At 42.3% G+C, this 127,595-nt stretch overlaps 8 protein-coding genes across 31 annotated transcripts in view; 2 read left to right on the top strand and 6 right to left on the bottom strand.

Annotated features, from left to right (window-relative positions):
- Nucleotides 1–21,300: 21,300 nt before the first annotated feature.
- LOC114784531 (muscle M-line assembly protein unc-89) lies at nt 21,301–26,964 on the bottom strand. 3 transcript variants are annotated; one of them, XM_028969989.1, is made up of 17 exons: nt 26,713–26,964; nt 26,391–26,434; nt 26,228–26,289; nt 26,011–26,123; nt 25,866–25,926; nt 25,587–25,773; nt 25,424–25,501; nt 25,170–25,328; nt 24,681–25,081; nt 24,250–24,594; nt 23,557–24,072; nt 22,815–23,433; nt 22,658–22,728; nt 22,433–22,576; nt 21,926–22,089; nt 21,587–21,677; nt 21,301–21,483 (listed from the first exon to the last, which is right to left on the bottom strand). In XM_028969989.1, the coding sequence occupies exons 1-17, from the start codon at nt 26,734–26,736 to the stop codon at nt 21,413–21,415; spliced, it is 3,150 nt and encodes a 1,049-aa protein (XP_028825822.1). In that variant the 5' UTR covers nt 26,737–26,964; the 3' UTR covers nt 21,301–21,412. The 3 variants fall into 3 exon arrangements, with proteins under 3 accessions (XP_028825822.1, XP_028825825.1, XP_028825823.1); XM_028969992.1 differs by having other exon boundaries at nt 25,587–25,659; XM_028969990.1 differs by having other exon boundaries at nt 26,878–26,948.
- Nucleotides 26,965–27,107: 143 nt separating this feature from the next.
- LOC114769472 (uncharacterized) lies at nt 27,108–30,749 on the bottom strand. Of its 3 annotated transcripts, none has more exons than XM_028962518.1 (8): nt 30,689–30,749; nt 29,186–29,294; nt 28,701–28,845; nt 28,495–28,608; nt 28,203–28,347; nt 27,965–28,113; nt 27,712–27,851; nt 27,108–27,618 (listed from the first exon to the last, which is right to left on the bottom strand). In XM_028962518.1, exons 2-8 carry the CDS (start codon nt 29,283–29,285, stop codon nt 27,464–27,466), a joined length of 948 nt encoding a protein of 315 aa, XP_028818351.1. In that variant the 5' UTR covers nt 29,286–29,294; nt 30,689–30,749; the 3' UTR covers nt 27,108–27,463. The 3 variants fall into 3 exon arrangements, with proteins under 3 accessions (XP_028818351.1, XP_028818342.1, XP_028818362.1); XM_028962509.1 differs by lacking the exon at nt 30,689–30,749 and adding an exon at nt 29,396–29,636; XM_028962529.1 differs by lacking the exon at nt 30,689–30,749 and adding an exon at nt 29,396–29,461 and having other exon boundaries at nt 29,186–29,291.
- Nucleotides 30,339–37,428, top strand: rmc1 (regulator of MON1-CCZ1). Its single transcript, XM_028962496.1, has 20 exons — nt 30,339–30,529; nt 31,270–31,346; nt 31,432–31,516; nt 32,100–32,156; nt 32,234–32,320; nt 32,984–33,124; nt 33,254–33,357; nt 33,648–33,737; nt 33,836–33,941; nt 34,686–34,794; nt 34,903–34,947; nt 35,179–35,232; nt 35,417–35,545; nt 35,645–35,751; nt 35,874–35,993; nt 36,146–36,223; nt 36,309–36,413; nt 36,584–36,652; nt 36,878–37,103; nt 37,222–37,428. Exons 1-20 carry the CDS (start codon nt 30,431–30,433, stop codon nt 37,299–37,301), a joined length of 1,968 nt encoding a protein of 655 aa, XP_028818329.1. The 5' UTR covers nt 30,339–30,430; the 3' UTR covers nt 37,302–37,428.
- Nucleotides 37,429–37,588: 160 nt separating this feature from the next.
- On the bottom strand, nt 37,589–58,031 carry LOC114769440 (epidermal growth factor receptor). Of its 4 annotated transcripts, none has more exons than XM_028962461.1 (27): nt 57,801–58,029; nt 48,442–48,593; nt 48,172–48,358; nt 47,924–48,076; nt 47,772–47,840; nt 47,517–47,635; nt 47,248–47,389; nt 47,038–47,154; nt 46,682–46,808; nt 46,525–46,598; nt 45,860–45,950; nt 45,009–45,214; nt 44,645–44,777; nt 44,474–44,564; nt 44,242–44,399; nt 44,083–44,121; nt 43,806–43,947; nt 43,581–43,703; nt 43,350–43,448; nt 43,072–43,257; nt 41,596–41,751; nt 41,401–41,476; nt 41,114–41,260; nt 40,933–41,030; nt 40,208–40,471; nt 40,012–40,102; nt 37,589–39,362 (listed from the first exon to the last, which is right to left on the bottom strand). In XM_028962461.1, exons 1-27 carry the CDS (start codon nt 57,880–57,882, stop codon nt 39,058–39,060), a joined length of 3,627 nt encoding a protein of 1,208 aa, XP_028818294.1. In that variant the 5' UTR covers nt 57,883–58,029; the 3' UTR covers nt 37,589–39,057. The 4 variants fall into 4 exon arrangements, with proteins under 4 accessions (XP_028818294.1, XP_028818310.1, XP_028818302.1 ...); XM_028962477.1 differs by having other exon boundaries at nt 40,310–40,471; XM_028962469.1 differs by having other exon boundaries at nt 44,645–44,741.
- A 1,101-nt stretch (nt 58,032–59,132) lies between these two features.
- Nucleotides 59,133–63,454, bottom strand: ssr1 (signal sequence receptor, alpha). Of its 2 annotated transcripts, XM_028968925.1 has the most exons (9): nt 63,278–63,454; nt 62,326–62,450; nt 62,140–62,239; nt 61,764–62,026; nt 61,377–61,453; nt 61,221–61,299; nt 61,011–61,104; nt 60,598–60,612; nt 59,133–60,238 (listed from the first exon to the last, which is right to left on the bottom strand). In XM_028968925.1, the coding sequence occupies exons 1-9, from the start codon at nt 63,345–63,347 to the stop codon at nt 60,171–60,173; spliced, it is 891 nt and encodes a 296-aa protein (XP_028824758.1). In that variant the 5' UTR covers nt 63,348–63,454; the 3' UTR covers nt 59,133–60,170. The 2 variants fall into 2 exon arrangements, with proteins under 2 accessions (XP_028824758.1, XP_028824759.1); XM_028968926.1 differs by lacking the exon at nt 60,598–60,612 and having other exon boundaries at nt 63,278–63,451.
- A 933-nt stretch (nt 63,455–64,387) lies between these two features.
- On the bottom strand, nt 64,388–118,671 carry LOC114771566 (LIM zinc-binding domain-containing Nebulette). 15 transcript variants are annotated; one of them, XR_003743804.1, is made up of 58 exons: nt 98,193–98,877; nt 94,241–94,320; nt 94,075–94,149; nt 93,517–93,621; nt 92,599–92,709; nt 92,268–92,378; nt 91,430–91,540; nt 90,173–90,466; nt 89,792–89,902; nt 89,567–89,677; nt 89,171–89,281; nt 88,656–88,763; nt 88,469–88,579; nt 88,232–88,342; nt 87,971–88,081; nt 87,586–87,696; nt 86,845–86,955; nt 86,453–86,563; nt 86,235–86,345; nt 86,005–86,115; nt 85,788–85,898; nt 85,532–85,639; nt 85,328–85,438; nt 83,788–83,898; nt 83,600–83,710; nt 82,625–82,735; nt 82,157–82,267; nt 81,838–81,948; nt 81,619–81,729; nt 81,038–81,148; nt 80,840–80,950; nt 80,485–80,595; nt 79,550–79,654; nt 79,292–79,402; nt 78,952–79,062; nt 77,932–78,042; nt 77,738–77,845; nt 77,532–77,642; nt 77,328–77,438; nt 76,940–77,050; nt 76,740–76,850; nt 75,720–75,830; nt 75,245–75,346; nt 74,890–74,994; nt 74,388–74,501; nt 73,181–73,285; nt 72,894–72,998; nt 72,655–72,762; nt 72,406–72,516; nt 72,223–72,333; nt 72,032–72,142; nt 71,187–71,291; nt 70,888–70,992; nt 70,585–70,689; nt 70,385–70,477; nt 69,608–69,700; nt 68,730–68,914; nt 68,373–68,484 (listed from the first exon to the last, which is right to left on the bottom strand). XR_003743804.1 is itself a non-coding variant. In XM_028964966.1 (58 exons), the coding sequence occupies exons 2-58, from the start codon at nt 94,307–94,309 to the stop codon at nt 68,789–68,791; spliced, it is 6,156 nt and encodes a 2,051-aa protein (XP_028820799.1). In that variant the 5' UTR covers nt 94,310–94,320; nt 98,193–98,877; the 3' UTR covers nt 68,439–68,788. The 15 variants fall into 15 exon arrangements, 14 of the variants coding, with proteins under 14 accessions (XP_028820814.1, XP_028820808.1, XP_028820799.1 ...); XM_028964966.1 differs by having other exon boundaries at nt 68,439–68,914; nt 90,173–90,277; nt 90,356–90,466; XM_028964964.1 differs by having other exon boundaries at nt 68,439–68,914; nt 98,193–98,341; nt 98,434–98,877.
- A 1,601-nt stretch (nt 118,672–120,272) lies between these two features.
- Nucleotides 120,273–123,635, bottom strand: hus1 (HUS1 checkpoint clamp component). Of its 2 annotated transcripts, none has more exons than XM_028970008.1 (8): nt 123,499–123,635; nt 122,206–122,333; nt 121,946–122,122; nt 121,723–121,830; nt 121,556–121,630; nt 121,350–121,449; nt 120,837–120,965; nt 120,273–120,739 (listed from the first exon to the last, which is right to left on the bottom strand). In XM_028970008.1, exons 2-8 carry the CDS (start codon nt 122,224–122,226, stop codon nt 120,657–120,659), a joined length of 693 nt encoding a protein of 230 aa, XP_028825841.1. In that variant the 5' UTR covers nt 122,227–122,333; nt 123,499–123,635; the 3' UTR covers nt 120,273–120,656. The 2 variants fall into 2 exon arrangements, with proteins under 2 accessions (XP_028825841.1, XP_028825840.1); XM_028970007.1 differs by lacking the exon at nt 123,499–123,635 and adding an exon at nt 122,814–122,988.
- A 553-nt stretch (nt 123,636–124,188) lies between these two features.
- Nucleotides 124,189–127,595, top strand: part of LOC114783430 (receptor activity-modifying protein 3) — a 16,809-nt gene continuing 13,402 nt past the window's right edge. The window contains exon 1 of the mRNA XM_028968922.1: nt 124,189–124,450. Within this exon, the coding sequence (XP_028824755.1) occupies nt 124,396–124,450 (55 nt within the window). The 5' untranslated portion in view covers nt 124,189–124,395. The remainder of the gene's footprint in view (nt 124,451–127,595) is intronic.

Below are 127,595 nucleotides of genomic sequence, written 5' to 3'. Positions count from 1 at the left end.
CCTCAGTATACCGTGATATGGGCATTGGTGGTTATTATAACAACAGGCTGTGTAGGCTGATGACTCCAACTGGATTCCAGTTGAATTCCACCCCCTTCGCATGTGTCAGCTCAGATCAGTGAGTGGGACGGAGGAAAAATGCACTCGGGTAAGATGACCTTTTTACGGAAAGAGAGAGCAATATTTGACCAACAGGCAGAGAGGAGGAAAGCTTAATGAAATGTAACTGAGATTCTGTGCTGTCCAAGAAAATGGTCATCTCCATTTTCCATTTGCATGTCTGCGTGTAAAAGGTCCGTTTTTTTTCTTTTTTAGTTGGACATGTAGTCTTAATGAAAATTGAAAATGAAAAAATGAATGAAAAAAAAGAGCATTTATCTGACTATGAATGGAAAAGCGTGAAAAATTGGAAAGAGTGAGAAACTACTCACATTGCATTTGGAGTAAATTACCCAGGCCAGTGAAACCGGGCTGAAATCAGGACCAAAACCTCCTGTTGCTTTCTGTAGATCCAGGCCACAGAGTCTCCTGGAAGCTGCCCATCAATTATTGAATGCTTAAGAATACAACAGTCACGTAACGTGAATTTTTATGTCAAAAGGAAGGACCCATGTGGTTTCTAAAGCAGCTTATCCGAGGCTGGGCTGAAGGGGCAGAGTCTGTCAACCATCCTTGGGATGCAAGGCACACATACACATACAAATATACACTCAAGAGGGCCAGTTCAGCTAACCTGCTTTTCTTTGGCTTTTCTCCCTCTTTGATAATTTTTGGATTGTCCTGTTGTTTGAAATCTGATGGTAAAACCTCTCTGACCCTTATGAGTCTGAGCTCATTACACAAAATGTATCTGGATGCTTGGGGTTTGTGTGGTTGTGGTGCAACAGTTGCACCCCAAAGATGGCCCTGCCTGCTCACAAGGAGTTTTTTGTTCCATCTTTCCTGCTTGGGATTCAACAGCACATAATATTGGGCAACCCACAAAGAACACCCCACACAAATTTCAACTACACTGTGGATGCAACACAAATGCTCAGTTTTTATTAATCGATGCATCGGGGTCTTTTCAACTATTGTGTGATATCATGCAAATCCAGGCTGAATTTTAATAAAAGCACCACATCAGCACACCTCGTGTCCCTGTAAGTGGGATGTAGGCTGATGATAAATATTCCAGAAATATTCCACTAAAAACAGATTCAGCCTCCATCATTGACGGGCAATTAGTAGAAGATACATTTACACTGATGCACATAGGCAAAGGGCAATGCTGCAAATCTTGTGGCCGCTGAGTTCTAACTTGAACAGTTTCTATGGCAATAAATCAGATGAAAGCATAACAAAGATACAGAGACCTAGAGAGAGAGAGAGAGAGAGAGAGAGAGAGAGAAAGAGTGAATCTCACCGCATTCATGCTTAGTCAGGGAGCTGTGGAGTTAAAAAGCTGGCTCAGCTCTCAGACAATAACAGCAAGTCAACCGCAGTGAGCTGTCATGTATAGAAATGCACGACAGCGACAACGTTCATTTTAGTCAGTCAGCACTGTTTTCCCAGGTTTATTATCTACTGCGCAGCAACGAACCTCGGCAGGCGCACACGTCCTCGCAACACCAGCTCAGATCGCTGCTGTGGATGGCACTGAAGATAGCCAGATCCCATTTTTCCTTGGTGGGAAAAGCACAATGGCCCCGTGCTGCCGTCTACACCTACCGATCTACAACAAACACAGAGAAGGGCGTTGTTGGAGACAGTAGCCATTTTTTTCATAATAATCTCTTCATAAATGATGAACAAATACTGAGAACACCTCAGTGGTAGCTAAGGGCATGCTGGGAGCACATGTGTGGAACTCAGTCACCACAAAGTTGAAGGATCCGCCCCAACTTTTACTTATTAACCTTTTAAAAAATTATGATATTGTTTTACTTATTATTCAGCATCAAAAGTAACTAGGTATATTTCCACATTATAATATGACTCTCGATGCACCCCTCTCCCCACATTCCCTCTCCCTCAACACTGAAAACCGTTGCATTGAAAGTAATTAGATCACTGATTACATCTGACATAAAGCAAACAGGTTAATTACATTTGGAACCTTTCTTTATCTCTCTCTGTGTTCAGAGCAAAGTAAAGTAAAAGTAACTTAATCGTAACTTGGCCAACACTGGTTGCTCCAGGACATTCTCTGGATAAGGGCGTCAAAACAAACCTTGCTCTCCTATTGGAACCACACTCGCATCCAATGTAATTGATAATAATAGTTTTTTGTATTAATCATGTTCATTGGTCTGTCCTGGGTTGAACCAGTCTAATTCTGTGCATTCTGTGCGTTGAATGCCTCTGTCGGTGATAACCCCATCAGTGGCTTTTTGGAAGACTTTCATGTGAACGCAGGTCACAGTTCTCCTCCTAGGAGGTCCAGGTGCTGCTGAAGAACCGCGATGTCAACTTCTGTCTTGTATCAGCATTTCCTGATTTTTTCCATCACCCTGCTTGACCCACGATGGTGGGCACGTTTTCATGTGATGCTTGGCATTCATGCCAGCACCCATACACACATTTTAGAAAGGCTCGGAAGTTTCCAAGCCCTGTCCATTACATTGGTAGCAGCATTACCCAATCAGGGAGCCATAATGACAAACCTATCTTTACAATAGTGGTGGCATGACAGGAGGTCACATAGTAATCCATCATGTAACACTGAGATGAAGACAAATGACAGCCGGCAACTTTAATCAGCAGAATTTACTTTTCAAAAGCTAAAAATGAAAAATGGCATGTCATGCACATTATATTTCCATAAAAAGCAGGAGTTACACAGCATCAGCTCCTGAGATGTGTGGAAATTTGTCACACTTTTTCTTTTGATGATTCACATGAAGAAAGGCTTGGGAAAGGTCGCTGGTGAGTGCATATGGCAGCCGCGGCGTGAGCACGGGACATGCCGACTACCTGCAGAGGATTATCGGCAAGTGGGAAAGGCACAGAAGCCAGCAGGAGTCAGACGCAGCCACTCATCGTGCTCAGGCGACCTATTTATACGACTCTAATTAAAGCCCCGAGGCCTCCTTCGCAAAGGTCTGTCTCGTTTTCTCATCCTTGTGGATTTTTTTTCCCCCTGCTGCAAACCAATATGTTAAAAGCTGAAGTGGCCACATGGCGGCTTTTTGCACATGAAGCCAGTGCCACCTGACGCAGATTTCCCAATGGGCACCAGCAGATGACACTTGCTTTTGTTAATCCTGCTACCTTGGGAGCAGTAATGGATGCACGATCATATTTTAAGGTTAATCTGTTGTGAATGGTGGGGGAAGGGTTTTATTTGGGGGGTTTTACAGGCTACCAGCAGGGAATACTCCACAAGCTTAGCTGAATTAATTGTGGGTCAAATTTACTGTCTATACTATTTTAGTATTTATTGATTTATTTTGTCAGCCTCCAGCTTTAGTAAAAAATGTAATAGGTGAGTGACGTTAAAAGAATAAAAGCAAACATTTAAGTTTTCAATTACAGCATTTATCAGACGCCTTTATCAATCACACTGGTAGTAAGTGGGGTTTGAACCCGGTTGAACCTTCTACCACCCTACACCATACAAACAACCGTTTCTTACATATAGATGTATGCCTCTATTTATCTTGTTGGTTGTTTGCGCAAAGATCCAATCACCTGCAGCCTTGTTGCCACACTGAGAAGAAGACAGAAAGGTGCAGAGAGGAGTTGGTTTAGGGAATTCTGCGAGATCCTGCGGCATGTACCGCAGGGAGAGGCCAAGTTTGACATGCTGTTTATGTTTTGTGGGGTTAACCCATCATGGATTGTGTGCACAGCCTCAGATGTCAGACCTTGTTTGCCAAACAACCCATGTTTGTCTAGAAATTAATATTTTGTTTATACAGATTATATGACATTGTTTGTCATTGTTACATCATACAGATGTCATGCCATCCAGTCCACTGAGGATTAGTATTCTTATAAATTTCTTGCCTTAATCATAGCCCTGTGTATTTGTTGTTTTCTTTATGTAACCAATTTGGTTTTAAAATTGGCATTTAAATGTATCCAAATTGTGGTCACATGGAAATGGAATTTTTAAGATTATTGTCCATTTATCCATCCTAACTGGCTAATAAAGTACCAGATCACATGGTGCATTAGCACATCTCAGTATCTTATGGGCACAATAAGATTATTGTGTCAAATATTGTTAGAATCTAGTAAAATTACCCAAAACAACATGAACAGTTTAAAATCAGTGATTCAGCCAATGACATTATAGGTCAACCATTCATATACCATATACCATTCAAACTGAAAAGATCATGTAAAAAATAAATCTTACAGACTCCATCATACCCCCTGGTCACTTTCATATCTTTCATAACTTTCCAACTTACTTCCAAGCCACACCCAACTGACACCTGGACTGCCTTACCACTTTACCCATTTCTTATATAGTCCTTTATTGCCCTTTGTTTTTGTCATGTTCAGTAAAAAAAAGCCTTTACACCTCTTTGGGCATCATCTTACACACAATAACTAAAAGTGTGGCTTTTTCATGTCAGAAGACAAATAAACGTTGTAATTTTGTTGCAACAATCGGCTTGTGCTTATCCTTTCTAAAGTACAATGCACATTAATTTCAACTGATTGCCATGAAAGGCCAGTTTTGTACATTTCGACACCCCCCAGGTGCCCATGTGTCCCCAGCATGGATGCCAAGATGACTAATGAACATGGAGGGCATGCAGAGCACTGAACAAACGACTTCAGAAATTGAAGCAATTTTCTAAATAAGAGAACGACAAATAAATAGTCCCCACATTATTATGCGGTAATGAGATGGGCAGATGTGATTTATTCCATTTACACATGGATAAAAAAAGACTAAGATGTCTGACATTTGAATATGCACCATGGTTCCTGCAGGCATTTGGTTCTTGTGTGGCGGTAACAATGTTGTCCAACAGCAATCGACTCAGAGCAATTGCAGCAGAATTCTGAACTTCATCTGAACTCTTTGTCACTGTTCTGCCCACAGCGAAGGAGCCGTTTCGCTCACAGTTTTTCAGCAGAGTTGCCACTGAGTCAGTTGTACTGATTCAGTCCGATGGGGCTTTTGGCTACTTTCAACACAGAGACCCACCACGGCACCACATCCATGTTCTTCTTTAGAGATCAATGGGATCCCCACAGTAATTAAAATTTCTCTCACATGCTCATTGAGCAGAAGTGTTTGCATGCGTAAAATAGCAGATTGTGCAACGTTTCTGGGAAAAACAAATGAAAAGGAATGGTGAGGGTGGCTGTAATGATGCTGAGTCAGAAAGCCAGACAATTCCGTTCATTTTTCTTTGTTAGTTTTTTAGGGGTGAAACCTTGAACATAACAAAAAATTTACATAAAATTTTTATATATCACACAAAGCAAGATAATTCCACCATGCACCAAGTCAGAAATGTCAAAAGAGGAGAAAAATTCATTTAAAACTTTTGAAAAAGAACTATAGCAGGCCTGAGACTTTGACCAAATGCATGAAATATCAACATCAGCCTTTTGCTGAAGAGTCAGACTGTATTAAATGTAAATAAAAACACATTTAAATTACAATCGACATGTAGCTCTTTAAACCCGTTCGCTATCACGAGCTAACACACCTTGTGTACAATCCTAATCCAATCTGAATTTTATTAGGGTTATGAGAATCTACATTTAAATTAAAAAACAGAACCTTAAGTAGCATCTGAGAGGTGGAACCACAGCTAGGCCAATGTGCTACAGGATGCATGAAATGGAGGGGTAATTCGGTTTCATGTGCTATTTGACTCAAGTCAGGTTGAAGGAGGCGTGGCACCCTCTTGAAGAGCACAGTTTATTCAGATGAAGTGTCCTATGAATAACTTTGGCATCAGGCCAACAGAAGCTTTTACAATAATTGTTTTCAGGGTTTGAACTCCATCAAACTGTCAGAAGGAACTTTTTTGTGAAATTTCCATGCTATTGGCTCCAACAGACAAAAAATATATTTAGACAGATGTGTTGTGAGGAATCTGTGCCAATGCATATAAAGACCTGCATTTGGCAGGAAGGACTCTTAAAAAGGAAGAAAAGGTTTTGCGGACAGCAGACCCATGTTTAATTTCAGTACTCATGACTCCATTATTCAAGCTTCTGAGTGCTATCATGTCCGTCTTTGCCCAGTACATTTGGTGCAGTCCCAGGAACCTCCTAGAAACATGAGTCAACATAACATTCATTTAAACACACTATTTAAGTGGAAATAGTATAAACAAGGCTGGTTTGGGTGCATGAGGACACATTAACTGTCTGAAAAACAAATCTACAGTCCACCATAGTGGTCTTGACCATAGTAACTACTGTTACTGATGTTGTGCAGTATAACAGACAATGATGCGACTGATATGTGTGGTGGGAATTTTCCTGTCTGGGGAGCTGCAAATGAAGAAAGTCAAATTATCCAAGTTTATTTACCAACTCCCACCGTTATTAAGTTCACAAGCATATTTATACCACTGTGTGTAACGAAGGGTAGGAAAGCAGAATCACGCCAGCTTCGTCATAAGCGCCTGGACAACATTTACATTTACATTTAAGGCATTTGGCAGATGCCCTTATCCAGAGCGACTTACAACGTGCTTTCAAGTTACCATCGATGAAGTGATCAGCTCTAGTTCATTAGGACCCTCAAAAGAATACAATCTTTTTATTCACTCTGTTGTAGATTCTGTACATAAGTTAGACAATAAGAATGTTACAGGTTCATCTAAATATTCTCTAAAGAGGAAGGTCTTGAGCTGCCATTTGAAGGTGCTCAGTGAGTGCGTTGTTCTGACCTCAAGTGGAAGTTCATTTCACCACCGAGGGGCCAAGACGGAGAAGAGTCTAGATGAATGTCTTCCTTTTACATTCAGAGATGGAGGGACCAGGCGAGCAGTACTGGAGGCTCGGAGTATACGAGGTGCAGTGCGAGGTGTAATAAGGGCTGTGAGGTAGGATGGTGCTACTCCATGTTTGGCTTTGTAGGCCAGCATCACTATTTTGAACCTGATGCGTGCAGCTACTGGGAGCCAGTGGAGGGAGCGTCGCAGAGGGGGGGTGTGGGAGAATTTGGGAAGGTTGAAGATCAGTCGTGCTGCTGCATTTTGTATGAGTTGTAGAGGTCGGATGGTACTCAGAGGTAGAGGACAAGGGCACCAGAACCTGGTTTTTGTACGCTTGTTTGGAAAACATCTTAGCCTACATCACCAAGGTTTAAAGTGAGATACAGTTGTTTTCTGACTGTTCCATGACCAAAGGTGGAACACATGGAGTGTCCCCATTTCTTCCTTCTACATATGAACAGGACTTTTTCCATGTCTGCCAGCCAAGTTAGTGTTTGTTGGAGAATCAAACATATGCAGTTTTCTGGAACTTGTTATTGTACAAGATTGAAGTGAATGCAATTATCATGGCCTCACACTTCCACTATCCAAAGGCATATGTATACACAAGGTACACTTGAGACTCTCAATTGTCAAGGTGCAAGTGTGTGACTGCAAAAATGCTAATAAATCATTTTTTCTGTTCTTTCATTCTGCCACATCTTGAAATATTCTGTAGAGGTTAGGAGATACAACATCTAATGAAGTCTCCATTCAGAACATCATGATGCCCACAAATTTGTCAGCTTATGGGGGTGAGCTGCTGACTGGAGCAACCTTGTATGAGTCAACAGAACTGAACACAGTGGATCTAAAATGATGTGGAAACTACATCACCACTCATCCAGGGGCCAATTTTAACCATTATTACTAGGTGCATGTTCAAGGACGTTGGCGTATTTGTTTGGTGTCCTTGCTGAAAAGTCAGTGTACAATTATTCTTGACATACCATATGAAAACCCTACTGAACTTGAGAAACTTATGAATCTTACTATAAAAACCAGTTTCCTTTTACACTACCTACTTGTGTAAATGATTTTCTTACAAAATATGACAGATGGCTCTTAATGACAAATATTTGAATGGGATGTCAGCATAATTTGCTTATGTGTCCTTCATTGAAGTGTGTCGTAGCTTGCTTATCCAGCTATCCAATTTTATCATTGTGTGTTAGCTAAACTCACATGCTTGTGGAAACCAGAATACCTTGAGTCACCCACGACAGGACCCAGTTATTTCATTTGTTCTCTTAATTTCCAAAATTTCCACTGGAAAATTCCCACAAGTCAGATTTCCTTCTCAGAAACTCGGGAGAGGCACCAACAGTAAACGAAAGAGACTTACAAGAGACATCGTGCTTATCCAATTGCCATGCAGGCAATATAATGCGACATCTATCTGTGCAGAATATAGAATGTTTTCAGCTCACACTCACTCACTTTCCTCACTCACTAATCCATCCTGGACCTCAGGAACTCAGTCAGGGTGGGGCACCCAAAAATTCACACACACACTCACACCTATGGCTAACTTAATGTGACCGGTTCACCTAGTGTACATGCCTTTGGGTGATAGGAGGAAACAGGAGAGACTGAAAGTGAAGTGAATGTCATCGTGAAACACTGCAGCACAGCACACGGTGCACAGTGCATTTAAGCCATCACCTTGGTGAGCAGTGGGCAGCCATAAAAGGCCCCCTGCAGAGCAGTATGTGGAGATGGTACCTGACTCAAGGAGACCTTGGTGGTTTGGGATTTAAACCCACAAGATTGGACACACCTACTCTGTGTAAAGGAGGCCATTTTAATGACTTAAATTCAAGAAACATATTTTTGTATCAGGAGACAGTGAAGTATGTTTGATGGATCTGTTTTTTCAGAGTCACCTCTTTTCACCTTCATGGCTATTTCGTTCACTGTTGTCATTTATTACATAACCTCACGTGTGTTATTTCATAGACCTGTGCCTTCAGTTTTGTACTATAATGTAAAGACCCATAAATTAGTAGGTACGTCTAAATTTTGACTGGTAGTGTATCTATTGAGGACACTGTACCTTTAAAAAGACAGGTGTGTGATATGAACCACTGACCCTAAGAGACTCTCAGCCAGCAGGTTTATTTGGTGAGTCGTCTGGACATAACTGCAGCTGGTGTGAACAGAGACCTGAACAGTACAGACATATTATTACCCGTGAGAACATGGGCTTTACGCTTGGTCACTTGGCCATAGCCCAGCGTGGGACTGGCTTGGGGGCTTTACCTCAGGGCAGGCAGATTGCTCACACAGCTTGTCAGCCTGATTATGGGACACCAGGAGACGTGCACCTGGATTTACAGTCCTGTGGGCCCAGATCCATATCTCGCATTTGACAGCGGCACGGAAGGGGAATTCGGTATGGCCTGATGTCTAATGGCATTTGGTGGCCAAATGACTTCTCGCCGTGGCAGCCAGCCACCTTATTACCTCACGCTGGGAAAAAAAAGAACCCGAATAGAACGGAGTCGTCCCATATGCGCATTCATGATTTGTTGGTGATGTCATCCTCGGTGGATTACGTGAAACTGGTTTTCAGGCTGTTGTGCACAGTCACATGAAGTACGCACTGGACTCCTTAGCTCCAGGCTGCATTTAGCTTAAGGTGTTTGCTTGTGCTAAGAGCCCAGCCCAGACAGTACACTGTCTTACATCTTACTTCCTTATCTAGCCGAGCGTTAAACTTGCGGCGGCTGCGTTATATTTAGGCCTCGGGATCGCGTGGCACTGAGGTGGGCTATGTTTCATGTCTTCGGGCATTAATTGCAGTGCAGAAGGAGGCTCGGCGGAGTTCCAGCTCTGCACATGAGCTCCAGACAATGCACATGAGTTGGCCGTGCTCACAGATGCTGGCCTTTTCACCTGGCCTTCCCACGGCTTTGTTCTTGGGGCTCTTGGCTTCCTTTCAAAGCCATAATGACTACCGTTTAATGCACAGAGCCCCGTTCCTAAAGAAATTGCTTTGTTTTATGAGCTCAGAGGAGCAACCGTGTTTAAAAGTCTGCTAAGCTGAATCGACCAGATATTACCATAAAGGTTTGGCAGGGACCCTAAACTGATTTAGCCACTGAGACCAAGAATCTAATTTTCAATCCCTTTCTGGAGTGTCGCAGCAAATGAAATAAAGGTGTAAAGGATGAATTAAACGGAATTAGCATAAGGACATGAAATTTGAAGGTCAAAATTGATGCATCAAATCTTTGTGCCTATAAAAATTGAACTTCTTGATGATTGCATTTATTTTATATGAGCTAAATTGTAATTCCAAGTTTGGAAAATGATCCTCAATTTACCCCAGTTAACTGACCAGTGTTCTCCAGTACATGACAATATGAGAGGTTTGTATACATCTGTCATTTCCAATGGTGACTTGAAAAAGTATGTAAAACATGTAGAATATGAAGTCATATAGACTAATAAGTGACAAAAACGCAGAGCAAATAACAATTAAAAAACAGGTGCATGTGTTTAACTGGAACTTGCTTGCTTACTCCCCAGTGTGCATTTTCATGACTTTCACCTTCTAAAAAATTTAATGGTGTGACTATTTATTAAAATTTATTTATTTTATGCAATTCAAATTTATTCTCAGATGACCTGATTTTAACAAAAAGCATCTCAAGCAATTAAGAAAAAAGTCCAAAGAATGGTTGTACTTTTATCTGTCACTGCCAAAATTCCGTAATGAAGGTAACCCCTGACTCGCTGAATTAACCTTAAAAGTGGGTCATGCTGAATGGGCTCCTTGTGCATATAAATTAGAGAACAGCACTTAAAAAAAAAAGTCTCTGTGAATGTTCCATGAGCTCGTTAGTGAAAGCTAGAGCAAAAATGGTTTTTACAGCAGTCAAGATGAACATAGATTCAATGGGATCAGTGACTACTGCTTTGATAAATGCCACATATTTTATGTTGACGTGATGGTGTTAACATGGCTTTAAGCGAAAAGGTGACATAGTGTCCTCCAAACAATACACTGGTGCACTGAAACTTGTTCAAAATAGACTTGAATCAGGTCAGATTCAGAGGTTAACGGTGCCCTATGGGCAGCTAAGGTAATGAATGGAACAAGGATCCCCGTTTTAAAGGGTAATCTTGTTTAAGATCATTCATAAGCATACCTCACCCAGACTATTGAACACTCTAATGTTTGTTTCCTTTGTTGTCCCCATTGCTGGCCAGACACCCAATTAATCGCTAGGTCACCATCTTGCGTCAGTCCAGGAGGGTGAAGACCGGTCGACCAACCAGCCAATGGTATCGCTCATCCAAACATCCTTTGCCTTGTCGAAGCAAAATTACGGTTTTGTCACCCATGCTTACTGTAGCCCAGTAGTTGGCAGTCCCTCAGGAAACATATTGGAACAATTCTTTTTTTTCCTCTGAAGCAAATCTTAAAATAATATATTAACATAAAACAATGTAACATAGCAAAAGTGACATTTGGTATACATCATCTATAGGCACAAGCCAAACCCTAAATGGTGCCAATGATTGTCTAAAAGGGGTGTGGCCTGCTATTTTTACATCGTCGTTAAATTTCCATTTTTACGTGTCACAGGATTCCGTTTGAAAATATGAATGGTAGGCCAGTAGCGGAGCACCTTCTGCCCCAAGGCAGCAGGAGCAGAGATGGCCATCTAATGTGATTTAACCAGAAGTGTGCCTGAGTCTTCTGTTTGTAGAGAAAATTTTTTTTTTTAGTTCAATTACATTGGGAACTGCAGCAGCCAAACGATCCAGCTTATTGAAAATGGCATGGATGAAATTGACATCTTGGTCGTGCACATTTGCATTTGGTGCACAACTCATTGTATTTTTAAATGACAATCTACACTCGTCTTCGTACCCTTTGGTATCCACCATCCCGGTCACATCTGTGACGACCGAAGCTCATTGCCCGTCACTGTAATGTTTATCTGGGAAGGATGCAACTGGAGAATGAAGTGAGGTGACAGGGAAAATAACAAATATGTAAATGTCGGGGAGGGGGATCTGTTGGGATAGAGCAAAGTAGTTTTTCTACTTTGTCGTTATTGAAAATGCGCTGCCTCACTTTATTTAGAGCATTGAACTCTGGCTGTCAGCTAAAGTAAATCAGCTGTTTCCATGATGTTCAAGGAACATGCAGAAGTTTCTATTTTGTATCAAATGTGACACAATGAGAAAATACCAGAATGAATAATAATAATATTCATTATATATGAAAGCTCAGTGCATCTGAATGTAGTTTTTCTACATTTTATTATGTTATAACCTTATTCCAAAATGGATTAAAATATTTTCCCCCATAATTCTACATCATTCTAATGCAAGCGTACTTAATGCTTTAGAAAATGTATTACAAATAAAAAAAACAGAGAAAGCACATGTACATTAGTATTCACAGCCTTTGCCATGAAGCTAAAATATTTCCCCTGATCATCCTTGAGATGTTTCTGAGTCCCACTGTGTAAAAAAACAGTTGATTGGACCTGATCTGGAATGGCACTCGCCTGTCTACACAAGGTAGTTGACAGTTCATGTCAGAGCACAAGCATCAAGTCAAAGGAATTGTCTGTAGACCTCTGTGACAGGATTGTCTCCAGTTACAAATCTCAGGAAGGCCAATACCATCCCTGCAGGAACTGGGAGATGAGTCAGGATGGAGGTAAAGATGACTGCAGCAATGTACAGAGACATCCTGGATTAAAACCTGCTCCAGAGTGCTCTTGAACTCAGACTGTGGCGACGGTTCATCTTTGAGCAGAACAACAACCCTAAGCACACACAGCCAAAATATCAAAGGAGTGGCTTCAAGACAACTGTGAATGTCCTTGGGTGGCCCGGCCAGAACCCAGACGTGTGGCATCAAGTTCAAAAAGATGTGAGGCTTTAATTGCTGTCAAAGGTGTATCAAAAAGTATTGACCAAAGGCTGTAAATATGTGATTATGTACAGTTTTTTTTTTTTTTTTTTTCACATTGTCATTATAGGGGTTTCTGTGTAGAATTCTGAGGAAACCCCATTTTGGAAAAAGGCTGTAACATAACAAAATGTGTGAAAAGTGATGCGCTGTGAATACTTTCTGCAGGCATTGTACATGGCCTTAGTGAGGATTCACAGAAAAAAGACTCTTACAAGAGACAAATAGTTGTTTTGGAGAGTTTCTGTCAGAGCCAGGAACTGAAAAGATATATATGGATGCATGCTAGGTGGGCAGAATAACAGCGTGAGCAGAACGATGACATCCCATTTGAGACATGAAGTGGAAAATTCAATTTCCATTGAGAACCGATCTATCTTGACAAACCCATGAAGAAGGTGCAATCTGGGAGCGGCAAACACTTTACTTAGTAAACAGCATTAATTACACATGAAATGCTTTTAATGACATTATTAATTGGTGAGAAGTGGCAGATGGGGGAGAAGGTGCATGTTGAACCGTGGACCACCTCTCAGACGGGCCACTTGAATGAAGAAGCCATGAATGTACCTTTCAGTGGCTGATAAGTGCTCAAAATTTGTGAGCGTGGCCATAACTCACAACCATTTGTCGCAGTGGGGTGGGTTGGGGGGCCTGTGGTTCAGTATGTCTGAAGCATCCGAGCCACACATGTCGCAACTTGTCACACAAAACTCCCGTGATGCATATTCAACACATCAGCAACGTGTTTGACAGCCTATGACAAGATGTGCAACAGCATGCAGTCTCCAGCTAATTAATTAAATGTGTAGATGGCTATTGTCAGGTTTAATGGACTTCACCATGGTCTATAATGCACCATCTATTCAGTGTGACCTACTGAATACTTTTTTTCCCTGGCGTAATATGGAATCAACAAATGAGTGTACAACAAATGAGTCTACTTGTAGATCACAATGGACCATGGGGTGGACGAAGGGGTGGACAGAGTGGCCCGAAACATGGACGGACGCTTTCATCACAGCTGTTTGCAATTATAACACAATGCCTTGGGACAGAGCGGACCTTTCATATTTTACTGCGCATTGTTCCCAAATGACTGTGTCAAATTGATTTCTCTTTTTCATTTCATCCTGCACATTCCTCACACTCTGAGATAAAAACAAAATGTCATACATCTTTAAATTTGAGATGGCGGATAAACGGCAAAATAAAAAACAATCTCTATATATATTAAAGTGATTAAGACAAATATAATAAAGGTGCTACGGGCACCAGATTTTTAATCTGATCTGATTAGGTTTTTGGTTTTAGATTGAGAAACTGATAAATATTTTATGAACATATAGTTTATTAGCAAAATGCTAGATACCGTACATGCAGAAAGTAGGAAGAAAAAAGGAAACAAATCACGCTTTTAAGAGTAGGTGGGTCAGAAAATCTCAAGAGATTCTGTCTGGTTAACTGATATAAAACACTCGAACTCAAGCACATTGAAGGCGTTTCCTCAACGTGTTCCTACAGCTATATTGTTTCTCTGAGATTTATACAGTAACACGCTGCAGGACAACAGAGTTCATTGTGTGGCTAATACGGTTTTAATGGCCTCGCTTCAGACTGATAGATGTCGGTTGCTAAGAAGTACAATGCTTGGCGGTGACTTCAACAATAAAGGGAAATTGCACGTACCCTAGAGATTAAGTCCTGATCTGATGCAGCTCGTGGCACTCAGCATGTTTCTGAACAGCACCTCTGTGCCTCATTATGTAATCTCTATAAAAAGTAAAGCGGCGTACAGCTAAGGCATAATGTTTGGATAATATTAAACTGCATTTGTTTTTAAAGAAACCAAAGTGTCAAACGTGGCGGAATTAATGGAGGATTCGCACCACCTATACTGGATTTCTTTTGCAACAGCATCATGACGTGTTTGAAGAATATCTGTGGTGAGGATGGCGTTGCATGAAACTGTCTGGTGTGTGCACACACAGAATGACACCTTGTTAATGAGCGAGGTCAGAGGAGAATGGCCCAAATTCAAGCTGACAGGAAGGCCACAGTTTCAATATGCACTGGCTACTGCAAAGCAGACAGCAACTCAGTAGCAAACTTCCAGCAGGAACATGCACAGGGCTTGCACTGTTTTAATAAGTAACCATGAATACAGGCTTTAAAATGTATGTGGGCTTTTAAAAAAAAGTCTTATTACACATTTATAATAACATGTTGCGCAATTCATAGAAACATTTCATGCAAGGATTCACATCTTTTCCAGGCATTGAACATAAATACAAACAATGCGTATTTTAAAATTCTTTGGATATATTTTTTAAGAAGTTATATCGGATGCAGTGCATTGCATGTGTTCAGGAATGTCGGATTCATTAACCAATCTCAATTCTTCTGTAAAAATGCCGATAATATAACATTATCCTGAGATTATAAAGATAGAAGCTGGAGTGTTGCCAGATTGAGCTTCTTTAATACAATATTTAGGGGAGAAATTTATTTCAAGAATGGGTATTGATGAACCCAAATCTCATTAATGTTAAGTAAATATCAGATATTTGTACAGTTTTTAGTGTATTTGGGTGCATTTTTGGACTAATTTGAATCTGGCAACACTGCTCATGCCGTTTTGCGCATGTGACATATGGGCGGGAGTTTAAATCCTTCACAACAATGGAGTTTATAAGTTTATAACGTGTGAGATCTCGCAATGAAGATACAGATTCTATCAAGTAATTCTTACTTGTGTTTATCTATTTATTGGCATCTATTATAGCACGTTATAAACTTGAGTTAACTCTGTCTTTAAAGTTCCCTTGTAGCAGACAATGCACACCTCAGAAGCAGTGGGGACACATAATGTTGGGTAAAATGTGAACGTAAAGGCTTAATGGATATATAAAATCTCTGCTGGGCCCTGTTTTCACGAATGAGTTGTCATCTGTGTTAGACTGAGGTACCATTTAGGTTTTACATTTAAAAGCCCTTGAATTTAGATGCACTGAGGGACAGAGGCAGACAGACATAAATGTGTACAGCTCTCCAGTGAGAGCTGTGACTCGTTGGTGACAGGCTGTGGTGAATGCATTATTCACTTTCCCGGGGTTTATGACCCTCACACCACTTACTGCCTGCCATTTTTAGTGCCTTTTTCCCAAATGTTAATGTTAAACCAAGGAACAACGGCCATGTTCTTTTCCGACCAGAACTCTGTGTGCTCACTTCCTTGTGGAATGAACAGTAATTAACGGGATGGAGTTTCATTTTCTGCAGAACCTTTCCCAGAATCTGACATGGTTTACTTAACCAGAAGTGCAAGTTGAAAAGTAAAAGTGCACCTTATTGTTATTGTCCTCACCGCTCAAGTCATTCTGTACCCTCCTTCCCTGACACCCATGGGCTATTAAAGTTGGGAGAAAAAAAGAAAGTTTCCAATATTCCAACTGCATATTCCCAACAAAAGCCCTGCTATTATTAGGTGCATCTAGAAAACAGCGGTGCATTGAAATTGAATTCAAATGACTCTTAATGACTTACAAACCATTTGAACTGCAGACACTGGATTTCCATATAACCATGTGAGCGGAGAAGATAAGTGAGCTCGCAGACAGAATTAATCAGCACTTAAACAGATACAGATCTGCAGTCCACATATTTCTTTTTTCTCTCATGACCTCCATGTCTCATCTCCGCATTTATGGGGTGTGAAAGCCATAGCCGTAGACGTCAATATCCACACCACTTTATCTGCTGTGTTTAACACTCCAGCGCAGAAGAAGCCCAGTGATTTCTGTTCCACTTAAAATGAAGAGGGATTGCAGACTCACTTCACATTTTCATGGTTAAGCAAAACCTTTGACTTTTATATATGGTGACTTTTAAATATGGTGACAGAAACATATGACTAATTATATATTATTATATTATATTTATTGTAAAATCTGTTAACCAGACAAACATATATAGGGATTTGACCTTTTTTTGTCCATCTTCCTGCAGTATCAACACCAAACTTGAGGACGTATTTAGGATGCATTTAAATGTTCTTTTCTGCGATTTTGCTCAAGCCATGAAAAATTAATTGAGACATAATGAACTTGGATTGACAATATCATGAATGAAATGCTTTATTTGGAAGCACTCCGCCCCCCCTCCCCTTTCGACAGGTGTGAGACTTCAGCCTAGCAGCAGCAGCAGCAGTAAGCAGGCACACCGAGGACCTCATGTTCACTTCCCACATATATTGATGTAATAGAATTTAGAACCTGAAGGTAGGTCCTTATTTGAATTGTCTGTTCCTCCTTATATTTCTACACATCCTATTTTACCCTAAACAAGTGAGTTTTCAGTGTCCCAGAGCATTTAAACTGTATTTTTTTTGTTGTTGTTTTATTTTGTAAAAGAATGCATGTCATCAAACCAATGCACAGTTCCCACTTGATACCATTTCTAATAGTTTATGATGATGAGTGGGCACAGAGATCATCACCATATATAGATTTAAAACTTTTTTTTTTTCTGAAACAGATTTCCCGGCTACAGGCGCAATAAGTATATTGCAACCTGCTGAGCAGTATTTAAGGTGAAACAGACAATTTGAATAAGGAGCTACTTCAGCATTGTGTTTTACATTGTGAGCCGGTCAGCCATCTCATCTCCCTCTGCGGTAGTGCAAGCGGGGAACAGACAACCAATCGGTGCCCATGCAATCATGACGACAGGGCAGCAAAACAAAATATTGCCCCACCACGATACCACCCTGGGCAACTGCCCATGCAGCCTCTGGATACAGGTGATAAAAGATGAGTACGCTCTGAACAGCCACACTGATTATTGTTACAATGACATCTGACCTTGAGTGTGATATTTCAGACAGCAAGCAATTAGTTTGTCATTGAAGCTGATGTGTTTGAAGCAGAAATTGTAAGGATCTGAGCGACGGAGAAACTGCAGCTCCATGTACCCAGTCAGCCAAAAACGGATGGAGGAAGGAAAACTGGTGACCCGGTGACTAGGTAACGGGAAACTAAGTGTCATTGATGCATGTGATAAGTGCAGGCTGTAACACTACTGTAGCTAAATCTGCCGAAAAAAAGTTTAAAAGATCTCATCTGTGGTGGAAAACCGAGTCTGATCCATCTAAGTATGGACCTTCTGACTTGCAGGACTTAAAGCATCTGCTAAGAATGGCTTGGGTCCAGATTCCACAGCAGGTCTAGTTCATGCCTCAAGGAATGTTTTTGCTTTGAAAAAGGGGGAGCTTCTCCTCCTTGAAGGGGTCATCTCCCTTCGGATGCTTGGTCGGCACAACGAATCATCAGGTCTGGTGGTCCAAACATTTTACCACCGGATGCCCGTATTAACCCCTAGCTTTGGACTTTAGCAGCAAGAACCTCATGGTCACATGTGTCCTCAGCAGTTTTGGCAGCCGCTCAATATTTGGTAACAATGGGCAGTGGTGGTCTAGCAGTTAAGGAAGCTGCCCCATAATCAGAAGGTTGTAGGTTCAAGTCCAGACCTGTGGAGGTGCCACTGAGCAAAGCACCGTCCCCACACTCTGCTCCCCGGGCGCCTGTCATGGCTGCCCACTGCTCACCAAGGGTGATGGTTAAAAGCAGAGGACACATTTTGTTGTGTCACTGTGTGCTGTGCTGCAGTGATTCACAATGACAATCACTTCAATGTAATTGACTGTCTCTGTTAGTTATGAAGTCTAAGATAAAGCCAATTCATTGCAAGAAACATTTTTGGTATGAGAAAGTGAAATATGTTTTATGAATCTTTTTTTTTTTTACTTTGTTCACTATTGTCATCTTAACAAGCTGCTTCATTAGATGCTCATTAACATGAGTGAATGATAAGAAAGTGTTCAGCATAAACTTCAGGACTGTTGGAAACCGTCCCTATTGTCTCAGTTAAGGTGATGGAGAGGAAGAGTGTGAAGTGCTGCTATCATAGCAAAATCTCCCTGCTTTGGAGATATGCAAATATTCAGCTTTTTGCCTTAAACTTGCTGCCCAATGATGGTAACAGAAGAAGTAAAAGCAAAATTGAAATCTTGACACATCTCTACAAACCTTAACACCAGTGAATCAATATCACAATAAATGTATTTATCAGTATTTCATACTGATTTACAATACAACCCGTAATGCAAATTAGGAATAACAACTAAACAATTTATAAGGGTATAAAGTTTGCCATACCTGACATAGGTCTGTGTGGAAAGAAAAATACCATGATTCTAAAACATGTGATTATTTTTTTTATCCTCCTCACTGGGACAGCATATACCATATGGAGCCTCATTTAGATATAATTCTTTCTCTAAACCTGCTTATCCTGGGGATGCTGGAGCCTCTCACCAATCTTCAGGCACACAGCAGGCTCAACCCCCAGACAGGGCGCCAGTTCATCATAGGGCCAATTTAGCATTGGCAATTCACCTGACATACAGCCTGGGCTGGGATCTGAATCCAGGTCTTTTTTCTGCAAGGCAGCACTACTGTCACCCAGTTCAACTGGACTTCTGCAAGCATCATTAGCCTAATTTACAGTAACCGTGCATGGTTTCTGCTCACTATGCTCACCCTCTGAGGGTGAGGTAACTTTTGTGACACAATTAAAGGTGAGATTTAGATGCACACATACTGAAAAATCACTGAGCGGCGTCAGAGAACTGGGTCATAAAGGGTTCTGCAGCACCCTCGGATGGCTGGCCAAGGAACTGAACGACAATAAATATAAATCAAATAAAATAAAAGGGTTAATGTAATGTTCCTGGTCTTTGGAAAGGTTTTTTTTTCTAGTAGTGTTGAAGGTCAGAATTTCTTCAAAAACAGCAAAACCTAGTCAATCAGCTAAAAGCAGCACTAATATTAAGTGCTGACAAGGTACCTGCTTCAGCATTTCTTGCTATCATTCCCATTCCCTAAATGCCCATTACTCAGTGATATTGATAATATTAAGTGTCATCTATCACCCCCTCGGGATTTACATAAATAGATATTTACAACAAATAGATATATAGACAGGTGATGAAGCCTGTCAGTCATCGGGCTCCTTCCATTAACCTTTTTACATCATAAAGTGTTGTATTCAGGAAGGCAGAAATAACTGCACACAGACAGAAGCTGCTTTCTTGACCTTACTATCTATGTATATCTTGAGGATGTCTTACCTTACACTAACCAAAAAGCCCCACGCTTAGAGCTTCATGCGAGTTTGGAAATGGTGTCCCAAAGACATCTGTTTATTATTGGGAAATCAAGCACATTGTGACTGTTCAAGTAATTTTATAAACATATTCACATATTTAACTTTTAAACCTGTTAAATTAAAGTTATGCCATTAAACATAACTGCATGCACCCAGTGGATGTGTAAACCTGCAATCTTGACTCGTCATCTGACAATTCTGATGACATTTTGCAAGATCAAAACTGAAACCAGTGCAATGCTGACCCACATGCGCACACTAGATATTTCCAGAGACTGAAACAGCAGTGTTGACTGTGAAACACGTGACTCTCGCTGATGCCGGTTGGGTTTAACCTGGATGAACGGGCTGTGCTGACAGACCAGCCACTCTCCTGATGCTCGCTGTCCGGCATGCAGAGTTTCTCTGAGGCATAAAGAGGACACAAGGGATTTTATGCAAATGAATATTCCACTTATTATACCAGTGCTGTGGGTACTTGGCATTCAATGCTGTGTTCAAAGTGTGTTGTATAATCGGACAATTGTATAATTGGGACAGAAAGTCCTCCTGGACTGCAGAAAGCTGAGACTGGGTATATAGAAAAAAGCACTCTGCCTCCTGAGCTATCTACTCGTATGGAGGCAAATTTAACTCCACTTACACAAGATTATGAATCTTTATTATTTCACAAGACATGGGTTGGGGAAATATATATATATTTTTAAAGAGAATTAAATTCATGTCTAAAGAGTTTAAAACAGCCATGATCGCCCATTGTTTTAAGGGCTCATAACATCAAAGCCTCTGCTTCCAGTTCAGGGATCCTGGTTATTATATGTATTTACGACAAACAATATGCTAAAGAAGCTAGAACAAAAGTATATAAATGTTTGTGAAATACTTATCTAATAAAACGTCCCCGTTTAAGACCAGTTTGACATGTAAGAGTGACTTAAACATATAACGCCCCCTGCTGGCAAGAAAAAGGCAACAATACACCTCTTTCCTGGACTAGAGGGAGAGAGAGGACAGATGAGAAGACATGATCCCATGCCAGCACTGAAGCCATTTCTTACAAATCCATATTTTTAATCAAAACAGATATTTACAAAATATTTCTTTTCATAATGAAACTATAAATGTGCTTACAGTCGACCTTACTTTACCACTATTTAAAAAAGCAGAATCCGGTGAACTCAACTGCACTTACACCAGACATTTATAACAAATATTTTAAACAGGCAGGTGAAAAACAACACACAGTAAGGCTACACAACTTTAATTTACAAGTCAAGAATAAAAGCTTGAAAAGTCCTGGTTAAGAGAGCATCCTGTGATACCACAGAACAGCAGGCTGTTGAGTCAGGTTGTGAATGCTGTATGCTTGTCCTGTGTTTAAAATAAAAAAATTAAAAAAACCACACACACACACGGCACATTACAATCAATAAGCAATACAATTTAAGACATCACACTAGACATATGAACGCACCTTGTGGGACCATGAACGTTTGTCCAGAATTATAATTTAATTTGAGGCCATCTACTTCAACTCGCACACAACTGGTACAAACGTTGAAAACCTGCAACAACATAAATGGATAAGCATGAGTTAACCCGCACGAGAGATTATAAACAGAATGCTTGTGAAGGTCAAACTCTGAAGTTCTAGTGAAATGTTATAAAATGTGCACATGTAACGTGGTGGGGTTGCATAAAGGGTCTTGATAAGATAACAGTGACTGTTACCAAAGGCCAGCATACAATCTTGGGTTTTGTAAGCAAACACCCAACACAGGAAAACACGAAACTCTGTGACAGCACAACTCACACAAGTTGTATTGTCGTCCACTTGAAGCGGCTTCTTCATGTATGAACCCAGCAGAAGTTTCCCGTTGGCAAAGGTGCTGCAGACCAGATCTACCTTGTGGCCCATGGCCCTTCCCTCATAGGTGTACCAGTGAAAGTGATCTGGGGTGATCACCTGACCAGCGTCTGTACACAAAGCAAAGTTTCACCGTCAACACACTACGGATTTCACGACGGTGTCGAGTCACTGACCTAAGATCATCACACAGTCAATACAGATGCTCTCAATCACAGACACACTCATGCATGGTGGTAGTAGCCTAGTGGGTAACAAACTCGCCTATGAATCAGAAGACCAAGGTTCAAATCCAAATTACTACCTTCGTGTCCCTGAGCAAGACACTTAACCCTGAGAGACTCCAGGGGGGACTGTCCTTGTAACTACTGATTGTAAGTCGCTTTGGATAAAGGCGTCTGATAAATTCTGTAAATGTAAAATAAAATGTAATGCAGGCAGGCATTATGTTACGTTTGGCAGGGGCGGGCCACAGGTGTCGGAGCCATTTGATGAGGTTTTGCCAGTCTTCAGGAAGCAGAGTGATGGGTCGCAGTGGTGGACCACATATATCTCCTTCGGAAAGAGTAACAGGGATGTCCCTAGATGAGGGAAGTGCTGGAAAAGATGGAGAGAATTAATTCGTTTTCAAAACGGTTTACTTTAAAACGGGCAAGTGACGAGTCTGATCTGGCTTACTGATGTCTTCCGAATCCTCATATGGCTCAAGTTCAATCATTGAAGAGGGTCCACTTCGGAGGCTGGCAGCTCTGTTCAAGCAAACGAAAAGAAAAAAAAAAGTTTGTTTGCAAAAACATTTAAACTTTTATTAAAGCCCAACAGAAAACTAACTTACTCAATGTCTGAAATCCGCCTGTTCGGCATCTTCTGGGTGCATGCAGATGGCCTCACATTCCTTTTAGAAACCCTGCGAGGCAACGTTCCTTGAGGTTCTAAGAAGACGCTGCTTGAATTTTGAATTTCGCAGGGAACGTCATCTTGCTCGAAGCCCCGGCCGCCGCCGAGAACGTCCGTTGGCTCGCTAGACTGGTCTGAGGGATCGTCAAGCGAGTTCAGGAGATTTTTGCGTGCAGAGTCTTTGGCCGCAGTCCTCATCTTTGCAGCGATGGAGGATGGCTTGCCCGAATTCAAAATGGCACCAAATGTAGCCAAGGAGTCCCTCAATCTTCTTGGCACATTAATGTTCTTCCGAAAATCCTGCCTGGACTTCAGTGAGCTATTTTTCTTCTTGCAAGCCTTAGGCATGCTGCTTTTGATTCTCTCCTGACTGCTGCATCGTGGGGATGGCTTATTGTCCCATGGTGGCTGGCTGTCATGCTTATTGCTCAGTCCCTTTCGTTTCCTTTTCTCTGGAACAGGGCTTTGTGTGGGGCTTTCAGGTCCACTGGTATGACACTGCTGATGTTTCTTTGCAGACACATAAACCTTATCGAAAATCTTTGAACCCATCTCGCCTAAGAGCCAAGAAAAGAACAGATAGTCATAAAGCACCAGTTCTGTTAGTTAAAATTAAGTCTAAAATGTATGGTCACAACAGTGCTAAAAACACTTCAAATAAAAAAACTATTGATTATTACCTTGTGTATGCCGGTCTGAGCTCAAGTCCATGGGAATTAGCTGCTCTTGCTCCTCACTGGGCCCATTCTCCTCTTCCTCTTGCAGACTTTGGGTCACTGGAGGTTCAGTAGCCGCTAATTTCTGTTGGTCTTTTCCTGCAGCTGTTTTGGATTTCTTGGTACCATGTCCATTGTCTGTTTTGATTGTCTTTGCCTTGGAATTTTGCTTGCTTTTGGCTTTCTGCTTTCTGGGACCGTCGGTAAAGTTTGCACCAGAATCTGATTTCTTTTCTTTTTTCTTCTTCTTCTCTTTGACAATTTTCTGCTTGGTGGACACTGGCCTTGGTGGGGGACTGTCCTCTGTGAATGGATCTATGTTGATCGCCCACCAAGCTCCAGGTTTATTTCTTTTTCTTTTCCCGAGGACACTTCCTGAAGAATCAGGGTCATAATCACCAGGAACTTCACTGTTTTTAGGAGAATTGGGATTATCTGGTCCCTGTCTGGTCTCCTGACTTCCATTTAGTACATTTTCATCTATAAGAGAAAGAAAACATTTCGATAAATCTCATTTTGTCCAGCACCAATTAACTGCTCATAAAAATATAATCATGGTTGTGCATCTTGAAAATTCCTATCTTCAGATTTTTAGCATTGATTTATGCTAAACCTGCTACACCAAGCCAAAATAATGCATTGATGACATGATCTCACCTGGCAGAGACTGTTCATTTTGTTGACCACAGGACTCATATGTGGGTTCCTCACTCTGTTCTGCTTTCTTTGATACTCGGTGTTTTGACAGCTGAGTAGATCTACCCAAGTCAGCCTTCTTCTCCTTTGATTTCAATGTGGATGCAGCACCTTTAGGATTTTGCGGAATCTTTTTCACACGATCACTGAATTTGGGTTTCGACTTTGCTTGTGCCTCGTGTGGCTCAGAATCAGTAACAGCAGCAGTGTCTGATTTCTTTCTCATGTCGAGTGAAGCCTTTTTGGCCTTGTTGGTAGGCTTGTCACATTTACCTCGTGCATGAGTCTTCTTATTCTTCTGTTTATCTGTGTAAACAGAGACATAACAATATGTTTATCAAGAGAAAAACAATGAGTTATAGATGTCTTAAAGACAACTAAAGATAACCTGCCATGTAAGTAAGGAGGTTCCTGGTCTTCCAGATCTTGTGATGGCACCTCATCTTTTCTCCTGTTGACTGCTGGGTCCTGTGATTTCTCGGCTAGATGGGACGACTGTGACACATTTTGTGTGTAGCCTGTTGCAGAATTAGTTTGAGATGCTATATGTGTATTGCCGGTTCCTTTCTGTTTCTGTCTGCCTCTCCCAGTCTGAGTGGGTTTGGGTTCAGGCTCCTTAGAAGCTGCTTGCTTTTGAGAGTCTCCAGATTTCCCCTGTGGGCAGGGCTTATCACGTGAGTCAGTCTTTCGTGGAATAGAGAACAGCAGAGGTGCCTCATCCTCTAATATCAGGAAGTCATCTTCCACTTCAACGGGAGAGGGGGCTCTTGTGGATGGAGCTGGTTTTCTAAAGCTTAAAATTAAAGATGTGATCAGCATTCACTAAAATATTTAGACTCACATACTGAAATTCACAGTTAAATTTGGGAGACTTTACTCACCCAGCAGTTTTAGGCTGCAATGTTTCCTTAAGTTTCGTCTGAAAAGAAATTTCTTGCATGTCATGAGACGGCCTGGCCTCCGACTCCCGGCTGCCACAGAGGTCTTTTTCAAGAGGTCCTGATTCAACATTTTCCACTATGTCCTTACCTGTCTGCATGCTAAGAAATGGGAAAAAATATTTTAATCAAGCCATCCATTTCACAGCCTTTGTATTTTTATACAACTTATATTAAAATGAGTCCTGGAGTAATACCTCTGTGCATCAGTTCTTTCATCATGTCCATTCAATTGTAGCTTTTTTGGAGGGGACTCCAAGAACTCATCATTGCTTCTGTTGAAGGAAAAGTCTTATAATCAACAGTTGTGACCTTCACTCAACACTGGGATCCATAAATGCCTGACTGTTGAGCGCTTACAGTAAAGGGGATTCCTCTGGGCCTGACGGAGGCTTGTTTGTGTCACCTTTAATTGGGTCCTCATCATCAAGGCCTAGGAGCAATGGCGATACATGGAGTCTTTCATTATCTTCACATGGATGGAGATCCTTGAATGCTACAATGGGACTGGAGGTCTTCAATGGGACATGGCCTTTAAAGGGGATCTCTGTTTAAAAATAATAATTTTTAAAATGCATTTCACTTTAGGCTTAATACTTCTTACAAATCCCTGAAAAAAAACTGTTTTAGTTTACCTACCTTTATCAACCATTTCACTCTCTTCTGTTCCTTCAAGAGGAATTTCTTCACACCCTGAGACCTGAGTTCCCCAGAATTAAGTTATCATTAATTATGATAGACATAACAACCATGCACAAAAATCTCAATAATTAATGCCACTTGCATTCAAGTCTTCTGAACGAGATGGTGTTGGACTGGACAGTGCATCTTCCTTCTGTGCAGGGGATGCATTTCCCTTAGGCAGTGGTGACAACAGGTCCATTTTAGATGGAGACCCTAAAAAGGAAATTATTGCAATACATTGTTAAAATACAGACAAATACAGACAAATAAATGAGGAAGTATATCAACGTGAGTGGTGTTCACATCATAAGACCCACCTATATCGTCAAATACAGCATCAATGTCGCGGAGTGAAATCACGTTATTTACGTTGTACGACCTGAAGAAACAGTAGTGTCATGTAATAAGCATAATTGTGCTGCGTGTCTGCATAAACGTCAGAGCAAAGGGCCTGTTTGGATGAACATTATTTAACGTTACCTTCTTTCATTGGTGAAATATCGGAGTTTCTTTTGCGCCCTCATCTGTAAAAAAAACAAAAACGAAACGTTACAAAATACGGCTTTATTAGTGCGCAAGCCTCTCCTGGTGAAACGAAAGCACAAGCACAGTAGTCAGAAAAACCTCATCATCATCAACAACAACAACAGCAGCAACATAACTTGCGTGCAAGGAACGCGGACAACTTCACAATTTGGATTCCGGGTCCCCTACGCTGGTGGCAAATCAGCCGAATAAGTTTCCAAAAAATGCCGAGGAGCTAAGCAAGCCCCCCCTCGGCCCCTAAAAGAAAAGCACGTACCAGGCCGGACGCTTGCGGATCCATCGCTGTATTTTTTTTTTTACGGCAAAACGGCTGCCGACGCACAAATAAATCAGCCGGTTATCCGCGGTCCCCGCGTTAAAGATTTCCCCGGGATATCCATCGTGCCAGGAAAATAAAAAGAGAGAATTACTCGGCAGACACCTTAATATAAGGGTCGGTGCGCAGGCGCCAGTTAGGAAAATAAAAAAGACATGAAGGTGTAAACAACCGACGCTTCCTGCCGCCAAATTTTCATCACGGCTCCTTCGCGGGTGTGAAAGTGAAAGGAAGGACCGCGCCGTCGATCCGCGACGTCAGCGCGCCCCCTGCTGGCTCGGGAGTCGCAGATCGCCCCCAGCGTGGTGCGTCGAAGCCATAAAACCTGACACGAATTATGAACGATTTTATTTTTTATTGTAAATAAGTCAATCAACATAAAAAAGCAATCGTTGTGGTAGGTGCAAGTCGGGAACAGCACAGCCATCTGTCAACAAAATTAATTTATGCATATAATTGTCATTTAGATTTTTATCTTGCTACACATATGCCAAATTTAAAGCAATCTCCTGTCTAAGGTTCTTACATTTTTTTTAAATATTTAGTAGTTTGCATATTTCAATTACATTACAATTATTACAGTTATTTACAGTTTAATTAATTAATTGCAGTTAACGTGCAACAATTAATCAACGATTGGCAAACATGTACAATAGTGCAAAATCAAAAGTGCAGCAAAAGACACAAGACTTTAGCTAAATATAGCTTTCTGCTTCTTTGCAATCTCCATAGGAGACATGCTGTTTTCAGAAGTTATGTTTGTGTAGAGAGGCTGCTTGAAATGTCTCCAGAGGACCAGAATGAGTCTTGCAGCAAATAACACGCAAGCAAGAGCCAAGAGCACAGCTGGAAAGCAAGAAACATACATTAGTGTGTGTTACCGTGTTACTACCGATTAAAAGTATACCAACATTTCTAAAAAACTGCTGCTTTCCTCACCAGTGAAAAGGCCATTGCGGCTCGGGCCTGCATGATTGTAGTTCTTTGTCATGTTACCCGACAAGGCTATAATTACCACAGGGTAGATGGTAAGGATGTAACGCACATGCTTTTCAAAAACAAAGTTCTCCAGGATAAACCTGCCGGTGAGAAAGAAAAAAAGATGAATTTGGCAAACGATGATGATGATGATTATAATTATTATTAGTCGCAGTAGTAGTTTTAGAAGTATTAATTGTGTTGACATCCTTACCACACACAGGCTTCAACCAGTAGAATAGAGAGAGCCACTGTTCCCGCGTCTGACTGGGACATGCCAGCATCATAGGCCAGCACGATATTTAGGTTGATCAGGGTGGCTATTGTTGTCCATGTCGTATATGTAGCTAATCCATTTTGCACCTGTAACAGGTGGAGAGCAAATGATTATTTTTAGGTTTTTTTTGGCAACTATCTAAGATTTGAAGGACTAAACGGCCCAAATGACTCGCCAAGACACGGATGAGCCAGAGGTCTGCCTTGTGGTATGTGTTGAGCCATGCACCATACGATATCAGTCCGTGGCAGGAGAAGAACAGCGCCACGTAGTTTGTGAAAGCAATCAGTCCCAGAAAAATAAATGCTGCGATCATTTGACTTAGTAAAGAAAAAAAAAAGAAGAAACACTGTATTGTATATTACCATGTTATCACAAAATAATAAAATGGTTATGTACCTATTTCAATTTGTATGAATTTTAATCCTTACATAAGGAAGTTAACTACAGAAAATGAACTGACTTACAGTCGGTCCCACAGCAACAGCCAGGTAAGGTTGAACAACATGTTACAAATCCAGGCAATGAAAAATCCGTAGGGCAGAACGGGAGGCGAGCAGTATATGTAACCATAGCTGTTCCTGAGAAGAAAAATGTGTAAAGCACAGTCACAGTGACGCCTTTTTCGCTTTTTCATGCCTGCGTAAGGAGGACCAAGAGACAGTTCCTATACCGTCTGCAGGTGGTGCTGAGGATGTAGCACAGCATGCCAGTCAACCAGCTGTATATTACACCCCAGATGGAGAAGGTCCATCCAGATGGCGTGATCTGCGTGTTGTACTCATCCGATACATTCGCAGTTTTCCTCAGAAAGGGTGCTGACACACAAACAGTGAAAGTGAAGTGATTGTCATTGTGAAACACACGGTGACACAGTGAAATGTGTCCTCTGCTTTTCACCATTACCCTTGGTGAACAGTGGGCAGCCATGACAGGCGCCCTGGGAGCAGTGTGTGGGGACCTTGGCAGATCACGATTCGAACCAGCAACCTTCTGATCACGGGGTACAACCAAATCAGCCCCACCTTTTTTTAGGCTTTTGATGCTAAGTGACTTACTTTTTAAAGCTTTTTTGCTAATGGATTAACCTTTATTACTGTATAATTATGCAATACATGCCTCATAATTTTACTGACAGCTGTTATAATTTCCTCTCACCTAGTCCTTGTCCAGCAAGTGCATTGAGTAGAACAACCAGGATGTAGACAGTGAGTGACAATCCAAGAACAACCAGATGTGCAGGGCTGTGATTTCCCATTATGGTCTGCTGCAACAATAAAAATAATGATAATGATAATAATAATAAAGCAGTTTATTGCCAACAAGCATCGTTATGATATGACGAGAGAAATCGTTTTTCAGACGTACCGGTATTGCAGGACAAAGTCAGCCTGACTTTGAACCGCTCTGGACAGTGTCGCGGTAATATACGTCCGGCACGTTGTGTAACGCCAATTTAATTAGACGGTTACGAAAACTCGGGAAACGACGCTGATTGGTCGACAGGCGCCGCGTCATCGACCCGGTTACCGTTCAGGTGTGAAACTGTCATCGTTATTATTTTAACGATGTGGATGAAATTCGACAGAATCGACCTTAAGCGTTAAGATCACCGTGAGATTATACACACTAAACACACTACACAAAACACACTACACTTTATTTTACAGGAAACAAGTGTTCTGCACCGATCTAGAGAAGAAGTCTTGAGTCTGGAATGATGTGTTTTATCCCAAGTCCGACACCTGAAGAACTTTATTCACTGTTAGAAAAAGCATTTGATTGATTTTTATCTGAAAACATTTGCACTGATTGCATAAGCAATGAAACTGGCCAAATTCACACCAAAACAGTATCTAATGCATCCATAAATGTGGGTTCGACTACATCGTTATTTGAAACTCTCTCAATTATTATTCATTATGCGGCTGAAAGTTTCTGTTCCGAACAAGGTGGTGTGTAAGCTAAATGTTGGGGTTCCGGACGGTCTCGCTGCTGTCCGGTTTCCCGCACTCGAGCGCCACCTGTGGGTGAGATCTTTACATGGTTAGACGGTGTTGTGTTGGCATTGATAATCATTACCAACTAGAGTCACGCCCATGTCCGCCCATGTGCTTTTTATTAGTTTTATATAAGATATGTCTCTCGACGATCGATATTAGTTTTGAGTCCACTTTATTGATAACACTACAGACATCCTATTTAAATAACAAGCTGACTTTTGCTCTCAGAAAATCGTACAAATGCTCAGGAAAAGGAAAAATGCGGAGAACTAGAGAGAACACGTGACCACAGTGTGACACTGTGGTCACATGACTCTGGCAACCGGAAGGAAGCGAAGCAGCACAGCTAGTTTACTAATAATTTAAATATATATATATATTGACACGGATTGTTACGACCATGGATGAAGAATATTATATTGCACTGTGCGAGGACCCCGTGCAATTCGAAAACGCGTCCAGTGTCAACAATGTGTTTTTCGACGAGGCTAATAAGCAGGTGCGTACATATTTGGACAAACGTCAGCAGGTCCGACAGCTAATAGTTCACGAGGAGTCGTGTTCGTGGCTAAAATGTCACTTAAACGTCTGTCCTTTATATGAAGTTCAGCAGACGTCGTCAGTTCTGACGAAAGGCAACGAAAGTATGGTCACTCACCAGTCACTGTAGGTACTATGCACCTCTGCTGGATAAATGAGAAGTAAAGACCAAGAACTCAAAGGTGCCCAAAAGTGACTGGGGGTACAGTAAAAGATTGTCTAAAGTTTCCCAAGTGCTAGGTATTTCTAATAAAGTGGCTGGAGATTGGTGTGTGTTGTGTTTATTTATTTTTTTAAAGCCACTTTCATCAAATTTAAGACCCGGGGTCATTTTTTTTGCTCGACAGACTCTGCAAGGGCCAGAGGCTCTTCTAAAAAACAGTATTAATTGTATTTTATAATAAATATATTAGTATTTTATTCATTAACTTTCCTTCCAAGACTCATATTCATCTGCTGCAGCAAGCCAACTGGGCAACTGTGATATTTCCGGTTTCATATCTCAGTGCTGCTCGATTTGGGGAAGTCCTATTGCAATTACTGAGATCAATATTGTGATATGTAATATGGTAAATAGCAGTTGTTGGAGTAATTACTAAATAATTTGAACACTGCAAATGTTATTTCCCCAATACTGCTTGTATGTAGCCAGTATTTAGAATAATATTAATAAAATACTTTTTTTTTTTTTTTTGGCAGGTGTTTGCTGTAAGGTCCGGAGGAGCCACAGGAGTTGTGGCCAAAGGACCAGATGACAAGAGCTCAGTGGCCTTCAGGTTCAAACACTTTTCTTGAGAAATGTTCAATTGTGTCTTTTCTTGTGAATGAATTGATATTCTGTAAATGTGATCTGCGTTGCAGAATGGAGGACAAAGGGGAGGTCAAGTGCATCAAGTTTTCTCTTGGAAATAAAATATTAGCAGTTCAGAGAACACCAAAGTCCGTGGTGCGTGAGTGAAATTAGGCCCAAAACCTCCCATCACCTTTGCACGCATACAAATTTGAGGTCAATGAATAAATACAGGCCTGATATGTTCAGTTCAAAGCCAATAGTCTGACCCTTTGTGGCTAAATAATGTTTTTGTCAGTGTGATACACTGCATAGCACAGCACATGGTGCACATAACCAAATGTGTCCCCTGCATTTAACCCCTCACCTTTAGTGAGCAGTGGACAGCCATGACAGGCGCCCAGGGAGCAGTGTGTGTACCTTGATCAAGGGAACTGCAGTGGCACCTTGGCAGTTTGGGTACTAGTCTGCTTCCCTACCCGCTAGTCCACCACTGTTACAATACACAATAATGTATTGACAACCAATCATTTACAATTATTTATTTTTTCCAAAAAGCAGCATTTTCTTTATTTAACTTTTGAGGATGAACTGAAACGTCTGGCCTGTGTGAATTCTAGTGACATCTACTAAAGACTAGTGTCCTTAATACCACACTCTGTCATTCATTCGTTCTTAAAGCTTTTTGTATTGTATTGCATTTATGAAATAGTGAATTACAAGATTGCTTTCCCCCCAGGACTTCAAAAATTTTCTCCCTGATCTTCCACATATTGAATTCTCACAAGAATGTAAGGTATGGAACTGCCTGAAACCTTACCTCCAAAACCATTGCGATGAAACTGTCTGAACTGTAAATGAATTTACCTACAGACGAAGAATGCAGTCATTTTGGGGTTCTGCTGGACAAATTGGAATGAAATCGTTTTCATCACTGACCAGGGAATAGAGTTCTACCAGGTATTCTAGTGTTCAGATGTTTGCATCTCATTGAAGAAACCATTAGTATTAATTTAGAGCATGTTACAGACACATTTTCTTTTGGTTGTTAATCTATGTACCAGCTTGCTTATGTTCTTATTAAGTATGAAAAATATGCTTTACCATGCTGCATACTTAGCAGGGTGGCTCATTTTCTACACAACCCCATGCCAATAACTCATATTCTCATAACTCATATGGGTGGTAGAAGTGGGTAACACACTCGCCTATGAACCAGAAGACCCAGGTTCAAACCCCACTTAGTACCATTGTGTCCCTGAGCAAGACACTTAACCCTAAGTTGCTCCAGGGGGGGGGACTGTCCCTGTAACTACTGATTGTAAGTCGCTCTGGATAAGGACGTCTGATAAATGCTGTAAATGTAATATTCCATAGAAGTTTTAGTGGCATAAAACAGTCTTGGGGTATTACTCATTGGTAATCAAAGTGTCTGTCTTTAAAAATACATGTAGCTTCATTCTTTCTCTGTACATTTGTATACTAATTGTATTTATGGGGGGGAAAAAAAGTTTTTTAAAACCCTGAGATAATTCATGGCAAGTTTACATATACAATTTAGGTTCTTGTTCCAAGCATATAATGCACTTATCAGTCACCAGATTTAGATTTTTCGTCTCTCAGGTTCTGCCTGATAAGCGCAGTCTGAAGCTGCTGAAGAACCAGAGCATCAATGTGAACTGGTACATCTACTCTCCGGAGACTGCTGTTCTTCTGCTCTCCACTACTGTCCAGGGCAATGTGCTGCAGCCCTTCGCCTTCAAAGTCAGTTTGCTTTCTCACGTGGGGTGTGGCTCACCTGCCAAGACATGCTTTGCTTCGACCTTTTTTGACGTAATACATGCATCTCCTGTAATTTCTTAATTAATCCTTGTATGCCTCCTTTCCTGTTAGAATGGGACCATGTCCAAGATGCCCAAATTTGAGATTGAATTGCCAGTAGTGCCAAAACCTGCCAAGCTAAGCTTGTCTGAAAGAGACATCGCCGTCGCTACAATGTAAGCAACATGGTGGTTAATTTTACATACAAGTTACTGCAGATCTGCTTAGTACAGGTAAAACCCATACATCCTCTGTGGACCGTTTATATTCATTATGGTAAGTGCTGGGCAATCATGGTCTACTCGCTGAACGCCATGATCTTACATTATAGCACTTTGTCGAACAGTTTCAGCAATTAAAATGTCCCAACTTCAGTTTAGTTTTTTTAGCTGCAGAGGCGGGACAATGTGGCCATGCTTTACTCTGTTTTTTACACACTTTTCCACCACCCTGTATCCTTCTAAAGCTATGGACAGCTCTATGTCATGTACCTGAAGCATCACACCAGAACCATCAACAGTCCGGGCGCTGAAGTGGTTCTGTATCATCTGCCCAGGTAAACGGAGCACACCCTTGTCTTTAGTTGCTGTATCAGAACTTCAGCATTAAACATTGGGGAAATTGAATTATTAATTATTAATTGTTCAAACACAGGGAGGGTGCTTGTAAGAAAACAAATACACTGAAGCTGAACACCACAGGGAAATTTGCGCTCAATGTGGTGGATAACCTGGTGGTGGTGCATCATCAGAGTTCACTGGTATGTCATATTGTAATGTAGATGTGGTTCGGGGTACACATTAGAAATATTTATTGTGTAGTCAGACTACACAAGAATATTTTAAAGGTCCCCTATTATTATATTTTTGCTTTATTTAGGTCTTACTGGTTCACTAATACTGTATCTGAAATTCCGCTTTGGTGCAGAATTACAGCCACTTTGAGCCCCAGTCACACAATGAGATTTCACCATTTAGATGTAGCTTTAAATGCTAAGGAGGAGGAGAGAGGCGGGCCAGAAGGTGAGTGGCCTATAAAAGTGAACAGGCATTCGTGGAAATTAACCCACTGATTCTCGTGTGATTAAATTAATTTGGGCTCATTTTAGAGCAACTGCAAGGCTTTGCATGTTTTCAAGCTATGACGGTCGGTGTTCCTTATTTAGGGGACGGGTGCGAAATTCTCTGGGTGGACAAAGCATAAGAAACGGGAGGTAACCGTTCTTCTTATGGCGATATAAGGGGCCAAATTCCAGATCCGACTGTCTGAGCTACCGTTGTCTGAACGACGAAGCACACGTTCTAGCCACTCAGGCAAGGGGAACTCAAATTAATATTAATATATATAATAGGGGACCTTTTAATATATAGTTTAAAATAAATAAATACATTTAAACTTTGCTGTAAAATAATTGTGAATGAGAATTTATTTTTTAAGAAAAACCAAAAGCAGAGAATCATTTCATAATAATAATAATCAAAAGAAGTAACTTCTGTGTCCCCAGACATCCTTCATATTTGACATCAAGCTGCGGGAGTCAGACTGCGCAGTGAACGTTCATCAGCCAGTGCTGCCAGCACGCTCCATCCAGCCTTACAGCATTCCTCTGACAGGTACTGACCACCAGGCTCATGATTTGGGGGAAATCATTTGGCTAAACATCCATAAAAATGCCTATTCTTGTTTTTAATCGCATGCGTTTGTGTAACCTCTCTCCTCAGGTCCCACGGCTGCTCCCAGCCAGGCGCCGGTGCCCTGTGAGCTCTGTATCCTACCCACCCTCACCCCCTCCTCAGTGGAGGGATAACTCGGTGTTCAAGCGATGCATGATCAAGAGGAGAAAATAACACGGGACAAAAGAGAATGCTATATCTGAGGCAAATAAGCAGTAATTGATTGGTCATTTGCATCCCAAATTCAGTCTGGTAACATAGGGCTATGCTTGGACAGGGAAGATGGTGGAGAAGAGATAATGTTCACTTGCCTTAACAGTAAAGATTCCTCCACATGGAGTGTGTTCCAGCCTGACATCATTATCAGTGCCAGTGAAGGTAAAATTTTATCTTACGTAACATAGGCTGTGCACGTGATATGTTTTACTATCGGATTAAGGGGATGTATTTATTGGCCTGAACATCACTGAGATGTTCAGTGATGGTCAAAAGTCTATTTTAGTCAATTTTGCATTATATAGCTCAGTTCCATGGCCATGACAAATTATAAACCTTCCTGCAGGATATCTGTGGTACCTTCAGGTGAGGCTGCAGCCAACTCTCAACCTTCTGCCTGACAAGGGGAAGCTAATGGACTTCCTCCTGCGCAGACGTGACTGCAAGATGGTCATCTTGTCTGTGTGCTCACAAAGTAAGAGTGCAGGCTGCGGTTTAAACACAAATGAGCCTTTGCTAATGTACAAACTAATAGTTCTCAGCCTCTCTTGTCGTTTTTATGTTCTCTTCTCAGTGTTGGTTGGGGATGAGAAGGACAGCCTACCAGTTGTGGCGACTGTGTTCGACAAACTCAACCAGGTGTACAAAGACTATCTGGATGCAGAGCAGTCTTATACTGTAGTAAGTACGAACACGTGTGGTTTATAGAGGTAGTAGTTAATAAATTCTATACATTTCTGATATTACCAATATTATATTATTGATTAGAATATTTTTCTTTTTTTACTATTTTTACCCTACAGGCAATGGAGTCCGGTCCAAGTCGGTCCAGCTCTTTACATAAGAGGCCTGTGCGAACGCAGGCGGTCATCGATCAGTCGGACATGTACACTCATGTCCTGTCTGTCTTTTCAGAACGAAAGGTTCTTTATAATATGTTGTTATTTGACAGATTGATGTTTTTTATATATATATATATATATAGGAGGGTTTCCAGACTATTAACACTTGGGTAACAGTGTGTTCACAATTGGGTGTAAAATCTGCCTTACTTATATCTGTCTTCTGTTAAAAGGACGTGTCCCACAAATTCATCATTGCCGTTTTAATGGAATACATTCGCTCTCTCAACCAATTCCAGATTACAGTGCAGGTACTAACGTGTTGGATTTTAAAAAGCAGTTCACACTGTCTCGGTGCAGACAATGGCGTCACGATTAACTCTCGTGTTCCTACAGCACTACTTGTATGAGTTAGTGATAAAGACCCTGGTCCACCACAACCTGTTCTACATGCTCCATCAGTTTCTCCAGTATCACGTGCTTAGCGACTCCAAGCCGCTGGTGAGCTCCTTTTCTCAACTAGTCACCCTACTGAACCAGCTAAATATGGCGCCATATCACATGTGGAACAAAATGTGTGGGATTTTTGCAAAGCCAATTCATAAACATAAGTCAACTGCCTTGACGTGACCTGTTGTGACTGATCTTTGCATTCTGCTCCTTTATCACAGGCCTGTCTGCTGCTGTCTTTGGAAAGCACCTATCCGCCTGCACACCAGCTATCACTAGACATGCTGAAGGTAGTCATGCACATTACCAATCTGTCAGTTGAGACAAGCCATGCATTATGCTCCTCATCAGTTTTACTTTCGTGCTTTATATATGATATTAAACGTTGCAATTAAAATAAAGAAATAATGGATGGGCTGGTGTTCAACGCACCTTTTATATAGATATGATATAATATTATATCAGCTATAATTATGATAATTATGACCATCTCATTGTTTTTGTGTGTGGCACAGAGGCTCTCCACAGCCAATGATGAGATTGTGGAGGTCCTCTTATCCAAGCAACAGGTGCTCGGTGCGCTGCGGTTTGTACGCAGCGTGGGTGGCCATGACAATGTGTCCGCACGGAAGTTTCTAGACGCCGCACGGCAGACAAATAACTCCATGCTCTTCTACACCATTTTCCGTTTCTTCGAACAGAGGAACCTGCGACTACGTGGAAACCCGGGCTTTAACCCAGGTAGAGCGACTCTCATGACATGGGCAATAAGAGCCTAAACTGAGGTTGAGTTGGTGTTAAAGTAATTTCATTTGGTTGGTGGACTGACTGTAGTACCTGACATGATTTGTGGTTACAGGTGAGCACTGTGAGGAACATGTAGCATTCTTCAAGCAGATCTTTGGAGAGCAAGCACTGATGAAGCCAGCTACTGTTTAAATGTGAAGAATAGTGAGATGGCAGTAGGATGAACTAATCCAACATTACTTATACCACTTATAAATACAAAACGTGTATATATTATTTAAATAATTGTGTATAATAAATCTGTATATTTAACCCCAAACTCTTCCCTTGTTCTGGTTAAATTAATGCACGTGAATAATAGAGAGAGAGAAATGGTTCACCCAAATGTTCACAAGATCGTCACACCACAAAAGTCAAACTCAGTTTAACTTGATTGTCTCTTCTAAAGCTACTATCCGAAAGTACAGAACAGACATACATTCAGCAGTGCATCACATTTTACTCTTCCAAAACAGTTTTCTGTGTTAAAATGTGAACAAAACACATTACACCTACACAGGAATAACACATTTTGCTACTGAATACATTGGATCTAAAAAGGAAATAAGTTTTCAGCAGGAAATGTAGAGTGAAAGACATTTGAGCTAGCTCTTTGGTATTGCACATCACTTTAGTGTACATAAACAGTCTGTAACACAGAAAACAGCCTCCAACTGAACCTACAGTTGGATTGCTATCATCACAGTTCAACAAGGGGATTATGGATACCTAAATGAGATAATATCTTTCACATTTAACACAAAATCATGTCAGTTACAGAGAAAATGTAATCACAAATGCCAAGTCTCAAATCACTTGTTAAAAACCACCTGTAATTGTACCTATGCAGATAATTATCAAATGAAAATTAGTGATTTATAAAATGTGTAGTGCAGCGATTTATAAAATGTGAAATGAGGTTCACTCTTTTTTTGCACTGCACATGGTTACCTTCAAAACTGCTACAGCCATCAAGTTTTCAACTTATTAAAAGGGCCAGTCAGACCTTTCAGGATAAGCTCTGAGGGACGTTTTAGCTGCCATAGTGCCATTTTAATGTTTAATATGTGGCTTTGTAACTATGTCTTTAGGTTCTATCGACGTTCATTGCATTATTTAAGGCTTCGTTGAGAAATGGCTTAATTCATTATTTAATGACTTTATGTGTTTGTGACATTGTACCAGTGCATTATTGCTCACTTTGCACAAACTAATATGCTTACCTGGCAACATTTTGCACTCACAAAATAAACAAAATAACAAGTAACACTGTTGCACAACAACATTCTTAGAACATCAATAAAAACATTCCATTAACACGAACACTAAATCACAGTTAACTAAATCAGTTTAGAACATTCCCTATACAACTCAAATGCATTCCAAAGTCCTAAAAGTATTTTTGGTAATTATTAGAAGATTATTAGTTCTAAATTATACGTTGGTGCAATTAGGTTTTTTTTCAAAACAATTTCAGTGTCATACAGAGTAACAAAATGAACCTAATTTTCCAGAATACCCCCTTTAAAGTTTTCTGAATTGGCTATTTAGAGCCATATTTAGAGCCATATAAATAAAAAAACTCGAGACGGTAATGCAAATGAGAGAAAACGGTGACCTGGGCAGAAAGCACAACCAATTTGGTCTGAGCTTCCCACTTAGCATCTTCTGTCCTATTGCTCCCCATACGTGAGCATCTTCTGTCCTATTGCTCCCCATACGTGAGATGAATGTGGCCTCTAAGCGTCACTTCTGAGTCCTGCACTCCCTTTAACCTGGTAAATAATGGCAATCCATAATGGCCTCATTTGTAACCGAATCAAAGGGACACATTTTGGATTTCAAAATTCAGGCCTACAGAACTAACATAACCTTCTTTCCGTTCATTTCATCACTGCGCCTCGGAGCACTAGCGTGCTGGGGCAGGCAGCGTGGCCATCAGCCCCAGGTACTCCAAGTTCTCCGCATTTGGGAGGAAATGGCTACTGGGTGCTCCCGGGGGTTGGAAATCCTCCTGGTAGTCTGGGTTGTCCAGGCTAGCGCAGAGGGACCGGGGGAGGGTGCAGCGTGCCGTGTTCAGGTACTCCGGTCCCTCGGGCTTTCCACCGAACGCGTCGCAGTACGTGGCATCTCCAGGCCCGTCCGCCTTGCCAACATTCTCGTAGTTCGGGTTTATCATGTTGCAGAGCGCAGACTCACACTGGTTCATGTATTCTGTGAAACAAGGGACCCAGGAATGAGAAGGATTACATTACAGAGTTGTGGGGCATTTCACAACACGAGCGCAGAAGCTGAGCAAAGCCTTAGCTTCTTAACCAGCAAACAAAATGAAGGTTTTCCCATAAACCATGATCTACAAAATCAGGCCAAAGGTAACTCTCAAATAGATCCAATATTATTCTTGTAATAATGCCCAAACGTCTGGGGAATAATTCAGTGGCTAATTAGCTGCAGATCGTCAAACTGTCCCAAAATACAAACCCTACAAATTGTGATTTTCTGGAATCTAAAACCAACGGGAAAAATATTTCAGCAAGGACATGAATTATAAGGGGGCAGTGGTGGCCTAGCGGTTAAGGAAGCGGCCCCGTAATCAGAAGGCTTGCCGATCTGCCAAGGTGCCACTGAGGTGCCACTGATCAAAGCACCGTCCCCACACACTGCTCCCCAGGCGGCTGTCATGGCTGCCCACTGCTCACTCAGGGTGATTGGTAAGATGCAGAGGACAAATTTCACTGTGTGTACCGTGTGCTGTGTATCACATGTGACAATCACTTTAATGAATGTTCTACAGCATTTGAAGCAGTTGAATCTGCCATGGCTGTAACACATTTCTTCAGCATTTCAGCTCTGGATACCCTACCTGGTATCGGGGTGTCTTTCTCAAGGCCTCCGTGTGTGGGATCAGCGATGTATCGAAGGATTATGCTGTTCTCTCGTACGGGATGGCCGTTCTGTTTATATAAAAATCCTGCTTTATCATTTGCCATCGGTTGTGTAGCCCTGCTGATTGTATTTAAATTACATGAACAATGTAATGTGACATTTTACATACTTACAGCACACGTTGTGTAAGCATGCAGTGGAGGATGAAAGATGTCGGTGAGGTTTTGGCGATGCCGAGTGTGTGTGTCGCGGTGTGTGAGTGAAGCTGTGGTCACCAGAGAGCCAGGCTGCGGGACCTGCTGCCCATTGCTGAAGATGCCCTTGGTGGGAAGAAGGTATTCCTCAGCGTCAACCACATCTTCAATGTCCTCCGAGTTGATTACTGAGCGGTAGAATCTGGAGTGTGTTGGACTTGGCAAACACATCCGATCATCTCCCTGAGCACAGTAAAAGAAAAATACATTTTTTTAATACAGCTGTAACACAATCTGCATTTGAACCAATGCATTGATTTAGAGGACATATCACCCATCCTAGTTAAAGTATATATTAAATCAAATTTTACCAGATTCTTCATTCCTGTAACATTTAAGTATGAGACAGTACAGTCTGGCATGAATTGTTTTCTCCACAATGACTTCACAATTTTAAAAATTTGGCTTGACAAAGGACTTGAACGTTCAGTCCTTGTGTACACAGCTGGCTGACAATGCTGTCATGTAAAAAGAAATAGAACAAAACAACTTTTCATGTGTAACATGATGCAGCAGCATCACAGATCCAGTAATTATAAAGTCTCGCTGAACGTAGCAACGTTAAATAGGATGTTATGTATTGTCGTTTTTTATCTTATGCCTGACTGACATGGTATAGCCATGTTTGATTCATATCTTTGTACCTGAATGACGAGGTAGCGAGACGGGTCTCGTGCCATCTTAGAAAACTCAGAGATAAGCTCCCGGAAATGCGGCCTGCTCTCTGCATCGATCATCCAGCCTAAGCGACAGAGCAGAGAAATTTTACTTACAAATTGCATTCACCACCGGCCCTGCACCGCACTGTAAATCCGCACAACTCACATTTCACCATGACCATGTAGACATCAATGGTGCAAATGGGGGGCTGGGGCAAACGTTCCCCTTTCTCCAGGATGTCAGCGATAGCACTAGCTGGGATCCCGTCATAGGGCTTCGACCCAAACGTCATCAATTCCCAAACGGTGACACCTGAAGGACAGATAAATCGTTCTGGAATTGTAGCTATTTCCTGAAAGCACCACAGTCGACATTCCACACAAAAGCCTTATATGCCACACATGTAAATTGAATTTTTTTCTTTTTTTGATAGAGCAGTCGTCATAACTCACTGTAACTCCACACATCACTCTGGTGAGTGTAGGTCCAGTGGAGAATGGACTCCAGTGCCATCCACTTAATAGGGACCTGTCGGAGTAATTTTCCAGTCAGTGAGTGTCTCAGTTGCAGCTCCCATAATTTACTGGCTTCATTTTGCTGTAATTTTTTGTCATATAAAAATCCATGAATCAGTGGCATTCCCTCACCTTTCCTCCATCTGCATGATACTCCTTCTCATCCGTGCTGAGGAGCTTGGCTAACCCGAAGTCAGTGATCTTCACGTGATTTGGCGTTTTTACCAGCACGTTCCTTGCTGCGAGATCACGGTGGACTAGGTGGCAGTCCTCCAAGTAGCTCATACCCTGAAGAAAGCATGAGATAATGTCTTTCTGTACAAGATCCAGCGCCGTGTAAAAACACAAACCTCATGGTACTTGTTTACACAGCTAAGCTGCACTGGTTGGCCTAGCGAGTGAGGAAAAAGACCCGTAATCGGAATGTTGGCATTTCGAATCCCGAACCGCCATGGTGCCACTGAGTAAAGCACCGTCCCCACACACTGCTCCCCAGGTGCCTGTCATGGCTGCCCACTGCTCACCAAAGGTGATGGTTAAAAGCCGAGACCACATTTTGTTCTGTCACCGTGTGCTGTGCTGCAGTGTTTCACCATGACAATCACTTCACTTTCATTTTTTCACTGGGTGCTGTGCTGTGGTGTGTCACGTGACAACTAATCACTTTCAGAGCTAAATCCTGCATTCCCTGGCTAATTATCACAGAAAAGGTCAGTAGAGAGGTGAAAAAGTGAAGCATCCAGGAAGAGGAGGGCTTTTTTCTACTATATTGACAAACAGGATGTATGCCTCTTTAGCATGTGTTGCACATGATAATGATGATGTTGCGATAATGCCAATTTTAAAATACCAAAGGAAGTATAGGGTGGTAGTAGCCTAGTGGGTAACACACTCGCCTATGAACCAGAAGACCCGGGTTCAAATCCCACTTACTACCATTGTGTCCCTGAGCAAGACACTTAACCCTAAGTTGCTCCAGGGGGACTGTCCCCTGTAACTACTGATTGTAAGTCGCTCTGGATAAGGGCGTCTGATAAATGCTGTAAACGTAAATGTAAATGAAGTATCACAATATGTTGCTGTATTCTTTCGGACCTCTAATCTAGAAATCATGACCTTTCTACTACAAGCTAAAATGAATTGTTTAGGCACCACCCACATGAAAGGAGACGCCGTTTTCAAATAGGGCAGTGGTGGCCTAGTGGTTAAGGAAGCGGCCGTCATCATACAGTTGCCGGTTTGAATCCCAAGCCGACAAGGTGCCACTGAGCAAAAGTACCGTCCCCACACACTGCTCCCTGGGCGCCTGCCCACTGCTCACCAAGGGGGATGGTTAAAAGCAGAGGACACATTTCGTCGTGTCACCGTGTGCTGTGCTGCAGTGTTTCACAATGACAATCACTTCACTTAAAAACTGATTTCTAATGAAAAGACAAGAGTGGAGAATAATGTGTTCTGGCTGTTTAATATTCACACAATTTAGTAGATTTAAACAATATTAGGTATGTTGGACATGTTTCAAGATGATTAGAACAGAGTGTGTCCAGTGTGTCCAGACAGATGGGTTTTTGCTTTTGATTCAGCTCTGCCCTTCATAAATAAGCTCACCTTGGCTATTTGAACACACCAGTTGAGAAGGCTCTGGGAGCCGATGTTGTCCTTGTTCTCCCTCACGTAGTCCAGCAGACAGCCAAAAGGCATGAGCTGGGTGATGAGCTGCACTGGGGACGTCAGACAGACCCCAAGCAGACGGCAGACATGCGGGTGCTCAACGCTGGCCATTACATACGCCTCCTTAGGACAAGTAAACACATAAAATGAGCTTCTGCAACACTGAGGCTTAAACTCATAAGATAAAAGTGCTGCTGCGTTTGCTTCAGACTCACATCCAAGACCTCTTTGTTAGCCTTAGGTGACGAGACCTCCCGTAAAACCTTGATGGCTACAGGGATTTTAACATCTTCTCCTTCAGGTACCCATAAACCCTGGGGGCAAATATGTGCCATTATTAGACCTAACAGTGACACCAAACTAGCTAAACCAGATCTTTTCTTCATTGAATCCACATCTCCACAATAACTCCACAATATTTCCATCAGCAAGAATATGATCCTTACCTTGTAAACAGTCCCAAAAGCGCCAGACCCAAGTACTCTAATTTTTCTGAACTCAGTTTCCTTAAGGATACGCAGTAGAGCTTGATTTGGTGCTTCTCCACTTGGGGTTAGAGGTTCTACCAACTGTCAAAACACCAAATTGAAAATCCAAATTCTAGTATATTTACAGTCTTAATTAGATAAAAACATGATGTCATAGCAAGGAATAAATCATTTCTTACTCACTTCCCTCTCTTGAAGCAGCCTACGCAACGTCCTCTTCCTCCTGATCCGTCGTCGGCGAAGAATTACAAAGATGAAGAGCACAAAGACCACAAGCAGTAGTAGAACACCCACCGTGGTAGCAGCAACTATGGGTAAGTGAGAGCTAAAATATAGGAACCATAGAGAATTACTGTCATCAAACATGAATGATTCTGAAATGGAAAGAATATCAGAAGAGTCAGTTGGAAAACATTTAATTCATTGAACAATAGAGTTTGAACTCAAGTCCATCCCTTACCTTTGTGGCTCACATCCAAACAGTCCTGGCCCGCTACACCTACAGAGTTGAGAGGTTTGGGTTGGGAATCACTCACACATTTGCTGCGGGTCCGTAGTAGTAAGGAACCAGGAAAAAATACAGATTGCTAAAAATGTTGAAGCTTTTGTAATGGCTCACCCTTGTGTACAGTTGACGTGACAGGGCTGGCAATCTCCCTTCTCATCGGGATAACTCCAGATAAGCACGTTATTCTCACCCAACACGTTATGCGGGCAGCGATGGACGCAGTGAGGGCCATCTTTAAAGTTGCGGCACTGCACACATTTATCGGGTCCCTGGTGGAAATTTGCAAACAATAATTTCAAACCAGCACTGAAAGCAGGAATCAAGTATAGTATATATGACTTACAGATCCATAGCAGGTTGGTTGTCCAGTCTGAGGCTTGCATTCGGAGTCACATTCCAGACATATATCATTCACAATGTACTCTCGGTGAGACCTGAAGCATAAGCAATATGGGGTATATATAGCCTATATAATATATAATAAAAAAATATTAAAGCTTTACACATGGCTTACCCATCTATAACCCTGCACGAATCCACACAGGCCTCTTTACGTCTGAGATGCTTACAGCTCATGCACATGGAGGGCCCTGGACCCCAGCATCCATCTGCTGAACACATCTCATCACATGTGCTGTTCTTCAATGCTATAGGGACAACATACACATACACACACACACACAAATATGCATGAATTTAATGCAAAGTCAATTTTGCATAAAGGACTGGGTGTTTTTGACTTGCTGGCTGCCGTTGGCCTTTCAGTTTGCATTCGCCGGCAGTGCGTGGCAAGGACCAGGGAACTGATTCAAGTAGGACTGTTGCCGTGACACAGCTTGTGAAAGAGAATAAAAGGATCCAGCAGCTTGTTCCCTTACCACAGGTGCTTGGTTTAGAGTTATTCCCGCTCTTAAAACGCTGCTTGTCTGATCGGAAGAGTTTTTCCCAGTACTTCCCGTCACCCATGTAGCACAGTCTGGAGTTATTCTTTACAACCACATCTCCATCACTGATCTCTCTCAGGGATCGGAGACCCAGATGTTCAAGGTTTGTCAGATTAAAGGCAACAAAACTGGCTGAGGCCCTGGAAAAGGACAAAAAGGGATGATCTGTATATGTAAATAAATGTCTTCACAAATCGCAATGTGAATGTTAATAGTGATCTTCTAACCAGTACACAAGTACTGGGATAGAACCAGTACATTGAAAAGGGGTATGCTTTTTTATGCTTTTGTACACCTGTCAGAACCCTTTAGTCTGAAAGAACATCTACCGTTTTTAACGAGGACCCTTGGCCCCAGTGAGCATTCCTGTGCCAGTTATCTACATTTCTGGTCTCAGGACACTGTTGAGACTGTAAAACCTCTTACTGGTTCAAGAATCACGTCACTATCGTCATATTAGGTGTCACATGTTTATATATAGTCCCACAATAATACAGTTCCCACAGAATTTTCTGGGACAAATGTTAAAAAAAGATGACTATGCCTAAAAACAGTAAATAGACACAGCTAATATCCATAAGTAAAGTGATTAAACAGCAACCTCTCGGTTTTCACAGCAGTAAATAATCTGCTTTTTGTGCTCTGTGCAGCTGACACAGGATAAATGACCCGTACCACACGCCCCTCTTAAAAGAACACTTTCTTATCTGAAACATCTTCATAAACAGGAGAATCAAATGGCAGTCAAACAGAGCCGAATTCAGCAGATATACACTAGAACGTACATGTGCTTTGTCCTCCCTCGAATGATCTCCAGGTTCTCAAATTGGCTTAGCGATGTCAGTTCTGCAGGCCAAGCTTGTATGAGCAGAAATCCTGTGAAATGCAGAAAAAAAAATTGTGTTGCTGTGTACTTCACTCACATGCCTGCCAGGACCTACATATTAAATATTGAAAACACAATATCTCAATATGAATATTTCAGCTCCCTTCATTCTCAATTAAGTGGTGCAGTTGAACATATTCCATTTGGGACATATTTGTACGTGGTCCAAAATATGTTGCTACCTTTTTTATAACACTACCACAGTACGACAAAGAACCACATAACATAAAGTTAGTACACAATGTACATTTAGCATAGAAACAAATTTCCAAAAACATCTGTAATAATTATGCCATTGGCTTCTTAAAAGACATTCATCTTCCAAACAATCACATGCTGCTAATCAACGATATAATCATATAGGGCAGTGGTTGGCCTAGCGAGAATGGAAGCTGACCCGTAATCGGAAGCAAAAGCACTGTCCCCATGGCTGCCCACTGCTCATCAAGGGTGATGGGTTATAAGCCGAGGAATTGGAATTTAATGTAGGTAAAATTCATTTTCAGTGAGCAAATGAAAATACTGATCTATACAAATAATGCATCACCAGTAAGAAGTCTGTACCGGAAATTTCTTTCACAGTCTTGAAAATTTCAAGCTTGGCAGGATCCATCTTTGGTGTCTTTGTATAGGTATCACTGTAAAAGATTAGGCACGTCAAAACAAGCAAAATAAAAAAGCTGCATGCTACTTGACAAAAAACATGAGGCTGCATTCTCACCCATCAAATGTAGTTTTAATAATGGAAATGTGACCGTTTATCGTGGTGCAGTTTCCGAACCATTCAATGTTAGTCGCATTAATTGCCAGGACACCCATGAGGTTTCCCATTCCAAGTCCATTGCAAACTAAATAAAAAATAAAATGTATTTACAGTTTTACATATAGCCACACAGCAACACTATTCAATCCGGCGCCAAATAAAATAAATGTTTTTTAAAAATTCTAATATAATTAACTTTATGTGCATTTAAAATTGTAGAAAATGTAAAGAAAATATGTATAACAGCGCTTCTACATGAAAAAGAATGTATTATATTTCCATGTAAAGGTTAGGCTGAGCAACAGAACCATTACCTTTTGGACAGGGACCATCACAGCGCTTACACTTCCTGACTCCATTCTCCTCTACTTCTTGTGTGTTGGAACCACACGTACGAACACAAGCCCCATGATCTGTTACCACATAGTTATCTGAAATAATAAATAAGTAACGTAAAACGAATATGCACATTTAGAACACCATTGTACGTACTTATTTGGAAGGTGTTGTGAGCTGAAACTCACGAGGGCAGGTTTTCACACAGGTGGCCCCAAAGCTGTACTTGGCATGAGGGTTCACAGTAAGTTGGTGAATGTTCTGGTCATAGAGCATGAGAGGGGGGCATATCTTCTTGCATGTACCGTCATCCTGGAAGTCTGTGCAGGCCTGAAAGGATTCATGGAATATCTTTTGTTCTTCTAACGAACAATCAACATTTACGATACATGTTATTGCGATGCATCGCTCTGTCTGTCCATGAAAGAGTGGAGCAAACGCTGAACGCATTACTTACATGGCAGTCTGTAGCGTAGGGCCCAGTGCATCCACCAGCACACTGCTCATTACAGCAGTCAATTGGTTTCGGCCCCTTACATCTCCGAGAGCACTGGTCGGCACAAATGAGCTTTGTGACTGTGGAAAATTAGTTTTCTGATTACAACATGCAGTCTCTCATCACTGCAACCGGAGAGTCTCAATTTAGGTTCAGGTTACAAGAGGCCAGAAAAGGGTGTATAAATATTTAAGAACGACAGAAGAGAGTATTTACAAGTTTGGCAGTTTTCTGGTCCTGGTCCCCAGCAAGATCCATTGTGACACGTTGAGTCACATTTTTTGCCTGAAGCAAGACAAATATATGTGAACATAAACACACACCCTTTTTTTACTCTTGGTGTTTCTTAGTGCATGTCTTAGACTTACACAGGCTTTGAAAATTCTCATACAACATCTCCACATTCTTGTCTGTCACAATATCCACTTTTTTAATGTCTGTCACTATATCCGTCCAATTAATCGTCTCAGTGTTACACAGAAAAGGGTTACGTGCAATCTTAACGCCTCCACCAAGAATTTCTACAAAGAAACCCAAAACATTCTGTTAGATATTTTCACTCAAACATGAATCCACGTATATTAAAACATAAAACATTTCCAAGCACACTATGAACCTGTGAGGTTGCGGAGAGGGAGATCTCTCAGGCCCACTGTTGAGTTCTGATTGTAGTTCAAGGTGACGACAAGAGAGAACTTAGTGTCGTACTGAAAATGGCCACGGATGAGCCGCAGATTCTCCAGTGGGATGGTGTTAACCTGGTTGAAAGCAATCAAGACGTAGCCACTCACCTCTTCAATGCTCTGTGGACATGGACAAAAAAGTGAAATTTTTCAAAAGGAATTTTCATTTACTTGGCAAGAATACTGAATTCTGTTTAACACACCCTAAGGAAGGAGAGGTCTTGGTATTCCTGAACGTAGGTGATCTCCAGGTTTTCCAGCACTGTTGAACAGTTGGTGTACATTCTCACCATGTTCCTGTAGTGGTCATCATATGACCCCAGTAATGTCAGTTTGTTGCTTAATCCCTGGCACACTAATGAGGAGGGAAAAGATAGCACATATACGTAAAAAAATGCTTAAAAACAGCAGTAGGTAACTCTGCTCCCTACATTTAGAAAAGTCATGGCAATACACCAAAGATCAGCTTATTTAAAACCTGTATTGGCCAAGAATACAGTGTGTTTTTGGTATTTACTTCAGAAGCAAGGGTGCTAGTGGGTCAACAGATTAGAAGACATTTTATCAGAATCAGAATCAGCTTATGCTACAACTGCACAGAGGGAAAGACATACAACTTACAGTACAGGCCAAACGTTTGGACACACCTTCTCATTCAATGTGTTTTCTTTATTTTCATGATCATTTACATTGGTAGATTCTCACTGAAGGCATCAAAACTATGAATGAACACATGTGGAGTTATGTACATATGTACAGTGCATAAAATGTATGTACAATACATACGTATGTGTACTAAAGGACTATGTTATTTAACTTTGTCTCTGTATCATGAGACATGGCATGCATACATACATTAAAGCTATTAAATCCAAAAAATAAATCACATAAAACTATTAAAAGTAATTTAAATTTTTTAATTTTTTTTCAGAGTTGCGTGGACATGCCATTGGCTGAGCTCAGGACTGACGCTCTTTGCGTCTGGTGGTGCTTGTCTGTTCACAAAAGGATCCTCTGCTCACTAGGCGGCTGCTGCAACACAGCTGCACCACCACATATCTGCTGTTATTACTGACACTGAGAGTGTCGGCCCAGCGTAACTGCAAACCTCTTAAAAACACTCTCTCCTAAAAACCTGTTTTTTAAACTGGAGGAAGACTGGCCATGTTTTGCAGACATGTGCCTTGCATCCCAATGCTTTCGTACTTTATGTTCTTTGCAACCTAAGAGTTTACTTTACAGTGGTAGACCACAATCTAGAAGAGTAAGAACTGCCTATTAATTGATTGTCAGTGTGTGTCAATTACAAATTAAGCTATGAGTTATATTTAGACTTTGTACTGTTACACCGGCCAGTCAGGTGTAAATGAAATCAGGTGAAACACATAAAACCACATAGCAAGCCAAAATGTTACCTTAGTGGCTCCTGAGTTTAACTCATTATGCTGCAGTTCAGACTTGTCAATACAGTTTAAACATTACATATCATGAAATCATAATCTCCAAATGAACAGGGTAAACATTCTAATGTTTAAGATGCTTTTGATGATTTTACAATTAAAAGACAGAAAGGCCTGTGTTACTTCCCTCAACTTCAAACTTGGATATTGTGCTTTTTAAACAACAATGAACTGTCTCTTGCACCATCACCCCGTATGGTTAAGTCATTGTAGAACACAGTACAGCACACGTTGACACAACGAGATGTGTCCTTTGCTTTTAACCATCACCCTTGTGGGCAGCCATGACAGGCGCCCAGGGAGCAGTGTGTGGGGACAGTGATTGGCTCAGTGGCACCTCAGTGGCACCTTGGCAGTTCGGGACTCGAATTGGCAACCTTATGATTACGGGTCAGCTTTCTTACTTGCTAAGCCACCATTGCCCCAACCAATAAGTTTCACACAGGTTTACTGTGCAAGTGAGCGTGCCATTGTAGACATTGTTTTGTTTATCGTTAGGGACGGGGGCCTTAAACATGAGTGACATGTTGAAGGTTACAATAAACCTTCGGGGCAGTGTTGGTTGTTTGTCCTGGCTTGCAGGAGTGAGCCTTGACACTACAGTTACAGCTACAGTTGCTGTTTATGCCTCCTGAGGCAGACGGTGGAATTGCAAGACGGGGCAGGCAACTGCTAGCTTCAGTCCGCATCTATGTTCATCTCAGTTCACCTATGACTGTTGTGCACAAAAATCATGTAAATTGCACCTGCAACACCTCAGTGGGATTTTCGTGTAAGTGAATGAGTGTCTAACAAATGCATCATGCTTCAACATAAATGTCACAGGAAGCAAATCACATCCACCCAAAAATGCTTTAAAGAGGGTCTTTTGTAGTAAAAGCAAAAAGTCAGTAACAACTTCTGTAGACCATCTGAACGAAGGAGTGTGGAATTTCTTGTGCTAGTGAGAGCCACCCCTTGTAACAATATAAGTGTTTGCACTAACTCTGTAAGGCTTAAAAGCCTAATTTAGCAACAGCAGGTCATGAACTCACTGCTACTGCCATTTAAAAGAAAAAACTAAAGGTCTGGGTTTATATTAGATTACAGTCTTACTTTGGTTGCAGCATTTAAATCAGATTAACCAGATTAATAGGATGACTGGTATGATGACCCCTTTTGGGGGCGGGGTAAACTGCATTCCCTCACTATTCACTGCGGCACATTCGAATGGAGTCGAAAGGTGATGCCAAAAACACAGATAACTTTTCGACTTCACAGATAAACCGGCACCTCGGCTGTGAAACCAAACATGTCCAAGCACTAAAGCCAGCTAGAAATGATTGGGTCTGGAATGTTTAGCCCTTCTGACAGACTGACAGTACTGTACTAAAAATGCACTAATGCTCCCATATGTTGTCCATAGTGAGACAAGACGAACAATGAATGAGCAAAATCGAACAGCCGGTCACAGAACAAAGAATATAAAGGAGTGTAGCAATCAGTAGTGTGTTCTGTTAATAGCAGCAGGCAACTTTTGTCTGTAACTGTGGTGTGGAAACTGTTCTGGCGTGTTGAAATATTGTGATTTTTGCTTTGCGAGACATGCTGACCTCCGTTTAAGACACATTCAAGTGCAAGATGGGCAGCTGTGCAACTCGACAATTCCAAGAGCAACAATCCAGCCTTAAGGCACAACGTGGCCCCTGTCACCTACTTCGCGGTGGCCACTGGAGATAACGCAACAGCATTTTTAAAATGCTGCACGTTGGCCTCCTCCATGCAAGCCAGGTGCCGTCCCCCGGAGAAATACACCAAGACCAACGGACCTGACTAAACAAGTCTTCTTCACAAAGAAGAATGTGGGAAAATCTTTTACATTCCTTTATGTCACTTTGTGTCAGCCTGTCTCATTGGCTGTCTTATCTTTGGGCAGGACTTCCGGGTTCGAGAGCTTGCTGCAGTTCAGACAGTGTGAATGGCATCAAGCACTTCAAAGTTGCTAAATGATTTCGTAATCCTTCGTAAAACTGTGTTGAATCAGAGATGACCCGTTTTGGCAAGAATGATACCTGTGAACACACAATCATCTGAAGCGTCAGCAAATGCTTCATCTCCTCTCTCATTAATCATATATATTTTTTTTTTATCCCTGAGTGACTTTCTTATCAGAATCAGAATCAGAATCGTGTTTATTGGCCAAGTGTGTGCAAGCACATACAAGGAATTTGATTCCAGTAGATGGTGTCTCTCAAGTACAGTATAGAAGTAAACAACAACAATGTGCAAGGATATGTGTAAGTGTTATTTGTACAAGTTGTATAATATGTATATCCTGAATATAAATATATGTATGAATGTATATACATTGATAAACTGAAGGCAGACTACAGATGCATGTAAATTGCTATAGAGTGTTTCTAAATGGGTTTTAGCAATGCGCAGCGGGGGAAATGTTTTTTGTAATTAACTCTGCTAATTGGGTTTTAACACTGAAGAATCCAACAAAAATAAGCTGGTTTTAAATAAATCCATTAAAAAAGGGAGAAAGTGAGAAAAGTGCTGTATCAGAAATCGCTGTTAGAACTAAACCTAACTAAAGATTGCTGCGGCCTCTGGCCAAAACCTGCTGAGGCTGAATCAGAGTTTGCCTGTTGTCACAGGCATTCAGCAGTTGCATCACCAGAGACGTTACTGTATTAAGTAAGGGTCAGCGGCACATTCTAGGTCTTTCCAACATCTGCATTACCATGCAAGTTCTATATCAGTCATTGATTTTTCTACGAAAGTCTTTCACATTAGTTGTGCAATACTAAGGCATCGATGCAGCATATTCCTGGCTGTTTATCCTCAATGTTTGCAGAGCCCAGACAACATCCTCTGTACTCAACTGAGAGAAGAGACCAGGATATTGAAATTGGTCAACAGTAAATGGCCTTGAACTAAAAAAACAAAACAGCACAGAATGTCCACAATGAGTTTGATATCTAGAATCCTAAAGAAAATAGGTACCAATTTGTGCCATAATGGAAGTGAGTCTTTATCTTGTTTTAATCAGACATCTCCAAGCTGAATCATGTTAAAAAAGCCACCCAGTAGCATCCTCTTGCTGTTATGTACATTTCCTGTCCTGAGAGATAAAAAAGGGAAGGTAGTAGCCTAGTGGGTTACACACTCGCCTATGAACCAAAAGACCACAAAGTCACAGGTTCAAACCCCACCATTACAACCCCACTTAACCCTGAGTGTCTCCAGGGGGACTGCCCCCATAACCACTGACTGTAAGTCGTTATTGATAAGAGCGTCTGATAAATGGCGTAAATGTTATTCAGGTTGTGAGCTTCCAAAAAATACGAAAACAAGTTTGAGGTTGGCAGACCATAATTTCTGCTGTGAACTGACAGGAATTTCAGGCATATACCGTTGACTAGAGATAAGATAGAAGATGGTTATTGTGTTTCCTTCTCATACAACTGCAAGGAGGAGCACATTCTTTCTCCACTTGTCGTTAGGTTCAACGTCAAACACCACAATAAGAAACGTGTGGACGGGACCCAGACAAATTGAATTGAGGTTAAAAAAAAATTGGAGGTATATTAACTTAGTCACATTAAATGAGCCGTGTGTCACCTCATGAGCACTTTCATTTACTGCTGCATCACCGGGGTAGAATGAACGATTGGTTTCAATTCGGTCAGACATAAGGGCATTGTTTGAGGGCCGAAGGGTCATATGACCCTTACCATTCCTAAAGAATGATACGGTCTACGTGTAAACAGTTTAAGTGTTTTTGAAAAGGTGGGAGAACAATGCAGGTTTTATACCGCTGCACTCATAGTTGTGTGGGAATTTCAGCAGGAATATAAAAGCTCTCATTTAGGACCATGGCAACAATGCTGGGCAACTCAATATCCGTAATATTTACACATAAACATATGCTGAAATAAATGTAATGAAAGAGAGAGAGTCTTACTAGAAAAGGGGTCATGTTTAGAGGTCACCTCCCCCTTGGCATATGGTGGGATATTCAAAAAGCATTCAATAACAGATCAGGCTTAAAAGGATGAAAAGTGTCATATTGATTTTTTTTCATGAAATGGGTGCACATGTGTATTGCATTTCATCAATAGCAATAAACTGCTGCCTTTTGCCCAATAACAAAAACACTGACAAATCCAGTTACCCTCTCCCTGTCAAAACTGAACAGCCAATATATCATAGTAGTATATCATAACTTTACTCCTCAATTGCAGAAAAGTGCTGCTCTGTTACAGTTGAGAGTGCGGCAAGTACAAACATGGGTCCTGTATATTTCCAAAGCGTTCATAGAACCCTGGCCTGGGCCTGACTCGACTTGCTTCCCACATTCATCAGAGGCAGACTCTTATCTCCTTTATTAAGAATTCCTCTTTACAAAGACAAAGTGGAAGATGAGGTACACATAATGTAAAATACTAGCATTCATAAATAAATGCTTTGTAAACAGGCAATACAACCACAGTTCTTCTGCTGGTACCACCGCAGGTGCACTGAGCATGCAACGTATTCTTCAGTGCTGCACTCACACTGGTTCACACGCTGGCTCCTCAGGCCCCTGGTAGTCTTTCTGTATCCTGCAGCAAACAATGCTCAAGGCTAGGATGTGACACTGGTAATGATGTACAAACACGGTCAGTCCCTCCCTTTTGTTTCACTTTTCTGCCCTGACAGTTGCTGAAGAAGCTCCAGCCACCTGCCACAAGGTTGGTAAGACTGTAATTAATGTGACCTGGAATAAAACAGGCCCCTTCCCGGATCTCAGATATACATCCAGTGGTCGGTATAAAATACACAGTTTGTTAGTTCACCGACTCAATTTCCTCAACCGCTTGGTTCCTGCTCAGCCCACCGCAGAACCAACACACACACACACTCACAGTTGACAGTTTACATAGAGTACGTGCCTTTGCATGGCAGGAGGGAGTCAGAGAACCGGAGGAAACCCACACCATCTCAGGGAGAGTATGCAACCTCCGGCCATGCAAGGTCTGAGCCAAATCGCTAACTGCCGTGTGGCATCAATTTATCAATTTCGATATATAAATATGTTATATGTGAACATTTCACACTGAGCCGTTATATGTGTATAATATTATATTATATAGGTTGGTGTGACTTGGTGGGAGTTACTTGGTAAAACCACTGAGAGCCAACGTTAAACGAGTGATTAATGAACGTGTGCAATGGTGCATTTTAATTTGGAGGTATTTATTGCATTTGACCTGAATTTGGAAAGAGGCCTGTTGTTTGAGAAGCGGAATCACGATGCTTTATAGACCCATGATGCAGTCTGGTTAAACTCAGTCACAAGCCTTCTGTTTGTACAGCACATCCAAAGCTTTTGGCCAAAGGGGCAACAACTGGAGCGGCCAGGACGTTATAACAGGCTTGTCAGGCTTTTTTTTATATATACTTTGACTCCACTCATTTGCACACCTTCACTCTACTTGTTACACATGTTTTATGTTTTATGTTAAAGACATAAAAGTGTAATATTTGCATATTGGTTCATTGTATATTTGCAATATTTGTAATACTGTGGTCAGTAGCAGTCGCTAAAGCATTTCACTGCATATCATACCGTGTATGCCTATGAATGTGACAAATAAAATTAGAATTTGATTATGCATGAAGTGTTGCCATCACCCCACCAATAAGCGAATAAGAGTTAATTGAAAAAGGAAATGCTCACATTTTGCCATGAATAAATTGAGAACTATTAAGAGCTATGGAGGTTATGTGTGTGTGTGTGTGTGTGTGTGTGTGTATTTCCATGCATGCATAATTGCACTGGTTGTTGCTGACTGAAACATTCATGAACACCCGTTGCCGATTTTTTCCAAATGACTGTAATATATTTTGTATTATTTTCAGCTGATCTCACAGCCAGCACATCTAAGGTTTAGGTAAGCAGCATGAAAATGAAAACATGTCCCTTCTTCCTGTCCATTCAACGCATCAGCATAATACTTGCCACACAACCAACCTGCTCTGTGGCATTGTTATTGTGTCTGTCAGACTAGCAGCAGTTCATTCACGCAGTTCGGGTCCGGCGATAGAGTTTCTTCCGCACATTCTTCAGTAAAAGGATATCATGCCACGACAGCCAATAAACACCCGTTATGTTAAAAATGTGACTATGAAAAGCAATTACCAAAAAATGGGCTATCACAGGGGAGCCCCTATTTGAGTACATGGATCAACATTACAACGGACATTTATAAAATGGAGACGATTAACATGTTAATCACAAAGTGGAAATGTTTACATGGTACTGGAGAAAAAGGGTTGAATTTGAGGCCCATTATGCCACGGCTTGTTTGTTTATGTAACAAAAAAGATCCCCCTCCCCGTATGTATAAAGTTCTGTAAATATAATTGTACAAGTGTGAATGTATATATTTGTTTGTTAAAAATAAAAATATATAAAAAGTGACTATGTAGCACCCGTGTATCAGTGGAAGCTTCAGGTTTACAGAATGGATGAACTCTGGGCACGTCTTGACCTGACTTGGAGGATGAGCATGACAGGGTTTTATTTTATATTAAATCAAAAGCGTAATTAGAATCCCATTATATAAAACTGCAGCAACAATATATACGCCAGCCATATACGCAGGGGTTAGTATTGATCCTCTAGAAAGCAAAAAAAAAAAAGATATATACTACTATAACAAAATAGTGGTGCTAGTTTAACAGCATTTACTTCAATATCAAATAATTTTGTGAGTCAGTTTTAGTAGAGACGTCCCCTCGAAGTTCCCCTTGAGCATGCCACAAAGACATATTTGGAAGAACCTGAACTACATGTGACAGGAACGTGATTCTGAAGCGCCTGACAATGACATGTTTTATCACACAGGCCTTTGCCACTCGGCCCCATTATGCCAACAACTGGTACACGTCAGCTTCTTTTAATCAGATCGGAACCGGTTTAACAATTGAACTCAGAGCCAGAAATAATAAATGCTGAAAGAAAAGTAGTGCCTCATCAGCATTTCACTGAGGCTGTGGCTTAATTAAAAAATTTGGAGTAATGTTTTAATTAATTCAATTTTTTTGCTGTTGTTTGAGCATAACTGGATCAGTACAAATAAATTACAGATAAAGAGTGTAATAATAAAAGAATATATATATATATATATATATATATATATATATATACACACACACACACACACACACACACACACGCACACACACACATACACATGTTTGGATCACTGTAAAACCATATCTGCAAAGCAAATCTGGTAATCTGTTTATACATAATTCTATATACATATATTGTTAGATAATAAAAATGTGCAAAATTGCATTTTGAAAACAATAAACGGAACATTTGTAAATATTGCCTGATGGTGATTAACACACTCATTAGCAGCCATCTGCCATCTACAGCCTGGGAGCAACACAAAGAGTGTGAGCAGCGTTTTCCAGAGGAGGGATGCGGGGTAAAAGGCCACTGGCGGCACGGGGTGACACCAGTCTGTTATATGGACTTAATGCCATCTGCTATCAGAAATCAGATCCAGCTCGTCCATCTTTCAAGAACCTCTCCAGAACTCCCTGATCAAAAGAATTATAATATATATTTACTTTTATTTAAAAGTGTATTGTCTTTATTAAGATGATCTTATATGACACTTGAATGCTTAGCACATATGCAGCACTGTACAGTACACCGAATAGTGTCATTTTAACACGCATTTTAAAGGTATCTCTGGTTTGGGTATATATTATTACTCAAATATCAGTTCTTTATCCCACTACAACGATCACGACCATACTTAAAGCTGGCTTCAAAAACAGATACAAGTTTTTTTTAAACAGCATAGTATTTTTTTTCTTCAAAACGGTATATTTGGCATATAATAAAAGAAATAAGTATTATTTCTATGGAGAGTAACAGAAGGATCACACTTCTGTTGTGACAGTGTGGTGACGTTCTTATATATATATATATATATATCATATAACAGAAACATGGAATAAGTTTTAATCGCCAGCAATGACCTGTTAATGAGCACGCATTCCAAAATAAAAGCAGCGCGTAAAAGAGGGCGCGTAACGCCGCCACCCACCTCTCCTCTCCGGCGTAACGCAGCAGCAGCAGCAGGCCAGGCTGAGGAACACGGCGCAGCGCGCCAGCCCGCGGCTCCCCATCTCGCCCGTCGCTTCAGTCGCCGTCCATCCTCCGGGAGCGTCCGCGGTCCACGTCCACGTCCACGTCCACGCTGCGCCGCGCCGCGCTGCCCGGCTGGACGGGGAAGGACGGGACTCCGGCTGGGTGACGTTGCCGAGAGGAAGGAGGGAGGGACGGAGGGAGGGAGGGAGGACTAGTTGCACAGGGTGTTCTTTAAAAAAAGAAAAAACCTGTCCCACGTCCGAACGCGGGCGGGGAGGTGACGTGCACCCCACTTTATTCCAGGAGTCACGTCGCGCGCCTATAACCCCCGACCTGGAACGTCCTGCACTCGGCCACCCGAGAGCTCTTTATTTCAGCATTTGGGGGTAAACGCTAAAGTGTACTTTTTTTCACTACGGAGTTTTGCGTTATCATGACATTTTTCATGTTTTTCGCCAACTTTTCCACCCACTTTTATGGAGTTCAATTCTTGGATTTCATGTTTCAATGTGATCGGTGGTGAATCAAAGACTGAAGAAAACGTGTTACGTTTTGCAGACAAAAAGCCACTAAATGGGTCTAAACGTCCTGTAAAGTTTAGACTGAACTGTACACGTGTGCGCCCATTTCACGTTGTTTTCTGGGTCTCCAAAGCCCTGCACACTAGGTGAATTCTGCGTGTGTGTGTGTCCTGCACCCAAGTGTCCCAGTATTGGCTCCAGGACTAAGCAGCTATGGTGTGGAGATGGTCTTTTTGGAGAAACAGAGGGACAGAGGGAGGTTAATCTTATTTTTTTAATTGTGTACCAGTTTACACATCCTAATAAATCCAAAACTTCACAAACTGTGTACAAGAATCCATTCTGATCTGCTGCCATCTCATGGTCATTATGAGACTTTGCAGCTAAACTTCACCTGTTACGTGGGCTGTTTCACATGCAGCCTTGAAGACCATTGCCTTGGACTAATAAAAATAAAGGTAACGTGGTAGTGGTGGCACCCGACCCAAGCCAGAAAGAGCTTGTGGCCCAAGTGACTGACTTGTGATAGGCCAACGCTGGAGATTCCGATCAGGAAGGCAAAAGGTTTGCCCTGACGCCCAATATTAAGAGGCTTGAACAGGTTGCGGTGATCCATGGAATTAAATAAGGCGTGTTGCAGGAAATGACCATCTTTACATAAGCGTCTCACTCATTTGAATTAATAACACCAGACCATCATTGATTTCATTTACAACTTTATTTTTCCATTTGTCAACCCACATCATTCTTGTTCATAGTATTCATTCAATCTAAAAAGTAATGTACAAGATCACTCAAAATCTTTTTTTTTTTTTTTTTTGCTTTTGTCTGTTCATTCTCATATAAAAGGCCTGAGGAAACCAAAAGCCATGACAGGATGTAAAGACAGCTGACAAGGTGAAATGTCAGGCAGATCTAACTTCATGGTTTAGTTCTGGATTCTTCTGATGAGTATTGTTGGGAGGCATCAGCGATAAAAGCTCACAAGTGTAAAAAGGTCGAGTCAAGGGAGGGAATGCGGCCACACATTCAGTAGCTCCCCCACAATGGCTCCCAAAAGGCCAATAACTTGCATTGCAGCAAGTGATGCAGTAGCAACCTGAAGGCCTGTCAATCTGAGAAATTAATTACCTGCAGCGCCCTCTTTAGAATTCCCCATTTTATGCACCAGTGGTTCCTGACCGTAAAATACATTTTTTTTTTTTTTTTTTTTTAAATCCTGACCTTACAACTGAATAACAAATTAACAAGATGTTGGGAGAAATTAACATGACTTGAGGAAGGGTGTATCCTCAAAAAAAAAAAAATTAAAAAATCCAGTCACATTTTACGACAACTAAATCATATATACACTCAACAGCTACATATTTAGGACAAAGATAAAGGTTGGGACAAACCCTAAATAAAGCAGTGCACTTCAAATAAAAAAAACAAACAACTGCCTGCATCTGTGGCCCTCTCTTAAGCAAAAAAAAGAAAAGAAAAGAAAATGTGCTGAACACATCCACAAGTTCCCAAACAAACCAAAAATAAAGTGTGAGTGGGGGAGAAAAAAAAAACGAATAGAGTAGAAACATGTCTTAGGATGATGTGGTTCAAGTACATTAAGTTTGTCTTAATAATGCTCCAAATAAGTTTATTTCAGAATTTCCACAAGGGCATAATTCAGTCAAAAAAAAAAGTTGTAACCTTTGGACATTCGTAGAAGAACAGTCTCTGAAAGGGTGATCCTCCTGAGGGATGCCGAATCCTTCCCCAGTTGGCTTTCGTTCCTGTGCATCCAGACACAGGCCAGCACAGGAGCTTCACTCGTCTGAGCCGGCTGATCGCTTCTGAGTTCTCTTTCGGGGCGACCGTCTGGGGGAGGCCTTGTCTGTCGGAAAAACAGAGAAAGAGTGTCCAACCCATGGTTGACTGAAGAGATGGCTCCTGCCTGTAATGGAGCTAAGACTCGTTGCTTTCCAGTGTTAAAATGGGTTTTGGAGACCGCTGGGAGAGATGGAACTAAAACGAAGGCAAAGTGCGGCAAGGCCCATGCACAACTTATCTTGCTTTTATTACGAAGGTTCATGCAGTTGATGGTAGACAGATAGACAGAACCGGTATTCCAGCGTGACAAAGAGAGGTTAAAAGGGTCACAGGCAACTAGGGTGCGCGCCACAGAACATGACTACTGGTATCTATGGAGTTACTCTACAGGACAAGTCCATCTTGAGCAGGAGGGACGCTCACCTCGCCGGCTTTGCACTGAGGATGCAGGGGGGGGGAGGGGGGGGGGGGGGGCAAACAGATAAAGTAGAGGGAAGAGAGAGAGAGAGAAAGAAAGTGGAAAAAGCAGAGAGTTAGCAAGAATGCCGCAAAAGAGGATTTGCCCAAATGCCAAAGTGCAGTTCTGTGCAACTGGAATGCAGCAAATATTTGAAAGACAGCAGCAAGCCCAGCATGCTTCATACCATCAGATCGAAGTAAAGAGTCTTTAGTAGGTTGCTAATATAGCAAATTAGAACTATATACATACAACTATATACGGGTGCGTGGAAGAATTTTGACATTACTGCACTGGGTTTGGTTTTCCTGTTGCTCTGAAAATGAGCGACCCGGGGACAACCTCTGACGTGAACCTCTGGCAGAAAGGCTGAACTCACTGATCTGGTTGAGGGTCTCCTGGGGTATCCAGTCCATGTCTACATCATTGTGGCTGGACGTGCCCATTTCCATCTTAGTCACAGGTCTTCTCCTCTGCAAAGAGAAAATCCATTCACAGGCAGGCATTAAATCGTCTTCTAGAATATGTTTACAGATGTATCTTCATCTGGATGCTGGTAAATTCCAGCATTTACCTGCAGCAGACTTACCTTTCTCGACTCCAGCAACTGGTGCAGGCCAATTACTACCAGAAGTCCAAGACCAGAGAGGAACACGTACATGAAAATACTGCACAAACATAAGAGAGTCAACATTCTGCTCCACGGCGCCTAAAAGAAGATCACCGTGGGATGGACTTCACTTACGTCTCTCCGTCAAGGCCATCTTCCTTTTCTGTGACTGTAACAGTCTGGTTAAACACAGCATCCTGAAATACATTACCCTGCAGACAGAGAGAGAGAGAGAGAGAGAGAGAGAGAAAGAGAGAGAGAGAGACAGCAAAGAACAATTCAGTACCGCCCACTTTAATCTGAATTTCTAAACTAAACACATCACCAAGGAGAACCTGCTGTTTCCCCTCCAAGGACAAGGTTCTAAATGTCAAGATGATAAAGGAAACTAAATATACATTTCATTACAGAAACGCAAATATTTTCTACCAAGAGCAAAATTGCTCCATAATATCAGTTCGAAAGCTATAATAAAAGGGTGAAATTTAGTAAAACGCTTCAGCCGACCCGACTCAGACTCACATTGCCATCTTTGTAGTTCAGGTTGATGACAAGGCCGAAAGGGCGTCCTCCCATGGGCTCGGCCGGGATGAACGAGTACTCGAAAGTGGCCTGGCGCTGAGGTGGCACCACGGTGCCGAGCTGCAGGGCAGTGAAGTTCTGGATGTAGAACTGGAAGTCCTGTGGGTAGCGGAAGGAGGCGTCTAAAGACTCCACCACAAAGTTCTCGCTGCCTTTGTTGGTGAAGCCCAGCAGAAACTTCACAATGTTGTTGGCAGGAAAATCTACGATTCGCCAACAGGAGCGAGGGCGGGAGGGAGGGAGGGGGAAAACACAGACAGTCAAAACCTCAGAAGCAGGGGCACGGGAAGGGATCTTCACTTGAAGACAAGCTCACCCTCTCCTCTCACAAAAAGAATGGTGGTGTCAGCATGGGGCGAGGCCTTGAATTCTCCTGCTAAAGCCTCCTCGGCCTCCTCCTCGTCTTTGTCTTCGGTCTACAACAATGAATCGGCGATTTCATTCCACCAAAGCGGGAACATTGAAATGTACCTGAAAAGGCGAGTCCAGAAATAAACCTTACCAGTTCGGTATTTTCGTCATCCTCGACCTCTGCCTCGTCGTCCTCCTCAGCGATCACATCATCGCTCACGTCTTCATCTACAGCCTCTTCATCCTCTGTGGCATCTTGTGCTGCTACTAGTGGCCCTAAAATCACAGCAAACTTTGATTTATTTGAAGACATGGAGAAAAACGGATATGAAAATACGGATTTAATACATTGATGGTAAAAAGATGTTCTGCCGTGGTTTATGATCAATATCTGCTTTTTCTTCTAAGGTGTCAAGCTCTACAGAATTTACTTTTATCATTACTGATACGACAAAGCGGGATTCACTGAGATTTCCACCTCGTCAAGAAACACAGAGGACACTTGCAACCCGATAAAACGTCACGACGTTGGAGCAAAAAAGCGGAACAAAACCGAAGGGATCGAAGCAGGATTCTCGCAATACTCATTCTTCAATGTGATTATAAATGCTTAAAATGTATATTCTACACAGGTACGCGAATGAACGCGTCTACACGCGGGTCCAGTCAGATATTCGGACATTTATTCAGCGGCCCGGAGACGACAGCGCGGGAAGGACACGTCAGTCCTTAACTCGCCTGTGAACCCACTTACTATCATTGTGTCCCTGAGCAAGACACGGAACCCTGAGTGTCTCCAGGGGGGGACTGTCCCTGTAACTACTGACTGTAAGTCGCTCTGGATAAGGGCGTCTGGTGAATGCTGTAAATGTGAATGTCCGCGCCAGCGCTCCACACCACGATCGCTCGGCAAGCCGCGCTTCTGGGAACAAGGCGAGCAAACGGATCTCCCGGTGAATCAAAGGGGAGAGCGGGTTTTAAACGACGGCGAGACGCGCCGAGAAATGTCCGCGCACACGGGGCCCGGCCCTCTCCGCAGAACGCGGAGGGGAAGCGAAGCTCAACCGCCGCCGTCCACGAGGCGACGGGCCGGCCGCACTCACCGTTCAGTACCACCGTCGCGGGCAAGGCCAGCAGCGCTAACAAGAGTAACTTGGGCAGGAAGCTCAACATGTTTCGACCTCAGCAGCGCGGCGCGGAACGGGGACGGTGCAAAGTCGAACAGCCGTCGTGCTGCTTTCTGGTTAGTTCCTACGATTGAAATGCGCAGGCGCAACATCCGGGTACCGGATTGTATTTCGTCCGGTGTCCTGACAGACCAGCAGACGGCGTCAGAATAGCATGCCGGTAGCGCAAACTGATAGCCTTAAGCCTGACGGTAACCTTACCCGCGTGTACACTGGCATTGTGTGCACTTTATCACCTTTATTCGGCTTTATGACAGAATGACAGACGCGAGCGAAACGTGACCGTGATCGCGCGACGCATGCGCATTGCCCAAAGGTATGCGTTTCTGACAGGTGTGCTGATCGGTCGGAACACCGGCTTTTACGGCGACGACGTCAGGGCGCGTTTGTGTACTAGCGCCACCCAGCGGATTTGACAAAAGCTACAAAGATTCATAAACATACTAATGTAATGAAATCCTTGAAGAAATTAACAACAAGCGTGCCACAAGGTTCACCGACTGGCTTAAACTGTATATTGGCGTGAATCCCTGCATTTGTTTTTTTTTTCTCTAAACGATTTTACCATGTGTTTTGATATACACAGCATCATCACCAGTGGGCAGCCATGACAGGCGCCCAGGGAGCAGTGTGTGGGTGCAACCTTTTGATTATGGGTCCATTTCCTTACCCGCTAGTCCAACCACTGCCCCAAGGATCAGAATCATTCAGAATCAGAATCGTTCTCTAACACACAAGTGTACACAACATTGTACAGAATTATATTTATTTTGAGTTGCCAGACTCCCTCCTCTCATGGTTTCCGGAGTGATGTGATTTCAACACATAACCCACACATCGGGTTGAAGGCCACAATAGGCATTGCCAAGACCCCACAGATTGCAGTAACTGAATTTAGCTTTGTATAAAGAAATAGCAAGTTAGGAATATTAAACTCATTTACCTACAGCCACCAGATTTAATGTTCTAAGTTCAGACTAATTATTGAATTTTATGTGTTACACAAAAAAGGCAGACACGAGCACATGTTGGCAAAGCTGTTTATTTTCCACACGTGTGAAACACTGCAATTAAAGACAGAATACATCTGAACTGGTTATAAAAACTAAGTAAATTCCGGTCCATTTTTAAGTCAGTGAAACAAACAAACAAACAAAAAACAAAAAAAAGATTTTTATACATTAAATTATGCTTGCAGTGCAAGATTCTTATGAATACAAATGGTAAAATTAAGTTAGTAACACTCACACCATTATTTTCCCATTGCTAATTATATGGCCTTGTTATTGAAAAGATCCCTTTTCTACACGGCATTGTGTAATGTGACTCAGAAAAGTCAACACTTTGTGAGATCTGTTATGTCTGTTCTTAATTCATGATGATATATTGCTTGCATCATGTGCATATACAGTATGTATGCATTTATAGGCTGATTCCACTTCTTTTTGCTATTTAAATGTATTCCAGCGAATGCTTTTGTCACCCAAAACCAAGTTACAACTCTTTCTCAAAAATATGTATAAATCAGTTGAAAACTGTGCTTAATGTTAATATGCTGGGCAGTCATTTCTGAAGAATGACCATGGATCCCAATTCATGTTCAGTGTTCATGCATATAATAGCCATACGCCACAGTAGAGGTCAATAAAAGGAGATCATAGTTTACCACGTCTACAATATAGGACTACAGTTGTAGAGATGGCTTATGCACTACCCTTATAATAATAACAATAATAAAAAAGATACTGTGTTAATGATAATAGCTTACTGTTTGCTTCTTGCTTAGGATTGTTCTGAGGAGTCAGATCATTATCCATCTCCTGACTCTAATTGAAAGTAATATAAAAGGTATTTTGTTACAATATCTAAATCTGAAAGATAACAAAAAGGAGAGTACAAGGCAATCCTGGAGGGCAGTTCTGTCTTGTTGCTTATGGTGCCGAATGTGTCAGCTTCAATGGGATACAAAAATATCGTACAATATACCGAAATAGTGAGCAGCCCCCAAACAAAATTTAAATAATAAGCCTGTGTGACTATAAGAACAAAGCACGCAGTGTAACAATAGGTGCCTCAAATCTGGAGCACTGCCCCCGAATTCATGGCAACAAGCATCTAAAGATCCAAAATCGATTTAGGGCCCAGGTAATGGTCAGTCCTCCAGGACTAGTGTCGGTTTTGAAACTCTGGACTTCGTCCGCTTAGTTTAAGCACTCCACGTAGTTGGCGGGCAGCATGCCAGATTTGCCGGTTCTCTGCACAGTGCCGTACATCCATCCCTCGTCGATGGGCTGGGCGTTGATGATGACGTCACCGTCGCGGAAAGAGACTTCGTCGTGGTCCTGGGCGGCGTAGTCATAGAGCGCCCGGTACATTCTCTGTAGAGAGCACAAGGTTATATGGTTATAGATGGTTATCTGTATGTGGATCATGTTAGAATCATGATGTTTGCTTGAACAAGCATTTCCATATAGCAGTAAAAAACCAAGGGTGGTAAAAGCCTAGTAGGTAACACACTCACCTATGAAGTTTGAACCCGGCGTACTACCATTGTGTCCCTAATATAATACCTATAATAATGTCAGAGCTTGAATCTGGGGGTGCACTAGCAGACATAGTGCTCACAGAGGATGGATGGGGATCAGTGGAATTGGGGGCCAGTAAGAGGGAACCGGAGGGTGAGTTCTGTGCAGCAGGGTTAATGGGGATGCTGGTGACCGGGACAGGGGGGTAAACAAAGGCAGCTGGCTTTAGAAGGGTTCGTGGGCGTAGGTCAGAACCGCGAACGTCAGAGATGTGGCAGTCGGACTGTGAGGGATGGAAGAAGCCTTTCGGTAACATTAAAGAATCGGCATCCGGGAACATCGTTTGATCAATGAGGCTAAGGCAATAATGTATGGAAATCTATCAAAAAAGAAGCAACAGTCTAGATGGCCACCTGGTTCTTATACTGTATGGTGACCCTGTCTAATTCCGCTTACGGGTGGTTTTCCCAGTGGCTGTCCGCAGACCCCCATTGGCCCGGTGGACCGGTCACGGTGACAAATATATAAACAAAATATTGCAGGTTCAAACACTGGTGCCCTACAGGACTTAAACACTTTGAGATCCAGAAAATGGGCCTAATTAATAATATTGGACCCCTTGCACCCCAAATACAATCTTTATGAACCCCTCTCCTCTGGCAGATGATACAGAAGTCGACACAGGAACTGTTTCTTACCCTCATAAACTGCCGATCTATTACACCATGTTCCAAATCCACAATTCCACTTAGTCTGGTCTTGATCATACCCTACTTACACATTATTCTTTATCGTGATGTCTTGTTTACATTTTGCACAATTGTAAATAAGATCTTTGGTTGGACATTGTGTAGTTTTTTATGCTGCTTATATTGCTCCCTGTACTGTACATTGTACTGTATGCTTGAGAGACGGACAGAATAAAATGCCCCGTGTGTGTTAAAATAACCAATAAATGTGATTCTAATTCTGACTGTGTTCCTGTAACTAGTGATTGTAAGTCACACTAGACAAGGATTGTGGCCAAATGTAACACACTAGTTCAACACTTTATGTTAGAACTATGAACGAATAAATAAACCATGGCACGTACCATGCTGGCAGAATGTGGGGGAGACTGGACGGACCGTACTGAAGGCATGCTGCTCTGATGCATGTAGCCGTAACCCTGCTGCTGCCCGCCTTGGTGGTAAGCACCTGGAAGCACAGGGGGAGGGCAAAACATTCAAATCCGCAAATGTCTCAAATGACATTTGTGCTGATTTTCCTTCTTCTCTATGGGGTAAGACTGTGGGAGAAAGTTAATCAAAAACTATTAACAGATAAGACACACGCCTGACATTTGTAACGGGCTGCACATCAGAGGTTCAAATAAAGCCGAAATGTCTCTGTGCCTCTCTACAGGCCAGATGGACTCTGGCATCATTTAAATTGGGAATATCACCCTCACCAATATTTTAGCTATTAGTAACTCCATTTTGTTCAAAATCATCATGTTGCCTTGCGTTATAAGCAGGTTAAATGCAGGTTAAATAAGTATGGGTTAAGTGCAGAGACCACATTTCACTGCATGCACTGGGTGCTGTGTTGTGGTGTGCCACATGTGACAACTAATCACTTTCACGTTGTCCAGCTCTAATTTACGTAATATGCCTTTTAGTGGTGGAATGGCATCAAACTACGTGAAAGTGTGAGAAAGGGAAACTGGGATGCAACAACACACTCATTCCATCGGCAAACGGCACAAACGCCTGCAAAAACTGAGGCTACTCGACAGCCCATGCTCCTACCGCTGCGGTCCTGCTGGGACTGAATGACTGAGCTACTGCTGCAGACAGACAGGCTCTTGTCCCACAGCTCAGAGGCCAGGGAGCTGCAGACCGACTGGGTCTGAGAGTGCAGTGACTGCTGGGATTGCTGTCTGGTCAACCAGCTGGCACGCTCTGATACCCCCACCGCCAGGGGGCAGCAGAGAGCGAGGTAGAACACAAGAGAGGAAAGTCACAACAAAGGATCAAGGAAGGAACTTACTAATAGTTTACAACCAGGGGAGTAAGCACTCGTAACTGTGCAGGAACCGTATTGATACCATGTCATTTAAACCTTAATGCATTCAAAATCACATGATCGACTGCTGAGCCAATCAGCTCCCTTAAATTATACAAAGATGATCTGCGCTACCAGACATTCTGTGTAGACTTTTAGACTGAATGTTATCCTCCACAGGGTCAAAATCAAAGATGGAGCCAGGGTCAGTCCGCCAAACCTTTAGATCTTCCAGAGAAGAGAAGAAGATGGAAATTAGGACATGGAGGGAAAATAAGACATGGACAGTTCAGACTTATTGCAGAGTATAAGCAAAGGAATGACACCAACCTATGTTGATGATTGGGGGTGAGACGAAGTGCTCTATGATACACACTAACCTAAGACGACTCCCGGTCTGCGGTCCATCTCTACCACCTGTGGGTGGACACCTTTGTATGCTGCCTCACTCATGGCCTGGTGGTTGTGGTGAACTCTGTCCATGCTGTGGTCGTCCATGGCTGGGGTGCTGCCTCGACCTCTTGTCTTCTCAAAGTCCTCATGGTATTTTATCTGCAAAACCAAAATATTCTCATTTAAAATATTTTAACATTCAAGTGCACAAGTCCACATTCTCATCAAAAGCAACTCACACACACACACACACACACACACACACACACACAAACCTAACACAAGTAGTGAGGGTGCATTTGGCCAATGAGCAGCAAACATCACACAGCATGAGAAAAATTAAAGTAAATTTTATTAGTATTTTGTAAAGGCATCTGGAAACGAGGGGGTTGTTTGTGCTTTACCAGTGCAGCAGTCCCAAACCGTGAGCTGTGAATGACAGACTACTTCCACAGCAGCCACATCACGGCAACCTGCACGTTACCGTGGAGATACTGTCCTGACACCTCCGGACACGCCTCAGCTCGGGAGTGTCCAGTTCTGCACAGGACCGCCCTTTGAGCTCCTGCCGACCTTTCTGGTACTTTATCTGGAAGCAAAAATACTGAGATCATGGAGCAATGTTTGTATTTCCTACAAAGACTTCTAGAAAAGCAGATCGCAAGATAATATAATACAAAATAGGACGATCCTTTATTAGTCCCAAAAGTGGGAAATTTACAAGCAATGCAAGCCTAAACACAAATAGATGCTTGTTACCAATTAAAACTTAAGTATAGTAATTTGTTTAATCTTGATAATGCTGCTGCATACCCCATATTTAAAAAGAACATGTTTTAATGATGCATGAATTAAAGATACATTAAATATATATATACATTACATATATATTACATATATATATAGGACGTGCAGTGTCGTGTCTGTAGCTTTAAATGCTAATGAGGTGGAGAGAGGAGGGACAAAGAGGTAACCGACTGGTTCTTGTGCTGATTTTTACATCCAATCAGCAAGCAACTGCAATGCTTTGCACGTTTGGAAGCCATGGTTGTCGGTGGAGATAATGTTTTAGGGGAGGGGTGGGAAATTCTCTGGGCGGAAACAGCATGAGAAATGGGAGGTACAAATTCCAGAAAAAAGCAGAATCGTCCAAGCAAGCTTTATACACATCGCTATTTCTAGTCACTGCAGGTCCATAGACAGGCTAGGGGCACTCATATTAATGTTAAATAATATCACAAAATGAATTTTTCATGGATCTGCCATGCAGACTACAACTTGCCGAGCTGATATTCTCCTGGTTCTGCTTCACTCGCTCGACCTCTGGGGTCATCCCCACGCTTGTGGCCTGTCCCGCTTGCTTCTTGTATTTCACCTGGGGACAACAGGAGGAGCAACAGGACTCTTTCAGACTAATTCAGATCAAGTTTCCTTTGAAGAAGTTGCATTTGTCAGTTAATCTCCAACATTAATAAACGCATTTTAAATGTAATATTTTAATATGGTTAAAAAAATTCATTTTGATAGATGTCCACTAGAGGCCACTATAACTTTAATTTCCTCTGTGAAGGTTGTACAGGCACCTCTCTCAAGAGTTCCTATCCAGAAAGTCAGCAGAGCGCCTGCGCCTGTCATTAGTGAGGTCTGGGTGGGCTGACGCCATGCCCTGGTTTTGTCACAATGGACGCAGAGCTCTAGGGCCTCTGAAGCGATTGGCCTTGACCCTCTGTCTGCTGCCTCAATGGGGAATTGTTCGGTGTGGTCCTCTGATGCTCGGTAATGACTTGTTCAGGAGCCTGGCCAGCGTGCAAGGGCTGCTGTGTGACTGCACTACTGAGTGCTTACAGAAGCACGGGTGGCTTTCAGACGGACAGCCATGAGACAGCAATACTGAACAGTGTGGTTGGGTTCCATTATTTATAAACTTTGGTAATCTATGCTATTAACAATCTTATTTCATAGATCACGGAAGATGCTTAAGATGTTAAAAAAACACTTCTCAAATAAAAATTCTCTAATGTCCCACAGGATGGCCAGAAGGTGAGATGAATGTTCTCACTGAGCTGATGTTCTCCTGGTTCCTCCGGGCCCTCTCCATCTCTGGTGTGTCCCTTACAGCTGTTCCGCTGCCTACGCCCTCTTTGTACTTAACCTGAAAATAACAAAGGGTTTTACCTTTAAATCAGATGTACTGTCCTGATAGTAAAACACAATCTTCACATGAAAAGGGTTGTCAGATTTGTCAGTGTCAGCACTCACGTCACTGAAGTTCTTTGAGTTCTCCCTGGCAAGGACAATCTCTGGTGTCTCGGTGACTGAAGACATCAGTCCTTTCATTAGTTTGGAGTCCCAGGTGTATCGCAGCTAAAAGCAGAATAGGAGCTGATAATCATTAGTGCATAAAGAACAGGGCAACATATAGATAATCTATCTTAAAAACACACACATTCTCATGGGTGATTATTATAATGCCATTGTTAATGATTAAGAATCCATCCTCAATACAGAATGCCATAACTGGAATGATGGAATGATTATCCAATTTGCATGCAAGTTACATACAGAACTGATGTTTCTCTGGTTGTTCTTCACTCTTTCCATCTCGGGCGTGTCAGTCACCACAGCATAGTTCCCTTTCAGCTTCTCAGCTTCATCCTTATATTTTTTCTAGAAAACAATCAACTTTTTTTTTTTTTTACAAAATATAGGACAACCCCATTTCTTTCAAAACAAATGATAAACTTGTTATGAGTAATATGTTTTTATTCTGATTAGAGTATGGAAAAAAAGTCTTATATTTGGATCACTATAGTGTTTTTGTAATACATATGAACCGATATGAATGTGCATGTGATGATTACCTGACTGTACACATCCTTGAGGTAGGCAGCATGCAGGAGTTCTGGGGTGTCAGTTAAAGTGCCATAGGAGTTCTCTGTCAGCTGGGAGGTCTGTTTATAGGAGATCTAAAACACACACAGCAGTATTGTCAAGTCCAATGTGTTTTTTGTATTTAAAATTGTAAATCTAGTCGCTGTTCAACACTCAAAATTATATATTTTTTAGATTTTGTCATAGCGCGTGGCTAGATTTGGTCACAGTAGAGCCTGATAAAACAACACACCGCTGACACTGATCGCCAGAACACTGAGTGCCTGCACCTCTGCATGGAACTATAAAGGGGTTCCAGGTTCTGTGAGCAGAATGAGCAGAGGGGAGACACATTGTGTGCTCAACCATTCTTGATTCTTTAAGTCTTGGTGTCTTGCCTTGTCTTGAACATTGTCTGAGTAAAGTGGAACTTAAAGGATTGTTTTTACGTTTTGGCTTGTTTATATCAGTTTGTCCAGTTTAAAGAAAAGTAAAGAATTCTTGGAACTGTATATGCCTGGGTCCTCCTATTTACTTTTTGACACCCTCTGTTTTTGTGTTATGACATATTTTATCTTCCCCCAACAGTCAAATACATTCATGAATAATGTAGGTTAAGACATATCCTCAAGGTGGTAGCGCATCTTTTTGCAACCGTTCTGTTCATCTTAGAAATTTGCTCGCCATGTATTCATTAAGGACCTTTAAATGCATGAATATATAACACTGGAAATATTGGACAGTGTAGGTCTATGTGTATATGTATACTATGTATTGTGTAGGTGTGGCTTAATATAGTAAATCCATACATCTGTATAAAGCCATCACATGTTACCTGGCTGGTGACCTCCGATGCCTTCTTCGCTCTCTTGATCTCCAGCACATCTGTGCTGACATCCATGCCTTTGCCAATGATCTCCTTCTCAAGATCCTTGCGATACGCTTTCTGTTGGACAAAGAAAGAAATGATTTGTAGTCCTGAATAAATGCCCTTCTCAGCTGAATGGCGACATGATTATTAACTACCTCATCGAGTATCCGTCCTGCGTTTTTGACTCTGACCAGGTCTGGGGTCTCCTCGAGGTTTGAGAGTCCCTTTCCTTTTACTTCTTGCTCCAGGTCCTTCTTATACACTTTCTGTAATCAGAAGAATTTTTATGATTGTCTATATTTTGGTCGAAAACTGTTGGATGACTCTTGGGAGCTTACATCACTCAGGAGGCTACTGGCATTTCGGGCTGTGATGTAACCTGGGGTCAAGTCCACCTCAACCAAAGGCTTGCCTCGGATTGTGTCGTCATAGTCCTTACGATACTGTTTCTAAAATTATAAGCAGGGACACTTGTGAATGTGCACAAAAACAAGTTAATGCCATAATGTCTCACATACTGGATCATATACTGGATTGCACTCATGGGGTAATTATGTATATTCATATTTTTTTATCCAAAAGCCTACCTCACTCTGTATCTTCTGTGCTTCCTTCAGCACTTTGTAGGACTGAGTTTCCACAAACTCCATTTGTGACCTGCCTTTTGACTTCTCATATTCGTCTTTGTATTTCACCTGAGGCAGCAAGCACAAAACACACATACACTTGATACAGTCATGGCCTAGGCTTAAATAATCCTCATTTTAAACGGCCAATCAACACACAAGTTAGTACTGTGTGAATAAAGCTGGTGATAATGTCTGACCTGGCTGTGCAACACGGCGTTCTCCTTGTGGTGGAGCTGTTCCGCTGTGTCCAGGGCCATGTGGTAACGTCCTTTTGACTCTTCATACTTTTTCCTGTACTCAACCTGCAGAACCATCAATCATAATCATCATCATCATCGTCATCATTATTATAACTGTATCAATCCAACGGAATCTTCAAAATATTCTTCATACTTATAATAAATAAATATAATAAAATATCAGAATTCAGACCATGTGGCATTGTTTATTTATTTGCAAGAGTGGTTTACTGGTGTTACTGTACATTGCTCTGCAGCTTGCTTGCGTGTAACGCATGTCCCAAGTGAAGCAGATTGGGGAGGTCTGTGGATGGCTCCTGCACCTGATTTTGGTTGGTCTTGTACTTGACCTGTGAAAACACACACACACACTCATAATTTATGTAAAACAAACAATTGAGTACATTTAGTCAAGCTGCTATGCACTAAATATATTGTATACTATGTAGCACAGTATTTTTTCGATACTTAGACCACTTTTTCAAATAATGTAGCCCAAACACACATTTTCAAAGCCCTTCAGGTTCATCCTTAGTAACAACCACCACTCAAAACTTAAAGTCACAGAAAGTGTCAGAGTTACAATAAGAAGGGGTCCTTTTGCTTGTGGCTTTCTTTGGGTTACCCCAAAACCCTTCATTTGCGTTTAAAAGGTTCCCTTAGAAACCACTGCTGAGCAGCACAAATTACTTGCTTTTTAAGAGCAATAAAGTACACCGAGACATGGAGGGGCCAACAGAGAAAGCTGCACTGGCTGCAGCCTTGGTGCTCACCGCGGTTTTTGTTTGCGCGTTCGCTTACTGCCCACACTGTGCTAATGGCTTCCCTGAAGGTACAGGATGTTGTTTCACTGGCCAAACTGCACATGTATTTTTACTTTTTTCACTAGAAACGTTGTCATAACTGCTGGGTGCATTAGTCTTTCCATGCTGAAACTATTTCTGCAAGCACTTACATTATTCAAATATACACATGCATATTACATATACAGTTACTGTTCATTTAATTATACAAGATTTAACATGACTTTTACATGTAACATTAGAAACTGCAGATCAGTGTTTTATATACATTGTGGTGTAAACTAAAAGAACTAGGAAAAGAGCTAAAAATCTAGGTGGTAATATGCATAGAAATTGATTCAGATGTCTTAAATGATGATGAGTGTAGGTGTGTGCCTTGCAGAATTAGGGCTGGATGATGGTTGTGTTTCTGATGGTGTAGTTGGTATTTGGTTGGGTTTCTGATGGTAGTTAGTGTAGTGGGTATCTGGTGGTGTTTCTGATGGTGTAGTTGGTAATTGGTGGGGTCTCCGATGGTTTAGGCAGTGCAGTGGGTATCTGGGGGTGTTTCTGATGGTGCAGTCAATGTAAATTGTATTTGGTATAAATAGTCAGTGTGGTGGATACTGTCTAGGTGTCTCTGATTACGTGTGGATTGTCTCAGACCCACCTGGCTGGCGAGGGCAGAAGCGGCCTGTGCATGTTTGAAAGACACACATTCCCCAGGGTTATATTGCGGCTTCTGGCCTTTCAAATCTTTCTCAAACTTCTCTTTGTACTTGACCTAGAACAGACATGTGAAAAAAGAGGAAAAGAGTTTTAAAGGAATGTAAAGGAACTGAGACAATGAAAAATTAGAAAGGGTTAAGGGCAGTACGAGGTGAGCCGTCAGGATGAATAATGAATAATGACTGAAGGAGAAAAGGGAGAGGGTAAAGGTGTCATCACGATAAAAGAACACAGGCGAAAGATGCAATTAATAGATTCGGATGAGCTTCACTACTAGCTCACACGTCCCTCTGTTGCCTCATTAACTCCAAAACAGACATTCATCATGCGGTCAGGCATTGCTTTCCCAAATGTTCTAAAAGGAGAATTGACCTCCATCATTTAGATATGATGTTAATGATAAGAAGTATTAATGAAGAGACAGGATGTAGTTTGCTCAATACCTGACTGGTCAGTGTTGAGGTCCTCTTGGCATGCTCAATGTCAGGCCTTCCGAGGACAGACTGCTTGTTGTACGAGTCCAACTTGTTTTTACTTTTGTAGGCAACCTGCAATTTGACAAAACAAAAACTAATAAATTCTTTCCACATGTTACATTTATTAAAACATCATAAGTCATAATTTCATAATGTGATGCATTGCTATTGGCTAATTAGCAATAGGGATCACAATACATTGAACCTCTGACAGTGCAAGGCAGGACTTTAAATGATGTGCATTTTGACTGCAGGAGAGAGCAGATGGGTAGCCCACCAATTTTCTTGCATGCTACCCGCATATGCAAGCACACATACTCACATCGCTGGCTAGTTTAGCAGCTTGTGTGGCGCTGAGGATGTCTGGCCTGTCCGCCACATCGCTGTATTTATGCAACTCATGTTTCCCCTTCTTATAAGTCACCTAAGAGGGTTAAAAGGATCAGAATGATCCTCCTGTCCATGTTGTCACTGCGAATGTTCATCACAGGCCCAAACTGGGCCACGTAACCAGGCCTACTGGTCACCCTAACAGGGCCTTTGTCCTGGTGCTTGTCCACACTGAATTATTGTACGTAATGGCTAATTTTTATAGCAAATTTTAAATTACAAAAAATGTGTCTATAATGCAAACCTATGAAAACCATACATTCTTTGTTATATAAGTAATTAACACAATTACATATTTATTAACACCCTTAAATGATGCATAAGATAATGTTTATGTAGACATACTAGATGCACATGCTAGATACTGATTCTTAGCAGATGTGAACAGATGCATTTTGGGTAATTACATTGCTCTGATTCTTGTTAACCTCCATGGCATGCTCCACCTCCGGCAGGGTCTTCATGTTGGTGTAGCTGGACTTGCCCTTTTCTGCGTTGTACTTCTCCCTGTACAGTTTCTGCAGAAACAGCAAACAGAAGATGGGCTCACAGATGGCAGACGTCACACTGGAAGTGATACCCCACTGCTGCAATGTATGGAACTCCCACAGGAGCTAAATTATTTAACCCTGCCCCTCTCAGTTGGCAATACTTAAACCCATTTACCATATGGAGTGCCTATAGTCCAGATTGTTCTAGAAACTTAGTATGACATCGATAGTGACTGTGGTCTTTAAATAGGCTTTACACAAAGGTTGACAACCGCAAGCAGTAAGCAAAACAAAGAGAGAACATTAACTTCTGGGAATAATCATTAACACACTAAATCAATTAACACACAGCCAGTGCTGCTTTAACCCTTGTGTGGTGTATTTCCTTGCAAATGTATTATATTATAGTATACACTCTACTCAGAAAACAGGTTTAAAATACAATAATTTGTATCATCATCATCATTTGTTCAGATTTTTATTGTTGTCAAATCATGCTTATCGTGCTGCCTTTTTTATTATTTATTATTCTGTAACGTCACCTTGGGCACCCTGAAATAAAATTTATTTATCTTTATCATTATTATTATTCTTTTGGTGAACATTGAAATGGGCTCCACACATTCAGCAGATGGTAGAGGGACGCTGTTTATCTGGGTAATATGTCTGTCTGCACCTTCATCTGTGCAGTCTGGATGTCAGGGTTGGGTGCATTGTTCACTGGGTCAGTGGCTGAGCCCCCGGCACCCATCCCTGGGATGCTGTTCCAGTTCATATGCATGGGTGGCCACCTAATAGACATCCAACTGTACAGCCAATAGGTCAGTGAAGTGTGTGGAGGCAAGTTCTCATAAGTGTTGATGCCACCTGGTCTGCTAAACTGAGTGACTTTTATTTTTATTTACAGGAGACACAAGGACTAGTGGAGATACTTACATCACTCTGGTTCTTGCTCACTTCTTGAGCGAACACAGTCTCTATGGTCTGGGGCATCTGAGCATAGAGGCAGCTGCTTGTGTCTTTCTTACCCTCCTCTCTGTAACTCTTCTACAATCAGAAGGCACGTGTAAGCATTACGCACCAGAAATACCAGAACCACAGATCAGCAGAAAACCCCGAAATGTGTGTGTGTGTACCTCACTGTAGAGTTGGGACAGTTCTTTGGCATGCCGAGTCTCACTAGTCTGGGGCATCTGGGCATAGACACAGTTGGCCATCTCTTTTTTCCCAGCCTCTTTATATTTACTCTGGACAGGGCAAAAAATCTTAAGAATAGAGCACTACACACAATATATATATTTTTTGCTTTAGTAAAATGATGCTGTTAACAGTTTTAACACATATTTTTTTACAAGCTTTCAGAATTTAGTAACTGGACACTTTATTAGAAACCAACCTGAACATGTGTCTACACAGAGCACAGATTTGAGATGTTTCAAATAAAGTGGCCAGCGTACAGACCCAGAACAGCTGCTGGGTTAGTAAAAGAAAACATGTTAGTGCTAAGAGCTCAGTGAGCCCCACCTCACTCAGAGTCTGGGACAGTTCTTTGGCAAACTGGATCTCAGACGTTTGGGGCAGATGAGCATAGAGGCAGTTTGAAAGCTCCGACTGGGTTTCTCTTTTGTACTTTTGCTGCAAGGGGGAAACAGAGGGACAGTGAAAGTAAATCAGAGGACAGAGGAATTAACTAACAATGTCTGATTAATGTGCATCGATTAATGTTACCTCGCTCTGCATCTCTGTGACCTGCTTGGCAAACTGGATCTCCTGTGTCTGTGGGAGCTGATGGAAAATGCTGGTGGACGTCTCCTGCTTGCACTTCTGTTTGTACTTATTCTGTATGAAGCATGTATCGCCACTATAACTAGATACCTAAGTGACATCTGAAGTGGATCAAAGTCAAGCTTTTAACTGAAGGAACCTGTACCCACCTCGCTCTGGAGCTCTGAAACCACCTTGGCGAACTGAATCTCATTCGTTTCTGGGAGCTGAGCATACAGGCAAGATGAAACTTCCCTTTTCCCTTCTTTGTATTTAATCTGGAGAACATCACAAACTCAAAGTAAATATTTCAGACACATTGGTCTGTCATTGAGACTGTCTGAAGACAGCATTCAGTTTCTACCTCGCTCTGCAGCTGGGAGGTGCTTTTGGCGTGCTGGATCTCTACTGTTTCTGCTAGTTGGGAATACAGTGATGTGCCGGCCTCCTTCTTTCCAGCGTCTTTGTACTTTGCCTGAAACACACCACCCAGGATCTAATTATTAGCTAAGATATGTGGAAGCCTCTTATGAGAACTATAGAATTTCATCCAGAGCAATTCCTTGAACAATGAAGGGGAAGGTCACTATTTGAGCAGTAGCATGGCTGACAGCTGAGGAAAGACCTTAAAAGGTCAACCTGCCATTAAGCTACTTGGCAAACTTTCAGCGTAACAGACAATTGAAAATCCTTAACTGAGGAAATGGGAAAATAACCTGTATATATATATATATACACTGCTCCAAAAAATAAAGCGAAAATGAAACTGTCCACTTAGGAAGCAACATTGATTGAAAATCAATATCACATGCCGTTGTGCAAATGGAATAGACAACAGGCGGAAATTATAGGCAATAAGCAAGACATCCCCAATAAAGGCGTGGTTCTGCAGGTGGTGACCACAGACAACTTCCTAGTTCCTATGCCTTCTGGCTGATGTTTTGGTCATGTTTGAATGCTGTTGGTGCTTTCACTCTTGTGGTAGCATGAGACTGAATCTACAACCCACACAAGTGGCTCAGGTAGTGCAGCTCATCCAGGATGGCATATCAATGCAATGCAGTGCAGTGTCCAGAGCCTGGAGGCGCTACCAGGAGACAGGCCAGTACATCAGGAGATGTGGAGGAGGCCTCAGGAGTGCAACAACCTCCATGGGTTGATATATTTGACAACACATTATTGATCGAATAATGTGTTGTCAAATATATCAACCCATGGAGGTTGTTGCACTCCTGCAACAACCTCCAATATTTAATATTTAATCAATAACAATATTTAATCAATTCAGATCTAGAATGTCTTATTTTTGTGTTCTCTTTAGTTTTTTGAGCAGTGTATTAATCCCAGCTTAGACCGGCCTACGTGACATTTGCCCGAGACTCGCCTGGCTCTGAAGATCTGAGACGCTTTTAGCAAACTGAGTCTCTGAGGTTTCAGATAGCTGAGAGTAGATGCTGGTGCCGATGGTCCTCTTCCCATCCATTTTGTATTTATTCTACAAAGCAGAAACATGTCCCATAATCATCAAGCTAAAAATGCCTTTAATAATGTGTTTATGGGCAATTTGAGCATCAATTCATACAAAATACTATGATTATAATACAATACGGCACCAAATAATTATTTCTTGTCTTATTCCATAATTGTTTCATTTTCAATTCAATTCATTTACAATTCCTTTAACACCATAGCTGTCTGCTGAAGGGATGTCTGTAGTGTCCTACCTCACTCTGCAGATGATTGACCTGAGCTGCGAACTGAGTCTCCGATGTCTGGGGGAGCCGTGAGTACAGGCTGCTGCCGAGAATCTGCCTGCCCGCCTCCTTGTACTTGCTCTGTCGATGAGATTAAACACATTTAGCCGTTCCTGCTCTGTGCTTAAACGCAGCACAATTCCTTGGAATCGGAGTGTGTGTCAGGATAGAAGGAGAGAGGTTTATAATGAGAGCGGAGGTGATAACAGCACATTAGCTTGCTCTCACCTCGCTCTGCAGCTGATAGGCCGCTTTGGCGTGCAGGGTGTCTTTGGTTTCGGGTAACACTGAGTACAGTGAAGTCTCCTTTTTCCTGGCCTCCTTGTACTTTCTCTGAAAATGTAATCTTTTTAATAACTTAAATCAACTCTACATTCTCTTTGTTAGTTCAACATGGGAACTATTGCAACTCTCCGCTGTTTAAACCGCATGCTTAGCAGGAGACATGTTCATTTAGTGCTGTGTTGCAGCATACAGGAGCTAAAAGGGAGTTTGTATAGATATGGATCGACAGACTGACCCTCTTTATTATGCACTCGCTGTATAATAATGTTGTAACTATTAATTTAGGATCTACATGGTAGGAGCTGGGGTCCAATGATGATTTGAAAATGGCTGAGTAGATCTAAATGAAGGCTTTTTATCATAGAAACAGGCAGCTGAGGATAGCGGAAGAGAGATAAAGGTGCTATTTGGGGAAAGGGGTAATGTGATGGTGAGAAATTACCAGCAGTCTTTCTGTGAAACCAGTTGAGGAGATAAAAAGGATTGCCGCAATAATTACATTATCGTCTTAATCTAATTACAATTGTACCAGCCAATGATTTTTGCATAGTTGTTAGAATTATATTTATTTAAAAACAAAAGTATTCTCTCTCATATTGATGGCTAGCAAAGTATTTTTATGTAAATTCTATGTTCAATGCTTTTTGTGGTATAATGTACATTATTAAATTATGGTTAGGCTTATACTAAAATGATGACCATTAACACATTTATTATTATAATTATTATAATTAATATTATTATTTGAACACAGTTTAGTATTAGAGCAGAAAAAAATTGCTAGAATTTATTGTTAGGAGTTAAGAATATATAATATAATAGTGCATTATTCTCCATTCCACATGACACGGTTAGTGACTGAAGCCCATTAGCCCCACCTCACTCAGTGTCTCGGCCAGTTCTTTAGCAAACTGGATCTCACTGGTTTGGGGCAGCTGAGCGAACAGGCAGTTGGACAGTTCCGACTGGGTATCTCTTTTGTACTTAACCTAAAATGGGTACAAAGGAATACCTCAAAAAATGACCTCGGGAAAGGGGGGTGGGGTCATTTGTGTGACAAAATCTGATATTGAGTGAACAGCACACATTTGACAGGACAGAATGGAACGTGCATAAATCCATATCCATGCATATGCTTTTTTCATACGTGTATGTTCAAAATAATGCATTTTTTTAAGTGAATGCTTAAAAAAAATACTATTTTTAACAAAAATTAAAAAGTGTGTTGTGTACCTTGCTTTGAAGCTCTGACTGATGCTTTGCAAACTGAGTCTCAGCTGTTTGTGGCAGCAGAGAATAAAGACTGGAGGAAATCTCCTTTTTTCCGTCCTCTTTGTATTTGACCTGAAAGAGAGTAGGGAAGTTGTAGAACTCTCTTCATTCCCAACATTAACAGCCTTACAGAGCGAATAACACATCAGAGGGGTTTACCTTGCTGTAGATGTCGCTCAGCTCTTTGGCCAGCTGTGTCTCTCCCGTTTCTGCAAGCTGCGAGTACAGAGTGGAGGAGATGCTCTTCTTCCCACTTTCCTTGTATTTCACCTGGAAATTGGGGTTCAGTACACATCACAAAAGCCATTTTATATCTTTCTTAATTTCCTTCCTTTCCTGTTTGGCAAAAACCATGTCGAATTCAATGAGATTCTTCTTTCTTGAACTGCAACCAAATTTGAGTTTGAGAATCATCACCAGGCCTTTGATCTTCTAATCCAAATCATTTAAAATCATTTTCACCACCAATATCATTTAAAATAACCCAGGACATCATCAAGCCTTCAAAACGAAGCTCACATTTTAGTAGGAAATTCGAGAAACCCTCTGTAAAAGTATTTTTATACCTCATACATTGCTATATGCAGAGCATCACACTCTCAAATACACTCATTTCATGTATTTATTAGTTTATTCTGTTAAAAAAACCATCAGTGTGGTTTAAATGTGCGGATTATTATATTTGTATTATTCGTATCTGTCTTGTATCTATTTTTTGAGGATAATTTCCACATTCGTACCTCACTCTGAAGCTGAGTGGCTTCTTTGGCGTGTTGGGTCTCCAGCGTTTCTGGTAGCTGGTGGTAGTGAGAGCTGGTCAGCTGCTTCTTCCCTGCCTCTTTGTACTTTGTCTGAAATATAATGTCCCCAGAGTGAATACAGGAAGCACAATTAGCACTGCTATTTTCATTACTTCTTACATGTTACAGGTCTTTAATGCACATAAACTCACTCCGTACCTCACTCTGCAGTGCCGTTACAGCCTTAACAAACTGGGTCTCCATGGTCTCTGGGAGCTGAGAGTAAATGCTGCTGCTGATGCTCTTCTTCCCGCCCTCTGTGTATTTATTCTAATCCATGACCAAGCATGACACTTATTAACAGCCAATGGACTCATGTTCTACCATTGCAAAGTTGAGATGCCTGAATTAAAGCAATTCAAATGTGAAACTCATGGTAATGTGCTGAGAAAAGTTTATGGAGTGCAGTGTGTGTTTATTTTTTTTCCATTTCATCAAGTACAGATATGGAGTGTCGTATTGATCGAAAGGGCCCCACCTGACTTTGCAGTTCTGTCTGCTCTCTGGCAAATTGGATCTCTGCCGTGTCTGGCAGCTGAGAATACAGAGATGCTGCAACTTCCTTCCTCATGCCCTCTTTGTACTTGATCTGGAAGCAGATGGCAAAAACTTTAGAGAGAAAGTATGTACAAAAGTCGCAGACCTATCACAAATCCTAATGGTTTCTTCTTAAAAAAAGCAAAAAAAAAAAAAAGCTCATTAATTTAAATATAGAAGGGGCTGTTTGATGTGTGTGCTAAACATAGGAAAGCAAGACATTTGGATATTTTGCTGGTCCACATGCAATATTTAGAAACGAAAAATAATTAAGTAAACAAAATAAAATGTGCTTTTGCTTCCTGAGATTAAATTTAATTTACGTTACTTCTTTATAATAAAATACTGCATTGTCATTCTTAGGTGTGTGTCTGTGTGTGTGTGTGTATGTGTGCTACATGACACTCACATCGCTCTGTAATTGAGAAGCCTCTCTGGCATGTTGTGTCTCCAGTGTCTCTGGTAGCTGATGGTAAAGAGAGGTGGATGCTAACCTCTTCGCAGCATCTTTGTATTTTGCCTGTAAAAGGAGCAACAGAGGAACCAAGGAACATGAATTTTACGAGAGTGAAGACGGATCTACGATTACACACCGAAATGCAGAAATGCTGGCCAGAAGTGCGGTTGTGGCGAGTTTGTGGGTTGTCATTGTGGTGTCCTACTCCCAAAATGACCCGCACCTTCCCTGGACACTTTTACCAGATTTCCACCAATAGACACAAAAGCATTCATTTCTTCCCAACGACAGGTCTTTCCTCACACAATACTTATCTACCGTTATAAATAGGCAGCACCTATCTCCAAAAGTGACCATAGAGGGCTATCACTGAAACCGGTGGAAGTCAGAGCATCACAATTTCAAACTTTCCCTAAATTTCCCTTTCAATTTCCCTAAATTCATACTAACATAACACCACAAATGTGGCAATCATCCCTTACTTCATGAACACTGTTCAAAATCTTTCTCATCCAAATCAGATACATTCTGTTACTGTGATTATTTTCACTGTTAATAAAAGTGCCCACATTTTTTTGTCATAAGCTTTAGATCATAAAACACAGGCCAGTATAATCAGCATGACAATCTTCAATTAACACTCACAAGCCTTGATATTTAGCTTAGTCCTTCCCTGCCTATTGCATTTGTGTGTTGTGGAGCACCAATGTGGTGTAACATGGCGGAAGGCAATTCATTTTTTTATATATTATAAAGTGAGGCAACACAGAAATTTGAGCATAAGTTACTTATGGGATGCCATAGCATTTGAAAGATAACTCACTGGCTTTGTCCTTCCCCGCTTACTCGATTAGTTGTCAGGAGTTGCTCAATAATTAAATTCTCAGCTAGCTACGGCAGCATGTGGAGTATGAGAGTTTTTGTCACCTCGTCCCGTAGCTGGTAGGCTTCTTTAGCATGCTGAATCTCCAGCGTCTCTGGAAGTTGGTGATAAAGGGAAGAAGACGCCTCCATCTTTCCTTCTTGTTTGTACTTAGTCTTAAAAAATAAAAAAATTAAATTAACTGAAAAAAAATCTGGAAATGTTTGTCCGACTTTTGGTTCAGAAAAAGTACCTCGCTCTGAATCTCCGACATCTTCTTAGCAAAGTGAGTCTCCGCTGTTTCTGGCAGTTGTGAATAAAGGCTTGATGAGGTTTCCTTCTTACTCCCTTCCTTATACTTGACCTAAAATAGAAAATGAGCTTAATGTGATTAAATTTTCATTATAATATTTCCAAATTAAATGATCTTTATATCAATATTTAAATATCTTTTTGACAAGGGAGGGAGGTTCACTCAGAATAAGGAAGCTGTGATTTTGTTCTCAGCCACACCAGACAACATAACATAAATCTTTTGGTAGCCAAAAAGATAGCCAATTGTACACTGACTTCTACTAGGGAGAATCATATTTTAAAATGTGTGTTGCAATTGGGCTGAATTAAAGCATGAAAGTGGCCACTGTAGTGTCAGATTTTTTTCTTTAATTTTCATACATACAATGTAAATATGGTGCAGAATAAACTAAAATGCTTGATTTAGGATCAGTGACTGCACCTTACTTGCAGGGCTCTCATGACTAGTCCTGGACTAGTTATAACCTACTATATATCGGTCTTCGTGCTCCCCTAATACTGTATCTGAAGTATGCGCCATTAAAATGGGGCAGTGGTGGCCTAGCGGTTAAGGAATCGGCCCCGTAATCAGAAGGTTGCCGGTTCGAATCCCGATCCGCCAAGGTACCACAGAGGTGCCACTGAGCAAAGAACCGTCCCCACACACTGCTCCCCGGGCGCCTGTCATGGCTGCCCACTGCTCACTCAGGGTGATGGGTTAAATGCAGAGGACAAATTTCACTGTGTGCACCGTGTGCTGTGCTGCTGTGTATCACATGTGACAATCACTTCACTTCTAAAATGTGCCATTTCGGTGTGTGTAGCTTTAAAGGAGAGAATAGGAAAGCAGGCTATCGAAGTTGAGAAGGCACTCATGGAAATGACTTCATCAACACCATTCACCAAGAACAATGTTTTTCCAGATAAAATAAAATTGACCCACTGGATCTTCAGAGTCTCTAAAGAGACTTAAAAAAATGCTCCTTTTTACATTAAAACACAGAGCAACTGTGGGTGGGAAAGGCTCTTGGCAGACAAAGCATGAAAAAGGAGAGGTAACCTTTCCTCTTATGATGACATAAGGGGACAAATTCCAGATCTGACCATCTCTCTGAGCTGCAGCTCTCTGAACGGCGAAGCAGAATGACCAAAGAGCTCTTTACACCTATCGCCATTTCTAGCCACTGCAGGACTATAGACAGGCTAGGGAACTTGTAAATAATCTCACAAAGTGAAATATTCATGATAAGGGACCTTTAATCCTTATTCTTCTTGATGCACTGAGCATGTTCATTAATTTAAGAATAAAAGAATTTCCCTCGGGATGAAAAAAGTTATTATCTTAGGCCTCTTCAGCACGTGTACGGTGCATGATTTATTCTAATTTTTGACACTCCACAACCCAAATAAAAAAATAACTTATCTTACATAATGGTGCTTTAAATGGCCAATTTTTCTGTATTTTTTTTGTCCATTGTTCATTTCTGTGGTTCCCATACCTCACTTTGCAGGTCGGTGATTTCTTTGGCGAGATGAGTCTGTGCTGTCTCTGGCAGAAGAGAGTACAGGCTATGGGACATCACCTTCTTGCCATTCTCTTTGTATCTTAGCTAGAAAGCAAAAGGACAGAACATTAGACAAAAAAAGATTTTGCCACTATCTAATACATTGTACATTGTGTAAGTAAAAGTCCCAAACTTTACCTCGCTCTGCAGCTCTGAGGCCTGTTTGGCGTGCTGGGTCTCCAAAGTCTCGGGCATCACAGAGTAGAGCGAGCTGTTGCTCTTCCTCCCTGCATTCTTATACTTTGCCTGGAACAAACCAAACCAAATTCGTGCCTAAACTCAGTTCCAGGAAAATCCCATGGCACTTATCAGAGAAATTCAAACCTTAAAAAGGTTTATTTCTTATGCGTTAAAACAAAAAAAGAAACAACAACTGTAGGATCTGGTCACCCACCTCAGATACCACTTCAGAAACAGCTTTGACAAACTGGGTCTCGTTGGTTTCTGGGAGCTGTGAGTAGAGGCAGGCGGAGAGGTCCTTTTTCCCGCGCTCTTTGTACTTGTTCTACAGAAACGGGCAGAATCCGAACCCTTTAGACTGTGTGAGTCTGTAACTGTAGGGAACGACTACATTAAGAAGAACAGGCCATAAATTGAATAAAAGAGTTGACCTCGCTTTGTAGCTCAGCGATTTCCCGAGCAAGCTGAGTTTCCATGGTGTCCGGCAGCTGAGTGTACGGCGAGCCAGAGAAGTCACGTTTCCCCACTCCTTTATACATCACCTGAAAACATGAAGGACCGACAGTTTCACTGACATCGCTAACACTCCTGAACATGCTGACAATAATAAAATGAAAATCCAGAGCCATCACCATCATTTTACGTTACATGGTGAACTTACCTCACTCTGAAGCTGTGTGGCTTCTTTGGCGTGTTGGGTCTCCAGTGTTTCTGGTAGCTGGTGGTAGAGAGAGCTGGACACCTGCTTCTTCCCTGCCTCTTTGTACTTAGTCTGAAATATTTGCATTAGATACTTTAATCAGAAATTTCAAAAACTGAATACATATTCATGAGTTCATTAAGTTGTGATCTCAGATGGAAGCTCATATAGTCAGTTACCTCACTTTGCATCTCTGACATCTGCTTGGCAAACATGGTATCAATAGTCTCAGGCAGCTGGGAGTACAGGTTCGAGGTGATCTCCTTTTTCCCATCTTCTTTATATTTAATCTTAAAAAAGATAATTAACAATTCAATGGACTTGGATTGTCTAATTATCAATTTGGAGTGTTGTTAAAGTCACGTTGGATAAAAAAATCTAAATATGAACACGCAGAACATGAATATGAACATCATATGATCGCAGCACCTATCCTCTTTAATAGTTAAAACACAGAGATATGCATTAAAGACTACAGAATTAGACTATGACATTGAAATTATTTGCATTTCATATGGAAACAGCTTCAGTAGTTCTATGTGCTTAATGTTCTGGGATGTGACATCTTTACCTCACTCAGCAGCTCTGATTGCTGCTTTGCGAACTGGGTCTCAGATGTTTCTGGAAGTAATGAATAAAGACTAGAGGAGATCTCCTTCTTGCCTCCCTCTTTGTACTTGAGCTAGAAAAAGAATGGAACATGAACATAATGAATATTTCCTCTGATACAAGACATTCATTTGCAACTTAATCATGGGGACACAAGTGTAGCTTAAGGTCGATAACTACAACAGCTGAAGCTAAAGTAATGATCCGATGAAGTCTGTATGTGAAGAGTGCTTGCGTGAGTGCATGTAGGGTGTCTATGTGCATATAGGGTGTATTCCTCCACAATCCAACAAATAATCAACATCAGTGTCTGTGACCTTTAACCTTTGGCCACCAAAATCTAATCAGCTCATCCTTCACTAGTGAAGATTGGTACCAAATCGGAAAAAAAAAAACTATAAAGGTGGGTCTTGACATATTGTATTAACAAGAATTGGGCATAAACGAGGTCATAGTCATAGCCACTTGACCTTCGACCACCAAATCTCACCAAATATTGATGATGATGGTGGAAAACTACCCCTCTGAATGATTTCCATCATTTCCACGATGCTCATGCTAAATTTAGACTACAGGTCACTTTGTACTGTTCATCAGGGCAAGTGGGCCCAAATGATGACACACAGTTAATAATGTTTTTTTCCTTTCATATGTTTCCAGTCTTCAAATAGAACGTGTGAAGCTAAAGAAAGAAATAAAGTACCTCACTCTGAATCTGGGATGCCTCTTTAGCATGTTGGGTCTCCAGCGTCTGTGGCAGGTGTGAATAAAGCGAACTGCTTGCCTGCTTCTTACCAGCCTCCTTATATTTCGTCTGAAGCACAAAGAAAGACAACTTGAGGACAGCTCCATGACAACCGGCCAGAGATGTGCCCCCATGGCACGCTTGCACACTTCTGTTAAGACACCACACAAGCACAAATCATCTTCATCCCTAAAACCCTGAAGCAAGGGGAATCATGGCTTCCTTTCCACACAATTCAACCTTTCAGAGAAGGGGCAATATAAGAAATAGCATGCTGGGTGATCTGGACATTTCCTGGTTTTGTGATACTGATTACCATTATGGAAGAAAGATGGACATTCACCTCACTCTGAAGCTCCGTCACAGCTTTAACAAACTGTGTCTCTGTGGTCTGTGGGAGCTGAGAGTAAACGCTGGTGCTGATGCTCCTCTTCCCGTCCTCTTTGTACTTGTTCTAATGAGCAAAATCCACAGGCCTTAGAATCCAAGATGTGGTATATTTGTTTGTTGTTATCTGGTCTCAGCATTTCTTATTCTATAAATAGAATATTCTGTTCTATTTTTATGAAGAGAAGAGGTTCTGAGGTTCATGGGTCCCAGTCACCTCACTCTGAATCTCAGTCATCTCTCGGGCAAACTGGATCTCCGAGGTCTCAGGTAGGAGAGAGTAGAGCGAGCTGGAGATCTCTTGCTTCCCTTCCTCTTTGTACTTGATCTGGGGAAGGAGACAGAGAAAGGTTTCTTCATTCAATCAGATGGAAGGGAACTGAGTACGGCAATCACAATCATTCTGGCATACGACTGCAGATGTGACTCTGTGTGTGTATGTGTGTGTCCATACCTCACTCTGAAGCTGAGAGACTTCTTTGGCGTGCTGCACCTCCAGTGTTTCCGGCAACTGGGAGTACAGACAATTTGAAACTTCTTTTTTCGCTGCTTCCTTGTATTTCGCCTAAAAAAAAAAAACACAGAATGCAGAAGGGGCCGAGAGCAGGATTGTAAAACCCCAGCATTTCAAAAACCGATACCTCGCTCTGCATCTCCGACAGCTGCTTGGCAAGCTGGGTCTCTGTTGTTTCAGGCAGGAGAGAGTAAATGCTGGAGGAGATCTTTTTCACACCTTCTTTGTACTTTGCCTAAAGTTGTCAACACCAAAAGTTACAAAATATGTCAAGTTTCTGCAATTTTATTCTATAAAAAACTTGGGTGCAATTATTCAGCCAAATACTATACTATTTACATAATTACACTAACTAACATCTGTTTGAAGGAGTTCTTTCTTTCCCTCAACAATCATCACCAAAAGGTCTCTCCATTTTTTTAAATGTAATAATTACGCTTAAATAATGCTGTAAAAAGGTATGAAACAGGTCCCAGACATTTTAAGAACGCTAAACTGCAACATAACATATAGTTTAACTGAAAGCTCTCAACATTGCATAAAAAAAAAATATATATATATATATATGAAGTTGGTGAGTCTACATAAAAAAAAAAAATGACAGCCCCATAACTTATTAAAGCAACTAAGATAAAAACGTACATCACTCTGTATATCTGACAGCTCTTTAGCCAAATGCGTCTCCATCGTCTCGGGCATCATAGAGTACAGGCTTGAGCTGATTTCCTTCTTGCTGTCCTCCTTATACTTGATCTGATAAAATTGATAAATAATTAACAGAATTAACAGAGTAATTGACAGTAATTACAGAGTGTATTCTAAATGAAAGGAGGTGGAAACTGACAGAAGTATCGCTCAATAGACTTCAACCAGCCTGATTAGACCCCAGTTCACCATCTACAGAGGGGCTAGTATTTTGTTTTGCTGGATTTCAGCATTGCACACCGACAAATGCTGTGAGAGTGCGGTAAAAGCTCTTATATTGCCTTCACCTATCTGTGAAGAAACAGTGAAGTGGGACAGCTATGAAGGCATTACCTCACTCAGGAGCTCAGAGACTTTCCTGGCATGTTGTGTTTCCAGCGTCTCAGGGAGGGAAGCGTACAGACAAGTGTTCACCCCCTTTTTCCCCACCTCTTTGTACTTATTCTGGTACCAAAAAAGCAAAAAAAAAACAGAACGACCTTTAGAAATACTCCACGTTCACAATGCACAATGAGGTTCCCACTATAAGCAGTGGACCCCAAACATCGATGGTCTTACTTCACTGGTTATCTCAGAAACGGCTTTGGCGAACTGAATCTCGGTCGTCTCCGGCAGCTGTGAATACACACAGCTCGAGATATTCCTTTTCCCACTCTCTTTGTATTTGTTCTGAAGGATAATAAAACAATGGACTAAGATAATATCTTTTTTAATGTATATCAGAGGTTGGCATTATGTTGGCATTATGTGGGTATTTATAGTGAGGACTGTAAGGAAGAAAAACGAGGAGTGTAAATAGAGAATGGAGCGATTGTTGTCTGAATGGATGGCACAGCCCATATCGGCACAGGGAAGTGGATATAATTGCCGGGTTGATTCTATTATGGCTCTCTAGAACAAAGCAGCCCCATCTGTTACTGGTTTCCAGCTTGACGTTACCTCGCTCTGTATTTCGGTGAGCTCTCGGGCAAACTGGATCTCCGTGGTTTCAGGCAGCTGGGAGTAGAGAGACAGAGAGTCCCTCCTGCCTTCTTTGTATTTGACCTGGGATGGGAAAGGGCTCCTTGAATAACTGATATTACATATTAATGAAAAAACATGTCTTTGAGTGTTTGTGTATACATCACTCTGTAAGTTGGACACTTCTTTAGCATGTTGGATCTCCTTGGTCTCTGGTAGATGTGAGTAAAGAGAGCTGGAGATTTCTTTCTTGCTGGCCTCTTTATACTTTGTCTACAATGAAAACCCACAAGTGTCTGCATGAAAATCCGATTTTAAATCTGCAGTCAATACGATTTTACATTTGACATTACGCCAGACCGCTGAGCATTATAACGCCCCTATATGGAAGTCAGTCCTATGTATGAACACAAGGCTGGTTTGCAATTTTTGTACAGCGTTACAATAAAAATTAGAAATATTTATAATGACAAACGACCTGGCCTGAGACTAAAGGTTTTCTGGCAACTATGTGTCATGTCCAGTGGTGGCCTAGTGGTTAAGGTAGTGGCCTTAATCAGAAGGCTGCCTGTTCGAATCCTGATCGGCCAAGGTGCCACTGAGGTGCCACTGAGCAAAGCACTGTCCCCACAATCCTATTCAACAATCCTGGATGATGGGGACAATAGTTAAAGGGAATTTTGAGGGCATGGAGGTGACCTGTCTCATCTATCCTTTGACAGATCTGAGATGAACTTGCTTACTTTAAAGAGAGCAACTCCTCAATCATCCTGTTCCTCGTACTAGTAACTAAGTGCCTAATACAGAGAGTATAATACCTAAAAATAAGACGGTTGAATAAGAGTGGCACCCTCAACTCATACTTTTTGATGATCCTTTAGATTTAATTAAAGGATTCAGTCTTTTTTGGTAGGAGTCCATGGCACATCTTGATCTTGTTTGTTTTCAATTGAATTCTACAGGTTATTGGTCACATTAAACATGTGGAAAAACAATGACTTATTTTGGTCTAATTGTTTAATCTAAAATTACTTATTATGATGAACTTATCTTTTATCATTAACTTATGTATTAAGTTATGCAGAAAAATAGAAGAACTGTGCATGTGGTATAAGAAGATATTGTTTGTTAGGCACACTTCTGTTTGTGTATAATTAGTATTTGTGATCATGAGTTTCCTTTAACAACAATATAATAAAATACAGTATTATAATACAATAGAATAGATTAGAATACCTCACTCTGAAGCTCTGAGACCGTTTTAGCAAATTGTGTCTCTGCAGTCTCAGGCAGCTGAGAGTACAGGCAGCTTGAGATCTCTCTCCTTCCTTCTTCTCTGTACTTGTTCTGGAGAACAGATGAAAAGTGGATTTTTAAGTGTAAAAATCTCAAAACTCTCAAAACTTGCTGAAAAGAAAAAAGCAAAACTTCTTTGTGTGTCATGATGGTATGATGGTGAAGAGCACCCCTTTCAGCAGATTTCGACAATAGGTGGTAATGTGTTTAAATCTGGTGTTTAAAATTATATTAGGTCACTATTTTGCCAGCCTGTGTCCCCTTCCTTGGACAACTTTTGGCAGGTTCTTAGAACAGGAACATCCCACATGATAACAAGATAGTTAAAGATACTCACTTCAGTGGTCATAATGTTATGGCAGATCTGTGTGGATCCTATATGATATTCTTCTGCAGTGTCTGGTAATCTTCTGACCATTGTAAATGAACTATGTATAATCTATTCAGATTCCTTTTGAATTCAATTTTGAACATTAGAATGTATAATTAGTTATTACCAAAGATATTTTTTAATCACATATCATTATTTTTTAATAACGGTTATTCATAATACATCTGTGCACTGTGCAACATATTTCAAAGGAAGGAAAGCCACCAACTGATCAACTTGCACAGTAATTTATAACAAACATGGATGCACTGCATGATATATGTTCTGAATGATTTTGGGATTAGGGTGACCATGTGGTTTCCCTCATCAAACACGGAACATTCTGCACCCGCCTGAATTCAGAATCAAGCATTTCATCATTCACCCATGTCAGCGCTGTGTTCTCACATTGCTTTGTAGCTCCGACAGCTCCTTTGCATGCTGGGTCTCTGCGGTCTCTGGAAGCTGCGAGTACAGAGAGCTGGTGATCTCCATCATCACATTCTCCTTGTACTTGATCTAGAGGGAAAAGATCAAATTTGACAAGGTGCTCGCTTCACAATTTGTGTCTCTGCCATCGTTTTGATCTGTGTGAACCGCTGGTCCTTGACTATTTTTATTTTTTGTTTGTAAATTGATGAAAAATTGTGCTTTTCACTGCCAACTGCACTTAGAGACAACAGATTAAAATAATCTATCTTCATATTTTAAAAGACTTTTTGGTCTGTAATGACTGTACCTCACTCTGGAGCTGGGATGCTTCTTTAGCATGTTGGGTCTCCATTGTTTCCGGTAGCAGCGAGTAGAGTGAGTTTGAAACTTCTCTCTTCCCTTCCTCTTTATATTTGGCCTACAAAAACCAGAACAGTGAGATGTTAACTGTATGGCTGGGCCTTGGTGTTTAACATGTGCTCCACTTAAATATATCAGATTCACAATATCACATTCAATGGGGCTGAAAGCCGAGACGAGGCCAAGACTTTTTTATGATGGCATCATCAAAAGGTCGCATCCCTGGAATCCATTTAGCAGACGAAGGCTCTGGTTTAACTCTCGCTGTTCTGAAATATTGATGCCCACTACATTGCGTTGCTCACTCGGCTGCATAATGGCCATGTCATGTTTCCTCAGACGAAAAGCTCATTGGGTTTGTGAGAGAGATGCAAGTTTAGTTTGCTGGTGCAAATGAATGATATTGGACTGTGGCAGAGTGAAAAGAAATGAGAAGAAAATGAAATGAAAAGAAAAGGAGTTTTACCAGAAAAAGGGTCAAATTTAGAGGTCATCTACCCTCGGGCATATGAAGGGATATTCACAAAGCATATAATAACAGAATAACGGAACAGATATTTTTTTCAAGTTAATATAGTTGGACCACAATAATGTCCTGTGCGTGCATGTGTTCATTCTGGTATTAACAGTTTGCATGCATATGGCCAGCTGTCAATCATCGCTTGATGTTACATTACCAAACTCTCCCCATGTCTTATATAGCGACACATCTAATATCATTTAGGTCAGCAAAATGTGTGCATATCAGAGGGTAAAAATGAAATGTTGTTTTTTAATGCTGTTGTAGGTTCTGAACTGTAACTGGAAGCCATTTGAGTTGAACTGACATGGCTTTTTTGAGGTCTCATCAGACGACATGACGTACCTCAGACAAGATGTTCCCGAGACTCCTCACATGCTGGAACTCAGGCGCGTCAGGAACAAACAGGCACTGGCCCTTGGATTTCTCATATTCCTCTTTGTACTTCACCTGAAGCAGACGGGGGGCGTTGAGTTGGGTCTCATTTTCCTTTATTCAAGCATGTTAACGTGTCAAGATGTTTTTGTGCATTATTTAGTCACTGCTAAAAACAATAGGTAGACAACGTGCAGAGTGTATGGGGAGGAAACTGAGCACCCACTTGAGCATAATACAGCACTCATTGAAATGACCTCTTATAATGAAAACTGAGCTAAAATATGATATAAATAGCTTTGAGTTGCTGCTCCAAAATTGAGAATGTCAAGTGAGAACGAATCACATTTTTGCCTAGCAACCACAATGTGGACAAGACCCAGCAGCAGGCGCTACAAATTAATTACCATGCATTAATGTGTACCGAGCTTATTAATATAGATTGATTGGTTCTCCACCGTAGAAACAAATTGAAACAGTCACACACAGAAAGAAGTATACTTTTCCTGTCTGTATTGGGGTGCATACATCACTTATTATCAAGCTGCATCTTCTGGCAAAGGCTACAGTAGGGTCGTCCACAATGGGCTTCGGTGAGCTCTGCTGGAAAAGAAGACAGGAGACAAAAACATCATTCTTGAGGTCCAGTGGGACATGAGATGAGGTCATGAGAAAAAAAAAAAAACAACCTCACCTCTGTCTCCTCTACATTGCCATGGTTTGCAGACTCTTCTTCACACTTGGGTGCATCTTCAGCATCCATTCCAGAAGCCTCTGTGAGCACAAAATGAAAGAGCGTTCAGTACAAGAACCCGGCACAAGCGTTATGAACCTGCCTCATCCCGTTTGACTTTCATGCTCTTGCTGACAGGCACTTCTTATCAAGTCCACCTTCCCAATTTAGACCCCCACTTAGTCTTTATCGCCGCGATGCCATGCCTGTGAATCAGACTGGTTTGCAGAGGGGGGTGAGAAAAGGTGTCGAAAAATAGACAGGAATGGCCCCCCTCCATGCCCGGTTACTTCTAAATGCCATTTGAACTACTCTGATACGTTTTAAAAATCCTGCAGTAACTCCAAAGTGCTGTTTTGTGTTTGGTTTAGATCACGGAATAGTCATGAGAACATTCCGGTCTGATTTTTCCTCATTTTCTGACTGCAGAAACAATATTGGACCTGCATTTTTACTGATGCCTTTCAAGTAGTTTTTCTGTGTTAATAAAAATTAATTATAGAGGGGTTAGGTATCACATTGTGGTTAGCTTCTACACAAATGGCAAGACTCTCCCAAAACACAGACATAATATTTTAGTCCCTGCAAACAGCTCTCTTGGCTGTACTGGATTTTCTGCAAACGCTGGACAAGCTTAAAAGACCTGAGGGAGGGAGACCAGTCTTCAAAGCCAATGAAAGCAGGAAAAAGACGGAGAGCTCTGACTTCCTCCCACATCTAAATGACTTTTTTTTTAACTGTTATTCCTCTCACTAGTGAATATCTTGGAAAGCTTTGACAAACTTTGCATTCAACAGTGCATAAATATAACTTACAATGAACGTGCAAGTTTGCTGTGTTACATGCTAATCACCCGCAGCTATTGTGCTGTGGGAGGAAGGAGTTCAGAGGTCAGGATGACAAACCGACTACTCATCAGGGCTCATGATTGTGACTGCTAGTCTGTGATAGGGCTACATCTTACAGTATTTCTGTCCAAAACGTCAGCAGCAGCATTACGCTTACTCCCTGCCAACTGATCTGCTACCAAACGGTGAACTCTCCCTTAACCGTCACTAGACACCGAGATTATTGCTGCCTGTAGAGTGTTTATGTCAGCCTGGGTCTGGTAAAGTAAATCACTTAACTGATGAGCCCTGCACAGTCGAGGCAATTAAATTCACGCTGAGGTACAGCAACGGCATTATTTTATGATGAAGGGGTGGCATTTATGTTGGCCTTCTCCAAATTATTTTGTTGTGCTGAGTAATTTGGTGGTCAGAGGGGTTGCTTAATTGAGTTAGTTAATCAAATAGCTTGTGGAGGATCGTAAAATTACTGCATTCATGTTCCTAAGTTGAGAACAAGGCTGATAAAATGAAGGGAAATGTGTTTTAATTTGAACTTTTTCTGAAAGGCATAATAATACATAATCGTTATAATAATAAATATCCTGTTACTACAGTAATGGCTTCACTCCTTTTAGATTTTTTTTACATTCACATTACTGTTTCATAATTAATAATAAGCCGTAATATTGTTGATTAATGTGCAAAATTTATTCAAAAGATCAGGACAAGGAATAAAAAAAATATTTAAGGCATTTTAAAGGAGTGGGGAAACATGACTAACTTAATAAAAAAAATGATAAAAGGCTCCATCCTTCTGATTCATCTGCTGCTTGTTAAAGGCCGAGAGAATCTGAAGTGGGAGGGGCATCTGAACCTCCCAAAGCGTGATGTCATTATCAGGAAACAGCGAGCAGGCGAAGCACACAGCTGAAGCAGCTGTCAAGCGCGGACGGCGAGTAAAACTGACAACAAAACTGCGCGAAACTCGGTGAAAAGGTCACTATGCTACCGTGTGCGGCCCAGTACTGATCCGAAACCAGTTTTTCACAGTACAACACACAGGCCAAATGTAACCCTTTAGTAAATGCTGCGCTTGTGAGGAAAGCTGACCTACGACCTTCCCTGTCCTCCTCTTTGTGGAGGAGCCAGCTCACCCATCCATGGCGTCCTTGGCGAACGGAGTGCGCCAAAAAGGATTCGCGTTCACCGAAGGCGACGCATCAGATGCTGGCTACAATCAAGTTGCCATCTGTCTGCTATATTCATTCAGAACAACATCAGCAGCAGGCAAAATAAATAAATACAAATTGAAAGTATTGGAATATTCAAACTGTTTCGAATTTGTGAAGCTTGGCGGCTCGCCGGGGCACCGAGTTAACATCTCAATGCAGCGGATAAAAAAACGAAAAAAAAAAGCTTTCATCTCCGAGACCGCATTTAGCATGTCGCTTCCAACCATTCATGTAGCGTTTGATCCTGTCAAGCAGGCAACACAATAAGCTGCAAAGGACCCACTTCCAGTCTAATTTAGTCACTGTTCTCGAGAAGTGACCACGCAGCATCCACTGTGTTTCTCAGCATCCTTATCTTTTTGGGCAGGATCATTTTAGGTCCTTTTCTGTACCGTGAAGATGAAACTGTATGAATTTTACCGCAATAAACGATGAAAGTAAACGCGTCCTGAGATGGCAGAGAATCAGGACTGAGGGCACCTCCCATTTTTTGTACTTTTTTGTACTTTTTGTGTCTTCGCCTCAGCGGGGCTGCAGTGCAGGGCAGTTGATGGGAAGAAATAAAGAGGCAAGGGCCAATGAAGGCTTCAGAGACGCCATTAAGCTCCTCAGGGGCAGAGAACGAGAAGAAACAAATGCGTTACAAAAAAAAAAAAAGAAAGACGGCGTATGCCGCCCCTCGCATTAACTGGGAGCAGGGCTTGTTTGCCAAACGAGGCTTGGCCAGCATCCAGCTCTGCCTGGATAATGACTGAAAACATGGCAGCAGCCAACCCCCCAACCCCCCCCCCCCCCCCCCCCCCCCCATCACCGCCCCGTTCTGTACCCCCGAGTTGGGCGGCGACTTTCACAAATAACCCATGCTTGTTGATAACAGACTTGTGTGGTTGGGCGTGGAGCTACCACACTGAGGCGAGTAAAAAGGAAAGCCAGATGTGGCTAGAAGCCACATAAAAATGTATGTGATTTATTGCCGAGACGGGCTGTTTGTAAGGGGGGGGGGGGGTGGGGGGGTCCCTGAAAAAAACAGAGGACAGGGCTATACTGTCTTTTCAGCAGCAGCGGCAACCGTAGGTCCAGTTAATTAACCCCTTAGCGCCTCAGGAGTCAGAACCACGGTCAGCTCCGTGTTGTTAATGCAGTTAACTACATGGGACAAACACATAGAATCGGTGTTCGGACCCCAAGTAGGTCCTGGTGGTGAAAAGGCATACATGCAGCTACGCATATTTAAAATTGGCCCATGAGGACACTTCAGACCTTCTAAAGAAGTTTTTGGCTTTTTTTAAAATACAATTTTATGCTGAAATGTTCAGCTAAACAGCAAGAATTTGCGAACGGAAGAGCTCAAGGGTCCTATAATTTCAAAAGAAATAAACCATCTACAAGCTTTGAGGTGTGGTTCTCACGCTGGAGACCTACAGAGCAGGTTAAAATAATCACCACTGTGGGAATGCCGTGGCAACGAAAGGAAACCAAGACTTGTCCATGGAAAGCAAGAGGCACTTCAAGAAACATTTACAAAACATTAAGAACATTTACAGCCTTTTGCTGTTTTGTTTGGGTGGCACTGACACTGCCGTGAATGTCATGGACCTCCAGATCATACTGTGTTTCGCACGCACTGCAAAAGTATGCGCAGACCAAAAAAAAAATGTGACATTTGTTTACGAATGAGCTACGTTAAGAAATCGCGGCGCTGCCAGACATGGTCCATCTGCGCTGCCTCCCCGTCCCGCTGCTGACTTAATTACCTCGGCTGTCAGATTTGCCAAGTGAGGGCTCTGCTAATAAAATGATGTGGGCTGCGCTGTTTCTGCGCCCTCCTTTCGGCCGCCACTGTTTAATTACCTCAGAGCAGGGGAGGCCGGGTTCTCCAGGGCCCATCGCTGGGCGGAATAAGGAGGTGTGCTTGGTCCAGCTGATGCCTGCTTTAACGGTCCAGTACGCCTCATTATAGCCACAGTGTGGAACCGGCCATGCTTTAAAACAGATGTATGCTGGGAAAGTTCAAGAAATTGGTTAGGTTTGAAGTTACGGAGGACACTTATGGGTTTGCATTTGTAGGAGTCACGTTAAAATGTTTTCGTACCTGGTCTTGTGTCTCATCTCGCTTCCTTTTGTTCAACGACAGCACTGCTTCATGCATTATAGATCATACATATGAAATATATGTGTAGTATAACCTTATACATACATGAATGGGCCTAGACAAAAAAAGTGTGTACACAATGCGGACTTGAAGATTTGAGATGTCTTGAGGGAATAAACTCAAGACATAAATAAACGTATTCGTGTGTGTTAGAGCTCCGTGGCCAAATTGCACCCTCTGAATCACATTCTTTGCCATTCATCTGCTCCACTTTACAAACAGTCCATATTCTTTAAGACACCCACACATACATTGGCACACACACGCCACATGCACACCATTCTCAGCCAAACAGCACAATGGCGACGACGTTATGCAACACTACTGACAGTAAGGCGACTTCAAACACAACAGAAGGGTCAGAGGTCAGTCAATGCACACCAATGGCATGGTGCATACATTACTGATCTGGTCTTGGGTTCTCCTCAGTCTCTGCATCTCCGGTGTGTCAGACACGATGCTGAAACCCCTTCCTTTGCTCTCCTCAAAGTCCTTCTTGTATTTTACCTGAAAAACACATTACATGCGGCTCTATAAACTCAGTTTAAAGTTCCACAAGAATCAACAATGTCTTAGTCCTGGAGGGATGATACCCTCCTTTGAGGGTAAGATGACAGAATGTCACGGTTCCCATGCCACTGCTGCGACCGCCCCTGTCCTTTGCTGCTATGCCTTCTCCCTGCCTTGCGCCTGGATTGACTTCCTGTTTTTCCATTTGTGCCCCATGGACTATTTTCTTTGCCTTGCCTTCGTCTGCTCCCGTTTTGGATGAAACAAAATGATGAACCCGACACCACGCCTGTCCCACGTTGCCTGTGAATATGTGTGTACATGCTGGCCTTTTAAACACAGTTCTAGTGCAGTGCAAACTGTTTTGTCATTTGAAGCTTATAAACATGCACAACATCATTGTTATGTCTGTTTTTATTATTACTGCAACACGCCCCAACATCGTGCATTACATTAAAATACATCAGCTGTTACATAAGACTTATATAATGATGGTGCCTAATGGTTCATTCATGGATCTTGCTAATAACCACAAAACACACACTGCGACTCCTAAAGGGATGCATGTAACAGTGAAGAAAAAAAAAAAAAAATGTAAATGTAAAAAGTGTGTGTACATGTGTGTGTGTTGGCTAAAGTCCAGCTGAAGTTCCTGGGGACACAACTCTTCTTTCTTGCTCAGGCGAGCCAGGAGAGCCAGCTGAGACCATCTGATCAGACTGCGCTGTGATTGGGTCGGCTGTTTGCTCGTAGTGGATGATGTGGTTGTTACGTGGTTATGTAATCCTCAGGACCGTTTGATGTCTCTCAGGCTCAGTGCTATTCCTTATGACAAGTGAAATGAGCCATGTTGCTGTGTTTTTCAAACCAAAATCCAGGGGTACAGGGATGGCTGCTACAGGAAGTCCTAATCGTACTTTTGGCTATGTTACAATATGGTCAAGCTGACCAAAAAATCTCCAAGCTAGGATTATCTCTATTAATTATGATTAATTAATTAATTCTGAGCTGGGTGTTAAGATGTCAAAAACATCTTTGGCCACTTCCGTTTTTCCTGTCTGTACATCACTAAGTGAAGTGAAAGTGAAGTGATTGTCATTGAGAAACACTGCAATTCAGCACATGGTGCACACAACGAAATGTGTCCTCTGCTTTTAACCATCTCCCTTGGTGAGCACTGGGCAGCCATGAAAGGCGCCCGGGGAGCAGCGAGTGGGGACGGTGCTTCGCTCAGTGGCACCTTGGTGGTTTGGGATTCCAGCAACCTTCTGATTTCTGCTTACGGGCTCGCTTCCTTACCCACTAGGCCATCCACTGCCATAACTGAGGTGATGCTGTTGTAAATCTCAGATGACTTGGTGTGTCTGATTTTAATTTTGCATTTATTTTTATCAATTTAAATTCATTAGTTTTCTTGATATAAAATGCAATTTTTTGATAAATGGCAAACACATTTAATATATACACACACATCATTATTTTTCTGCAGACTGCAGCTCAATCTCTCAAAGAAATTGTGAAAAAAAACATTTTACGTAAAATGAATCAGAATCACAGTTTGAGTGCAGCTCTACACAGCAAAGTACTGGAGGCTTTTTGGAAATACAAAACTGGAATTGAGTTTCAGTACCTAAGGTGTCAGCTGAGGGTCCAATTAGCACCTGCGCTGCTTTATTACAATCTGGACCATCTCTCTGAACAAAATGTGAAGAGACCAGAAGGTTTTTATGATGCAGGAAGAAACCAGGCTACAACCACAAATCAGATCACCATAATTCACTGCTTATATTCCAAAAATGTGTCCAAAGGTGGAAAACAAATCATTTGTAGAACTGTACCAGTCCTGACCCACAGATTTTTCCTGGAAATGGGTGATGAAGGCCTGCTGGGGTGACAGCTGTCTGCCTCTTTCCTTCTTTGAACGCGAAAGTCTGCTACCAGGACAGACAATACTGGCACACATTTGCTGTTTAACATACAGCCCCAGTTATAACAGCAATAATTGCTATTTCACTGGAAGGCAATAATAATCTTGAGGGAAAGCTTAATCAAATTAATTTGTGACTCATGTCTTAGCCTGATGATGGAAGAACTGTTATGGTCAAAGCATAGCATTGCCTTATGTGGTTCTGTGGTTCTCCCTCTCATTTTCAAAGACCTGCTGTCAAATGTCTGCACTCTGTGTCCCCAGAATTGAATAAATTGCCGGCTTTCAATTCCTCAGATGACAGAACAGAAGCAAAAATGTGATGTTTACGCTGACAAATCTACCCCACTTCATTTCTGATGGGGCATGTGTGCCATCAGCCACCATTAACACTGATTCACAGCTGCCACTGGCAGCTGCCGGTGATGAAAGCACGTCATTTCAGTTGTCCATGATGGAAGCAAAAATGATATTTTTCCTTGAATACATGTTATTAATGCAACTGCATGGAACGGGTTTGTCGTGGGTGTAGGAAGGTAAATATAATACATCCTGGATGCAAAACGAGGGAGGTCACGTTAAACCTACAATATTTTTGTGCTCTCGAGTCTCTTGGCTTAGTCGCTTCACTATACACATTATGGCCAACTTGGTGAGCCATGTTAATGTGTTCGTAAGAACTGCGGCATGGGATGGACAGACCACACCCCCTTACTGGTATTGTTTCTGGGTTTTGGTGCGAAAAAGTCGAGGCGTGGTTAAAAACCATTACTGAATTTCCTCCCAATTATTTCTAATGCAAATTCAGGTCTCGTGTCTTAGTTTGAGAATAAAAAGGTTAGTGACCTGCTTCACAGCAGCACTACGCTCCGTCACTGTCTAGGAAACAGTGTGAATTAAGCTTGGGGAACGAAATTCCAAGCTGAATATAGCTGACCTTTTTGCCTTTATGCCTACATTCCCTCCAACTTCTAGTCTCCTCCTGTTTCCACTATGTTCTTGCAGCTTGAACTTCCAGCTGTACTTTTTTTTTCACCTACCTTGAACTCCTCCACAAGGAGAACAAAATTTGATTCCTTATAGCTTATACTCAAACATACCATGTCACATCACTCTGGTCCGAAGACCAGCAGTTTCATACCTCGCACAAAAAGTTTGTTCTCTCTAAACTAAACTACTCATTCAAGCGAATGATGGAGCAAGTAGGATGTTCAGTTTAGCCAATGGCAATTTAATTCAAAAAGACATAATTAAACCGGGCTGACAATATGATATATTAGCTTAATGCAATAAGTTTTATCTTCCTTGAACAGCCTTTTCCAGGTATTGAGATTTGTAAAAAATAATGCAGAGATGAACCAAGGCACAAGAAAATGTGGAACCCGGCTTAAACAAGTTTTCTTCCTCAGACTGTCCTGATTATGAACAACAAGCTCATTCTCCATGGACGGTTGTGTGGCCTTCCCTCGGTGGGCGGCCTGATGCAACTCAGCTGGATGTTCCTGTCCAGCATGCCAAACCCTGAGTGGGCATGTGGGCTCCCTGCAGGAGAACCTCGAGACCCAACCTCGACAGATGGGTCTCAAATGTACCTTGGACATGGTGAGACGGAGTTTGACCATTTACATTTACAGCATTTATCAGACGCCCTTAGCCAGAGCGACTTACAATCAGTAGTGACAGGGACAGTCCCCCCTGGAGACACGCAGGGTTAAGTGTCTTGCTCAGGGACCTGATGGTAGTAAGTGGGATTTGAGCCTGGGTCCTCTGGTTCACAGGCGAGTGTGTTACCCACCAGGCTACTACCAAACGACCAAAAACTGACTATGACCTCAAGCCAGTACAGTCGAAGAATGTATATTTATGATGACTCTTCTTGTCCAGAAGGGTGCCCAGAGTCAACAACTCACGTATGGGCAACGCAGAGGAATAGTCACCTCTCCCAACCATCCTCACCTGACTCTGGAGTTCGCTCTGCTGCTTGAGACGCAGGTTCTCAGGAGTGTCGGCCACAATCGTGAACGATGTCTTCGGGTAATGCCTGGACAAAAAAAAAACAAAAAGACCTACAATTTAAACCTACAATGCATAACCTGTTAAAACTGCAATAACTATATAACTGACTGTGAAGTCTAGGTTATGATGACAGATACCATCCATTTTATTAGAAACATCAAACTGATACGTCCACTGTGTCTATTTTGAACTTAGTTACAAATGGCAAGGTGCATGGGGCATGTTCCATTGTGCACGCAATCGTAGTTTTAACTGTGTTGAGGGTGAATATTTATAAACAAAATATAAACAGAATCAAGACAACAATTCTCTTTACCCGAACAGGAACTGTGCAGAGCAGCTTACATGTACAAGAAAAACCCCCACACAAATGTCCCAGTGACCTCTGCACATTCACAGGAAGTGATCCCAGCACCTTGCTTTCTTCCATGAAACAATAAAAGTTCATGAATGACCTCACAACGTTATCTGACAAAAAAAAATGTCAGAAAACAAAGTGGGCATTGAACAAGCCGAGCACGGGGGGAGTGGGTGGGAGGTACCCACTTCCTGTTACCTGGGTAACCTAAAACCCTGCACACAGCACACACTGCAATTTGACTTATTTCATACAACCTACGTGCATAAGACACACAACATCTGGAGCCTGAACTGCTGGAAAGGGATTGCAGGATGCCAGAACTGTTATTAGTGTGGATCAGAGGGTGGCCAGTGATACCCCAGGCAGCCATGAAGACCATGAAGCAGCGGAGCATTTTTTACGAGGAACTCCGGAGCCACTGAAGTCCACTCCCCTGCGCCGACTGGGGCGAATGGAGAGGCTGAGAGAGGGAGGTGTGTTGGGAGAGAGGATGCCAGAGGGAGCTGGCACAGACGGACTCTCTGAGACGGGCACATCAAAGGCAAGGCAGAGAGGAGGAGAGGGAGGAAGAATAAAGGGGAGCAGAGGAAAGGGGTCTACAGGACTCTGTCTTGGCAGAGCTCTTGTTACTGAGCGGAAAAATATGTAGATTGCTGTGTAAGATTCATGGATCAGCAATGTAAGAGAACCAACAAGTTAATCAGTCTGATAATTAATCAGGACAGTTAATGCTATTTTGAGACAGCAGTGGCCAATGTGTGCACCTTGAACAAGGTTCAAAGTGCTACATTCAATTCTGCCCAACCTGGCAACACAGATGGAAAGTGCTATAGCTTTATATATAGATTATATAGATTATATAATTACAATAGATGACCGCGATAAATTTAAGCTCTCAGCTTTGGGCATCATGATAAAAGGGCACATAAAGAGAAAATTGACATCATCTTACAAAAGAGTAAAGGTTGTGAATGCACTAAAGACTGGCCAAAATCTGGAAAATCTATTCTCAATAAATTCAGTTATATAATTACAATGTTACATAGGTCAGCCAGTGAGAGGACTATTATAACAATCAGTTCATTGTTAAGTTAATTAAGTTATAAGTTATAATTAACCCCAAACCCAGACTTATAAAGAAGTGTGGCCATCCAACAAACTACTTTCTGAAATTGAGCCCTAATTTAGGGCCTGCAAATTGTGAATTGTGAACAAAAATGGAACTGCATGATATGAAATGAGTCCTGTAGGAATGCTATAGATTTTTGTAAACGTTCAGTAGTGGAAGTAGTGCAAACCAGTTGCTGTCTTGTCTGTAATCTTGTATTTTAATCTACAAACACCTTACACACACCTTATGTACACTCGTTTGCATTCGTGGTGGCAAATGTAAAACTGCACATAAAAATGCTGTCACTGAAAGAAGGGATCAGTTCTAAAGTAAGTCAACATACACAAAGAGCACCGCCAAAAAATGAAAACATTACAGCAAATTGCAGGTCGGCAATATAAACCGATCAAGCAGCAAACAGGAAAAGGGAGCAGGAAGGAAGCTGCGTTTGGGGTTCGCTGAGCAGCAGGCTGCCAGTCGTATGGCTAAACGAAAGCATATGGAGACTGTTTTACTTTCCTGGTCTAATTAGACCATACTGCCTATATTGTATATTGTTGTTGTTTGTACTATTGTGGTACATCATACATATTTTACATCTGATAGAAATGGAGACAAGATAAAGCCTCATTGCAAATTCTGGGTTGATCATAAGGTGTTCTGTAACCTTGGCAACCTGCCCCTTGCACGAGGACCAGGCGACGCCATGACCTTCATCCCGGTCCCACGAGGTACATTCCCAACAGGAAGTGACACACTTTGATTTGAAACGCTGCATGAAGCCTGTGCACAGAGAAAGTGAATCCTAAAACCCATTGGAAAGAAAAGTCTTTCCAGTGGAGTATTATTACATGCTTAAAAATAAGTAATTAAAAAGAAATTAATAAGCAAGCATTCAATAATTACTTTTAATTAATTAACTATGTATTACACAATGTTCCATTAAATTAAATGGGTTCTAATCTGATATTTATGATGAATATGTGGATGGACCTGCAGGGAGAGTAAACAAAACAAATAATTTAAAAAAAAGATGACATCTTTGGAGACGCTCCGTCACCGAGCTTCCTTGTAGTGTTCACCCCAGCGGCTCACCACAGAACAAACACGGCCACACTGTGTTTTCGACTGTCGATGGCGATCTAACGCGGGTCTCAGAGTGCTTGTTGTTGTTGTTCCGAGTCGGTGTTTAAGGGCATCCAATATCCACCCAGCAATTACAGCCGGCAAACGCACTATTACAGTGGGGGAAGGGATGGGAAGAAGCAGGCACAAACAATGGAAAAGGCAGGAAAATAGTGAAGATTTGGTTTTGTCAAAGTGACAGATACATGGAAATAAAAGTCAAAAATAAAATCCATGAAAAAGGCAGAGTGAATTATTATTATTGTTATTATTTTGCAAGTTGCTGAAAACACTCCAGATATTGTGTGTCAGATCCCTGCTGAGACACTTTCACACTTGAGGATTTGGTGTGACGTGGCCGAGAAAGGAAAGTATGGACAGATGATGAGATGAGGGACTGTGGGAAAGCAGAAGGTTTGGTGTCCCTCTTAAGGGAGGACGGGCCCGATAAACAAACAAGGGGCCAGACAAAACACGGAAATTACAACGATTAGGCCGTGTTGACTGTCTGTCAGAACTCTGCGGACCAGCGCACAGAGGGAGGACAGGACATGGTCGGAGACCATCGAATTCGAAGAGCAGAAGATAACCGTGCGGCAGTAAAAACCTCCAGTCCCCTGTGATTTGGGTTCCTGCTGTGTTGTTTGCGACTGGCTGGGGTTACACATCGGTAGCCATGTGTCTCCACTGGCAACTCTGCCCCTTTGTTTGGCCCCTGAAAAACGCCGCAGCTAAAACAAAGAGCCGCTCTATGGGGTATCAAAGCCTCACTCAGCAGCCAAGGTGTCTTCATCTGACCGGGGATAAAAAAAAAAAACACCTAAATACCTAAAACTCCTTATTATTACATGATAATTAGCTTTAAATACATAAGGCCGTGAACCATGCATCAAAACCACAACAGCTGACACGTGCATGAGGCATCTGATGCTGGGACCAACTCAAGTGGAATGAGGCCACGGCTGAGGACCGAATGTGTGGGTTCAGTGGAGCATCTAAACGTGGAAGAGTCCAGTTCCCTTGTTAAATGGACGTTATCATAAGGAATGCATTCAAAAACAACACCGCTGGGACATTCATCAGCTTGAGGACAAGGAGTCAAAAAAAGGCAAAAAATGCTGCCTCATTACAACAACGGGAAAACCGATGCCGATCTAAGTGAAGTTGAGGGAATATCTCGCATGCTATTTATTTAGTGAAAAATGGAAATACTTTCAACTGCATGCAAAACAATAGTCAAAATGTATATATGACGCAGTAACCGTGAGGATCCACAACAATGACACCGTTTGTTCAGAGGACAGTCTGGACCGTGAAGTAACGCAATGACTGTGTGACTTCTCCTGGATAAAGGCTTATTCTGCCTAAGGAAACTAGAGGGTGTGTCGGGTTAAATTAAGCCAAAGGAAGCACCATTACAGTGACCCATATCCAATGGTTACTAGAACAAACAATGGCATGCATTCAAAGACACACAGACACACACGCATATAGTGTATTGTGTTGGTTATCTGTTTCTGTCAGTTGCTGCATGCTGAGTGTGTTATTATTACGTTTTTCGTCGACTGTGTGCGTGATATCCATTCAATTCATACTGATGCAAGGTCAGCTAAGAGATGGAAAGCCATTGGTTTATCTACTGCAGTTTATGGCATTATTTTAATGTGAGTCTTGTAATAAAAGCTCTCTTGTGTATTTAAATTTTTGCATTTTCGCTCATTTATTTCTCTCACTATGTACCTTCTGGCATTACAATGCACAGTTAAAGTTCATTTGTTAATAATTAATAACCACATTAGACATTGCAAATTCAGAGATAAAAAAAAACACAACTTCAATGTGGCTTGGTGTTTTGAAACACTATCTTTATTAGCGATTAGCGAGAAACCTCCATGTGACTTTTTGTACAGCATGTCACTGCCACTGTTGTAGGGCTGTGTCTGTCTGTGACGTCACATCGAGGGCTTTTTTTTTTTTAAACGAGTGCCACAAAACAAAGGTTTCCTATGGCAACGGCCCACACCAACTTGTGCCTCTCTCTACCCTGAAAGCACCCTGACAGCGATCACCTCTGAATAGGTTTAGCTGTTTAGCATATCACAATGTACACTTTTCAATTCTAAATATTTAAGTTAGCTAAATATAATCATAATGTTTCAGATACCATTTTGGGGGATAATTTTCCCCCATACATAACAAAAACGTATTTTAGCCGCATATGTTGGTTTGAAAATGTGTCAACAACCAGCTCGGTTTTGCTTGAGGGTTTAGGCAGGAAAAAGGACGACTCTTTCTTTCAGGAAATAAAGACACAATGACCTGCCGCTATAAAAGGCTCCACGACTGAGGTGGTGAACTCATAATCTCTCCTGGACAGGTATCGCCTCACAGCGGCCCGCTGTCGTCACCATAAATAATACATATCAGCACCCCCACTCTGTGAAACCGGCGCAGGCTCCCATCTGACCCGTGCGTCACAGGTGAGACAGCGGTGGAACAATGACACTCTCTCTCTCTCTCTCTCTCTCTCTCTCGTGGAACATGATGACAGATGAGGACAGGGGACATGGAGTATTTTATTTTGTTACAATGACATCATCAAAAATTAATCATTCAATAACAGGCTATGAATAATTGGAATAATAATTTGGGTAACACACTTGTCTATGAATCAGAAGACCCAGGTTCAAACCCCACTTACTACCACTGTGTCCCTGAGCAAGACACTTAACCCTGAGTGTCTCCAGGGGGACTGTCCCTGTAACTACTGATTGTAAGTCGCTGGACGTCTGATAAAAATGCCATAAATGTAAATCTAATGTGCTGGAACTTTTTGTGTCTACGTGGTTCAAGGTCAAGGCTTAAAAGTTTGCATAACAAGCACGACAACTGTCATTCTATACATTATTAATCGTGTCAAGGGGAAATTCTAACAAATAGTAGCCTGCAAATCTAATTTCAACGTGAATTGCCAATGTTGATACATTTTGACGATTGCACCAAAAAATGTATGTGAAGCTGCTGTAGGTACGGAGACTGTTTGTTCAACATAAACACTGGCAGTCACCCTATCATCACTTGTTTGTCTGCGGGCACCTGCTTAGCTGTGCAGTTATTTTCACGTCTGTCACTGAATGTGGGTGTTTCTGTGTGTGTGTGTGTGTGTGTGTGTGTGTCTGTATGTTTGTCCAATAAGCAGCTGAGTCACAGGAGGACGCTGGCCTCAGTCCCCCCATCTTCAGCTCATTCGTCACCGAAAGCTCATCGCTCTTCTTGGTAGGAGAGCCGCCTCACCGATCAGACGCAAGCTGGAGCCAACATAAAATATGGCCGGCCAGCCAATGAGATCGCAGGGCCTTGGCCATCAATCAGCAAAAGCCGAGCAGCGGAGGGCACACTCCCCCACCGGCAGTGTTGCGCTCACCTCACCAAAGCACAAGATGTTGAAAGCAGGGAGAACATGAACAAAAAAGCCATTTTTTGGCAGAATGAAACAAAGCTACTGCCTTTCAGGCCAACTTATTTAGCTTAATGACTTTGTGTCTGTATTTAGCGACCTTTAGTAACATATTAAAAATGTCTCTAAGTGAGTGACATTGGACAAAGTCACCATACTGCCTCACAAGCATGAGGGACACCTCTCTTTGCATGTAACCTGAGTGTTGGAGATAGAATAGCATGTAGACCTGGACCTAACACCTTTGACATTATGGATTCTAGTTTGCAGTTTGCAGGGTGGAATAAGGCTGCGTTCAAACGCACGTACGTTCCTGCTCTGAACTGCCATGAAACTTTGCTGGTCTTCGGGCTGCTGGGTCTACTGGGTTCCTAACTTTGGAACCGTCCACGCACCAGCACCAGTGCAGTGTGGAAATGTGTGAATCCTTGTACTCTTGCAGAGTCACTGCTATGCCCTCAAAATGTGTTCAGCCTTTGAGCATAGCTTAGCATAACATAGCTTAGCATAACATAGCATTAGAAGAGCAGTGTATGTACAGCTAACACGGCCTGGTTTGGCACCGTTTGCAGCAGGATTCAGCTACTTTCTGTTGAAATAATTCTTAGGGTATTAGATCCAGCCAAAACGACTTTAATTAGTTGCCAGTCAAAAAGCAAATGATAACGTAATTTCGCAATGATACGCTTGACGTCGGTCACAGATTTTGCTAGCTATTTGGAAAGCATGGAGGCAGTGATTATGAGTCGTAGTTAATTGATGCCACCCTTGTGGCAAGTTTCCATCAGATAAAGATGCAATCAAATTCTGACTTCAAAAAAAGGCCTGTGAGCACGTGCACCGCTAATCCCCAGACACTAAGCAGACACTAAGCGACGCTCAGGAAGTGGCTCTCGCTTTCCCCCTTGGTGAGAGTCCCAGAATCCTGCCATTTCCATGACCGAGACGTTACATCCTCCCGGCACATCAAAACCTAAATATAAACGTTCCCCCCACGTCCCATTCAAAAGCTCATCTAATAACAAAAGCAGGGAGACATCCTGCGCACAGCGCACTTATCGGCAGGACGGAGCGGCAAAGTCGCACAATGCAGCTGAGCGGAACAGTTGCAAGGCCAGATTTGGAAGCCATTGTTCTAATGCCATTGTGGCCCTGGCTCAGACGCTCCCACTGCTGCGCTGAGCTCTTATTCATCAGGGATCTGTTTGGCTTCCTGTGTGGGACAGGAAGAAGCTCTTTGATGTCCAGAGGCCCGGGAGCGAGGCCTGGTGGCAGAGGGGGTCGAGAGGGGTGACTGTAGGAGGCCGGGAGTGGACGGGGGGTTAAGGACCCTCACTTCCTGTCCTCCGGCCCATCTGACGAGAGACGACACTGGAACAGACAGCCACTGCGTTTCTGCGCCGGCGTGCTTCACACTAGGCCTGATTTCATACAGCATCAATCCCTCCAGGATTTCGTGATATACTTTTGTGATTGTTGCGATCTAAAATGCCTGAATTTGAGGCAACTTTAGTGAAAAGTTGCAACAAAAGTTGCGTTATTTTCTGGGGAAGGTTGCTGTGAAATAAGTGAGACTCCCTCAGGGCGATTTTCCTCAGCTGGTTGCGCCTGTCTGCAACTCCCCGTGAGTGCTTTGTGGTAGAAAAATGGTTTTCAATTGGACGACTTTCGTTTGTTGCATGCAATACGAAATAGTAACGGTAAGTGCCAGAGTGACATTGGCGTCAGCCAATTAGCACACAGTGGCTGTCTAGTATAAAAAAGAGATGCCCGCCCTGACATTAATGTTGGAGCTAGTCCGTGTTCTGCACCATGCGATTTGCAGGTAAAGGCTTAATTTTACAGCATTCCTGTCGTCTGGTCCTTTTCCACGCCGACACAGCAGCGTCAGTCCGCCCTCACGACCTCCCGGTATGCCCAGTGAATATCGGCCTTCCCGCAGCAGCCATTATAAGTCAAAGTCAAAGTCAGCTTTATTGTCAATTCTGCCACATGTACAGGACATGCAGAGAATTGAAATTACGTTACTCTCAGACCCATTAAATACAAAACAGTAACATTGAATACAAAGGTATAAATACAATTTTAAAAAACACAATATACAATTTTAAAAACACCATATACAAATAAGGGCACATGGTGGAGAGTGCAAAACCATGTAGTGCAACAGAGGTAAGTTTAAAGTGACAAAGTGACAAGTGAGGTAGTTGGCAGACCAAAGCTGCACAGTGACTGGTGCATGGTCAGTTTGTGTGTGTTAGGGAGAAGGAAAAGGGACAACGATAGTTTACCCCCACCCCTAAAAAAAAAAAATTTTAAGAAATACAATGTGATACAAATGACTCAGCCATAAGCCCACACGGTTAGTCATGTATTTTGCTTTAAGGATTAAATGATCAAATAAACGAAAACGGTAAAATATACAACATTGTAGTTTAAATAATGTTTCTTACAAAAGTCTTTCATTCAGCATTACAGGTAGGTGGAAGCTCGTGTTTACGCATGTATTCCAAAAGTCAGGGTCACATTCACAGCTCCCAGCACAACCAACAATGTTACTGCAGAAGAGGCAGCTTGGCTGGCAACCAACATTTGTGACCTGTGTTGGTGTGTTCCCGCTTCCTCTTCTCCCACACCTGGGAGTTACTCAGGAAAATTCCGCCTACATCACCATCACGTGGTCATGTAGTCCTCTGAATGATGACCATGACTATAATTCATTATAATTAAGTTATATTTATGGTCTCTAAACGACTCATGATGACCAAAGAAACTAACACATACCGAGCAAGCACTGTGTAAATTACTAAAAAGTAATTGAAGGAACATTCGCGAGGCTCCTACTGGGTTACAACTGAAACCACCAATGTCATTTTGAGAGTGAGGAAATCCTGTCAGTCCTGGCCTAGATGTGCAGCTGTCTGGTCACTCTGGGACCTAATTTCACCCCTTGGGGGCCCGTGTCCGACGCTGGGATCCATCGACAAACACTCATTCGCCCAGAGGCTCTTTTCCACCACAAAGCAGTCTACCCTTTATTTCTGCCCGTCTAAACAGAATTCATTTACAGACACAAAGTCGCGTCCTGTCACCGCAGTTGTAAGGAACCAAAAACGCCACGGCACAACTGTCCAAGATCACGATCTAGCCAGTAATCAGGTTTGCCATATTCACATGCATGTCACAACACATGATGTTTTTATGATACGACTTAAAAAATAGCTTGTTACTGTGCAAGCAGCACGCTTTTGATCTTCCCAAACCATAGCTTCTAGTCATTTGTGGCTTACACACACACACACACACACGCACTTCTAAACATACGCTTAATTCAAGCCATGTGTTTTTTGCCATCTTTAAGACCTCCTTGGCAGGGATCTTCAGTGAATTGTTCTTTTTTTACTCAGCGAGCAACCTTACACGGTTTTTACGTGACGCTTTTACACACGTGCAAGCTTTTGCACTCTTAGGGTTCCCTGTGACTGCGCAGATGGGCTAATTAGGCCACTGGAATAAGCAGCACCACCACAAACACTCACTACTGAGTACTTCGCCTTGGAAGTCTTTGCTTAGAACTCGAAAGCCATTTCATAAACCAGCTGCTTAATTAAAAGTGTGGCTAAGTCTGGGTTCGGGCTGAATAGCATCAAAACACGGCTTAGCTGCATTCGTCATATGACTCTGGGCGAACCCTTGAGCTCTTGGCAATGTACCTTCTCAAGAAAAGTATTGGCAGACTGAGCTGCAAAGCCACATTTTCATATAATGTAATAGAGCAGTATTTCTTCCCGCAGACATTAATAATTATGCATTTCATAAAAAAACACACACACACACACACACACACACACACACACACACACACACACATTCCAAGTGAACCTGGTGCTGCAAAAGTATACAATGTAGCCAGCAGTAAAATGTAAAATCTATCTTTAAAAAACAGAATGCTGGACTTGCAGCCAAACCAAACCAACACAAATGAGTGAAATGCTGAAGTCGCCCCTTTAAACTACAATTGTTTCTCTGCAGTAAAGTGCATGTTTTTGTGGAAAAAGGAGTTTTTGCATCTAATCATGCTACTAATTCATCTAAATGAATCCATCGACAAAACAACTGTACAAAGCTGTGCAAAAATGTTTAGACAAAGGAAAACTTCTCCGATCATCTTCCTGAGGCAGTTCATTGTATAAATCGACATACTGATATGGTTAATTTTGGAAATAATAACTGCGGGGCCATGTAAAATAAATCTAGTAATCTCTTCAATCATGACATGTAATGGTGTCTGACCAAGTGTCATATGAATATATATATTAATATATCATGGCACAAAGCTTTGTTTTTTTTTTTTTTGCAAAGACTATTGCCTAAGAAGTCAAACATTAAACCATTAATATCTTAAAACATGTGATAAGGTGGTGTCAAACCAACTGTAAAATGTGCAAATGAATATCCCTCTGTCTGGAGCATGCAGCAGGGAAAAGAAGAACGCCTTTGCCCAACTCACAACGCGTTTTAATAAAATATACGGGCCACGTGGGCCCACACACAGACAACACACAGACAGGAGGCACGCACACGAACGGAGGGGAAACCACGGATGACAGAAGGAGGGCTGGACGAGGATACAGTTATACTAACTATAGAAGCTGAAACAATCAAGGCGAACGGGGGAGCACTGGACAAAGCAGACAAAAAGCTTCAGGAACGTGACACGGGGCCTGGTTCGGTCTGATGTAGGGCCCTCCAGGTTCCTTATGCATGTCCCTCGAAACGCGGCCCCGGCTACAATAGGCTGCAGTTTTCAGTGCAGCTGAGGCAGGCAGGAGCATCGCAAGGAATCTGCAAGCCATGCAAAGATCCGAGAGATAGTCACCCTAACAATACGTCCGAACCAGGTACTCCCATGGGATTTGAACACTGGCATTAATCAACCGTGCACAAAAACTAAATCCACAAATGCAACTTGTGTGGGATCTTTTTTCCATGTGCTGCTGTGCTGTAGATTCGCAAATTGGCCAACATTTCCCGATAAACTGAATTCTGTAGCCCCGTGAATAGGAAAAGTTGCCACGATGAAAGCTGTACTTGCTCAGTAAAGTCCACATGTTTTGTGGAGATGATGTGCAGATCAAAAGCCTTCTTGTGATTGGCTGAAAAGACTAATCTCTGATTGGCTAAATTGAAGCATGGCAGAACAAAGAAGAACACATGAAGCATAGCAGAACGATCACGTTTTCACTCGAAAAATGCATTATGGATGTTGTCAAATTTGTTGCCAAAAGATGCATTCGTGGATTTTCTGGACCAACATGACCAACATTGAAAAGACCCACAATGCGAGTCCATCTTCAAACAAGGACTGGTTTCAAAAGCAAGCAAGTGACTGAGGAGCTTTGTCTCGCGCTGCGTTACGCCTGAAGACTTGCAAACAAAATCAAAAAAAGCCTCCGCAGCCTGTTCCTGCCCGCTTTGGTCTTCTCCGCTGCTCCTGAAAGGATTAGATAGTTACATAACTCTCACAGTCGGTGAGACAAATTAGTCCCCCCGTCAGACAAAGGGACTCTGTTAACAAAGTAAGATTTTAAGTGTCGCCCGGCGCGGGACGCGCGGTTTCGTCCCGTTTGAAAGGCTACTTGACCCACCATCCTAAAGCAAGAAGGTCAGTTACTTTATCAGGCACGGATGTTATCGTCTCCTGAAGCAGTGCGATTTGCCCTTTCAAACTAACAATGACAAAAAAAGAGAGGGATGCAGGAGGAGGCTGAGAGCTTCACAAAAGTAATATGTTACGTAATCGTATTTTAAAATAGACGCCGAAGGCTTGCTGGTTTCAAAAGAGCAATAATGAGGCAATATAAATATTTTACAGAGTAATCTACATATAAAACAGTTCTCTCGCCTTTTGTGATGTAATGTCCCTTTTATATACATATATGTACCAGGCAAGCTATCCTTCAAAGTATTTTTACATCTCTTTACAGCTCTATACCGTACCGTAAAAGATTAATCAGTTGATAAGGGCATCACAATAGGAAAACGTGACCGACTGGGTTATCAACAGAGATTATTTTGAAGGCTTGTGCTCTCAATTTGTAGTTTGGAGAGTGAAGGCAAATATGTGTGGGCAAACACACACACACACACACACAGAGACACGGGGCCGAGTGGAGCACCATTGTGAAAGTCGTGAACCCTGGCCCCAGTGCTGATAATGCGCTTTCTAATCCCTCGCTCATGTTCCCCTTTCATCTTCCTGGGACTAACTTTCCAAAGTGTGGAAAAAGCTGGCAACGATCGGTGACAAACCTCTGTGCGCTGAGTGGGGTGGGTCGGCAGAACAGGGAGCCGTAGAAAGATTTGGACTTCTGATAAGCATGGGCTCATGGGAAATCGAATGCCGAATTTAGCCATAACTGTTGTAACAAAGATAAAAGTCCAAATAATAAAAAAATTGTCAATTGGATCCAGTTCCTCTCGCAAGGGGCTTTTAAACCAGTGACTGGTTTTTATTAACGTTTAACCAAACAATTTTCTCCAGGGCACGTGTGATGAAACCTGACTCCTTTCCAGCACTCTGCCATGTGAAGATACGTACACTACAGGCCAAAAGTTTGGACACCTTCTCATTCAATGTGTTTTCTTTATACATAACTCCACATGTGTTCATTCATAGTTTTGATGCCTTCAGTGAGAATCTACCAATGTAAATGGTCGTGAAAATAAAGAAAACACAACGAATGCGAAGGTGTGTCCAAACTTTTGGCCTGTACTGTACGACTCTCACTATTGCGACCGTTCACTATGCTGCCACAGCACGATCCAGGTATGAAACGAACAGTTCATTGTCAGAGAAGGACTCCCTGTTCCCTGGAGTATGTAAATCACGTGTCTCTTTCCACCACACTCGTTTTTGCCAGGGTTTTGGCTCGCTTGGCCACTGTTTAGTAGGACAGCGCAGCAGTGTGAGCTCTCAGGGCAGCTTCTGAATTTCTTCCAAAAGCCCTGCAGCAGCATCCAGAGTGAAACATTTGGGCACGACGGTTTGCATGCACCGGGAGTGAAAATAGACAAGTTATGTTCTCCAGTGCTAAGTGGGATTTTAAAAGGGATGTTCCAGAATTTTTCCAACTTCAAATTTCATATTGCAGGTCTTAGACGCATTTATAGGTGATATATTTTTAACAAGGTTATTAGAAAAATGATAAGGCCTGCGGACAGCGTTGTTGTTACAGAGGGCATTTTGTATTACAGTGCTATTATAAGACATGCATTGGCTGCTTCCGCCGCCATCGCATTGATGGTTCAGATCCAGTAGATTCTGGACCATAATTTCTTTTACCACGTAGGCTCAAGTGGCAAGCCAGCACCCGCTTTTCCTTGATTTTGCAATAAAAAAAAAATAATTCCATCAAAATCAGAAAAGTCATGTCCACCCAGGCGTCATGTGTGACCACAGCCATAAATTATCCACACCACACAAATATCTCACGTGTTCACTATCCTTAACCGCAGAGTCCCGTGGCTCCGGGCGGGGACCTACCCAGGGCGGGGTTCCAACCCACCACAGGGCGCACACTCACCGCCACCAGCCAACCTAGTGTACAAACCGGAGAGAACCTGAAGGAAACCCACACCGACACCGGGAGGGCATGCAACCTCCACACGCAAGGTCCGAACTCACAGGACAAACACACTGTGAAAATGCTTGGTCCAGATGAAAGCAACGCATGTTTGAGGATTGTTTTGGAACGCTTCCGGGGTGTCAAGTTTGGTGTAACCTGGCCCGTGTATGATCATCTGCAGTACAGGCCAAAAGATTGGACACCTTTTCTCTCATTCAATGCGTTTTCTTTATTATCATGACCATTTACATTGGTAGATTCTCACTGAAGGCATCAAAACTATGAACACATGTGGAGTTATGTACTTAACAAAAAGTGGAGACCTGGCCTCCACAGTCACCGGACCTGAACCCAGTCAAGATGGTTTGGGGTGAGCTGGACCGCAGAGTGAAGGCAAAGGGGCCAACAAGTGCTAAACACCTCTGGGAACTCCTTCAAGACTGTTGGAAAAGCATTTCAGGTGACGACCTCTTGAAGCTCATCGAGAGAACATGTTTTCAGTTATTTCACCTTTTTTTTGTTAAGTACATAACTCCACATGAGTTCATTCATAGTTTTGATGCCTTCAGTGAGAATCTACCAACGTAAATGGTCATGAAAATAAAGAAAACACATCGAATGAGAAGGTGTCTGCAAATTTTTGCCCTGTAATGTACGTCCTTTCGATGGACGTCCTCAGCACAGTGTTGTGGATGAGGCACGGTGTGACTTACGCGTTACAGTAGGGCTTCTTGTCGTATCCTTTGTAGTTCTTCATGTTGAGGGTCATTTTGCACACCTCACAGTGGAAGCATCCTTTGTGCCAGTTCTGCGGAGAGAGCCATAAACACACACCGTGACCGTGCGCACTGCTTTTTCTTTTTTAAACAGGACTATACAAAAACGTCCAGGCCCACAGTGGCTAAAGAGCCCTGACGTGGGACGACAAACACTTTGCGCAGCAGTGCCTTTGGTGTTATGTTACTTATCTGCAGCTTTGTTGGCAAAACGCAAAGCATAAGGGTTCGGAGTGACCCTGCACGGCGCGTCACTGAGAAACTGGACTTTGCCAGCCAAATATTGATGGAAGGCCACCGACCTCCTCCTGCAGCTTTGCACGGAAAATAAGCAGGAGACACTAAAAAGTAAAGAATTCTGCCCCATTCCATAGTGTCGCGCTCCATAACGCGACAACGTCGTGCAAACTCCAGCAGAGCTTCGCGCGACACTTCGCTCCTCTGGCGCCTTCAACTTTTCAGCAAACGAATTTTGGTTCGCGTAAACGCGGAACTTTAGAGAGCAAAGCTGCGAGAACGAAAGCGCCATCCATCACCGTCCGGCCACCGGTTCCTGCGCGCGTCCCACCTTGTCCAGGCAGCTGACTTTCTCCGTCGGATAGACGATCTTCCCGCAGCGGGCGCACGGCGGGTTCATGGTGGCTTCTCCCGCGGATCCCGGGTCCCTCCGGTCGGCACTTAGTTCCCCCGCGGAGAGGTGCGGTCCTGCGTGACGCTGCGCTCTCGCCGGCCGCGCCGTTACATTCCGCGGCGGCGAACCAACGTACAAAAAAGAGGAGAGGAGAGGAGAGGAGAAGAGAAGAGAAGAGAAGAGAGCAGAAGAGAGGAGAAGAGAGGAGAGGGTGGGTGGGTGGGTGGCGAGTGACGGAGGGTCCGCCAGTTCCCACGGCTGCGCCCGTGACTCTGCACCTTAGAACCAGCAGGCAGCGCCAACCCTGCAGCACATGATCCACTTTTACAGCTGAATGGACGAGAGAGATTGATCGATAGAATGGACGAGATAGATAGATCTATTAAACAGATCTATTAGATAGATAGATAGATAGATAGATAGATAGATAGATAGATAGATAGATAGATAGATAGATAGATAGAGTAACGGGACGGGTGGGAGTATGGCCGGTCGGATGGGTACAGGTCACCTTTGTGTGCAGTTGGCAGGTTGCTGTCCCATTGTACATTGTGAGGCTTCGCTCCTCTCGGGTTTCTCACCTGGAGATGCAGGCGGCAGTATTACTGCTGGCAACGTGCGTGCGGTTCGTATAGCTTTTAATGGGGAAACTTGAAAAAAAAAAAAAAGCTTTATCGCCACTTTCACCGTTGCGCGTCGGTTTGGAAACTATGGTTCGGGCGCTGTGCCTGCGTGCTTGGCGCAAAACGCGAAGAAGGAGGTTGCATAACATGCGCTTCGGGGGGAATCACAGAATCAGCTTTCTCTCTGGAGATTTGGAGATTCGTAAATTTGCTCTGATTTTAAAACCACGAAAATATGACCGTACGATCAAACACCAGAGAGTTTGCGAACACGCTATTTGCGTCAAAACACACAAGTTTCGCTCAACGAGTGTAAAAAAATATAGATGTACGCATTGCTCCCCCTAGTGTCAGACCATTACTACAAAATTCGTTCTTTTGTGATTCCGTTGTATTTATTGAAATTCAAATGCGTTATAGATTAACAACGTTCTCTGGTGTTTGGCTATTAAATAAAATTTGGGTGTTCGATTGCATTTAGAAACCAAATACCCGGGTAACCTTTGAAATTCTTTTAGTGCAATATCACAGAGACAGACATAGCACCGTTGCACACGTTCAAACGCATTTAAATGCCACCACAACGCGTACACATTTTATGATAATGAGGACTGTCCCTGTAACTGTCCCTGTAACTGCTGATTGTAAGTCGCTCTGGATAAGGGCGTCTGATAAATGCTGTAAATGTAAAAATAGATTTAAAAGGATGCGCTGAGAAGGATGCGCCGAGGACCACCACGACATATATAACACCAGACATGTGGGCAGATATAAATACACCGTTGCAATGTTTAGTCGCTGGCCTTTTTTTTCCTGCCATAGCGCTTTAAGAATTCGCGGTGAATGTTTTGTACGCGCCGAAACAGTCACAGACGGGTGAATGAGGCGTCGCCGACAAGGAAATCTACATATTAACCAGCATGCATTGCGGCGTCCAAGAGCGAAACTGTGAAACGCGTGTTACTTCGATACACCTTCTTTTAAAGAATGTTTAGTAATAACACACCAAAGCGAGGTTTTCTCGACACTGAGCTGAAACGACTTTGCAGAGAAAGTGTGAATCGCCTCACCGTTAGGAATAATTATGAGCCGCGGTGCACGTCATAAATTGAGGTCTGAGTCGCGCTGCATTAGGCCGGTCCGAAAGCACTGGGTTCTCACAATTGATTGCTTACAGTCAGTTTCAGAAATCCTTGTTTCTTCTCTCCCCTCTCCCATTGCTGACTTTGACCGGCCTTTTATTACTCTTATTTTCAATTTACTCTTAATAGTTCACGGTACAATTTGTTTCTTTTACACGATTTACAGCATTTATCAGACACCCTTATCCAGAGCGACTTACTATAGTTACAGGGACGGTCCCCCTGGAGACACTCAGGGTTAAGTGTCTTATTCAGGGACACAATGGTATTAAGTCGAAGTCGGAGCGTGTTACCCAGTAGGCTACTAACTACCACCCAACCTTGAAACAATCCACCTGCATTAACATTTTTGAGGGATGTTCAAAGGATTTTCCCCTAGGGGACTTTAAAATGTAGTCTCTTATTTTAAGATTGTTGTACTAAACCTGTACTAAATATTTCAAACGTACTGAGAAATCAAAGAGAAATCAAATACTTGGGTACGGTTTATTTAAAATTGTAGAAGTCCAGTCTTATGATCTGAAAAATTGTGAAATACAAGTCATTAAACAGTAACATAAACAAGGCATCTTATATAATATTTAATAAAAAATATTATTAGAGCTGTCCATCCATTAAGACAAATGACCATCTATTCAAGAGTGCTCTATTAAACTTTAAGCCTGCTTTGTTTCCACAAACTGAGGGAAAACTGAAGTACACTAACAGAAATGTATTGGGCCCCATGTAGAAACATCACCACCAACTGTTTTGATGACATTTATAAACCATGCAGATTCATGCCCATTGCTCATATTAAGAAATTAAGGCAGTAAATCAAATGTCCACAAGGCAACACTGCTCCTGGCTTTCCATCTCAAGCCACAGCTGGGATGAAGTATTGAAGAGACATGTCTTCCTGCAGCAAAATCAGGTGCACAATCCGATTATGAACAATATCTGAAATGTACAAGGGAAAGCACATTGACTTCAAACATTTCACAACAGTGCGTTTCAGCTGGGTTCCTAGCATTGCTCAGATCTGCTCATGACTTACTGCACATGGCTTTGCTTGGGTTGATCTGCTGGCCAATGAGGAACTGCTGTAGCTTCCTGACGTCTACCCGAGCGTGGGCCATGGCCTCAGGGTCCCAGCTCTGGCTCCTGCTTTGTGATGCACTGTCACCTTCAGAACACGGAGGGTGTGAAAATTAAGGCAGCAGATCACAGTTTAATTCTTTCAAACATTTACCATTTCTTTAATTATTTCTACCATTTACAGAAATCCTGTAAAGAAACCGAAAGGCCTTTAATTCAGAACAACATCTTTGGACTGAATGTTGATAAATTCAAATTCAATTTTAAAGAGAAATTTTCCTTATTTTAAAGTAGCATTGTCATTCTGTAACGTTAATATATATGTATATAGATATTTATGCTACATTTATGTAGACCATGCCATGAACTGATAGTGTGTGTGTGTATATATATTTTCTCCAAAGCATTTATCTAATTTCAACCAACGCGAGACTGCCATATAGGAGGTGTGCGTCTCTCTAACAGGACGTACCCCAGGGTGGGTTTCCCAGGTCTTTGAAGTGTGTAGTAACAGACACCAAGTCTGTTTCAATTTTCAAATTCATCTCACCACCAAGGTTGGCTTCCAATACCTGAAAGAGATGCACGTTAACTCAAAAACCTTTAAAAGCCTGACCGAATCCATGCGGAACTGCATATTGGTTTAATTTCACAATTAAAGTAATACAGGCGTCTCACCAAAATGTTGGAAAGGTTCTTCATTCTGTCAACAACGTTTTTCATTGTCTTTAGAGGTGGCAAATATATGCTGACCTACAGAACAAAAATTGTAGTTACATTCCATGTGAACAAATAAGTATTTTTTTTTTTAAATCATAACGCTGTATGTGTGGAACGTGACTCACATCGAAGTCTGGCACGGTGGGCTCTTTAAATTCATGCCAAAGTCTTCTGGGAATTACTTCAACTGGAATGTCATGTGTCACAACACGGCTAATACTGGACAGTGAAGGCTTGTAAAATACAACACAATGGACAAAAAAAAAAAAAAGAGCAAAAGCTTGTGTGACATTTTTAGGTCCATCTATGACAGAAGGATTCTTGGTCGTGCTCAGCTGTGGAGCTTACCAACTCTGCGGACAGGGTAAGACATGGACAGTGCTTCTTCGTCAACTTCACTTTGACAGCCTTGGCATTCTGGGCCGTTTTCAGGGCCCTGGAGATGTTCTCCGGTGCCACCTCGAGGCAGATCTCGTTGGCCTCCGGCGACAAGCCTTCCATTTGGTATTCATCGAAGAAGTTCACCTGCCAAGGGGGCGTGGGGGAGGCCGATGTTATCACCACCGTATCAGGTGATCGGTGGCAGACACACAAAAACGTGAACTCACCTGGAGCAACTCACACCACATGCTGACCCCGCCATTGGCAACTTTGCCCGAAAGGACAAAGTAAAGGTTGTCCGGCGTGAGCCTAAGAACGCAGCTTTTGGTCAACTTGGCGATTGTGTTGACGACACCTGTCAAGTGAAAGGAACGAAATCAAGATTAAAAATGGATCTTGACGTGGATTTAACTTTAATGTCAGGGTGACTAGAGCAGCTAGAGCTTGGAAGTGATGAGTAAGCTGCCTAGTGGGTAACACACTCGCCTATGAACCAGAAGACCCAGGTTCAAATCCCACTTACTACCATTGTGTCCCTGAGCAAGACACTTAACCCTGAGTGTCTCCAGGGGGGGACGGTCCCTGTAACTACTGACTGTAAGTCGCTCTGGATAAGGGCGTCTGGTAAATGCTGTAAATGTTAATGATTGGTCAGCCTCCGCCACGCAAGCGTCAGCAAAGGTTCACTTCGTCGAGAAAAGGCCCAGCAATCGACCCCTTTCCCCGCCGAAATGCGGCCCAACAGACACAGCCCAGTGAAACGTCACAGGTCGCACGATTAAAATAGCAAATTCTCCACAAAATGGTGATCGTTGTTAAACCATTAACGCCTTACGTGTGAAATGGTTCAGGCAGCCCAAGTCTATCATTTTCGCTCGGAACTTCATGACTAATTAACAAGCAAGAAAGCACAATCTCCGGATAAATTCCCTTTAAACAGAATGTCCGTCTGGCATATTGTTAGCAGAGTTGATTTTAACCCGCGCAACTTGATGGCAACTTTATTTTTCTTCCCCCTAAAAACAAACGTGGTTAATAAAGGTTCCACCCGTGGACCTGCTGCGCTACCAGCTACGGGCGCTAGATGGCGCCATGCAAGTTCTCCGTATTTAGTAGAAGCCTGGTTCAAGCCCGGTCCCACCGCGACGCCTCGTTCGCTGGTGTGTGTATCTTAACCAAAGACCACTCGGATCCAGAATATTTAAACAGCAACATACACATATATACAAATATATATGTATCGACATTGGTCAACAAATCGAAATATCAATGCTGAAACAGAGCAGTTTCATCCCGTTGCAATATGTCTCACCACTCATACTGCTGATAGAGTTTGACAACTTATCCGAGACCTATTGCATAATATTGCAATAACGGTGTAGTCTGTGGTTTCTTTGGCATTGTGTAATTTTCCCACGCGAGATAATATGAAGCGGGCGCGCGATGCCAATGATGTTACAGTAACAGCTCTCCAGCTCCCAGACAGCGACGATCCGACCAAAGCCAAACCTAAAACATACCGAGGCTTCGTCGTGCGTCGTTGTCTGAGGGCTGCACTGGACCGGCACAGGCAGTATTGGTTCATTTATGCACTTCAATCCGGGTCGGTTCTATCTCTCCCTCTCTCTCCTCTCTCTCCCTCGCTCTCCTCTATCTCTCCCTCTCTTTCTCTCTCTTTCTCCCTATTTCTCCCCCTCTCTCACTCTCTCTCCCCCCATCTCTCTCTCTCTCTCTCTCTCCCCTATCTCTCCTCCCTCTCTCTCTCTCTCTCTCCCCTCTCTCTCCTCTCTCTCTCCTCTCTCCCCTATCTCTCCCTCTCTCTCTCTCTCTCCCCCTGTCTCTCCCTCTCTCTCCTCTCTCCGTCTCTCTCCTCTCTCTCTCTCTTCCCCTCTCTCTCCTCTCTCCCCTATCTCTCCCTCTCTCTCCTCTCTCCCCCTGTCTCTCCCTCTCTCTCCTCTCTCCCCTGTCTCTCCCTCTCTCTCCTCTCTCCGTCTCTCTCCTCTCCCCCCTCCTCTCTGCTCTCCCTCCCCCTCTCTCCCCCTTCTCTCTCCTCTCTCTCCCTCTCCCCCCTTCGCTCTCCTCCCTCTCTCTCCCTCTCTCTCTCTCCTCTCTCTCTCTCTCTCTCTCCCCCCCTCTCTCTCCCCCCCCTCTCTCTCTCTCCTCTCTCTCTCTCTCTCTCCCTCCCCTCCTCCCTCTCTCTCTCCTGCTGGATGCGCCTGCCGGGTACGTACTAGTCGCGTTAAAACCGGCTTGACCGCGGTTCTCTCTCCTATTTTGCGGACCTTAACAAGGCACCAAGTTTCTGTTCGAGTGCGGATGAAGAAGATCGATGAAGCGCACGTCAAGTTCTCCCGGGCGGTCCGTCCTGGTTCTGAGATCCCACTGATCCCGACTCTTCTCGTCCGGCGATTATTTCAATGATGGATATAAACGCACCCGCGGGGCTGAAAGTTTTCATGGTGGGAATTTTAGGTGAGTGGCTCATTTCATTGTGTTAATATCTGTTCACAAAAATTTACGCACGTTTAGTAGATATCTATTAATGATCAGAAGCAAGTCATGTGATGTGTCTACATTAAGCAACTTAGTATATTTTAGATGAATTTATATACATCTGTTCATACTCAAAAACAGCACAAAGACATGGAAATCCTGGGAAATTTGAATATTCTTTTTCCAAAGAAGTGTAGGGTAGTGGCCTTGAACAGCCCCATTAATCTTTAATTGACCTGGTTCATTTTCCATGCCTGTCTTGGACCCTGGTTGAAAGAGCATGAGCCAGGGCCTGCGATTCGCTCGTATAAATCCCTGCTGCTGCTGCTGAAAGCCCTCAGGTCCCGGAGTCACGGTTCACCCCTATCTTCGGCTTCGAGAAGATCATCCCTAATTCATCGAGCGATGACTCCCGTGGAGGTGGGAGAGGCTGCAGTCGATATTGTGCGGCCCCTGTGGGGTTCACCCCGTCCGGTAACGTTATTCTGTGTTTCCCGGGGACTCGTCAGCGTTCACCCTGTCACAGCAAGAGGGCAGAGTTGGAACATGTCGGGGTTCTCGTCCGTACAGCAACCTTGTGCAGCTGCTTGAGACGAGCGGGGGATTTGTGGCAACAAAACCCGTCTAAAATGCCTGATGTGCGTTCGTTTGATGTGAAAGTGGATTGATCGTCAATGTGAAATACTGCAGCACGGCCACAACGAAATGTGTCCTTAGATGGGCAGCCATGTAAGGTGCCCGGGGACCAGTGGGACTTGAACCCGCAACCTTCCTTAGCCGTCTGGTGCTATAGAGTCGGACTGGTGGGAAACACCTAGCGGGTAAGGAATTGGATTCAAACCCCAAACCGCCAAGGTGCCACTGAGGCCCCCTTGAGCAGAGCACCGTCCCCACACACTGCTCCCACGGGCGCCTGTCATGGCTGCCCACGGCTCACCAAAGGTGATGGGTTAAAAGCAGAAGACAAATTTAATTGTGTCACTGTGTGCTGTGCTGAAGTATCGCAATGATAGAAACAATCGCTTTCGCGTTTCACTTTCACTCGAAAACTCTCCCCAAGTTAATTGTGACTGAAGTGCCGCTCTTTAATCTGTCCTAAGTGAATGAACGATGCTCCCTCTAATCCTGGTGTCTGACGTATCTTTATGATATACGCCAGTTTCTCTTCCCAACCCAGAAGTTTCTAAACAGTCAGTTACACCATGCGGACTGTGCACGTGCCACCTGGGCGCAACTGATAAACTGATATAGGGCGCTATTTTCAAACTGGCCCAGTGCAGCTATCTATCTATCTATCTATCTATCTATCTATCTATCTATCTATCTATCTATCTATCTATCTATCTATCTATCTATCTATCTATATATATATATATATATATATATATATATATATCTATCTATATATATATATATATATATATATATATAGATAGATAGATAGATAGATATATATATAGATAGATAGATAGATAGATAGATAGATAGATAGATAGATAGATAGATAGATAGATAGATAGATAGATAGATAGATAGATAGACAGACAGACAGACAGACAGACAGACACACACACACAGTACAGGCCAAACATTTGGACACACCTTCTCATTCAATGTGTTTTCTTTATTTTCATGACCATTTACGTTGGTAGATTCTCACTGAAGGCATCAAAACTATGAATGAACACATGTGGAGTTATGTACTTAACAAAAAAAGGTGAAATAACCGAAAACATGTTTTATATTCTAGTTTCTTTGCTCTGATTACTGCTTTACACACTCTTGGCATTCTCTCGATGAGCTTCAAGAGGTCGTCACCTGAAATGCTTTTCCAACAATCTTGAAGGAGTTCCCAGAGGTGTTCAGCACTTGTTGGCCCCTTTACCTTCACTCTGCGGTCCAGCTCACCCCAAACCATCTCGATTGGGTTCAGGTCCGGTGACTGTGGAGGTCACGTCTCCACTTTTTGTTAAGTACATAACTCCACATGTGTTCATTCATAGTTTTGATGCCTTCAGTGAGAATCTAAGTGCTAATTAGAAAGTTGTGGCCATGGTGCTTTAGACGTAGACGATTATGATATTTGATGTTTGAACATGAGGTTGATGTTGCTTGATGGGTTGTTACTCCATCTCATCACAGCCACAACTTACTGTCAATCTGCGCTTCCACTTTTTTTGGTGTGTATTTGTTTTAATGAACTTAGAATATGTACTTGATACGACACTAGAGAACATGGTCAGCGTGATGTGTTATTTATGTAACAATAATAAAGTGCAGTGATTGTCACGTGTGATACACAGTGAAATTTGTCCTCTGCATTTATCCCATCACCCTTGGTGAGCAGTGGACAGCCATGACAGGCGCCCGGGGAGCAGCGTGTGGGGACGGTGCTTTGCTCAGTGGCACCTCAGTGGCACCTTGACAGATCAGGATTCAAACCGGCAACCTTCTGATTACGGGGCCGCTTCCTTAACCGCTAGGCCACCACTGCGAGGGTAGCAGTGTTCATGTGTGTGATTTCTATTTAAGGAGCCTTCCTAGCAGCCCCGTGCAATCATGAGATAGTTAACATTTCTTCAGTAGTTAACATTTCTTGAAATGTTAATCGGGGTTGGAAGGATTCTTTGCAAACGAACCAGTTCACGCATCTCATCAGTTTAGCACCCAGGATGCCCCCACAGCAATGAGCTGAGAGAGAATTTAGATCTCGGGAACTGGAGTCGCGGTTCTGTTTTCCTTGTTCCTGCATCGCCTCGCATTTCCCAGGACAAAGCGACAGACGAGGAAGCGCTGCATTAATTTGCCCTAATGGAAGGGGCTAGACGGCTCCCACCGTGCCGTACCCCACACATTGTGAAATCCAAACAGTGGGGCTGACTGGCACCCGCACTTGTAAGCTGAGAAGACGCGCTCCCGCCCTTCCTTCTGCTCGCATGTGTTTGCTAGTGCACGAATGAATTAGTTATGCCTTCCCCCTCACCTATTTCCTCCCCAGCGGTGCCAGCCTCAGCATGGCCCATTCTGCAATGTTACCATGCAGCTGTTTTTGAAGAGCTGTGCAGAGTGCGATGCTTTGGCGCAGGTCACGGTAATTCGGCCAGATGCTCTAGACATTTGTTGC

This window comes from Denticeps clupeoides, chromosome 2 (genome assembly GCF_900700375.1).
Source record: "Denticeps clupeoides chromosome 2, fDenClu1.1, whole genome shotgun sequence".
NCBI lineage: Eukaryota > Metazoa > Chordata > Actinopteri > Clupeiformes > Denticipitidae > Denticeps > Denticeps clupeoides.
The sequence above is the reverse complement of the archived record's forward strand: the minus strand, read 5'-3'. Positions and strand labels throughout refer to the sequence as shown.

Coding starts and splice junctions, on each gene's coding strand:
- LOC114784531 (XM_028969989.1), bottom strand. CDS start 26,736: ATGGATCCGCAAGCGTCCGGCCTG. Junction 26,124..26,227: donor TGCTGTATTTGACGATATAG/GTGGGTCTTATG, acceptor TTTCCTTTTTAG/GGTCTCCATCTAAAATGGAC. Junction 25,502..25,586: donor CCAGAGGAATCCCCTTTACT/GTAAGCGCTCAA, acceptor TTCCTTCAACAG/AAGCAATGATGAGTTCTTGG.
- LOC114769472 (XM_028962518.1), bottom strand. CDS start 29,285: ATGGGAAATCACAGCCCTGCACATCTGGTTGTTCTTGGATTGTCACTC. Junction 28,348..28,494: donor CTGTTGCTGTGGGACCGACT/GTAAGTCAGTTC, acceptor TTCTTTACTAAG/TCAAATGATCGCAGCATTTA. Junction 27,852..27,964: donor CTGGTTGAAGCCTGTGTGTG/GTAAGGATGTCA, acceptor TCTCACCGGCAG/GTTTATCCTGGAGAACTTTG.
- rmc1 (XM_028962496.1), top strand. CDS start 30,431: ATGGATGAAGAATATTATATTGCACTGTGCGAGGACCCCGTGCAATTC. Junction 31,517..32,099: donor AGAGAACACCAAAGTCCGTG/GTGCGTGAGTGA, acceptor CTTTCCCCCCAG/GACTTCAAAAATTTTCTCCC. Junction 35,752..35,873: donor CAGAGCAGTCTTATACTGTA/GTAAGTACGAAC, acceptor TTTACCCTACAG/GCAATGGAGTCCGGTCCAAG.
- LOC114769440 (XM_028962461.1), bottom strand. CDS start 57,882: ATGGGGAGCCGCGGGCTGGCGCGCTGCGCCGTGTTCCTCAGCCTGGCC. Junction 47,841..47,923: donor TGAGAATTTTCAAAGCCTGT/GTAAGTCTAAGA, acceptor GTCTTGCTTCAG/GCAAAAAATGTGACTCAACG. Junction 43,258..43,349: donor CTAACAAAGAGGTCTTGGAT/GTGAGTCTGAAG, acceptor ACTTGTCCTAAG/GAGGCGTATGTAATGGCCAG.
- ssr1 (XM_028968925.1), bottom strand. CDS start 63,347: ATGTTGAGCTTCCTGCCCAAGTTACTCTTGTTAGCGCTGCTGGCCTTG. Junction 62,451..63,277: donor CGCGACGGTGGTACTGAACG/GTGAGTGCGGCC, acceptor CTGTGATTTTAG/GGCCACTAGTAGCAGCACAA. Junction 61,105..61,220: donor AGTTGCTGGAGTCGAGAAAG/GTAAGTCTGCTG, acceptor TTCTCTTTGCAG/AGGAGAAGACCTGTGACTAA.
- LOC114771566 (XM_028964964.1), bottom strand. CDS start 94,309: ATGGATGCTGAAGATGCACCCAAGTGTGAAGAAGAGTCTGCAAACCAT. Junction 89,903..90,172: donor TCACCGAAATACAGAGCGAG/GTAACGTCAAGC, acceptor ATTATCCTTCAG/AACAAATACAAAGAGAGTGG. Junction 75,347..75,719: donor TTAACAAGAATCAGAGCAAT/GTAATTACCCAA, acceptor TAACCCTCTTAG/GTGACTTATAAGAAGGGGAA.
- hus1 (XM_028970007.1), bottom strand. CDS start 122,865: ATGAAGTTCCGAGCGAAAATGATAGACTTGGGCTGCCTGAACCATTTC. Junction 121,831..121,945: donor TTACCCTGTCCGCAGAGTTG/GTAAGCTCCACA, acceptor GTATTTTACAAG/CCTTCACTGTCCAGTATTAG. Junction 120,966..121,349: donor CCTGGGAAACCCACCCTGGG/GTACGTCCTGTT, acceptor CGTGTTCTGAAG/GTGACAGTGCATCACAAAGC.